Below are 144,179 nucleotides of genomic sequence, written 5' to 3'. Positions count from 1 at the left end.
TGGATATTAGGGTATGAGAAGCCAACTTCCCTTCAAAAAATGGTATCAAAAATTGTTGAAGCATGGAGTGATGTTGCAAACAAATGATGGAGTGAAACCAATCTTCAATGTATCCTTTATTTTCTTGATTTCGCATAGCCATCATATCATGAAGTTCTTGAGCTTTTAAAATAGTTTGTTGATGCATAGTAAAAGAAACCTCATTTTCTTCCATAGCTTCTACAATTTTTGCATTTGAAACATTCCGAATCTCATTGTAGGTTTTCTCTAATAACGCATGTGAGATAGAATGGGTGGGAAGGGTGGGTAAATTTGCCAGTTCAACATTGTAAGCATGTTGTACTGGTTTATTATGGTGAGGGTGTGGAATTAGTTGAGCAGGAAAATGTGTATGGTATGGAGCATTTTGATGATGTGGTTGATTGGGTTGTGTGAATGGTTTTGATGGGCAAGCAAGGTGTTGTGAAAGAGCTGGTGGAGAATATGGAGAATGTGTTTGTGCTACAAGATGAGGGAGAGTAGTCATGCCATCATAAGATGAACCATGCCCAACTTGTAAACAAGATAGGTGGTTATATTGAAATTGACATGGCTGCCCTAACACATTAGCATTCCATAATGGATTATGCAAGTATGACAATGGAGAAAAAGTGTTTTGAACCATACCTGTAGACCTTGTTGCAGCTTTCTTACCTCTTTGATATGCTACTTCCATCCTAGATAAGGAAGAGTGAGTATCTATGAGATGCTCCTTTCGGTCCTGAGGGTAAAACACTTCATCCAATTCTTGATTTTTATGAACCTGCAAAACATCCAATTTTCCGTTTAGAGAACTAATAAAATCAACTTTAAAATTTTCAAATAAAGCATTGATTTCAGCTCTTATGTCTCCTATTCTTGTAGCAGATTTGGAAAACAAAGAAAAAACATCTCTAGGATTCTTACCAGCCTTGGAGATTCCTCTTGAATACCTTATGCACAACTCACAAACATCATCATATGATAACTGAAAAAACATCACCTTTTCCTATCAGATTTAAAAGTTCTAAAAATTCATCTTTGATTCCTTTAAGGAGTGTTTTTAAGATCTCTTTTTCCAAATGCTTATGCTTTGATTTTTGAAGGTTATAATGAAATCGATCTACATAGTCCTCCAAACTTTCATCTTCCCCTTGTATCATATAGAAAATATCTTCATTGGCTTTACAATAGTCTTGGTACTTCTTCAAGAATATGTTCTTCATGTCCTCCCATGATTGGATGCAATTCCCACCTAGGCTCATGAACCATCGGAGAGCTGCTCCTTTTAGAGTAAGAGGAAACACTTTCAATCTTTGATCATTAGTACAATAATCATATCCTCTACAAATTATTTCAAACTCAAACAAAAATGTATGTGGATCTTCATTTGCTAAACCATGAAAATTTGGTAAAGATGGGGGAATTATGTGCATTTGTGTCACTCCTCCTAGATCTTTGATAGGAAATTCAAAAGTAGAAACGTGAGCCATTTCTTACCATAGTTTAAGATGTTCTTCATGTGTTTCTTCGAGGCTCCTTCTTCAAATGTTCCTGTCAATCGGTTAGTGAAATGGGTGGTGCTTACATCACCACTTGCGTGAGATCATGTGATTCAAAAAATTTCTATCTTTTTCCTAATAATTCACACAAAAATTCAAACATCTATTTCTACCCTAGGTTCTTTAACAGTCCTGCTGGAAAGCGGACGGGGGAGCAGGGCTTTTACATGCTCCGTACGCAGGTTCTTACCTTCCGTTTTTAAGATCCAACTCTTCCCTAGCAGGCACTCATCAGATTCACACTACTCTTTAGAAATGGCTACACTCTCCCCGGCAACGGCGCCAAAATGTGGAGCGATAAAAAGGTGTCTTTTAAACTCCTAATTACCTTCACATTAATTATCAACCCAGGGACGATTTTTTATTTCAGGAGTGTACTCTGTCTGAGGCGGCTATTTACTGAAGAGTAATGTTTTGCAGTATAGTGCTTAAAACCCAAAAGTAAATGAATGCTTGAAACAAAATCTAATTGGAACAGCAAGAAACTGAAATGTTCTAAACTAAATCATTCATTCAAACAACCATCAATCGAGGATATAGTAGCAATAACTCATTCCTCTAGAAATTGATGGAATAGAGTATGGACCATGGATCTGGGAGCGTGGTAGCGTCTGCTGAGGCTCACGACAGCCTTGGACCTTCTCTCACTCCAAAGCAATAAATGCAAGTAAAAGGAATGGCAAAAAGTAAATGGAACAGCAAGCAGGAAATGGAACAGCAGAAAGTAAATGGAACAGTAGTAAATGAAACGGCAATCAAAAGAACTAAATCTCGCGAGTAGAACTGAACTCTCATTCCGCAATCAAATAACAATCGGCAAAAGCAATTCCAATGATCTTTACTTTACGAGAAGATATTTACAAATGAATTATGGAACAGCATTTATCATATATACACAACACACTAATATAGCAATCTGAGAATATTGGATGATATAACTATGTTTCTAAACAGAATGACGCTACTCTCAAATCCCACAAATATTCATACCAGCACTCTGTTACAGAAATGGCTGAATAATGATACAATTCGACCCCGTGTGAATTCAATTATATAGTGCAGAGTTCTTACATGGAGAAATCATTCATTCATTGATCATAACAGAACATAGCGTATCATATAAAGAATGTATCAGATTGCTACGTAATAAAGATAAACAATCCACACACAAATCACCGTATAATGATACAAAGGCAAGTGTCCTTCGGAGCCGGGCCCTTGGCTGCCAATGGAACACTGCCTTAAGTTACTCCAGATGCAGAGACGAAATGAACACCAAGTCTTTTATATTAATCGCATCAACAAAAGTATAACAAAGTCAGGTCTCAGCGAGACTCAATGATCACAATTGGTTCTGAAACTTAGAATTACAAAAACAGTCATCCCCGCCTCTGATCTTTGGTTTCATTTAAATAGAGAAGGATCAGAGCATAGATAATTACAACATGATTTCTTTTACAAATTTGGGTTGATTCTAACCAGATGATCAACAAGAAAATATATTTCCCTTCATCTCTTCAACAAAAGCAAGACGAATTTGGGTTTGCAGCTGAGATTTGGAGGACGGCCGCAACTGCAAATCTGAGAAAATCATGCTCAAAGAACCCTGCGTTTCTCCCTGTACAAGCCGAATTTGGGCAAACCGTTCTTTGTAAAAGTTAATTGGGCCCGTTCTGAACAAAACCCATGTTCCGGATTTCTCAAATTCGTCTTCATTTGCTCAGAATCTCAACTGCAAAACTGTCACTCCTTAAACCAGCGAATTTCTGAGTTGGCAGATTTAAAAATCAAATCTTCAATCTGGAAGTTACCTTGGAGGCTAAAAATGGTGAATGATGTTATAACCAACTTGTTAGAACTATCATTGGTAAAATAATGCATAATCATCAATTTATTAGAAATAAAGGAGAATAAATAATATAAGAGCATAAATCATCATAAAATGGATTTATATAATAAATTATAATAAATGACATGATGAAGAATGGTAGAAATGGGTGGAATAAACGTTCACAAGTGACAATAATAATGGCATATTACCGACCCAACATACCCCCACACTCAATATGTTGCATGTCCTCATGCAACGAAAACTGAATATATTGCATGTCCTCATGCAACCCAAAGACAAAAAAAACCATGTGTTAACCAAGCAATAACAATTTGAGAACAAATGAATGCTTCCTTAATTAATGAATATTTAATTTTAGTAATCTTGATGAAGGCATAACAATTTTTACATTGACATTCAATTATATGTATATATGAAGTTGCAACAAAATATGATATATGTAACAGCAAACTTCATTAACCATTTTCTCAAAAACTACAAACCAGCTTTTGTTGAAATTTGGCAAGTAAATTTATAATATATGAATGCCTTTATGATCCAAAAATCAGACTGTTTTGATACACGGATCATGAGATATAAACAAAATGGCTGTAGGTGAGAGTGCATGATTTCCGAAATTTTATGAACCAATATTTCTTGAAATTATCTAGGTATGTGTATTTTAATAGTATGTCTGTGTTTCCTAGAGATCGCAAGAACTGAGTTCATAGTTTTAAAAAAAATATGTGGAAATCAATTTCTGCACTGTGTAAAAATGAAATTGTATGCCTTAAATATGGAAGAAAGTAGAAAACATCCATCATGCATAGAAATTCCTCCCCCTCTCTGAAAAATTAGCATGTCCTCATGCGATGCTAGAAAACAAATAGAGGTGGTTGCTACCAGCTGTTGAATTCTATGCTTGGTATAAAACAACATGAAATAAGGGAGGTGTTGAGAGTGAATAAGAATAGCAATGGATGATAAAGAATATGAATGACGTGGTTATAAGAAAGAAATGAATAAAAGGAACACTCCCCCACGCTCGAAAATGATATGCTGCTAAAAAAATGGAAGTGGTAAAGATGTGGAATGAAAGATGACAAATAATGCTCAAAACATATTTTCATTAAATTCTCCTAAATTCATAATAAATTAGAAAACTATGCGATTTTACCTCAAGTTTTACCTCCAAAAAAAATGTGGAAGGACATATATGGACTGGCAGTTGTTGAAGCTGATGTAGACAGAGTTGGTGCTGAAAGTGATGCAAAAGGTGGAATCCAGGGAAGCACATCATGTCGGAAGAATTGTTCACGTTCGCGAGCCTCTACTGTGAAGTGCAATAGTGTGGTCATGCTACGAATAGAATTCTGCCCATACTTGTTGTTCTCCTGTAAACAAAGCACTATTTTGCATACAATGTGCTTGAATCCATAGTGTTAGCTTTGAATAGCAACAGATAAGATCCATGCAAAATTGCAATTAGAAAAACTTATGTATACATGCAATATTAATATGTTGTCAAATCAACAAGGTATGGCAAAGTGTAGTAATCATATCGCATGCAACCCCATAATGCATACATTCCCCCCTCCAATTGGAAAATGGGTTCCAAAACCATAAAGCATATGAAAGGGGTGGTGCTGACGGCAAGGCAATGGAATGAACAATATATCAGTAAGGGAGGCAGAGTACACTTATCAATGATAGGACGGTGAAAGTTATGGTTATTTTGAGAGCAAAGTGTGTAAAGATAGTTATGAATAAGAGATAGAATGCTTTGGAGTGATGATAGTTTATGCAAAACGAAAAAGGATAACAATATGCTAAAAAGATGCTTTGCTGACGGTATTCTAGCTGAAAATGATGTGATTGATCATAAAACAATTTCTCATGCATAAAGGTTCAAACAGGGAAAAAGTTAAGAAAATAACTTCTCTGATAAAAAGAAAATAAGAAAAGGGTATTATAATAATAATTGACGAAAAGATATAACTTCAATACCATAAGCAGAGCCGCTGCTGCCAGCAGGCATCCATAGCCTCGGCAGGGTTGCGTTTTAACCCATATGAGCCAGGATCCTCAATTTATAAATGGAGAGTTTTAGTGCTGTTCTAAAGAAGAGATCAGTGTGCTGGCGTGGTAACCAGATAACCACACTGCCATTCACTAGGAGGTAGCAAAAGTGATCAGGCCGGCTCGTGATGAGACCTCCTGTTCAAAGGATAATTGGGCTATCCAATGGATCATAACCCTGGTGTGGTGGCCATAATGGGAATGTCACTTTGTTACAGCCTTATGAACATGGTAGGCTGGCTCGTAATGAGACCCCCTATCCTCCATCTGCAAACAAAATTTTGTTGTTATTACACATTTTTATGATAAAAAGAGGGAGGCTTAGTACTCCTTAAGAGCAGGGATGGCGGAAGAAGTTGAACATGTCAATATATAAAAAAAAATACCCATAATCTCATTTATTACAGACAGAGAATATTATAACCAGGAAGGGTGGAACCAGCATGGTATTAAGATGATCAATCAGTATCATGTACAGCAGAAAACAATGCAGTAAAGTAATATATAAATAATTGTGTCCCTTTTTGAAAAGAATCTAACATCAAGGAGCTGTCATGTTAAAGATCATAACGTAAATGATAATAACTCGCTTCAAAAGAATCCATAATTCCTGTCCTCATAAAAATAATGTACTTCATGCCATGAAAGAGAATCAGGAGAATGTGGTTGAGCTGAACTATGAATAATCCCACAGGAGAAAGGAAAGGGTTGCCCTCAAAAATACTCTCAAAGTGTTGCTTTTTTTTAAGGAACAACAAAAACACTCAAAAAGAAAGTAGTGTTCTGTATAGGGAACAACAAAGAAAATGCATACCAACAAAGCAAAAATACACACAAAAACGCGAAACTGTTGTTCCTTTTGAAAAAGGAACAGCAAAAACACGCACTGCTGTTCCTTTTGAAAAAAAAAGAACAGCAAAAACTCAAACTGTTGTTCCTTTTGAAAAAGGAACAGCAAAAACACGCACTGTTGTTCCTTTTGAAAAAAGGAACAGCGAAAACTCAAACTGCTGTTCCTTTTGAAAAAGGAACAGAAAAAACACACACTGCTGTTCCTTTTTTTCAAAAAAAGGAAAAAAAGGAACAGCAAAAACTCAAACTGTTGTTCCTTTTGAAAAAGGAACAGCAAAAACACGGACTGCTGTTCCTTTTGAAAAAGGAACAGCAAAAACTCAAACTGTTGTTCCTTTACAGCAAAAACACGAACAGCTGTTCCTTTTGAAAAAGGAACAGCAAAAACACGCACTGCTGTTCCTTTTGAAAAAAGGAACAGCAAAAACTCAAACTGTTGTTCCTTTTGAAAAAGGAACAGCAAAAACACGAACTGGTGTTCCTTTTGAAAAAGGAACAGCAAAAACTCAAACTGTTGTTCCTTTTGAAAAAAGGAACAGCAAAAACACGAAAAAGGAACAGCAGTGGAAAAAGGAACAGCAAAAACACGCACTGCTGTTCTTTTTGAAAAAGGAACAGCAAAAACTCAAACTGTTGTTCCTTTTGAAAAAGGAATAGCAAAAACACACCAAATGTTGTTCCTTTTGAAAAAGGAACAGCAAAAACACACCCAACGTGAAAGTGCAGAAGTGTTGTTCCCTTTCGAAAAGGAACAGCAGGAACGACAAAAATGCACACAAATGCTGTCCCTTCAGAAAAGGAACAACAAAATACACAACCCTAAAATGCAAACACGCAAAGAATGAGTTAGTTGTTCACTGTATTGAAGCTGAGGATGGGTCACAGTTTGAATGGAGCAACACCTGAAACACAAAATATAAAAGAAATTAGAAAAGAAACAACATTTTATTTAAAAACAATATGTAAATTAAGTTACAACAGCTATGATATTATGTAAAAAAATGATCTTTTTTTTTTTTTTAAATGTTTTGGCAGCAAAGAGATGACATGAATCTTCAAATGGAAATCAATTCTTCATTTCTTCTATTATGAACCCGTTGGGTAATAAGTTGGATGAAATTCCTTTGTTTCATTAAAAAAATTTCTTTCAAGAATCACTCGTCCATAAATTGACCTTCTTTATTTTCCCAAGACCTGCAAAAAACGAGTATCTACCTGCAATAAAACATTAAATCATGAAGAAAGAGAGGTGTACAGGCTCCCTTAATCCAAGAATTATGCAAAAAACAACAAGTAGTTATTCTGTATAACAAATCCATAGAGAAAATAACAAAGTAAAATTTATTTGTTACCTGCGGGAGAGCAGTGGTCGACCATACTAACCAGCAGTGTTTTAATCACAACTTCTTTGTTTTTCGTCCAAATTGAGTGATTCCAAAGCCAAATGAGAGCTAAATCAAAGTTTTATCTCCAATAGAAACAGGTTTTAAAAACTCAATGATATGATATGTCAAATTTGTTTAGAACAACCTGCATAATAGAGTCATTTTCGATTACTCGGCTTAGACCAACAGTTGATATTTCAAGCATAACTTTTTCGTTTGATGTCGGATTCAAATGATTCAAATTGGAAATGAAAATAGATTCATTTATTGATCTCCAATAGAAACAGGTTTTGAAGACAAGAAGAATTGATAGGTCAAATACTTTAAGGAACAGCTGGAAAGACATAGTTTTAAGAGTGCTGATTTACGATAGACAGTCAGTATTTTGATCATAACTTCCTCATACGATATCAAAAATGAGTGATTCCAATTGCATTGTAAACTAGATTCATAGGAGAATCCACCATAGAAACAGGTTTTAAAAATTCATTCATTTAGGCCTCCAAAAACTGACTGTCCCAACTTTGTTCCTGAGCTGCCCGCTAGACATCCGGTCAATGTTTTGGCTCTAACTTTTTCGTTTCAAATCCAAATTGAGTGATTCAAATTGGATTGGAAAGTAGACATCAAGGGCTATTTAGGATAGAAACATGTTTTAAAAATATTAACTTTTGGTCCCTCAAAACATGACTGTCCCGACTGTTTTTCCAGAAATTTCATCAAGCCCGCAAGCCAAAAAAATGAAATTCAAGCATTTTTTCAAATTGGTGATAAAAATGAAAATGAGTGTTTGTAGAACTTATTATTTCCATTATGATTCATCTACATACACAAATTATTAAAAAAATTATCACCGATGTTGATTTCGATAGCATGTTGCAACAAAAGAAACAACTAATTTTACAAAAAAACAAAATGCATTTATTTATTCGCTTATTTGTTTTATTTTCTACACTAACCTATTTTGATTGAAGGATGAATATGACTACGTATATGAGTACTTCCAGTGAAGCCATTTTCGAAATACGGCTTCACGTATGCACATACCCAAATTTGAAAAATGCATGTTAATGGATATTAGGGTATGAGAAGCCAACTTCCCTTCAAAAAATGGTATCAAAAATTGTTGAAGCATGGAGTGATGTTGCAAACAAATGATGGAGTGAAACCAATCTTCAATGTATCCTTTATTTTCTTGATTTCGCATAGCCATCATATCATGAAGTTCTTGAGCTTTTAAAATAGTTTGTTGATGCATAGTAAAAGAAACCTCATTTTCTTCCATAGCTTCTACAATTTTTGCATTTGAAACATTCCGAATCTCATTGTAGGTTTTCTCTAATAACGCATGTGAGATAGAATGGGTGGGAAGGGTGGGTAAATTTGCCAGTTCAACATTGTAAGCATGTTGTACTGGTTTATTATGGTGAGGGTGTGGAATTAGTTGAGCAGGAAAATGTGTATGGTATGGAGCATTTTGATGATGTGGTTGATTGGGTTGTGTGAATGGTTTTGATGGGCAAGCAAGGTGTTGTGAAAGCGCTGGTGGAGAATATGGAGAATGTGCTTGTGCTACAAGATGAGGGAGAGTAGTCATGCCATCATAAGATGAACCATGCCCAACTTGTAAATAAGATAGGTGGTTATATTGAAATTGACATGGCTGCCCTAACACATTAGCATTCCATAATGGATTATGCAAGTATGACAATGGAGAAAAAGTGTTTTGAACCATACCTGTAGGCCTTGTTGCAGCTTTCTTACCTCTTTGATATGCTACTTCCATCCTAGATAAGGAAGAGTGAGTATCTATGAGATGCTCCTTTCGGTCCTGAGGGTAAAACACTTCATCCAATTCTTGATTTTTATGAACCTGCAAAACATCCAATTTTCCGTTTAGAGAACTAATAAAATCAACTTTAAAATTTTCAAATAAAGCATTGATTTCAGCTCTTATGTCTCCTATTCTTGTAGCAGATTTGGAAAACAAAGAAAAAACATCTCTAGGATTCTTACCAGCCTTGGAGATTCCTCTTGAATACCTTATGCACAACTCACAAACATCATCATATGATAACTGAAAAAACATCACCTTTTCCTATCAGATTTAAAAGTTCTAAAAATTCATCTTTGATTCCTTTAAGAATGAGTGTTTTTAAGATCTCTTTTTCCAAATGCTTATGCTTTGATTTTTGAAGGTTATAATGAAATCGATCTACATAGTCCTCCAAACTTTCATCTTCCCCTTGTATCATATAGAAAATATCTTCATTGGCTTTACAATAGTCTTGGTACTTCTTCAAGAATATGTTCTTCATGTCCTCCCATGATTGGATGCAATTCCCACCTAGGCTCATGAACCATCGGAGAGCTGCTCCTTTTAGAGTAAGAGGAAACACTTTCAATCTTTGATCATTAGTACAATAATCATATCCTCTACAAATTATTTCAAACTCAAACAAAAATGTATGTGGATCTTCATTTGCTAAACCATGAAAATTTGGTAAAGATGGGGGAATTATGTGCATTTGTGTCACTCCTCCTAGATCTTTGATAGGAAATTCAAAAGTAGAAACGTGAGCCATTTCTTACCATAGTTTAAGATGTTCTTCATGTGTTTCTTCGAGGCTCCTTCTTCAAATGTTCCTGTCAATCGGTTAGTGAAATGGGTGGTGCTTACATCACCACTTGCGTGAGATCATGTGATTCAAAAAATTTCTATCTTTTTCCTAATAATTCACACAAAAATTCAAACATCTATTTCTACCCTAGGTTCTTTAACAGTCCTGCTGGAAAGCGGACGGGGGAGCAGGGCTTTTACATGCTCCGTACGCAGGTTCTTACCTTCCGTTTTTAAGATCCAACTCTTCCCTAGCAGGCACTCATCAGATTCACACTACTCTTTAGAAATGGCTACACTCTCCCCGGCAACGGCGCCAAAATGTGGAGCGATAAAAAGGTGTCTTTTAAACTCCTAATTACCTTCACATTAATTATCAACCCAGGGACGACTTTTTATTTCAGGAGTGTACTCTGTCTGAGGCGGCTATTTACTGAAGAGTAATGTTTTGCAGTATAGTGCTTAAAACCCAAAAGTAAATGAATGCTTGAAACAAAATCTAATTGGAACAGCAAGAAACTGAAATGTTCTAAACTAAATCATTCATTCAAACAACCATCAATCGAGGATATAGTAGCAATAACTCATTCCTCTAGAAATTGATGGAATAGAGTATGGACCATGGATCTGGGAGCGTGGTAGCGTCTGCTGAGGCTCACGATAGCCTTGGACCTTCTCTCACTCCAAAGCAATAAATGCAAGTAAAAGGAATGGCAAAAAGTAAATGGAATAGCAAGCAGGAAATGGAACAGCAGAAAGTAAATGGAACAGTAGTAAATGAAACGGCAATCAAAAGAACTAAATCTCGCGAGTAGAACTGAACTCTCATTCCGCAATCAAATAACAATCGGCAAAAGCAATTCCAATGATCTTTACTTTACGAGAAGATATTTACAAATGAATTATGGAACAGCATTTATCATATATACACAACACACTAATATAGCAATCTGAGAATATTGGATGATATAACTATGTTTCTAAACATAATGACGCTACTCTCAAATCCCACAAATATTCATACCAGCACTCTGTTACAGAAATGGCCGAATAATGATACAATTCGACCCCGTGTGAATTCAATTATATAGTGCAGAGTTCTTACATGGAGAAATCATTCATTCATTGATCATAACAGAACATAGCGTATCATATAAAGAATGTATCAGATTGCTACGTAATAAAGATAAACAATCCACACACAAATCACCGTATAATGATACAAAGGCAAGTGTCCTTCGGAGTCGGGCCCTTGGCTGCCAATGGAACACTGCCTTAAGTTACTCCAGATGCAGAGACGAAATGAACACCAAGTCTTTTATATTAATCGCATCAACAAAAGTATAACAAAGTCAGGTCTCAGCGAGACTCAATGATCACAATTGGTTCTGAAACTTAGAATTACAAAAACAGTCATCCCCGCCTCTGATCTTTGGTTTCATTTAAATAGAGAAGGATCAGAGCATAGATAATTACAACATGATTTCTTTTACAAATTTGGGTTGATTCTAACCAGATGATCAACAAGAAAATATATTTCCCTTCATCTCTTCAACAAAAGCAAAACGAATTTGGGTTTGCAGCTGAGATTTGGAGGACGGCCGCAACTGCAAATCTGAGAAAATCATGCTCAAAGAACCCTGCGTTTCTCCCTGTACAAGCCGAATTTGGGCAAACCATTCTTTGCAAAAGTTAATTGGGCCCGTTCTGAACAAAACCCATGTTCCGGATTTCTCAAATTCGTCTTCATTTGCTCAGAATCTCAACTGCAAAACTGTCACTCCTTAAACCAGCGAATTTCTGAGTTGGCAGATTTAAAAATCAAATCTTCAATCTGGAAGTTACCTTGGAGGCTAAAAATGGTGAATGATGTTATAACCAACTTGTTAGAACTATCATTGGTAAAATAATGCATAATCATCAATTTATTAGAAATAAAGGAGAATAAATAATATAAGAGCATAAATCATCATAAAATGGATTTATATAATAAATTATAATAAATGACATGATGAAGAATGGTAGAAATGGGTGGAATAAACGTTCACAAGTGACAATAATAATGGCATATTACCGACCCAACAGGTGGTGAATCTACAAGTTAGGAAGAGGCGGGGCCAATCAAAGGTTGTTGGGCACCAGGTAAGAGGTCATATAAGTTCCATATTGTGAATAAACCAAATCTAAATATTGGGCAAGGACAATAGCTTGTTCCTCAATCACACAGCCACCCATGTATATATCTTTGGAAATAGGCAGGATGAATGATTTGGTGAACCATTTAGTCAAGAGCTAATTAGAGATATCAAATTTGATAATATGACGCCTACATCTCCATTCATGGATGTGATCAGAGATGCAAGTAGAGGTAGTCTATTGCAAAGACTTTAGGAGATGAGTTCCAATTTCATACCAAACCATCAATTGGAAGTGAGTGAGGAAGGCCATAGCTAAAGTATTGAAATTTTGAAAAGCACCATGAGGGAGTTGTGTGTGCCATTTGGTAGTAGTGCCCGTTAAAGTGCGATGGAAAATATGTAATCAAATAGAATTATCGACCTAAGAATTAGAGGAACACTATAAATGGTAATTCATAACGTGTGCTTGGGGGTATTCTCCAAATTTATCTTCAAATTTGGGGAAATCACTGGGAATTTTGGTTGGTACCAGAGGCCAATACGATGAGTGAAGTATTGGGTCATTCGTGAGTCTTGACACATCTAGTAATTCCAACATCACCAAAAATGGATGTTGTGGGTTGTATGGAGTATAAGGTCTCTTCTATGTGTCGAATTGAGTATTATAGCCTGACTGAGTTTGGACCTACCCTCATTGGGGTGGATTTTTTTCCATAAGGTGTTTGACCATAAGTATTTTGACCATATGGAGTTTGACCATAAAGAGGCTGACCAAAAAGAGGCTAGCCATACTGAGACTGGTGACCATATTGGATGTATGGCATTTGCGAAGTAAATTGACCCTATTGTTGTTGGTAAGGTCCTTTTTGCATCTGTTTTGACTGTTACAACAATTGTTGGTAAGATCCCTACTGAGATTGGTAAGGGATCTGTTGTTGTGGTTGTGAGTAAGTTCCTTAATGGGGTTGTGTGGGAATTTGTTGTCGGGGTTGCTGATAAGGTCCTTGTTGGGTTTTGTAAGAAACTTGTTGTTGTGGCTGTGGTTGTAGCTGTTGGTAGGAAACCTGCGATTGTGGTTGCAGGTAAGACACCTATTGATGTGCCTACGAGTAGGGTCCCTGCTGCAATTGAATAGGAATTTGTGGCCACAGAGGAGGATTACCAGTCCCATAAGAATATTTCATTTGAGGACCATCCTGCATTTTAGGACCTGCTTGCTGATACAAAGTTTGGAGTTGTTGTGAGCCTATAAGAGTATAAGGCTATTGATAGGAAGGTTGAGACAAAGGGACTTGCTGACCTTGAAAATGTGTCCCTCCAACATTTCCTGATACATATGGAATTGATGTTCCACCTAGGTTCGAAACAGCACCAATGGGTTGACTTGCCTCCGAAGGGGGTGTGTAGCTTACACTAGAAGCAGTAGGTGTATACCAATAGAGGATATTTCCCCCCAGGCATTGGGACAAATAAATTTGTATGTTATCACTCACATTAGGAACCGCAGTTACTGTGGCTACAACAGGAAGAGCAGAAAGATTAAGGGAAACATGAGTTTCACTAATCGACATTGTAGGGTGGGTAGGGGTTTGTGTAGTTACTGACATGTTTGGGACAAACAAGCTAGTAGTAGGCATAACACCAGAAGATCAAATGGGGTTGTGAAATAGTGAACTTGCAAAAGAATTATCTGAAAAATCATTGTCAAGAGATTTATAACCGACGGAACCAAGGGAATACTACTATAAGGAGGATGTGTACTTGGTCGCGTTGTCACATAGGGAGCGGAAACATAAGGAAAGCCTTTGGGAGGAAGAAGTGACAAAGGATCAACCTCGATACTAGGAATGTGAGTCCCAAAAGCTTCCACTGGAAAACCTTGGGGTGTTGACACTACAGGTGGGTTATCACCTTCTATTTCCATGATCAGGAATAGCTCTCAGTTGGGAACCTGAGTCGGTCTAGGAGAAGGACTCAAAAGTACGTTGGGAGTATCAAATGGGCTATACGAATGTGTAGGTGATAAATACACAGAATAATCTGATTCAAAGAGTGGATTAGGAGGAAAAGGTAAGTAATCTGAAAAAGAATGAGGACTAGCCGAGGAGAGTCCTAGGATGAGCCTACCAACTCTGGAGGTGGTCAAGAAGCAAGGGGTTGGATGCTTAGGACAATACCAAGTTCAACTCCTTGGTTTTCAAGGGATTTGGGTTCAACATTATCGGTACTTACAACTCTAGGTGAATCGGGTGCATTAATATTTCCATGAATATTCGAGGTCTCATTTGGAACTCTTGGTGGTTTTTCCACGATGTCTTTTTAGAGAAAGAATCAAAAATATGTTTTGGTGAATTTAGGCTCAAAACCAATTTTACAATTAACCATTAATGTTATAGGCAAAAGGATTTTTTCGTTTCACGAGTAATTGGTGATTCCATGGTCAATTAATTTTATTGTCAAAAAGGAAATAAATCAAAAATGGGTAACACTAGGCATAAAGGATTACCAAGCAACCATGAACTGTTATATACACCGTGGCAAAACCAAAGACTTAACATACAGCATCCAATCTCCCCAAATGTTGTGTTTGGTGTATCATGGTATACAAGGCAGTATACTCGCTTACCTGTGGTTGGATAGCAACCTATAAGATGCTTTCAATATATACGTGATGTTACATGGGAGAGCTAAACCATAGCAGCGTTGTCTAATGCATAACCGTTCAATGAGAGCGTTCCTTTCTACTTATCATGTGTGGAGCACATCCGATATACCCGAATGTACTGGAGAACGATCATATACACATATGTACGTGGAACAGGATTACACCCCCGAGATACAACACTGGAAAATAATGAAAACTACTACGTTTTACAACGTCAGAACACGTCTATAGCCTAGTGTTGAGCCTTCAAAATGTCATCCACTTTCACCTTTATTGCCACCATTTCACTCACATGCCAGAACTCCACAACCATATAACCTTTCATTAGCCTCCATTTTCATGATCATATGGGGTTACATTTGTGTTTTCCAAAATTTAATGATTTCTAGTATTATAAGTGAATTAATGGTTAAAAATTAGAAAAATGACATATACTTGCTAATACCTAAAAGTGGCTTGAGTTTCATGACATGTGTAGGTCATTTGGAAGCTTCCAAAGCACCCTTATGTGGCCTCCAATGCTCAAATTCGAATTCCCTTCAAGATATGGAAGGAGATTTGGATAAAGGTCAAAGAGGATATGTGTCTCATCATTAGCTATTTGGGTTGTAACTATATGAGATTTTTATGGATCTAGGGAGAGAATAGTGGATCTCCATTAATGGGGTAGCTTCTTATGTTCTTGTATAAATAGGAGAGCCTTCTCCTTTCAAAAGGCATCTGTAAAGTTTGGGAAATGTTCATGCTTTGAATATAGAATTTGGATTTGGCACCATGCTCATGAGTGATGTTCACTTTGATTTGGTTATGCTTGCATTTAGAGCCTCTCAACTTTCCATCTCTCATGCTTTTGGATTGGCCACCTAATATGTGCGAGATGTATCGAATTCTTTTCATTTGAAGCATTGTTTTCATTTCATTTATGAGCTTTCATAGATTAACTTTTATTGTTTTCGTATGCTCATTTCATTTATTTGTTTTTGTAGGTTAAGATTGCTTGTTCACTTTGCTTTCATTTCATTTGTGTAGTTAAGATTGTATTGCTTTTGAGTTTCATAGATTTGAATTAATTCCTTGTTATAATTAGAATTTCATTTCTAAAAAGAGTGGTGTGATTTTGGTTTAAAATATAATTTGCATACGAAAGGACAACCAAGGATTTAAGTTAAATTCTCTTTCTATCAAATTATGAAGCCCAACTAAAAATCATCCTTTTGCATTTCTTGAATTGTTTCTTGAATTCCAGTTTATGATTTGATGCAATGGTAATGTTTTTGGAGTAGAATTGTGAGGAAGGACAACCAGGACCTCCTAATTTAGCAGCCTCTTCTCTTTCTTTCTACACATCACAAACTGTTGTTCTTTAGTTTCTCTTCTTGAGGACAGTACTATGGGGAAGGACAACCAGGACCTCCTAAGTTAGGTGCCTCTTCCTTCGCTTGCTACATCTTGAATCAGAGACTCTTTTTTTTAGTTTCTTTAAACATAGAACCTATTTGTAATATTAATTTCTATTAACCTTCGAGCCCTTCCTTCCAAAATTGACTTTACCTTAAATCCATATACTTTGGACTTGCTTCCAAGTCTACAAACCTGGATTGACAAGTAAAACACCTACGCTAGTTTAATTAGTAAAATGACCTATTTGATTTCTTGGTTTGTCATTATTTGATTTCGCAGTTAAATTAATCTAAATTGAAATTTAATTTCTAGCATATATAGTGCATGCACACTTCGCAAGTTTTTTGAAACCCCTAGGTTGACAATTAAATGATAGGTAATGAATTTGCCTCAACACCTAGACCTCTAAAAAAAATTCGTTAATGAAAAATGCTCCTTAGGTTAATTGAAGTAAATTTTAAGTTGATCTTCAATTAAGTTTCAGCTTTAAGTCTCAGAAAATGATGTCACCTGAACACCTATGATGCAATCTAGCATGAGAAATGATTCTTTCCAACTCAATGAAAATTATCTAACATAAGGAAGAAGTTCACACACTAATGCAATAATCAAGAATGCAACAAACAAATCTTCCTATCTTTTACTTTTCACTTTCACTATTTCAATAAACTCAACAAAAGCAAGATGATATTCAATCTATCAACATGTAGCTATATGAATCTTTCACTTTCATTCTTTAACGCACTCACCAAAGCAAAATAGAATTTGGTTCAAATGTACCTACATGAAAATATTTTTTACTTTTATTTTTGAACGAATGGTAATGATGCACCTCTTTCAACTTTCCAATGCAAATTAACCTAATGCAAATTGAAAATAAAATTTTGAAGTAAGAGCTAAAACAAAAGAAAATGTTTCCCTCTTAATGATTTCAAAAAGAGAAAACAACACTTAATTAACAGCAAAATCAGTATCCGAGTGACAAGAATCAAGTAGCAAGTGATGAATCCAACCGACCTAAAACCCTAAGAACTTAATCAGAGCTCAATTCTAGTGCTTCAAAGCTAATAAGACAATTTTTTCAAATTGATGGGACAATCAGAACAAACGCTGACAAATCCAAGAAAAGAGGATAGGGAAAGACCTCATCGGTCAAGACACACTAGACCCTACTGACAGAAACCCTAAATTTTCACAACTTTCAGGGATCATGGTGACTGTTACAGTCAAACCCATGCTGACAAGGGTTTCAGCATGATTTTTATTGAATAATCCACACTAGAAGCACAATTGTTCCAAGAAAAAGCGCGCTGGATGAGAAAGACTTGGAAAAACAACAATAATTTCAACAGGTAGTCGAAACTTAACACTCTAAAGTATTGATCACTCAAAGTGTAGACCTATATGGAATCAAAATGACTAATGACTAAACGGTTGTCCAAACTGATCAAATAGACCAAATCCAAGAAATAGGTTGAAAGAGCTATAGGCTCCCTAGTGGAGTCGCCATTTTGTTGTGAAGACAATCCCTTCTGTGGATAGAAGCGATCTCTCTAGTCCTATGAGAATATCTAGTAACAAACCGAACAAACAAGTGCAGGCTTTACTAGTCTATGTTGGAAAATGCAAAGTAAGATAAATAACCTACCTCACTCGGATGTTAAGTGCTCATTGATGTCATTCTCAGCCTTCTCGCTTCCAGGTTCAATCCTCTTTACCCCGTCACAGGTGAGTACTTGCAAGGAAGATCAAACAAGAGAGACAAAATAATACATATCATAGTTCACTCTAACATAAACTACATGACAGATCAAGGAACATCATTCTAAATGAATAATGATTTATACACTTATGGAAAGTAAACACCAAATGTATATATTAATAGAAATGAGGGAAGCATAGAACCATAGGTTCCTTGATGTTGGAAGCCTCCTTTGTGGTGGATTTCTAGGTCCAAGCCAAATCCATTCAAGCACTCCTCCTTAGTTAGATGGGTAGCATTTAGGTATAGTTTCATCATAGGAATACAACCAAGCAATGACCAACCATTTGGGGATAGAAGGAACTTGATTTACAGGAAGGCAGAGGGAGTTATGGATCCAAAAAAGAGGGAGGAAGGTCCACATATCAAGGGGAAGATCCATAAAGGTAGGGTCAAGGACTCAAAATGGGAGAACTCAACCATATATTCATTCAACAACAGCTGACTTGTTTTTCTCGAAGATTCTAGCAAATGAAGCTTCTCCTCCACTTTAGGAAAGACTGTCAGAAGAGGTTCAGTGCAGGTTTTCCTATCAAAAGATGCATTGCAAATGCTAGGTCAACATGTTGCAACAAGCCATTAGCATGGGCTAGAAATATTGTAAAGTAAGTTGATCCTGAAAACTAGGGTTTCAGGAAAATTTCTCCAGAATTCTCCCAAGGCCATTCTTCTTCTCTTCTTTAGGGAGGTTTTTGTATGTGTTTCATGGTGAGTACACTGACAACTTTCATCATTTTGATGCTTCAGGATATGGGACAAGAAGTGCAAAAAAATACTGTGTAACAATTTTGACCGTGTCTTTAGATTTTGGTTACCTTTGCACTGATATTTGTTTCTTGCCATCTTCTAGATTAGTTTGACGCTTAAGTAATTTTTTATTTCAGTATATGTTTTCCTAGGAAATTATCTTATTATTAATGACTACTTGCATTTACCATCAACCCATAATACATCATACATTTCCATAAACTAGCACAACCACACGAAAAGTGGTTGAAAATAATAATAATAATCCAATTCAAAGGTCATATCCAAGCTTGACACCAAATTGATGTGTGAAATCCCCTTGTTTGTGGGACAAAGGATGCACCTCTAAGTAACGATTTGACTATTAAATGTCAATCAATCTCATGTTTATCTTGAATATTTTAATGGAATTGATCAACATTAATCAACTACGTTTAATGTGGTTCTGATATTTAATGACCAGCATGCATGACAATTAGTATGTTATAGTTGATTATGGTTAAATTTGGTTGAATATGGTTAAATATGATCAACATATGGTTGACAAGTTTTAACTATGGTTGATGAAGGTTGACCTTGATGGCTAAAAATGGTTGATGATGATTGACCATGGCTGAAAAGGGTGGACTATGGTTATATATGGTTAACCATTATTGACTTGGGTTAATCATGGTTGACTATGGTTGAACTTGTTGACCCTGTTTGACTATTTGTAACCATGACCATGTTTGACCATGGTTGAGTGTATTTAAACATGGTTGTTAGTGTTTATCTATAGATGAATATGGTTGAACATTTTGACCATGAATTTATATGGATGGTCATGGTTAACTATGGATGACCATGGTTGAAAATGGTTGACTATGGTTGAACTTATTGACCATGGATGACTATTATTAGATAGTGTTGACCATTATTAAGTTGGTTTGATAATGGTTGAACATTATTGACTGTGGTTGAACTTCTTGACCACATTTGATTATGTTTAACCATGGTTACCATGTTTTATCTTATTTTAACACAGTTGACTATGGTCAACTATGGTTGACCTAGCAAAACATGGTTAACCATGGTTGTCAACGTTTAGCTACAAATGAATATTGTTGAACTTGTTGGCAATGGTGGACGATGTTGAGTATGGATGTCTATGAATGATCAGAGTTTTGACCATGGATGAGCATGATTAACCATTTTGAAGCTAGTTTAACCATGGTTGAATATGGTTGACTATGGTTGAACTTGTTGACCATGGTGACCATGTTTAACCCTGGTTGAGTATATTGGTACTTTGATATTAAAAACTTATTTTCCTTGTATTTTGATCCAACACCACCATCAATACATGAATATATTCTTAAAATAAAGTTTGGGAAGCATAGAACAATCTAACTTCAAATAGATTTTTGAAAGGCTCTTAAAAGTTACTAATATGCTCTATTATTTTATGGCACACGAATGCATTTGTATATTAAAAATGCCTTGACTCTTTAAATAATGAAATGCACCTAGCTTTCTTTTCATTTCTCTTTGGTTTCCCTCTCTATATTTCAAAATATTTTTTTCTTTTAAGATATAGATTATTATAAGGTTTTTAATTGTATATGGGTCATTTAGTATCTCTTAGAATTGGACTACTCATTTCACTAAATCCAAAACCATGTCACTATCATTTTTATATAAAAATGTTATACAATAATTGTGCACCAATGCATAGGTTCATATTGGTTAAAAATGCAGTTAGTATTGCTTTTAATACTAGAAAATGTTATATTTTAAATATGTTCACTAGTTTGGTACTGCACAATAAATAGTAATGAGGCATCGATGTGTATGTTACTTTATAAATCACCATGTGGATATAAGAATTTAGAAAAGAAAAAAAAAATTGAATTTGTAACAATATCATATTTTGTGAAACAAATTTATAATTTTTATATCTAATGATTCTTGGTTTTTTTTATAGAATATGGTAATTCAATGCTCAAGGTGTTGGGAAACTTTCCTAGGTTTGTAGATGATGAAGAGAATGAAGAGTTATTTCAGAAAGTAACATTGGAGAAATTAATTTGAATTACAAATCATTTTAAAAGGAAAAGATTACATGCCCAGAAGGATGGATAGAAGAGTTTTTCATGAAATTTTTAAATGTTGCAGGGAATGATCTTCTCATGGTGGTGGAACATATTTGACATGCAAGGAGAATGTGTGTCAACTTCAATTCTACATTCATGGCACTTATCTATAAAGTCGACTATCCCAACAATTTAACTAACTTGCATCCTATTTCATTATGAAAATATATCTGTGAGATTGTGGAAAAAACCATCATTGTAAGGATAATGCCTCTACTCTCATGGTTTCTATTGGATAAACAGTTTGGGTTTCTTAGAGTTTGGCTAATCCATAAAGATACCATAAATCTATCAAGTTAACCCAGGAAGGGGTGCAGTCAATTAAAAATACTAGTAAGTTTGTACAACTCTTTTGAAATTGGACATATAAGAAGATTATGATTAAGTTCAATGGACATTTTTCAAATTCCTTCTTCATGTTGGGTTTGATCTTTGTCTAGTTAATTGGATCGATACATTTTTCATTCTTATTTTTGGATTCTAATTAATGATGTAGATTCATCTTTTAATTTTAAGCCCTACAAAGGACTTCATTAAGGTTGTACAAACTCATCTTATTTTTTCTTGATTATTGCATAAGGGCTCAGTGGAATGCTCATTAAATAAATAAAATGCCACAATGTTTAGGGGATTTTGATGGGCCAAAATATTAAGTTTATTCGTTTATTATTTGTGGATGATGTAAGTTTATTTTGATATTGTAATGTGGCAGAAGGTGAGAATTTCAAATTGATTATTGAGAACTATTTTTATGATGTGGGGATGTTGGTAAACTTGGGAAAATATACCATATACTTCCTCGATGGCATGGAAGGAAATAATCTTCAAATAATGGATCTTTGCAAGTATTAGTCTCATAGACTTAATTAAGGATTCAAATACTTAGGTTTTGACATCAATCAAAATAGAAATGGTATAGCTGACTAGAAATCACTACTATTTAAAGTGAAGAGTTGAATTCACTTATGATGTTTCATTGACTATCCTAGGAGGATTGTTTTATCCTAATAAAATTTTTGTTGGAGTCAATTTCAATATATCGACACCTTTTCAAACTAGGGAAAATTTTAGGGGCTAAGTTCCGCAGAATTTTCATACTTTTCCCCAAAAAATTGATTCGCTAATTTCCAATTTTTGTAATATTATTTGACCCAGTTTTATTGGATAAAAATATTTTATCTTAAAATGCTCAAAAAAATTATAGAGAATATATAAAATAATTTTAAATTAGAATATTTTTATAAAAATATTGTAAAACATTTTACAATTTGCAGATTGGGGACTAGTAAGATTTGCCAAGGTTTCTACATTTTAAGATAAATTTCCATCTTCAAAATTTCCCCTAACTGAGACCGACTAAGTTTTTAAGATATTAACGATTGAAGCCTTCTTCACTAACCACAATGTAGGAATATGTATTCTCATGAAATTCTTAAAAGGACTACAAATAAACTAGCTAATGCTAGCAAATTTGAGGTATGCACATTGAATAGTCCCTACAGGGAATTTGTCCGCTTATTTGCAAGGATTATTGATTAAGAGTATATTGACTTTGTTCCTAAATATTTATTTATGTGCTACATTGTTATATACATAAAGGACCCATTCTCAATTGATCACATACAATTTCTAGATTAGACACATGAAATGGGTAGAATCTTGCGTAGTTACACATTAATGTTGAAGCATAAGTCTATAAGATTGAGGAAAATTGTTGATGTATTAAATGAAAGGATATCATGATTAACCATTATGATAATTGAATAGTAGAAATGAAAGTAATGCAAATTTTGTATGAAACAAACCTAGATTTTGTTGAAGCTTAGAAAACCAATAAATAACTATGGAATAAAGGAAAATCATTTTCATGGATTATTTTACCTCATAACCTTTTTTCTTAAAATTGGACCTGGTAGCCTTCTTTCTTAAAATTAGAATGTGTGTATTCATATAGGATAATGAGGGATAATCAAATCATAGAACTACATAATGGTGGTTTAAATGAATATTTTGGTATTGGTAAAACATGAACATTGATTGCATAAAGATACTAGTATCTAGATATTGCTAAGAATGTGAGTAAATGGATTAAGAATTATAGAATTTGTCAACATGCTAAAGGAAGAAGTGAAAATATTGGATTGTATATGGGTGTCCACTAGAAGTTGATGAATGAAATTATGGCAATGGAGTGTGCAATAATGTAGATGCAATAACATGTTCATTATTTTAAACACACATCCATTCCTATTCATATAGCCTCATTGTTGTGCAAACCGCCATGCACACTTGCCAACTCATCATTTTTAGGAATGTGCATGCATTCCTAAGAAAGAGAAAGCATGCAATGTAGACTTTTCATATGTTTTAATAATGTGCACTTACTGTTAAAATTCCCCCATATTCTTTTTCTAATAGGGGAAAAACATTATTGGTTGAAGATGCATAGAAGCTCTCTTTAGGACCTAACACCTAAATTTCATCTCTCAATCATGTCCAATGACCAAAACACACAACCAATTCTCACGATCTCCTATTGAAGCCCATATCACCACTCAAAGGCCAAACATACCCTAACGTGTGATATATGGTGGTTTCACAAGTCATTAATGACCCTTATGCCCTATAAGTTGCCTAAAATATCAAGAAGTCAAGTGTGGTGGCTTGAAGCGACATGTTTGGTCATAGCTTCCTAGAAGCTTTGTATTTAACTAAGGTTTGGATTTCACGTATTGAACATGTCAAATCCTTCAAACCCATAACTAATTCTCAAAACCTTCTAAGAGCACTAATGTATTTTTTTTAGAGGTCAAGGACATCATCCAAAGGTAATGTGTTGTGCTTCAAGGAATTTCTCATGTTTCCTCAAAGTTTTGTTTAGGAACTAAGGCATGGCCTTCTTCCCTACATAATTTACAATATCTTTTGGACACATACCTACTACTCAATACCACCTAATTGGGCCAACATACCCAACTATAGGCAAATATAATTAATAGGCCATCTTTTGTTGTTTGTGGCATCCTTCTCTCCCATTTATTGCAACAATAGTCCTTTAAGTCTTAAGGTTAATATTTCCTCCCCTAACTATATACAAGGCCCTCATACCCATTCCTAGTGTTAAAAAGTGTTAAATGGTACCTAATGGATTGGAGTTTATGGATGCTTCGGCATGTATATATATGTATTGTAACATTGAAAGGAATATAATGAAAAATAAATATGGTAGTCCTGGTTTTGGGATCCAGGGGAAAATCTCTGTGTATATTTGTTTTGTGCTTTATGCTCTTGCCATTGTTTACTTTCTTATCTTTAGAATTCGTAAGCAAGTAATATTTTTATGGGGTTAAAACCTACAATATATTTCAGGAGAGTATCTTGTGAGGTCAAATAAACACCCAAGATTAATTCCATTTTTATAAATTCTTATGTGTAACTTTGAACACTCTAACCATTTAGCTTGTCTAAAAATCTTCCAATCCATTATTTATTTTGGCATATAAGTTAATGGATAAAATTGCCTTCTTAATGCAGCTATAAAATCATTCCAAGAAGATATAATTTTACTACTTTTCTTCAAATATTCTTGAGTTTTGGCCTCCAACTAGATGAGAGTTTCACCTTCCAAGCGAAGAGAATCAAGATGGATCTTTGTGACATCATCATCAACATTTTGAATCATGCAATAAACTTCAATTTGAAGAACCCAATTATCCAACTTTCTAACATTTACTTCTCCATTATACATTGGAAATTCAAACTTGACATCAAGCTTAAGCAAAGGATACTTAGCATCTTGGAGATGTAGGAGGAGTAGGCCTATGTGAAGAAGCAGGTGAAGAAGGAGGTGAGGATGGAGGTGAAGGAGGAGGAGGTGGTGAAGGCTTGTTCCCATTACCACCATCACCTTTTGATTGATTAGAACTTTCTCCTCGCAATTGTGTTGTTCTTTCATCATACAACACTTTCACCATGTCAGTCGTATCAAAGAAAGATTTCTAAAAGCTCTCTCATCCTCGGACACTAGTTATTGTCCTTGTCCTTCTTCATGTGCCATGACTTGTGGAGAATGTGGTATTCTTGAGCCAACTTGAGGGTTAGTTTCTTCAAGTTATCCTTCTCCTATTCTCAATCTAGACCTTATAAGCATTCAAAAACCTTGCAAATTGTGACAAACCTTCACAAAAACCATGCTCTGATACCAAAATAATCCAAAAATAAAAAGGTGAAGGTTTCATTAAATAATTTGCAATCTAATTCATGTCTTTTAGGAAATGGATCATGGTTGCAAAAGTACACAAAATTAAGTAAATTTTGCATAATTTTAATAGTTAAGAGTGCACAAACATGCAACATCAAACACAAGAAAATTGATAATGGAGTTCACCCATCTTGAGCTACATCTCTGGGTTAGGCTTCCAGTGGTGACCACTTTATTATATGTTCAATTTCTCAATACATCAATATACAAGCTTCAATCTGCAAAAATAACATTGTTTTTGTGTCGAATATGCTCAAAAAACCATTTTCTAAGCTCTTCTTGAGCTCAAAAAGGTTGAAAAATGAGTGAGTTATGCCTCTTTCTCCAAAATTACCTATAAACTTTGCAACAAAACAAACTCTCTTTGGAAATTTCTCAACAAAACTGCTCTAGTCTAATTAGTAAAGCATTGGAGTAGTTGGGCGAAGGACATGGGTTCAAGCCGCACCTCTCGTCATTGTTTGTGTTGTTTTGTTATAAAATATATTTAAAAATAATTTAAATAAGCCTCTACCCTTGCACGATTATCCAACTCCTGGTTCCATGTCATACACATGACCTGGGCCTTGGGCCTTGGGCCTTGGGGACAAGTAGGGCTCCACACACCCCACCACCACATAGCACGCTAACAGTTCCATTGTATGTGTCATAGACCATTGGTCGGGTCAGTCAGGCGCACCCGCCGGCCTGCCCATTAACCCCAACCACCAATGTATATTACTTTAAATATAATTCAACACCCATACTTTAACAAGGATCACCCATTACCCAACGGTTGGGCACTCATTTCATTGGTTGGAGGTTATCTAGTCAAATCCGCCATAGGATATCGGTTAATATAAAATATATATGTGTGTGTGTGTGTGTGTGTGTGTGGTTCCTGAGGCCATGTCACAACCTCTAATAGGGCCACATGGCACCCTTTGATTGGCCCACATGGTGGCCTATCATTGGCCCAAGTACAAATTCATCTGCCAATAAATGTGCACCAAGTGTCTTCACGAGATTGGCCCACATGCCATATGTACTGCCAATTCAACTTGATGATGTCAGTACCACGTTAGCATACAGACTGCCATGTGGCATTCGTATATGCACAGTCAACCCTTCACTTTGACTTTTTTGTTATTTGCCTAAAACTTCAGAACACGATGACTTCCCCATACGGTGTCGAATTGAGGCGATTCAAGCATCATTGGAATCAAACGACAATCTCTATGAGTTGGCACTAGTTTCGAGATATTTTGAGCACTTTAATTTTTGAACATATTTTTTATCCCCGAGATCAGAAAGTGCCTCCACTGCACTTTGACTTTCTCTATTTCTCAATTCCAGAGTGTGAGGTTCCTCCAGTCTAAGATGCATTGTGTCTCTAGCTAAAACTCTCCCTCTAGTTCCACCTATACCACAAACCAATCAATCGCATGATTAGATTCTTGTACATATATTTTAAGAAAAGAAACATGGAAAACATCATAAACTTTTATTGATGGAGGTAAGTCTAGCCTATAGGCTATGGGCCCTATTCTTTCAAGTATCTCAAAAGGCCTACAAAATTGTGGTGCCAACTTGGCCCATTACAAAATATTCAAGGAATTTTTCTTGGGTCTAACTCTCAAGTAAACATGTTCCCCAACTTGGAACTCCTTATGTACCCTATGTTTATCTGCATAGTTTTTATGTTTGTCCTATGCCACCTTTAAATTATGCATGATGATATGTATTTTCTACTCCATCTCTTTTAGCATATTAGACCCAATAAGTAACTTGTTACCTAGATCACTCCAACTGATAGGTGTATTGCAAATCCTTCCACAAAATGTCTCAAACAGGCTCATCTTTACATATTCTTGGTACCCATTGTTGTATGAAAATTCTAAAAGTGGAATATACTCTTCCCACTTCGTTGGTTAGTGCATCACGTACATCCTCAACATGTCTTTGAGGATTCTATTTGTCCTCTTTGTTTTCCATCTATTTGTGGATGACAAGCTATAAAGAAGGCCAATTATGTTCCCAAACCTGCAAAAATATCTCCTTCCAAAACCTTGAAGTGAACTTGGCATCTCTATCTGAAATTATTTTCTTGGGAACTCCATGCAACCTCACAATCTCCTTTATGAATATTTGAGCCACCTCACTAGCTAAATTGGTGGATTTGATTGCTACAAAATGAGCCACTTTGCTCAACTTGTCAATTACCACCATAATTGCATCATGTTGTCTAGAGGTTCTTGGAAAACCAATAATGAAATCCATGGAGATCACTTCCCACTTCCATTCCAGAATGGGAATGGGCTGCAATAAACCTGTTGGGTGTTTACATTTGGCCTTCACTTGCTGGCACTCCATGCATTTAGCAACAAAATCAACTACTTACCCTTCCAAGTTATGCCAATAGTAAAACATTTTTATGGTCATGAGAGTCTTTTGGTATCATGGGTGGCCGAAATATGGCTTAGCATGGAACTCTCATTATGAGCCTCTTCAAATCATCATTGTTTGGTACATAGATTCTATTCTTGAATCTAATTAGACCATCATCTATGAGATGATATTCTTCATCCTTTCCATCCTCACCATCTTGTTGTAGCTTTTCCTTTATCTGATGATACTTCTCATCATGTTTCCTTGCATTTTTAACTTGTTCTCCTAAGTCCAACCCATAAGAGCTTATGGGTTTCAGGTGATTTAATTGAATCCTTCTACTAAGTGCATTGTCAATCTTGTTTTCTTTGCTCTTGATGTACTCGATTTCAAAGTAAAAATTGCTAAGTATGGCCAACCATATGGCTTTTCTTGCATTCAAATTAGGTTGATCAAACAAATATTTTAGTCCCCCATGATTTGTCATAAGCGTAAATTTTATGTCGAGGAGTTAATGCCTCCACATTTTCAATGCACATTAGATCATGGCAGCTAATTCCAAATCATCAGTTACATATTTTGCATCATGTTCATTTAACTTCTATGACTCATTGAAAACTACATGTCCTTCCTGCATCAAGACTTTACCAAGCTCCTCCTTGCAGGCATTTGTACAAACCACAAAATATTTGTCTAGATCAGCAATTCTTAATATTGGTGCATTAGTGAGCAATTTTTTCAACCATTCAAAGCTTGTTGCACATTCAACTATCCACTCGAGTTTCTTTCCTTTCTTATCCAAGGAAGTGACTAGGTGGACTATATTGGAGAAGTTTTTTATGAACCTTTTGTAGTATCCCACCAAACCCATGAATGATATAAGCTCATTAACATTTTTTCGATGTTGGCCACTCCATTATGGCCTTGATATTTTCTAGATCAACTGGTATCCCCTCCTTGGAGATGATGTGTCTGAAATAATGTATTTGTGATTGGAAGAAATCACACTTAGTGAGTTTTCCATAAAGCGTTTGTTCCCTTAACAATTGTAGCACTAAATCTAGACACTTTTCATGTTCTTCAATTCTTGAATATACCAAAATATCATCAACGAAGACAATAACAAATTTTTCCATGTAAGAATGCAGCACATTGTTCATTAAACACATGAAATTGGTTTGGGCATTAGTAAGCACAAACGGTACCACCACAAACTTGTAATGTTTGTATCTTGTCTGGAATGCACCCTTATTGATATCTATGTCCTTAATGCGTACTTGGTGATAGCATGACCTCGAATCCATTAGGGAAACTTTAAGGTCTAAAATGGGCCTCCTAATAAAATTATAATATAATAGCGAAAATAATAAAATAATATTAAATTACATCATCAAATTTTAGAGGAAAAAATAAACAACAACAACAACAAAACTATTTTTTCAATTCGTATTTTCAACTTATCTCCCTATGGTTTTACTCAAATTTCGAGGGGGAACACTTGTTGGATGCAACATTTGATTCTTCATCCAAGGAGTACTCATATTGCATACTTTTGATGGACCCTACTACACAAAAAATGAAAAATAAATGAAAAACATGATTGCAATCACCATTTTTCATGTATTTCTCATTTATCGTGTAGCAAGGACCATCAAAAGTATGCAACATGGGTATTCCTTGGATGAAGAATTAAATTTTTCACCCAACGCATGTTCTCGCTCGAAATTTGAGTAAACCCATAGAGAGATAAGTTGAAAATACAAGTTGAAAAAATAGTTTTAATGTTTTATTATTTTATTATTTTTTAATCTTTTTATTTTTTTACCCCAAAAATGGTGAATCATCCCCCATGGTTGACATCGTCATCTTGAATCCTATTGGTTCTTATAAAGTTTATTTTGGTTGTAAATTTTTCTTAAGAGGCCCATTTTAGACCTCAAAAGTTCTCAATGCAGTCTTGGAGAAAATTATTGCTCCTCTCAACTGGCTAACTAAGTTGTCAAATTGTGGTAACGGATACAAGTTCTTGATGGTCACTTTATTTAACTTCCTGTCTGACTATACCATAGTCTAACTGTACCATATTTTTCCTCCACAAATAGAATTGGAGCTCCCCATGGAGACATACTTGGCCTTATATAGCCCTTATCAAGCCTCTCTTTAAGCAATAACTTTAATTCAACCAACTTCATCATGTATGGTGCCTTGGACGTTGGTGTTGCTCCAAGCATCAACTCAATAGATAAATCTACCTCTTTATAGGGAGGAAATCCAAGGATATTTGTTGGGAACATATCTTCATACTATTGCATAATAGGGTATATTTTCATCACCTCTCTATCTTATTTCTCAACGTTGCTTTAGCTCTTTCATTGCTAGAAATTTTCACACCAAATAAAAGGAAGCCTTTTCGGTGACTGCATTTAGCTTGCATGGCTATGATCAACGTCACTAAAGTGGGATTTTGCTTCCCCTGTAATATTCTTCCCTCTCCAACTTCATCCAATAATTCAATGGCAATCTCATAATAGTCAACTTTTGTCCTATATGCATATAGCCAATCCATGACCAGCAACATGTTATATGCACCCAACGGTAGTAAGTTCAAATTTGTTGTCATTGGCATATTTTTAAGCTCAAATAAACACAATCTCACCCATTGGTTTATTTTACTTTTTTTCCATGTTTCTAATTAGAGCAACCATGGTTCTGTATGCGCCTCTTTGGCTAGTTGGCATCTTTCCACAAGCTCGGGACTGATATAGTTAATAAAAGAAGGCTTCCAAACATTAGAAAAAGGTAATAAATCAAAGTGAAAGTGTAATGTGGGGGCCACATTAAGGAATAGAAGGGTAGCAAGATAAATAAAGGTGGAGGGTCTCATTTTGGGGATCTTTTTCTAATTTGATATCTGGACCATAGTTTTCTCAAGTTGTTTAGCTGGGTCAACGAAGTGTTGTTTGTCACACGAGATTTCCAAGGGGAAATCTCAACTCCTCCTTTGGTGGACGTCGAGTGCCACCCTGTGGGAGCTTTACTACATTCGTGGAGCTATTTCGAAGGGATATCACAGAGAGATTCGAGCTATTGGGGAGCAAGCTGGGCGTAGTAAGGGACCACACACTCATGTGGGGAGTGAACTTCATGACAGCATGGGTGCTGGCAATTTAGAGGCATATTCTCTTGGCACTTAACAGGGATTTTGCAGTGGCTTGAAGGGTTGGCTGAGTGGATTACATACAGGTCGAAATTCCTCTTCCTAGGCCAGTGTAGAAGGGGTTTGGCTGGGCCTGCGCAGTCATTAGAGGAGTATGTTGATTGTGGAGGCTTGAACCGGAGTTGGGGTTGCGGATTTACCAGTGGCGTAAGGATAAGTCTTGGAGGTATTATCAACAAATTTTGGAGGGATTTGGCAGAGTTTCTTCAGGAAAAATGAATTACCCAGTTGTAGAGGGTGCTCACATTATTTGGGGTCAATTTTGGAAGGTTCGAATTAGGCCCAACCCTTTCTGGGTTTGTTGAGGAGATGCCAAGGGTAACATAACGAATCATTTTGCCAGCTAAATGTATCAGAAGTACTGGAATCTTGTTGTAGCTTTTGAATAAGTGCCCACACTTCTTCACTTCTGTCTTTATAGTTGTGAATGGTATGCTTCCTAGTTGCCATAATTTTGCTTTCCATTTTTCTTGCTAACCTGAATGCCTTCTCTAATGAATCAGGTTCCCAAAGGCGCACATCATGTTGGATATTATCCTTTAAAGACCCTATGAACACATCAATCCTATGCTCCTCTGGAATATCTTTTACCCTTATGTTCAATTTTTGGAACTCCTCAATGTGCTCCATTATTGAACCCTTTTGTTTGAGACTTATCAATTGGCTAAAAAAAGTGTTGTTTTTTGTATCCTCATAATGTGCTATCAATTCTTCCGTAAAAATTTCCCAAGTGATAAATTGTTTACGAGAACAAAGCCATTGATACCATACAAACTGATTTGGTTCCAAATATAAAGTTGCCATACGTACCTTTTGTGTGTTTTGCACATTATTGAGATCGAAGAATTGCTCCATCTGTAATATCCATGTGGCGGGATCCTTGCCATCAAACTTCCTCATATCGAGTTTTGGAACATGGTGAGTCTTCGATCCAACATTAAAGTCTATGGAATCATGATTAACATTTCTTTTGTTCTCATCATGAGTTTCCTTTACTACCTTTTCACCATTAGTGACCCTTTCTTGTAGCAACTTCTTCAATTCTTCCATGTCTGTCTTCAAATCTATCTTCAAATTTGCCATCGAATCCTCCATCTTAGCTTCCATGCCCTTTATCTTAGATTCCACGCCATTTACCTTAGCTTCTGTTAGCTTTTGTGAGCGTGACATTTGTTGCACTTGTTCTTGTAATTTTGATATATCATGTAGCATTTCTTCCTCTTCTTCATGAGTCATGCTAGAGCTTTCAGGTTCCTTACTAGGTGTTTGCATTTTCTTTCCTCGGGGCATCAGTTACCGATAATAATGCTTTACTATGCCCTTTGAATTCCGTTAAACCAAGCTTACACAAAAATTTTAAAAAAAACTACACACCTTTTTTCACTTTATAGAAGCCTGATATTGAATCTGACGTATCTCTATAATTTCGGATCATCCAATTCTAAAATTGCTACCTGTAATAGCCTTCTGCATCCTCTTTCTAATGCCACAAGTCTGAGCGAAATTGGATTCTCCAAGGAAGAGTTATGTGAAATCTCCCACAATGACTTGCTTTTAGACTAGTTCAGTAGAGCGAACTTGTACGACGTGCCACGAGTCCCTGTTTCAACCTTTGAATCTTAAACACACATACAAGAAACTCCAGTCCATCCTCTTTCTGTACCTTCTTACGAAATTTCAATCCGATCCCCAGAGAGAAAGTTATGACGATTTTCCCCAAGCCACCTGTTTTGAATGTAATTCAGGAGTCTGCAAAAAGACCAACTTCCTCAGATCATATCTCTGCAAATATCGCGCGAAAAGTTCTGAAATTCGGACCCAATGTTCAGCGCGATTTCTTCTCAAATGGGTTTTTTTTGCGACTTCTGAAACGTCACAGAAAAAAAGTTATAGCGAAAATGCCACAATGACCTATTTGGAGCAGCGAAACCCTAGAATCCAAAGCTCTGATACCAAATGTTATGAAATCAGCTCACAAAAAGATAGAAAAGAGAGATCCACGCCTTAGAATTCAGCCTCTTCGAGGGGGCAACCTCCTTTACATTACATAAATGAAAAATTCTTGGATGATACAAATGACAAAACCTCCTTTCTATATATAGGAGTCTAAGGAGTCACAATATAATCCAGCCGACCTAACAATAATAATATAAAGCCACAAAAATAACAATAGAGGGATTCTATGGGGCACAGAAATAACAATATGGGGGTAATAGGGGCACAACAATATAAATAGGGGGTATAACTACAATAGTAATGGGGTAATCACTAGTATTATAGGGACCCAACATAATTTGGCTGAATTTTTTGAGCACTCTAGAGGGCTCAAATAGTTGTTACTTCCCAGCTAGCACTTGCTAGTAATTTGCTTCATTTTGTGGGTTTTTTGGTGTGGATGATTTGGACCAATTCCTTTCTGGGTCATGTGGGGGAAAATTAAGAGGAGACTACAACAACAATTTTAGGCCAATCTGGGCATTCTAGCAAGGGACTCGAACCACTTTCAGATAGCAGTAGTGGCACAATTTCTAGGCCAACGCAAAAGCTAATTTCTAGGCACACGTGGAAGCTTGAGGAAATGAGTTTGGGAGTTGGGTTGTGCCAAAGCATTCAAAAATTGGACCCTATATTAGGTGGGCAGACCTAATTATGGTTTTGTGTATGGATTTCACACATGGTTTTGGGCATGATGGTTTTTTGTCCATGGTATTTTGTAGATTGGGTCAAGGGAACTACGTTTACGTTCTAATCGATGGTTAATGGATGGGGGTTTATGGATGCTTCGGCATGTATATATATGTATTGTAACATTGAATATAATATAATGAAAAATCAGTCTGGTAGTACCGATTCTGGGATCCAAGGGAAAATCTGTGTATATTTGTTTTATGTTTTATGCTCTCGCCATTGTTTATTTTCTGTTTTTTAGAATTCGTATGCAGGTAATTTCTATATGGGGTTAAAACCTGCAATATATTTGAGAGTATCTTGTGAGGTCAAATAAACACCCAATATTAATTCCCTTTTTATAAATTCTCGTGTGTAACTTTGGACACTTTGACCGTTTAGCTTGTCTAAAAATTTTCCAATCCATTATTTCTTTTGGCATATAAGCTAATGGATAAAATTTCCTTCTTAATGCAGTTATAAAACCATTCCAAGAAGAGATAATTTTACTACTTTTCTTCAAATCTTCTTGAGTTTTCACCTCCCACTAGATGAAAGTTTCACCTTCCAAGTGAAAAGAAGCAAGATGGATCTTTGTGACATCATAATCAATATTTTGAATCATGCAATAAACTTCAATTTTAAGAACCCAATTATCCATATTTTCAGCGTTTACTTCTCCATTATACATTGGAAATTCAATCTTAACATCAAGCTTAAGCAAAGGATACTTATCATCTTGGAGATGTAGGAGGAGTAGGCCAATGTGAAGAAGGAGGTCAGGATGGAGGTGACGGAGGAGGAGGAGTTGGAGGCTTGATCCCATTACCACCATCACCTTTTGGTTGATTAGAACTTTTTCCTTGCAACTGTGTTGTTCTTTCATTATACAACACTTTCACCGTCTCAATGATATCAAAGAAATATTTTCTAAAAGCTCTCTCATCCTCAAACATTAGTTCTTGTCCCTGTCTTTCTTCATGTGCCATGACTTGTGGAGTATGTGGTATTCTTGAGCCAATTTGAGGGTTAGGTTCTTCAAGTTCTCCTTCTCTTCTCAATCTAGACCTTGTAAGCATTCAAAAACCTTGAAAATTCTGACAAACCTTGACAAAAACCATGCTCTGATACCAAAATTATCCAAAAATAAAAAGGTGAAGGTTTCAATAAATAATTTGCAAGCTAGTTCATGTCTTTTAGGAAATGGATAATGGTTGCAAAATTACACAAAATTAATTAAATTTTGCATAATTTTAATAGTTAAGAGTGCACAAACATGCAACATCAAACACAAGAAAATTGATAATGGAGTTCACCCATATTGAGCTACATCTCTGGGTCATGCTTCCAGTGGTGACCGCTTTATTATATGCTCAATACATCAACATACAAGCTTCAATCTGCAAAAATAACATTGTCGTTGTGTCCAGTATGCTCAAAAAAACCTTGTCTAAGCTCTTCTTGAGCTCAAAAGGGTTGAAAAATGAGCAAATTATGCCTCATCTCCAAAATTGCCTATAAGCTCTGCAACAAAACAAACTCACTCTTCCAATTTCTCAACAAATAGAATGCATAGTCTAATTGTACCATCTTTTTTCTTCACAAATATAATTGGAGCTCCCATGGAGACATACTTGGCGTTCTACAGTCCTTATCAAGCATCACTTTAAGCTATAACTTTAATTCAACCAACTGGAAAGTACTCATCATGTATGGTGCCTTGGATGCTGGTGTTGCTCCAAGCATCAACTCAATAGAAAAATCTACCTCTCTATGGGGAGGAAACCCAAGGATATTTTTTGGCAAGATAATCTTCATACTATTGCATAATATGGTATATTTTCAGCACTTCGTTATCCTCTTTCTCAACGTTGTTTTGGCTCTTTCATTGCCAGAAATTTTCACAGCAAATAAAAGGAAGCCTTTTCAGTTATTGCGTTTAGCTTGCATGGCTATGATCAACCTCATTGAAGTGGGCTTTTGCTTCCCCTGTAATATTCTTCCCTCTCCAACTTCATCCAACAATTCAATGGCAATCTCATAATAGTCAACTTTTGTCTTATGCACATATAGCCAATCCATGCCCAGCGACATGTTATATGCACCCAACGATAGTAAGTTCAAATTTGTTTTCATTGGCATATTTTAAAGCTCAAGCGCACACGATCTCAACCACTGGTTTATTTTGCTTTTTGTCCATGTCTCTAATTGGACCAACCATGGTTTTCATGTGCCTCTTTGGCTAGTTGGCATCTTGTCCATATTGGTTGGTTATAATGACCTAGGAGGCCTTTAATTAGGTGGTGGCCCTTGAAATCCATTCAAGGCGGAGACATGTTCTTTTGTTGACCATTTTCTAGTTGTAAGATCGTTTCATGTGTAAAAGTTTGGTTGTTGGTGATGGTAAGATTTCATTTAGGGGATTTTAAGGTCTAAAATGGACCTCCTAAAGAAAATAATAAAATAAGAGATAAATTTTTAAAGGAAAAGAAAGAGAATTATTTTTTAATTATATTTTCCACTTATCTTTGTATAGGTTTACTCAAATTTCAAACTGGAATCCTATTGCAGCAATTGGAAATTATTCTCCTAATTGTTAATATAATTAAACAATTTATTTATTGTTTGCTACAACAAATAATAAATCACACTACAATCTACACAAATAAAACTGTGGAAGAATAAACGTTGAAAGAAATGCTAGCACAAATAAAAAATAACACAATTATTTTTGGTCAAATGTCCCTAGAAAAACCCAACTTGGGAAAACTGGTGTAACAGTTGACAGTTATATTATTAAGCCGCAGTGAAATAATCTGAGTACAATCTGGATGTCGAACAGTGGCAATCTTGCAGAGAAAATACTAACAAAAATTTGGAAAGGAATTTTCCTCACCCCACAGGCAATCTTTCAACACAACTTACCTTCAAAATTTCGGCCCTCTGAACCTCTGTGCCAGCCTCTACGCTGCTCTACGTAGTTGGCTAGACGTCTAGTCTCAGAGTGGACTCTAATGAAATCGTTATGCCTTCTGCCAACTGGAAGGACGCTTCTCTGACACTCCTTCCTGGCACCTGGAACTAAAAACATCAATCTCTCTGAGCCAATCGACTTTGCCTCTTGAGGCTACTGCATTGCCCCAACGTCAGCCTCTCTGTGGCTCTTTTGTCTCTCTACAAGTGCACTCACCAAATCTGAAAACCTTACTTCGACTTCACTGTCTCTACCCCTCCTAGATTTGATCTCACTAGTTCTCTCTTTGACAAAGCACTGTTGCTGCTTTAGAAATCGATCTGCTCATGAAATCGAACCTCTCAAGTGTCTTCTCCACCACATCAACCTCCTCTTTTAATCCTTTGTTGGAGCACCAACGGCCAAGATTAAAACATAATCGATGGCTATGATCATCTTAGAGTCTATCCGTGTGAGTTTCTAGATCATTCACACCTTGACTTAATTAATTACAATTAATTAACCATAATTTAATTAAGTCATTTCTAAGGGAATTTCCATAAACAATTTATAAGTTTTGGAGATCTCATGTGTTCTGAGATCTCCACCAAATTTTGCGGCTAGAACACATTTGATGCTACAAAAACTAAGACATCCATCAAATACCCACTTTGAATACTTTTGAGTAGACCCACGCAAAGAAAATTTGAAAATACATGAAAAATTTATGTTTAAAGAAACACATTTTTTCATGTATTTTCAATTTTTCTCTATGGGTAAAAACACGTTTTTCATGTATCTTTAATTTTTCTCTATGTGGGTCTACTCAACAGTTTGTAGAGTGGATACTCATTATATGTGGGATCTTATTTTGTATCCTACAAGTGTTGACAATTAAAATTTGAGTAAACCTATGAGAAGATAAATTTTAAATATGATTCAAAAAATATTTTTCTTCTTTTCTCTCCAAAACTATATAACCCTGGGCATGACATCATCATCTTGAACCTTATTGGTTCTTTTAATGTTGATTTTGTTAATATATTTTTCATTTTGATGCCTATTTTTTTCCTCGAAATTCCCCTAATAAGCTCAAAATTTTTCAACCAAGAATGATAGAGGATCTAGAGGATGGAGGAGGTATTGAAGATAAAGACTTTTGCTTGTGTTCAATCTACACTCTTGAGAGTCATAAAATTTGATCTGTACGACGTCTTTCTTTCATCCATGCTATTTTTCTTTATTTTAGCTACATCCATTGTGTTTGGTTTAACTTCATTCAAATAGTAGCTAAAGTGGGCATAGAATACATTAAGATGCTTTTTGGAGTAGATTGGTGTGTCTATGGGATTTCTTGCACAACCTTATCAAATATTGCATTAAATTCATCAATGGATTCATTGTTATTTTAATATTAGTCAAAGCATTAAAAAGAAAACAATAATCCTTTTTCCCGACCCGTATATTAAAGAAAACATCAAGACAAGCATTAAATGAATCAATGTTACTATCATGCAAACTTAAGAACCATTTCCAACCATCTTTCTTTAATGAAAAAAAGTAAATTGTTTAAATAAAACATTTAAATGGAAAACTACCAAGGTGGTCATATGTTTCGTGGATGCATCTTAATTCTCTCTAGTCCAATAACATTGTCCTCACTGAAGGTGGGAATTTCTTTCAACGAGGTTGGTATGCCATTGAATGGACTTGCAATGTTAGTAAAATCAAAAGGTTTGAATGAATTTGTAAACCATGGAACACCCATTGAAGGTGGGAATTTCTTTCAACGAGGTTGGTATGCCATTGAATGGACTTGCAATGTTAGTAAAATCAAAAGGTTTGAATGAATTTGTAAACCATGGAACACCCATTATATCTTCAACCAGTACATAACTTTCACATAATCTTCTTATATCACACAACTTCAAAGCTTAATTTATTATTTTCTTCCTTGAATTATGTTTTGTACTTTCTTCTATGATAGACAAATTTATAGAATTGTTTTGAGTTTATAGAATTGTTTTTTCAAATTCATGGAATTAACCAACCTGTACTGCATAATCACATAAACAAGCAATCCCAGAAAGCAAATAACCATTCAACCAAAGACATAGTCCAAATTCTACTCCAATGTTGATCCTAAAGAGAATGAAGACATTAGCAAATGAATTTGCAAACAAAATTTTTATTTTAGTCTAGATTTACAAAAACAAAGCTATCGTGCAGTCAGGAGCAAAACCATCTTCAAGGGATTTATTAAATTTTCGCAAAATTTTCTCTATTGCAAAAATGTGCCACAATAATACATAGTATATTCTGTTTAATTAAATTTTCGCAAGATTCTCTCTATTGCAAAAACGTTCCACAATAATACACAGTATAATCTGTTTATTAATCAGATGTAAGAAAACTTTTAACACACAGCTTGTTCATGATCTATTCCTCCCAAAGAGAAGCCTGAACTCCTCGATTGCATTCATAATATTTCCTATAACTCATGTGATTACAGTGGGGCTCGAGCGACCAGTAAATTCTTCCATCTTTGAAAGCCGTAAAGCTATTTCCACCTGTGAATATAAACGAAAAGAAAATTAATTATAAGAATATAAAATTGAAATTGAGATACATATCACTGCTTCCACCTGTGAATAACTAAAACGAAGTTCCTATCAAGAATAAGACAATTTGTGCAACCAATTGATGCATACCAAGGGAGCAAGAGCCACTTGTGAATCACGTCCGATCTTGGTGGAATCCGCTTCATATTGCTCAATATACAACCGAATGGTTGCACCTACAGATCCAGTACCAGAAAGCCGGAACACCTTCAACCAGCAAAAGCAAAGAATATGACGTCAGCACTGACCTCGAGAAAGGTAGCATTTTACATACATATTACAGTAACATACTTACCAGTCGAGATCCATCTTCAAAAAGATAGCGTACACCCTGGTGTTTGGAAACAGAACCATCAACCGGATCTTTGTATTCAAATTCATCGGCATCCACGACACCAGAAACATCTGGCCTCACTTCCTTAATTAATCTGCACTCAGTACAGTATTGACTATAAACACAGGAATGTACATGTTTGACACGCGTATCTAACAAATGTAAGACAAATAAATGTATGCATCTATGTGTATATGTATAGATAGAGATATTAATGCCTGTATACTGAAGCAAAATTCTAGCAGGAAAATCTACTGGCAGAGGATAAGGTCAAAATCAGACTAAATCCATATATGGCGATATCTTTATCAAATAGGAAAGAGCTTAAATTAACTTGTTCTTCAGAGTGTTAAAAATAGTTCCAAAAATACTAAAATATATTTTTTATTTGTGGGATAACCACGGGACGGAAAACATAATTTAATAAAACAAAAAAAAGGCATGTATTACATAAAAAGGAGACTCCCAATGGCAGGTCTGTGCACCCATATGGAGACAACGAATTACTTCATAGAAATAGTTTCTATGTCGCACATTAATAAAATTTTCTTATCTTATTATGTTCCTTTAACATCCTATTGTCTTTCATGAGAATGCTTGACGAAAATGGATACAGCTTTGTCGAAGGTTTCCCCAGCCCTGTTAGAATTTAAAGTGGCATTTAGTGAGTGAGTACTTATTAATGGCAAGGAATTCCTCAACAACAATCGCTCTAGAGTGTAAGCATCTTGTCTTATCAATAGCCCAAGGATGTATCTTGACTCCCATTAAATGGAGGCAAATCAAGGAATAAAGTTAGGATTTCAAACGCTGAAGGATCCCAAATTAACCTATTGTAAGGTTTCACCAACACCCTATAGAGATGAAGGATTGTAAAGTTATAACTTATTACGCCAAAATATGAGAAAGCCTGCATGTGTTCATGTTGATAAATTAGTATGGAAATAGCGTCTGCCATATGGCAGACAGGAATGTCAGTAGGGTTGATGATTCTGATGGCAATAACCAAGAAGGTACAAGTGCCATACCCTTTGAAATAGGATAGGCATTCATCTGTTCCTAAATGTTAACATATAAATATTATAGATTGGCTGGCATAAATTTGTATTGCCAAGCCTAGTCAAAATTTCTTTTCAAGGGAACGTATCTGTACACACTCTGAAACATGATAAGCCTAAAAGGATCTTTACTTGGTTTTCTAAATTTGCAATCAAAGACCACCAAACGTGCCTCTGAATGCAGCAGTGTCATCGGCACCAAAAATTAACAGCCCTTCATGATCAGTTGAAGGTCGACAATCTAATAATACTATTTTCCAAGATTTCTTGATTTCTGGAGGTTAGCCTATTAAGGATCTCAGCTCGTAGCTTAGTTTAAAATATCATTCATCATCTCTCGCCAAACTTGCTGAAATTAAATTGGAAATATGTCAAAAATGAAAAATGAAGGTGACATGTTGGTGAACTTTAATGATCACCGCTTCGCATATTTGATCCATATCAGAATGTCTGTCAAATCAGACTAGAATGTTTGTCTCTTTTTGTAAAATTTACTTTTCCTTTCTGCATATATATAATATAATGGAATTATTATACCCAACCTATCTTCCTATCTTCCATATACATCTAAAGAAAACTGGAATTTCTTCACTGGTCAAGGATCTTAATACACACTTGTTAACTTCGGGGAGAGAAGACTGCAGCTTAATTAAATGTGACATGAGCTCCTTGGCAGCACCTGCATCAACATTCTAGGAAAGACAAAGTGGCATCTTATGAATACATGATTGGCAATCATAAAAGCAATACTCGTAAAAGGAATGAACGAATTGGCATCATAAGATATTATGAAATATCATCGTCTCACTAAGGTCTTTGGCGTATTTACGATCTCTTACTTCATAGTCATAGCGTGTATAATAGTGGCGACCATAAGAAGCCCAATGGTTACGGACTATGTCCTCTACAGTGACAAGCTTCCCGCCATCAAGGTTATCCTTATTCTTGTAAGCTAGAATTGAAAGCCATGCTAAAACTGCCCAGACTCCATCCTTCTCTCGAATATGATCAGAACCTGCAAACATCAAATAGGTATTTAAGATTTGAACATTTACTTGCACGGAAATTCTCTTTTGAAAGCTATATCTCAAGTAACACGTTTATTTATTGCCAATCTTAGTGCCACTATAATATCTCCACAGATAACTTCTTGTGTCCTCATAAATTTAAGAGATGCACGGAAAATTAAATAGTTGGTATTATCCAGCTACTTTATTCGTTACGAATTCTGTAATTACAGTTTGCTTCCTGAAATTCATCTAGATATTACCAAATCCTTTACATGAAATCATACTTTTAGATACCCACTACAAACATATATCCTGGCGAGGAGTATTGCTCCTTGCATACTATCTAGCAAATCAGCAATGTGAGGGAGACAACAATTCTCTTTTATGGTAATCTTATTTGTATGACAATAAACAATGCACACATTATCATATAGCCATAATAAGAAGATGGGAAAACCAAGGAGTTTTAGCAAGAACTTATTGAATATTCTTTTCCTGCATAGTTAATTCTATGAATATCAGAATTATTGGAAACAGTCAGACCAAAACCAACCAATCCCAAGCAGTCCACATACTAGGGGCCCTCACCCAATGGCTCAATGCCTTCCTCTCCAAATTTTGTGTATAACCACCCACAAATACAGTGTTGTGTGCAATTATGCCATTGCATGGATCGGAGCAGGAGCATTTTAAAGAGCAGAAGCATTTGGAGTGTCATTTCCCAAAAAAAAACATTGGGAGCAGAGCATTATATTGCATTTATAAGTTATATATTATATTGCATTTATGTTAAGAAAAAAATGCAAAATGCCAAATCAGTTGCGGAATATATGAAAACATGCATAATCGTACATTAATGAAGGTACAAATGGCATCTATTATACATTAGTGATTAATCATTTAGCCATCAACCATCTTGAATTTAGATTCAAGACAAATACTAACAAACAAACATACAAATTTTTAAGCCATATAATCCATTAACATATGGAATGAAATAAGTTATCCATGTTGAAATTTCACTTGTACCCCAGATCAGGTCTATGTCTAATCACGATCATAAACACACTGAAATACACAGCTTCAAGCACTTTGCACAGCGGAAATCTAACAGCAGCGAATCAACAAAGTACACAAAATTTTGTAGGTCCAAAACTTGTTTTTATTAGTCCTTCAATAAAACAAACATAGGGCTCCCGTACCAGGGATTGTGGCCCTTACAAAGCCCTGATACAAGACACTAGTGTACACAGTATACACTAGCTTCAGGTTTTTCCTTTGATCCTCAATCTGCCCAAAGAAAAATAACAAAAATAAAAAACTTACTTGCTGATGTAGATCCTTCAACAACAGTCCTCTCAGCACTCTTTTGTCACTGACACCTAGCAGTCTTTTGCCTCCTTTACTCAGAGAAATTTGCTCCTTTAAAGTCTCTGCATACAAGCTGCTCACAATGCACTTTGTCCTTCAAGAAACAAAGTATAATCAGCTCCAAATAGGGCTGCTTCTCACAGTGAATTAGCCCTACAATTCACTGTACATTAGCCCTTAACCAGCTGTCCAACACTCCTTTGCTGGACAGACTTCAACAGTCCACCTCAGCCACCAATCTTCAGCAATACATCCCACAACAATGTCCAACTTACTATCTGCCTGAGACAACTGGCTGCCTCTGTTCCAAATCTGAGGCTAATTCGGCCTCTTCTAAGGCTTGACCAAACCACAGAAACCCTGCATTATTCCTGGAGAACTTCGGCCCTCCACAGCAGACTTCGACTAAGGCTTATTAGGCCTCCTTCGGGGCTTGGCCCTCCTCCCTGTACACCTAGGAAACCAGATTCGTCCTAAACCCCCTGCGAATCCCGAATCCGGCGAATCCGACACGATTCGGTCCGGATTCGTGTCCAAATCACAGGACACGTCGTGTCCGAGGGCGTGTCGTGATTTTCAGGGGCGTGTCGCGATTTTAGGACACGTGTCCGATTTCCAGGACTCGCTAAGCTCAACGCGGGTATGAAAAGGGCGTGTTTGCTCATTAATATTTTCATTTGGTAAGTGATTTGTGCTGTTGCAGCAAGGAGTAGAGCATTTTGGCAGCTTCATAATCAAGTCTAGGCCCTAGTATTGATATGCTATTCATGGTAATGTTAAATTCTTAAAGTAAAAGTGACATTCTCCTTAATCTTCATTTAGTGACATTGACATTCTCCTTAATCTTCATTTAGTGACATTCTCCTTAATCTTCATTTTCATCCTTTTACTTAAATTTTTAACATTACCATGAAATGACTCAGGATGTTTGAGAGGGGTTCCGGCCTCATTGGATTTCATATGGAGAAAGTAGAATTTTAGATTTCATTCAAAATCCAGCAGACTTATCAGTTTTTCAGGATTTTAGGATTGGGGGATTGCAATGTTTCCATTGAATTTTGTCATGTATTAGGGTATGGAACTCGTATTTAATCAAGAGCACCAAACCAAGAGCTTCTGAATATGTCGCTCCCGCTCCCGTTTTCGCTCCCGCTCCCCGCTTTCGCTCCCGCTCCCAAGTAACACTGTCCCTGATGATATGGGTCTGGACACCATTGTTGAGTTGGCATTGGCCAACATGGATCTCAATGATCCAGTCCTAGAGCCTGTTAGATTTGATGACTTAGAGGGGTCAGCCTCCATACTAGCAGATGCAAAGGCGACTATGGATAGAGGGGAGGAGGAGGATGTAGAGGAGAGCAGTGGGGACCATGATGATGGGGACAGTGATGCTGATTCTGATGCTGATTGATGCCTTGAGGCTTGTATACCTGTAGTTGTTTTATATTTTCTATTTCTATTTGCCATTGACATTGCACCAACACTACCTATGTAACACATTTTGATTTGATGACTTAATGAGAAAACTACAGTTGTCAGTGTGTTTATCTTACTATCTTGTAGTTGTAAGTTGTCTTTCAGTTATGAATTATGAATCATGATTTAAATTTTTAATAGATTTATCATTTATGTGACCAGTACCAACATTTATTTGAATTTTGTATGTACTATGCATGCTAATAGCTATAGATGAAGATCTATGTTTGAAATCAATAAATTTGTATCATTAATTAAAATTTGTGTAAGAAATATGATAATATCTAATTGTTAATATATATATATATATATATATATATATATATATATATATATATTATATATATATATATATATATAATAAAATAATATATAACGTGTCCTAACGTGTCCTGTTCCGGGGGGTCAGCGTGTCCCGAATCCGACACCACGAATCCCGAATCCTACGTGTCCCGAATCCCCGTGTCAGGTGACTTAGCTGTACACAGAACAAAGATCAGATCACAAACAGAATTGTTGCTCCTCAACTCAGCCTGGACAGAACCCTATCTAGGGCACAAATCTAGCACAGAATACTCGTCCTGGCTGCTAGGGCAAAATCCATCCTCTTTCAAAATTCAAACATTGACAGACCACAAATTTGCTCCTCTCCAAGCTGTGGTTCTTCCTGAGTTCTGTTTCTTCTTCTTGGCTCGATATACTTCTTGAGATGGTGTGTTATAATGTGGTGAGACCTCTCCTAGGTCTCCTTTATTTATATCTCTCCATCATTTGCCTTTAGGGGCCCTTTTAGTCCATCAAAGGTTCCCTCATTCAACAAATAGAATAAGCAAATATTATGTTTGGGTATTTAGCCCACAACATTGGGTCTAAAGCCCACCGCTTGGGTACTTTGCCCACAAAATCTCATTTTCGTGGGTCAAATCCACACAAACCTAGTAACCCAAGCTTTGTGGGAGTACCTCCCAAGCTACAATTTCAACACCCTGTTAGAGAGGGAGGTACTGCCATACCTTAGAAGTATCTCATCTTGCCATACCGGCCAATGATCCCCTTGCACCACTGCTCTGCATTCATCATATGCTTCATCATCCATCACGCAAATATAACTTGTAGTATGAAGTTTGAACAACACTCTTCTTGTAATTGTCCTTGTCACTGGAAGCTTCACACTTCTTCTTGTCCTCATAGGCCATTCCAAGGTTGCTCCTTGTCAGGTGTGGAAGTCTCCTTTCTTCCCTTTGACAATGCGCACTTTTTGGGTTGTGGATTCTCTCTCTGAACCTACAAACTCCCTCTCGTACTCAACTCCCTCCGAGTCCCAGAAACCTTGTTCTTCCTTTGATCTATAGGCTTGTTGTTTAGCCTGTATAGACCCTTCTCCCTGACTCCAAAGATTGCTCTTGTGGATCAAAAGTTCCCTCATTCAACAAATAGAATAAGCAAATATTATGTTTGGGTATTTAGCCCACAACATTGGGTCTAAAGCCCACCACTTGGGTACTTTGCCCACAAAAGCTCATTTTCGTGGGTCAACTCCACACAAACCTAGTAACCCAAGGTTTGTGGGAGTACCTCCCAAGCTACAATTTCAACACCCTATTAGCGAGGGAGGTACTACCATACCTTAGAAGTATCTCATCTTTCCATACCGGCCAATGATCCCCTTGCACCACTACTCTGCATTCATCATATGCTTCGTCATCCGTCACGCAAAAATAACCTGTGGTATGAACAACACTCTTCTTTTAATTGTCCTTGTCACTGGAAGCTTCACGCTTCTTCTTGTCCTCATAGGCCATTCCAAGGTTCCTCCTTGTCAGGAGTGGAAGTCTCCTTTCTTCCCTTTGACAATGCGCACTTTTTGGGTTGTGGATTCTCTCTCTGAACCTACAAACTCCCTCTTGTACTTGACTCCAGGTTGAGTCTCAGAAACCTTGTTCTTCCTTCGATCTATAGGCTTGTTGTTTACCCTGTATAGACCCTTCTCCCTGACTCCAAAGATTGCTCTTGTGGAGCTAGAGCCACTTGACCTGAGTATCAACTTCCCATCTCGGAATAATATTTCAAACCCCTTTAGCCTCAATCGTTGAGATAGACAACATGCTGCACTTGAGCTTTAGTTCCCTCAGTACATCTTGAACTCATAGTAGCCCTCCTAACTCCACATCCTAAATGGTACAACCCATCTCCCTCTGACGGCTTTTTGATTCTTAACACCAATCTTCACATGCAAACTAGAGTCCCACTCAATCAACGTCTCAAATACTTCTCGTGATCTTGTCATATGCTTCAATGCAATGTTGTTAAAAGCGCGATCGGGATTAAATCGGCGCCGGGAAAAAAGCGGAAAAAATCGGGAAAAGCGGGAAAAAAGCGGAAAAAAGCGGGAAAAAAGCGTTTGGCACAAAAATATTCATTTTTTTTCATTTTTTTTCATTTTTTTTAATATCTAAACCATCTACAACATAAAATAAATACATTGACACATAAATATGATAAAAAAACTAACATATAAGATGTTTAATATCATTTCTAGCGCTAAAATCACACATAACATTGAATCATGTCCTGAATAGTAAGTCCTGACTCCTGAGTCCCAACTCAGCCTCAAAATATCAACAAAAAATATGATAATGTATCTCATCATGTCATAATGTCATATACAATAAAATGAAAGTCTAATCCTATTGATTTCCTCTGCCCCTCTTGCGAGAAAATGCCACAGCTTTCCCTTTCCCTCTAGATGTAGATGTTGGTGCCCGTGCAGGTGGAAATGGCAGTGGAGTCTGATGTGCTCTAGACGTTGAAGAACTAGAAGTAGGAGCTATAGGAGGTAGACCACGTCCTCTACTGGTGGCAGGGGTAGCCCGGGCAGGTGGTGTCACCTGGAAACATTACAATCTCCCAATCCTGAAATCCTGAAAAACTGATAAGTCTGCTAGATTTTAAATGAAATCTAAAATTCTACTTTCTCCATATGAAATCCAATGAGGCTGGAACCACTCTCAAACATCCTGAGTCATTTCATGGTAATGTTAAAAATTTAAGTAAAAGGATGAAAATGAAGATTAAGGAGAATGTCACTTTTACTTTAAAAATTTAACATTACCATGAATAGCATATCCATACTAGGGCCTAGACTTGATCATTAAGCTACCCCACTCAAAAATTATTTGTTTCTTTCAAAAAACATTGCATGAAAAAACCCAAAAAAAGTTATAAAACTATGCTATCCTGAGCCCCCACGATTTTTTCGTTAAAAATTGCGCTTTTTTCGAAAAAATCGCGATTTTTTGAAAAAAGCGCAATTTTTTCAATAAAAATCGGCAAAAAAAAAGTAGGCGATTTTTTCGTATAAAAATCGCGATTTTATCGCGATTTTAACAACACTGCTTCAATGCCCCGCTATCAATGAACCAAGCACCCCCACCAATGTGGTGCTCTAAGAAATGAGAGACTAGAGAAAGCTCCTCGTCGAACCTTCTCACAAAATCATGTTGCTCGACTGTAGATGAAGCAACCATTTTCGTCTCTTTCTTCTTCTCATTATTGTTGAGAAATCCAAAGAGTGGCAGTTAAACGATTTCTCTTATTATGACATTATCTTTTGATGTTTTTCATTATTATTATTTGTTCTTTTGAATTATCTTTTCTTATCATCAAGACTAATGCCAAGCAACAAATAAAAGAGAAAACAAGAAGTAGGCACGCTGTCAGGGCAAAACCCCACTCTAGGGGAAAACCCAGTCAAAATTCTTCCTTTAGTAGATTCAAGATGAGACAACCAAGACCCTTACAATTTAGACTCGAGACTACCTCCATCAAGTCATCCTTCTTCCTTTCATTGTGTTAGCATCAAATACTTGTCACTAAGATGGTACCGAATTCTTGTCTCTGTCGCGACACTAAAATATCATTGCAATAGCATCGAGACCTTGTGGTAGCATCGAACCTATTTCACTAAGATAGCACTGAGATCTTTATCATTACACCGAAATCTTGTCACTATAATGGGACCCTATCACAGTGGCAGCACTAAAACCATCTTCTTGCAATATATAGTGAAGTTGTATCTTCATCAAATTGTGCCATCACCGAAAATAGTAAATATTGTCCCTTCACGAAATGCCAAGACTCTGTCTTCACCGAAATGTTGAGACTGTGCCATCACCGAAATAATAAAAATGCTTAGAACCCATTCTCTGAAAAGACCAAACTGTCTCACTGTAGTAGTACCATAAGTTTCACACTAAAATCCGAACTCATCTCCTTGTGAAAAATGTGAAGTCCCTGTGCTTGTATATATAGTAATTCGTCCACAATAAATGAGCCGACATGATCATCATGAAGAGATGTGTCTCTATGTAGGCCGACATGTGTTCTTTGAGGGAAGCCGACTTGATGGAGACTTGGATGAAGAGGTTGACTTGATGGAGGAATACTTGACCAAACAACAAATTGACTTTGACCCAAATAAATAATCCTAAAGCCTACAATGGAGGCTTGACCTATAACAATTGACCCAAGCATGAAACCCATGCTTTAATAAGTCAATTTAATAATTATAATAAAATTCTTTTTATTTTTCTTAAATAAATATATTACATTTTGACTCAAGTACAATTTATGAAGACCGAACCTAGTTACAATCTTCAACGCTCCCTCTTAACTAGGGAGGTATTCATATTTACTTATAACCATAGAGGTACATGGGATCTCAAAACACATCCATCTACGAAGAAGTTTAGGCACCACAATGCCACGAACTAGATTCCTAACCAGGGCAATCTATCCATTGGTCTCTCAACAAGTTAGGCACCGCAATGCCACAGAATAGATTCCTAACCAGGGCAATTTATCTGGGTCGGACTAAGATGGACTCAAGCTTTCAACCTCTCTGGGTACCATCAAGCTTACTTCCTAACCATCAACCCAAAGATCCAAGTGTGTGTCAAAGTTCAATGACCAATGCCACCTTTCCTACTTCAGGAACTAGACATCAACACAAAGTGACGGCCAGATGTCCTCCTAGACAATGCTTCACATACAAAGCCTCAACACTCCTCGATCCAGCAGAGCAAGGATAACAAATCTTTCCCGATCAAACTGATCGATAACCAGCGTGTTATCAAAACCTTCAAGAGATTTACTTGTACAATCACAACCCCAATCAATAATACACTTTCAAAAGTACATACTTCAATACAAACCTTTGGGGTCGTTCTAGATGTTGCTTCTCAACATAGTAGGATTATCAATCGAATCTTTGACAGAAGATTCCTCAATTATACACTTTCCTTTCCTACTTCACATGCAGCAACATATCATTCAAAATGTGTTCTCCGATTTCCTTCTCTCACTCATGACCTTCACTAAAACTTACGACTGTTAGTCCTAGTCTAGTGCATGACACATGAAGTAGAGAACCATATATGTCACTCCCTCTTAATTAGAGAGGATCTAATATTCTCAACCATCGTCTTATCCTAGGGAGATTCCTTTCATTCAAGTTCCCTCTTAACTTAAGGAGATTCCATCCAGACTCCCTCTTACCTTAGGGAGTTCTCCTTTTTCTGGGCTCCCTCTTAGCCCATGGAAATCAATTTCTTCTTTTCAACATCGGAGATTCTTTCATGGCTTCCATTTTATCAGAGTTATCATCATTATCATCATTCATATCAACTTTACTTGCGATCATCTTCACAATCTTGAAGATTGTGTACTTGCACAACCTAGATAACCAAATCTATAGAAGCATGAAGTTAGTCATATGGAAGCATTTCAACTTTATATATATTGGATACCCAAACAAGAGATACATTCTCTTCAACATTTTGCTAGGGACTTTGTCATAAATTCTAGACTAACGACTTTCATTATATCTAGGGTTTCAATGTTTCTACCAATGGTATACCCTACTACAACATATAGCAAACCCTAGAAACAATTCAAAATAGATCTTCAAAGAAACTTTCAGAATTTATATGTTGGATTTCTCAGTAGGATTTTATGCAAACCCTAGAATTCATACATGATCTCTAACAATCAAAATCAATTACAGTGTAACAACATGAATAGCTTTTACTAGGGTTTGATGTACACCCTAGATTTCACACTTACACAAACTCAACAATTACTATATAAATTTATAGATTCCAGATTGTCATATCACATATATTAGAGAATTTAGCTACTACTAGGGTTTAGCTGCAAACCCTAGATTTACCAAACAGCATCATCCTAGAACATCAAACTCATACAAGGGCCTATATTAAATCCTAAGACTTATGACCAACAATAATTAGGTCAACACACATATCTAAGAATTAATCATATCATATGTCAAGCAAAATATTAGAGACATACCAACCTAGACCAAGCTAGGGATTCAACCACATCGACACATACCAACCTAGACCAAGCTAGGGATTCAACCACATCGACACATACATACCTAGGACTTCGTTCCTATGATCACAACAAGGTTTTGCTTATAGGCCCAACCAAACCTTAAAGATCTAGGATTTTATAGCAAAGCAAACCCTACTATATCAACACTTTAAAGGTTTGGGATTTCAGATAACATCATTTCAACCTTAACAAGTTAGTTTTTCATGATCATACCAAAACCCCAACCATGACATTATCTACAAAATATTCAAATCACATCATTTCAACCTTAACAAGTTAGTTTTTCATGATCATACCAAAACCCCAACCATGACATTATCTAAAAAATATTCAAATCACATTTTCCAATAACCCTAAGCAACTTAGGGTTTCAAATCACATTTTCCAGAGAACCTTTCTAGGGTTCTATAAGAACAATCAAGAATGTGAGGGGGGTAGATTTATCAAATGATGAATCACCCTTAAACAAGAATCTTTATGATTCAATACAATTAGACATAACGATGTTAGCAATATAACGCAAATTTCAAAATACGATGACGAGGATTTTATAAGATGTATAGTCTAAGACATACCTAGAGATATTTCTTGACAGACCTTGGAAGGATTCCTTGAAGTGTCTTCTTTGTTCTAATGCATGATCTTTTATATGCCCTCCTCTTAATTTTCCCCCACGGCGCCCAAAAAGGAATTGGTCCCAATCCTCCAAACCAGAAAACCCACAAAATGGAGCAAATTACCAACGGTTGTTGGTTGGGAAGAAACACATGTTTGAGCCCTCTAGAGTGCTCAAAAAATTCAGCCAAATTAACCTTGGCCTCTCCTCAACAAACCCAAAAAAACCCAGAAAGGGTTGGGCCTAATTCCAACCTTCCAAAATTAACCCCAAATAATGTGAGCACCCTCTACAGCTAAGTAATTCATTTTGCCTGAAGAATCGCTGCCAAAGACCTCCAAAATTAGTTAAGAATACCTCCAAGAATTATCCTTATGCCATTGTTAAATCCGCAACCCCAACTCCGGTTCAAGCCTCCACAATCAACGTACTCTTCTAATGGCTACACAGGCCCTGCCAAACCCCTTCTACGTTGGCCCAGGAAGAGGAATTTCGACCTGTATGTAATCCACTCAGCCAACCCTTCAAGCCACTGCAAAATCGCTGCTAAGTGCCAAGAGAATATGCCTCTAAATTCCCAACACCCACGTTGTCATGAAGCTCACTCCCCACATGTATGTGGTCCCTTACTACGCTCAGCCTGCTCCCTAATAGCTCAAATCTCTCTGTGAAATCCCTACGAAACAACTCCATGAATGTACTAAATCTCCCCTAGGGTGACACTCAAAGTCCACCAAAGGAGTTGAGATTTCCCCTCGGAAATCTCGTGTGATAAACAACACTCCATTAACCCATCTAAACAGCTTGAGAAAACTATGTTTCAGATGTCGTATTAGCAAAAGATCCCCAAAATGAGGCCCTCCACCTTTATTTATCTTGTTGCCCCTTCTATTCCTTCATGTGGCCCCCACAATTCGAGTTCCCTCTCCTCTTTCTCCCCACAAGTTTGAATTCTCCTAAGGTGTACGAATTCCCTTTGGAGTGACCCCCACATTCCACTTGCACTTTGATTTATTACCTTTTCTAATGTTTGGAAGCCTTCTTTTCCTAAAAGACCAAGTGGGGTCCTCCTAATCCACCTTTTCTAAGTCCTAATGCCAAAATATCTCCCAATGGTCAAAATAGTAAAATGGAATTTCTTCTTAACCATATTAATTAATTGCGGACATTACAATCCTCCCCTCCACAAATTGCTTATCCTCGAGCAATGGTTGAGCAAGCACCCCCTCTATCAACCGACCCAGACAGTAACCGCAAACAATACCGAGGTCTCAAATGTCCCATCGAGTCATCTCTGATCTCTGCCTGCCCTGCCAGGATCCCAAGCCACCCTAATCAGCGTAAAGCATCCCTTGCTCCACTCGTTGTCTAGCTCATCATAGGCTCCTGAAGTCCTCTGCATGTCGCTACTAAGTAGAGCATCATGGTAGTATATTATCATGGTCATCTCCTCATGAAACTACTTTATCGAATAGTCTCTCGTGCACCTCAAGGGTGGACTCCTAAAGATGCAACCCAATCCTAGTGGGATTGAACCCTCCTCTGCCCAAGCCTCCCCTGAATTCCTTTTTCCGATCACCCTATCACACTGGTGAAGTTTCCAACACCATCAACGAATCACTAAAACCAAATGGAAGATCTGGATGACCCTCCCCTGTATAAACCAGCTCACCTATACGGGTAGTTGAACTGCTCAACCCTGCTATGCTAGAATCCCCTAAACGACGCAGAAGAAACCTATCCTGCTGCCATCGTGACACCCCGGTCATGTCCAACCACTCAACATGATCGTACCAAACCCTCCTCTCAGGTAGCGCTCGGCCACTCTCCATCACGATCTGCACTATGACCAACCTAACAAGGAAACTTTGCAATGCTCGAGTCCACCTCTCCCTGGCTAGCCTCGACCTAACCAACAATAGGGAATACCCGCCTTGTAATGTGGAGAAAACCTCAGTGATCTTCCGTGTGTTGACCCAAGGATGAGATAGATCTCTCTGTCAGGGTCCTGCCCATCTCTAAGTGGAGTGATCCACTCGTCAACTGAAACCTTGGCTCCCGAGTTTGCGGCGACATAATTCTGACAACTATTGTGAGCCACTCGCGCCTCACCTCTGATCCCCGCGGGTATAGGCTCCATATATCAAGGGACAATTTGGTGTATCCCCCACGGCCCTACTCCTGCCTGGCCAAACAATGAACTCTACCATCCCGTCCCCGGATGGTGTACTCAAAAACTGCCAGAAGCCTACGTGCCCTCCTATAGAACAAGTCTATCATTCCCTGCATCGCATGTCACTGCAATGCTTTGGAATGCCCTGTCGAAGGCATGTCATACAGATCCCCCATAATCATACCCTCAAGGGGGGACTCGAGGGCAAATCATATGCTACCTCTGCAACATACCATGTCATCCCTACGCCCCCACATGACAACACGCACATAGTCTGTCTGCCCCAACAGGGAAACTCCTCTCCTATCCATGATACTCTGGGTCACATCCATCTGCCTCAAGTGAGTCTCTTGCGCTCTTCTGCTTGTGATGAGGGCATCAAGGGACAACAACCAGCTCCTCTGTGACTGTATGCAAATCCCTATGGATATACTCAAGAGGCACTCATCACTGCATATCTCTATACACCACAAAATGCCACGGCCAAAGGTTGAGTTAGTGTGCAGCAACCTGCGTCCTGTCAAGGTCTTCATCTCTACTACCACACCTCCATGACCTTGAATGGGTGGACCTCCCCTCCTGATCCTATCAAAGAGATCTAACAGGCAAACCTCCCTACATGCCAACGGCGGTATCACTAAGGTGTTGCTGCCTGGTGTCCTCTGCACCCCACACATCCGTAGGGAAGCCTCATCCCCATACAATGCTTTGTCTGGGGGTTTGTTGATGCCACCTCCTCCGATCAACCCTTGTAAGAGTATCTTGATCATCCTGCAACTCCACGCCCGACCCACGTGCCAGGATAACTCAAGGAGTCCACCCACTCCCCTATTGATCCAGCTAGCCACTAGCGCTACTCAGAACTCTGATAGAAAATTGTGGGTGTGTACCCTCAATCCCCGGATCCAACACATAACCACTACCGTCATCAACTGACTCCCTAATGTGATGGGGAATCCCACCTAGATCCCAAAAATAGTTTGGCCCTCGAGCCCCTATGGTAACCCACGGCGCCTGTCGAACTATGGCCATGGATACACCCCGACCCCTAACCCGCTCCATAGGGCACCAGCTCAATACCTCTTGCCATCCAACCCCATGAGAGGGATCAAATGTAAGAGAACCAATATATGTAACAACACCCCCCCTGCGAGCATTGCGTCATATGTAACCCATTTTACCTCATTTCACTGTCCTGGTCAACATATATGATTTGTCTACGTAACTCAGCCACTCTCCCTCCAACGTGCAGAGTTGACCTAACAATACTGCAGGCCCTCTCTATGTAAACCTGAAGAGAGCTACTGACTGGAAGTACCCAAAAGATGACTTCCCATCCTCCTCCATCATGGGCTCAATAGGAGTCCTGAGCTGCCCCACCACAAGTAGCTCCTCAAGCATAACATCCTCATCTAGCTCATGCTCCTCAAGGTGCTCTCCCTGCTGTTGTAGGTAGCGGTCATCTGGGAACTCTGTCACAACTCTGGGTACCTCTGTGCCTACTGGCACCTCATCAATGGAAGGTCCTATGGGTGTGTGCCCAACTGTCTCCACCAACGTGTCAATCGAGGCTTCCAAAGGAAACTCCCGCAAGGGTGGCTCCTGTGTCACACTAGGTGTATCTACATGCTCCTCATGACCCTGCGTACCCTCGACCTCCTCCTCAGGCTCTTGATGTCTAAAACCAGGTCTCCACCAGCAAAATCGTCTCCTAGACTCACCCTCTAACTGTCCCTGTCTTGCCTGCTCGTTTTCATGAGATTTGGTGCCCTGATTCTGTCGACTTTCCCCACACGATGTAGATGGTTGTGCCTCCACTGCCTACTCACCTCTAGCGTCTCTATTGTAAAGGTGAGGATGGGTCTGATCTATCACCCTCCTCAACTGGGCCAACCTCTCATCATCCCAATGGATTCCACCCCAAAACTTCTACATACTGGATTTCCCTTGAGCCACAGGTTTGTCTTTGGTTTCACCCTTCACTGTGCACTCATACCCAAATGTCCCATGCTCTTGTTGGATACCCACAGGTAGGCCAAGATCAAGGCTTTGTTACCACTGTAATGTCCCAAACTAGGAAAAATAGTGTTATGCAAACCAGACAATAAAAACAACACCATAAAATTGAAACATTCATTGCACACCCATAGAAAGTCCAAAAATAACCATCAGTTGAGCCATTTCATTATAATTTGGGAGCAAAGTATAATAATGTGAAAGAGGTGCACCTGGGCTTGCCTCAATGGCAAGCGTGATCAAGCCCAGACGTCAGAAATAGTTGTTGCAATAATGCCATGCACTGCCCTTGTGAAATTGTGTTGTTTGTTGCAAAGATGTTGTTGAAAGTCCCACCTCCAATGCTCAGAAATCCTCCAAAATTAGCCTTGGGCTCTTGTCAATAAACCCACAAAAACCCAAAAAGCGTTTGGCCTAGTTTTGACCTCCAAAAATTGACTCCAAATACCATATCCTCCTCAAACTGACTGGAAAATACGGCCTGTCTGGAAATGTGCTGAAGCAACCTTCCAATTCCCCCAAAAATGTTGAACTCCACTTCTTGAATGATCTCCTCAAACTCCTAGCACAACCCAGCTCCCAAACTCCTTTCCTCAACCTTCCACGTGTGCTCAGAAATTAGCTTCTGTGTTGGCCCAGAAATTAGCTTCTGTGCTGGCCCAGAAATTGTGCCACTGCTGCTATCTGAAATTAGTTCGAGTCCCTTGCTAGAATGCCCGGATTGGCCTAAAATTGTTGTTGTATTCTCCTCCTAATTTTCCCCCACATGACCCAGAAAGGAATTGGTCCCAATCCTCCACACCAAAAAACCCACAAAATGAAGCAAACACCTATTTGAGCCCTCTAGAATGCTCAGAAAATTCAGCCAAATTACCCTTGGCCTCTCCTCAACAAACCCAAAAAAACCCAAAAAGGGTTGGGCCTAATTCCAACCTTCCAAAATTGACCCCAAATAATGTGAGCACCCTCTACAGCCGGGTAATTCATTTTGCTTGAAGAAATGCTACCAAAGCTCTCCAAAATTAGCTAAGAATACCTTCAAGAATTATCCTTACGCCATTGGTAAATCCACAACCCCAACTCCAGTTCAAGCCTCCACAGTCAACGTACTCCTCTAATGACTCCACAGGCCCAGCCAAACCCCTTCTACACTCAGCCAACCCTTCAAGCCACTGCAAAATCCCTACTAAGTGCTAAAGAGAATATGCCTCTAAATTCCTAGCACCCACGCTGTCATGAAGCTCACTCCCCACATGAGTGTGTGGTCCCTTATTGCACCCAGCCTACTCCCCAATACCTCGAATCTCTCTATGAAATCCCTCCAAAACAACTCCCCGAATGTAGTAAAGCTCCCACAGGGTGGCACTCAAAGTCCACCAAAGGAGGAGCTGAGATTTCCCCTCGGAAATCTTGTGTGCTAAACAACACTCTGTTGACCCAGCTAAACAACTTGAGCAAACTATGGTTCAGATATCAAATTAGCAAAAGATCCCCAAAATGAGGCCCTCCACCTTTATTTATCTTGCTACCCTTCTATTCCTTAATGTGGCCACCACAATTCCAATTCCCTCTCCTCTTTCTCGCCACAAGTTCTAACTCTCCTAAGGGGTACAAATTCCCTTTGGAGTGGCCCCCACATTACACTTTCACTTTGATTTATTACCTTTTCAAATGTTTGGAAGCCTTCTTTTCCTAAAAATCCAAGTGGGGTCCTCCTAATCCACCTTTCCTAAGTTATATTGCCAAAATATCTCCCGATGGTCAAAATTGCAAAAATGGAATTTCTTCTTAACCATATTAATTAATTGGGGACATTACAACAAATGAATCCCTTCAGAGCATTGCTCACTAACTGAGAATTATGAATGTTATCTCCAATCGCAGCTAGCTCATCATGAACTTGAGAAATCCTCGTCAGTTATGGAGCCACACCCTCGCCATCCAACATCTTGGTGTTCTTGAGCTTATCTATCAATACCAACAATTGGTTCTCATTCTTATTCTAGAACAAGTCCTAAAGAGCCTTCCACATATCATGTGCAGTGTTCTTCCCAATTAAGATGAGGTATCAAGTGATCCTTGACACCATCTAGGATGATGAGCTTAGCCTTCGCATCCAACTCTTCATATACTTCCAACTCCTTGGCATCTATTGGTTTTTGAATCTCCTTGTCTGCAAACTCCCGTATCTCGTTCAACATAGAACACCATCTTGATCCTTTCCTTCCAAGGACTATAATTGGACAACCCATCCAACCTATCCTCATATCTCAAGCCAACAATCATCTTCGACTTGTTGTTAGTCCTTCAACAACAAGGCAACCAATTCCCTCTTGAGTTGTTTGTTGTGCACACTCTAATTCAGCTATCCCTTCCAAGCAGCTCTGATACCCTGTTGGAATTTCCCTTGTACCCCAGAACAGGTCTGTCTAATCACAACCTTAAGCACACTGAAATACACAACTTCGAGCACTTTGCAAAGCGGAAATGTAACAACAGTGAATCAACAAAGTACACAATTTTGTAGGCCCAAAACTTGTTTTTATTAGTCCTTCAATAAAACAAACATAGGGCTCCTGTACCAAAGATCATGGCCCTTACAAATCCCTAATACATGGCAATAGTATACATAGTATACACTAGGGCTCGAGGTTTGTCCTTTGATCTTCAATCTGCCCAAAGAACAATGAAAAAAATAACCTACTTGCTGATGTAGATCCTTTAACAACAATCCTTTCATCCCTCTTTTGTCACTGACACCTCGCAATCCTTTGCCTCCTTTACTCCAATGTTATCAGAACCGAACTGGTGACTAAACCGGAAAACCCTCTGAACCAAACCAAAAAATAGGTCGACCAAAAACACATAAAATATTCAAATTTTAAAGAAAAAAATATATATTCATGTGCATCCATATGAATGCAAATCATTTATGAACAAATAAGCAAAAGTTCTCATTTATATAGCATGTAAGGATGCACATGACCAAAATAGCATCAAGTGCAATATGTCTCTGAGCCGAAAATACAACAAACAGGGTCACTCAAAATCCAGCAGACTTGACAGTTTTTTAGGATTTCAGGGTTGGGGGGATTGTTTTCATCGGATTTGATCATCTACTAGGGTATGGAACTAGTATTTAATCAAGATCACCAAACCCTTTATGTACCTTGATGTTAGTCGCATTGGTTGTCGAACTCCCCTATCACGACCCTACTGAAAATGTACCCGTCACTCAACCAGACCAAAAAATTGGTCGACCAAAAACACAAAATATTCAAATTTTAAAGAAAAAAATATATATTCATGTGCATCCATATGAATGCAAATCATTTATGAACAAATAAGCAAAAGTTCTCATTTATATAGCATGTAAGGATGCACATGACCAAAATAGCATCAAGTGCAATATGTCTCTGAACCAAAATACAACAGACAGGCTCTAAATGACCTCTAGCATCCCAAAAAACGCATGCTACAACAAATCCTTACCTATCATCAAAATCGTTGCCTATATTGAGATTTTCGTCATCAATATCACCCTCTAAGCATTAAAATAACATAGAAAAAATGTAGCATGTTGAGTCAAGATTTTGTTTCAGTGACGGGTACATTTTCAGTAGGGTTGTGATTGGGGAGTTCGACAACCAATGCCACTAACATCAAGGTACATAAAGGGTTTGGTGATCTTGATTAAATACTAGTTCCATACCCTAGTAGATGACCAAATCCGATGAAAACAATCCCCCCAATCCTGAAATCCCAAAAAACTGTTAAATCTGCTAGATTTTGAGTGAGATTTGAAATTCTACTTTCTCAATATGAAATCCAATGAGGTCGGAACAACTCTTGAGCATCCCGAGTCATTTCATGGTAATGTTAAAAAAATTAACATTACCATGAATTGCATAGCAATACCAGGGCCATAGGCTTGAATATTAGGCTGCCCCACTCAAAAATTCCCGATTTTTCTTTAAAAAATTGCATTTTAAACATATTTTATCAATTTATACGAAACCGGCTGGTTCGGTACAAAACCGACTGGTTAGGTAAAACCATTTCCAGTTCTGAACCTCGAACCGGACCAATCGGTTCTGGTCCGGTTCTGATGACACCACTTCACTCACAGAGAAATTTGCTCCTTTAAAGTCTCTGCATACCATCTGCTCACAATGCAGTTTGTCCTTCAAGAAACACAGTATAATCAGCGCCAAATAGGTCTATTTGTCACAGTGAATTAGCCCTACAATTCACTGTACATTAGCCCTTAACCAGCTCTCCAACACTCCTTTGTTGGACAGACTTCAGTCCACCTCAGCCACCAATCATCAACAATACATCAGCCCACAACATTGTCCACCTGCCTTTACTCTCTGCCTGAGACAACTCGCTGCCTTTGTTCCAAATTTGAGGCTAATTCAGCCTCTTCTAGGGCTTGACCAAACCGCAGAAACCCTGCGCAATTCCTGAGGAACTTCGGCCCTCCAGAGCAGACTTTGACTTAAGGCTTATTAGGCCTCTTTCAAGGCTCAATGCTCCTTATACACAAAACAAAGATCAGATCACAAACAAAATGCTGCTCCTCAAATCAGCCTAGACAAAACCCTATCTAGGGCACATATCTAACACAGAATACTCGCCCTGGCTGCTAGGGAAAAATTCATCCTCTTTCAAACACAAACAGACCACAACTTTGCTCCTCTCCAAGCTGCGGCTCTTACTGAGTTTTGCATCTTCTTCTTGGCTCAATATGCTTACTGAGATGGTGCGCTATGATGTGGTGAGACCTCTACTAGGTCTCCTTTATTTATATCTTTCCATCATTGCCTTTAGGTGCCCTTTTAGTCCATAAAAAGTGCCCTCATACAACAAATAGAATAAACAAATATTATATTTAGCTCTGTAGCCCACAACATTGGGTCTAAAGCCCACCGCTTGGGTACTTTGCCCACAAAAGCTCATTTTCGTTGGTCAACTCCACACAAACCTAGTACCCAAAGGTTTGTGGGAGTACCTCCCGAGCTAGAATTTCAACAATCCAAAACATGACCAAATAGTTATAGTTACAAAATAGGCCATCTGCACACCAAATTATGAAGACCTATCCAAAACAATAAACTAAGGTAGTTGTTAAATACTATGAATCTATCGTCTATGCCATATTAAGTATGAAGACCTATCCAAAATAATAAAGTGAGCTAGTTGTTAAATACTATGAATTCTACCATCAATAATTTTGGTTTGAGTGAAGGGTGCATTTTTGCTAATAAAGCCATGACAAAGGAGCTCAACAATCAACACCACTAACAATACAGTACATAAAGAGATGGGTGCTCTTGATCCTTGATGATCTTGATTAAAGGATAAAAAAATAAATATAAAGAAAATATCAGCTTTTCCCTTTAAGAATATAAGATTACCAATAGGGAGCATCCACGGAGTTTCACAATGAGAAAAGGGTAGGGAGTGTCTCAAATTCATCTGGAGCAGCTCCCATGGGTACTCCCTAACACTCTTGCTTGTATAAAAGGGGAGCAGGCCTTGGAGGGCGCTCTCAGTAACATTGGTCGTGTGTATGCTCGGAATGTGGTTCCAACACCAATGAAGGAGATGTAACATTAATGTCTAATGGTGTGTGTATATATATATATATATATAGTTTTGAGTATTTTATGTATTTTTAGTGAAGTAATGCTTTGACCAGTTCACCCTTTCAGGCGGCAAATGCATAGGCACATCATGAAAAAAGCATCTTTTTACTCAAACATCGGTTTAAAATTGACATCAGCATTCCGAGCATCATTATTGTCCTCACATTCTTTCATAGCACTGAGGCACATCTACAACCCTGAAAAGGAGAGATCTTCAATTCTTTATTCAGCCATGTAACAATTGGAGAAGATGGTGCACGTGTATACACACATACGCCTTCAGCTCTTTATCCACCCATGTGTAATGCTTAGAGGAAATCTCTCTCTCTCTCTCTCTCTCTCTCTCTCTCACACACACACACACACACACACACATCTACAACCCTGAAAAGGAGAGATCTTCAATTCATTATTCACCCATGTAACAGTTGGAGAAGACGGCGCACGTGTGCACACACATACGCCCTCAACTCTTTATCCACCCATGTGTAATGCTTAGAGGAAATCTCTCTCTCTCTCTCTCTCTCTCTCTCTCTCTCGCATGCAAATAAATTATCACATACTAGACACAATATTAAGAAAGACACTTCCAAAGCAATTTGATACATTGCCAACTCATGGTCTACATTCAAATAGATGTAACCTTAAAAAATGTCCTATAGGCAATAAAACATCCACTCAAGATCAATGGAATAAACGAAGTACATGACCAAGATCTACGAGCAATACTTAATCTACAAAGGAAAGTGGACATGTCTAAAACAATGGCAGAGATCTCACAATGTTGCCATTTTTAGAAAGTTATAATAATTAAGGACAAGAAACGGATGTTAATAATACATTGTGCAACACCCTAGGTAGTCTCTAAGCTAGCAGCGCGAGCTTAGCTAGTGCCCTCCTTTGGGTACACCTCATATTAGCATGTTCATTTTTGCCACCGCTATGGTTAAGTGGTGGCCCTTCCTGAGTCTATATGTCAGCATAAATTGAAGCAACAACCACAAAAGTTATTTGGACATTTATAATTGATTTTTTTGGAAAAAACATGGGTTATAATAGTTTAGGACACAGATAACATACAAAGCAAAAGGAGGAAAATGTAAAAGTGTTTATGTATAAAATAATAATAAATTAATGAGAATAAATATACTAAATAAATTATGTAAAGGGTCATGATTAAAACTCATGACTCCTCATAACATAATTTATATTTGTGATATATATATATATATATATATATAGATGCTTTTTACAATGAGGGAGACCTAGCTTAAATATAGCCTCGGTGCACTTTTACAAGAAGTCGTGACCTTTAATCATAACCCTTTACATTTAGTTTATTTATTCTCACTAGTTTATTATTATTGATGAGGGGAAGGGGAGGTTTGTGTTTCAGAATATTTTACTGATCTCTAATGGCACCACATCAACCATCGAGTATATATGGTAGGCAAGTATAGAGAAATACATAGTCTTGTAATAGGACATATATAAAATAGATTGGCCAAATCCGCATATTAGTTTTACAATAACAAAATAATTGAGTCAATGATTGACAAATGGTTTACAATGTTCATATATCGATCAAACAACAGAAGCTTGTGGAGAGCTTCAAGCTCTGGTTGGGCCTACATATTAGTTCTCGTATTAAACAACACTATGAATTAATATTGAGTAATTTAATCTTGGATATCAAGACAAATCAAGCTTCAAGCCTAGATTTGAAAAATAAACCTAGATTATTCAAGATTGAAAAACGTACTTCTAAATACAAGAAATGCAAGCAAACCTGCTAATATAGTAAAAGAATATATTCCATGGAACAATCCAAGAAAAGAAATCAAACAAATTATCTACGTTAACCTGCCCTAAATTTGTGGTCAAAGTTTGAAAGTTTGTAGAATTCCAAACAATGGCACCTTAACCAAATTGAAATGTTGAAGATGCCAAAAATCCTAAGAAAAGATCAATAATAACGTGTATATGAATTATAGAAACTTTACCAAATTGGTAAACCCCACAAGCTTTTGGCATTCTACAAATATAAGAAAAGCTAAACGAAGAATCCCAACTCAGTCATTTCAAAAGTCCAGTAACTGACAGGGCAATGCATGAATAACTGGAGTGAAAAATACATGCAAGTAGATGATAATATAACATATAAAAGTGTCTCGAGAGCCATCCAGATTCAATACCAATTACAAAAGTGTGAATAGTGTATCACCAATTCAAACAAATAATATGACGATTTCATAAAGTGAGAAAGAGGACTCTGAAGTCACAGTACTTTATAAATGCCTTTCTTAAATAAAACACCCTACATTCAAGCAGAGATACCAAATATTCAAGTCAGACAAGAATAGTTATAAAGACGAGGCAAGAATATAAAAACTGACCAGTGCCGAAACTCTCTTCACCACAAACAGAACACATTCCAGCATCCATTAAATTTCCAAAAAACTTCCAGCCAGTGGGCACCTAGTTTCAAAGACAAAAACAATATTTACATGACCCACAATGCAATTCTGCCATTAAGAAAAAAATATGCATAAATCGTGATGCTTTCATACCTCAAAAAACCTAAGATTAAGACTTTTTGCAACTACATCAAGTGCAGCTGATGTTGGCATGCTTCTGCAAAAGTGATTGACAACAATACGATACATTTGAGTCCAAAAGCAGATAAGAAAGACAAACAAGAAATGAGAACGTTTCACTACATATAAACATTTTGTTTCTACATGGAGACCTCTAAAACAGAGAATTATATGCATTGTGGTTCCCGTAATAAAAGTAAGCAACATTAAATACAACAGCTGATGAGAAGACAAGCAAGAAGTGAGAATTCATCATCACATATTGTTTAGCGTTAAGTTTATTACAAAAATGATGAAATGCCTTGCTTAAAACACTGGCTCGCTACTGGTATGTTAATGTAGCTGTTAATAATGGCTACACCTCCAAAAATCCTATGTATTATTAAAAGAAATATAAGGATGCAATGATCTAGTATCTAAAATGATCTGAGATCCAGCCTATCATTTGAGATCAAATAAAGGAGAAGCACATACAATTCCTCAATCTATGCCATGAAACATTTTGCATGAAAAGAGCTAGGCATCTCTGGTCCACATAACAAAAGGTGGAGAGGAAACCTCTTGATCCGTGATCCAAGACAAGTAAACTGCCCACTAATCTCATAGCAGAACAGATATACGAAAATGAGGTGCTCCTCCAACTCTTTCTCCTATAATTGACAAAGTTGGCAAGTCCCCTCAAGGCAAGGGATGTGGGGAGCAATTCCAAACTAATAGTACCTGTCTGTGAACAGGTACTATAGCTAGACACTATTCTGTTTGTTGTTTGTGTGTGTTTTGTTTCTATCCAGTGGGAACATCTACATCCAAAGCAGATACTACGAATATTGTGAATTTGACACCATTCCACCTTTAATTATTCAAAAAAAGTATAAATCATCTAGTGCATTCTTATGTCTTGCAGTCATTGTTTCCGTACCTTGCAACACCTTTCAATCCAGAGCTGAAGTATGGAATGGCTTCAACTGCATTTGCTGCAATGATGGCAACAGAATCTGATGGAGTCACAAAAAACCTGAAGACATAGCATAACCACACATCTGAGTGCCTTCAATGACATTCACCATGGCCAAGATTAGCTTAAACCGAAATCAAGCAGCAAAGATCAATTCAAAAATTAATTTTCACCTCTTGCCAAGAACCATATTACGATCTGCATCACCATCAGCAGCAGCACCAAATTCTGGTGGTTCTGAATCAGGAGCTTGTTTACCCAATCCCATCCGGGTAACCAACTCCTTGGCATATGTTAAATTTGGGTCTGGATGACTTCCTCCAAAATCATCCTGCTCACTTAAGAAGTCTAAATGTAAATGGCACTCATACATAGACAAAGAATGTGCATCTAAGCTGTAGACATAATATAAGTGTCCCAATGTTTGTAAAAGGAAAAATTATATACTGTAGGGTACTTTTACAGGTATGTAGATTTCCAGTAACAAAAGACAACAAACGTGCACAATCCTGGACACTGATGAAAATCCATCATTTCAATTTAGAAGTGTATCACCTTTGGAGTGCAATTTATTAATGAGCTCTCACTAGCAGACAGCTCCTCCACAAAAATCCTTTTGGCATATATCCCAGCCACTCCATGAAGTGCATCATAGCTGACACAGAGAGCACCAGACAACAAATATTAGTTCAAGCTTCTGAAGATGAATATTCATCATGTTCTCCAGAGTTCCATTGATGTAAATTCTTAAATATATGAAGTATGGCTCCAAATTAACTCTACATCATGACTTGAAATCACAACAAATAATATATATATATATACTTGTGTGATTTCAAGTCATGATGTAGAGACTCTGAAGCAATATATTTCCCTAGACATTATATTTACCAGAACGTAAATTTGGGGTATGTAAGCAGCTTTTGAATAGCTCCGAAGTCAAATATAGTCCTGGAACACAATTCAGAGGAAACCAGTAAGTTCAATAAACGATTCAACATTAATAAACATATTTGGTTCAGCATTTCATAAGTTGGCTATTTCCCTCCCACATATTTTATTATTTCATTTTCATTAAATTTGCAGATCACATTTTACATTTTTATGCTTTGTGCTAAATCCAGAACATATACATATCAGTTGCACTCATATATATAGTTTTACATAAACTAATAAAATTAGTCAGATTTTTCCCATGCCCTTTAATATAACAACTTCCATACTAATCTATGAATCCAACTAACCTACCTTGAACTTGCCATAACTGGAGTTAAGTCAGGGCTACTCAAGTTGTCTAGCAAGTAAATATAATAATGTGATTGAAAATCTCAATCGGCAATGAACAATGTTAAACTATTAAAGATAGTCATTTTTTTCTAAGGAAAACACCTCATTGAAAACCCATCCAAGTGCTTCCCCATGATTCATGGATGGTAATGATGGTAAAATGCCAGCCTTTTTTACAGAGCCTAATCCAGAGGGGACCAAAAGACTTGAACCCGTGACCTCCCCAACTTTGGGGGAGAGATCCCACATCATCCTTGTTACCTGCTCAGATGTACCTACTAGGGAACAAAGACCCACTGCCCAATGGACAAGGCACCTACAAATTGTACCAAGTTCAGAAGTCCAGCAGGGCAAATTTTGCCACCTTCCTTTCTCTAGTTTCTCTCTCTTCTTTTTCTCTCTATGCAAATTCCATACCCCCATGGGAAAATTGTCAACAATGACACCAGCATGATGAACTTATGTAACAAACTTAGGCACTTGGGAACTAGTTAGTAAGAACGTCACTCTAGAGTGTTTTTTTACTTAATTAATTATTTTCGTTTTTAGCGATAAATAATTAATTGAGTTTTTTCACTCACATCCTCCAAAGCTGGAGTGTGATTACTAACTAGGCCTTGAGTGTGTTTTCTAAGTCTAGGGTCAATGTATATTACCATGCTAGGCAATTCCAGAGTCTCACGGAATTGCACTAGGTATTTCTAGGGTTTTTTAATAATTAAAAATTTCTCACAGAACTAGAATTTTTAATAAATTTCTATGTAACAAATAAAAAAGTGGCACTAGGAAATGTTGCATGCCATGTAAGTACTCAAAATACCAACATTATCCTAGTACTCACTTTAGGGTGTGATTTTTCCTCACAAAATCACTTTTACTCAAGAAGTGAGGAAAAAACAAGGAAAATCAGAAATTAAATAACTGGGAACACATTAAAAATATGTTTCCAGTCAACTACGTGTCACAAACACTTGAGTGGAGTGACTTGGCAACATGGATGAGTTAAACATAAGTTATGGGGCCATGTAAGGCCCACGAGTTAAGGAATCAAGTGGTTGTCATACACCACGAATTGGGCTGCTGTGTTTCCAGTCAACTACGTGTCACAAACACTTGAGTGGAGTGACTTGGCAACATGGATGAGTTAAACATAAGTTAAGGGGCCACGTAAGGCCCACAAGTTAAGGAATCAAGTGGTTGTCATACACCACGAATTGGGCTGCTACCTAGCTTGAGATAGGGGCCGAGTTCACACTTGTGCATGGAGCCGAGTTGCATGTGTCAAAAGGATAAGTTAGTGGTAAGTTACGTGGGCAATGTGGCAAGCCACTCCCACTTCACTCCCCCACTTGGCATTCATTTTTTTCCTTGGCTACCTATGCAACTCTCTCATGCTCATATGTTGTCCTCTCTTTGGGAGATATGCAGGCACACTTGGCAGCTATTATCACACTCAAGAAACTCGCATTTCTCTTGGTATTGTCACCCTTACACTTGTAACTCTTCCTCATTGTGATCTTCCCCTATTCTCCTATAAATGTAATGTTCCTCTCTTGAGCAAGCTAGTATTGAAGCATGACAGATTTGTAATAATTCCATCTTGCTAATAAAAAAGGCTTTGGAGGCTCATGATATTGTAGCATTGTGTGGTTTTCTTGGAGCATATTGGCGTAACCTTGTTGGGTTTTCATGTTATTGCTTTGAGTTTGTAGCTTTAGGCCTTGATAGGGACATTGTTGTCCAAAGGAGAAGGCTGGCAATTATTTGTTAGTCCCTTGTTAGTTTATATTCTAGAATTGAAATTCACGTGCGATTCTCAGTTGAATAGCATGTTTATTCTTTTCATTGTGTAAGCTACACCTATGCTACTAATCTTTTTGGCAATATCATAAGTGTTTTACAGGTTCCTCTTGCTTGGAGTTGGGGAAGTCCTCAACTGGATTAGCCATCTTCTTGCACTGAAGAAGCATTAATCCCACTTGGAATCGCGTGCCCCAAGTACCTTTTGAAGGCCCCTCTCTCTTCTGTCCTCACAAGATATCAACAATTCTTGGTTTTACTTGTAAGCATTTCCTTGATATATCTAGCATTGAAGAGGCTAAATAGGCTATTGACCTAACAGCAATAAAATTAGGTAAGAAAGGGCCAAATTCTCTTGGACTCTCCTTAGCTAAATAGTGTAGAAATCTAATACTTTAACTTATGCATTTCACTTGGTATTTTGGGCTTTCATATATTAACATTGTTTTGTTGAAAATTGACAACTATGAGATGAATTTCCTTCAATAAAAATTCATTTCTGACCTTTCTAGAGTGACTTTCTAAAAATAGAAATTCATGTATATCTTTGCAACCATGACTTTCCAAAAATAGAAGATCACCTTCCATCATTTGTAGTCATATATATTATATATATGATGGGAAATCACTTAACTTGTCCTTAATGAATCTCAATTGTTTAAGTTTTAACTTAATCATCAATATTATTGTTATCATTATTATCCTTTTTATTATATTATTATTGAAAAGAAATTCAAGTCTCTCAATCATGAGACTCAATCATGTCAGATTTAACTCCGCTCAATTAATGCATATGTCACTCTCTCTCTCTCTCTCTCTCTCTCTTAATGGATTCATTCTTACCCAATGCTTCCCAATCCTCCATTCTTTCCTCCCAAATCGAATACAAGAATGAAGTGTTTCTCTCCCTCTCAACTAGGGAGGATATACCCATTCCTCTAAAAGGAGTGTATCCAAGCTCCCTCTTAACCTAAGACTTGCTTCCAGCAACCTTCTACTCTAGGTAGAGATCGTGTGACTATCTATTGCTTGTGGGGCTCCTTTTTATGTCATGAAGTTCATCTTTAACATTATGGAGCCTTCACCTTTTGGGACTTCTTCATAGGGCATTGGCCATCCATCATTTTCCTTCACGAGCCACATTGATCATGTCATCATTTTCTTTATTGGAAAGTGATATTCTAGTCCACATTTGGGGTTTCTTCATACTACTACCTCTTCCAAGTCATGTTTTCTTTAGGATCTTTCATCCAACAACATGAGTACTAGTTGTAGGTGACATCTACAACCTTCTTTCAGTAGCCTTGTATCAACCCATCCAGATGTTGTTCAAAATCAAAAATGAACATCAAATCACAGTTACCTTTTGTGATGGCCTTTCATCATGACATCTAGCTTGCCTACAACATCTTGCACATTAATAAACACATTTCCAAGACTTCATATGTCAAGGGTCCTCTTTTCTTTACAAACCTTATCATGGTCTTCTTCTATTATGGAGATGTCATGATCAATTTTGGATGTTGACTTCCCTTTTCTTATGTGACCACAGTTGTATCTGTCACAATCTCTTCTTTATTTCTTCACATATTGCTTCCCAGGAACTCAGTTCCTTCATCTTTGTCAACTACCTCATATTCCATATGAGGACATATTATATTGATTTCATCTTATCAATATGTGAACCATGCTTTCATGCATCTTTTCAAAGGAAGAGATCCTTGATCATGCTCTCAAGGTAGAGCATTTACCCATGCTTTTTGCAGCCATATGATGACATGATTTAAACTATCAAATATATGCATACATATCTATTTTCTCCTTTTGGTCATCTAGACTTCCTTCGGCAGCTTCCTTTCCTTGATTGAAAGTACTTCAATCAACTTGACCTACTGCACTTCTTTGTCACCATACCATCACCCTTTTAAACAATGTATCCCACTTGCTTCTTCCAAATAGAGGTGAACCTCCCAATGAATATTCCAACAAAGGATCTAGATTATCCTCATCCAACAAATGCTCCTTTCTCATGATGATGATGTATGATGAATTTATGATGCTAGATGACTTTCTTTCAATCATATGTACTATATACGATTTCAATGAGGTTGTCTAGAGTTACTTCCTTTATATGATAATTGCTACATCTTTGTAGACTTCTACTGAAACTATTTTTTCAAGCTTCTCTAATGATGTCATGAGCTCTTGCTTTAACGGTATGCTTCTAGTATGATGCCATCTTCTGCTAAAATGCATCCTGTCATAATACTTCTCATCTTGATTGCCATGGTGGAGATCTTTTCACCTACTACTTTTCCTTGCTATGCATTGGAGAAACCCTAATAGTGAAGATCTATCCCTTTGGATTTTTTTTTCAAGTTCTCCCACTTCTTCGGTGATATGAGTTTCATTTCTTTCTTTCCTCTTGTCCTTCTTGAACTTCAAACAACCTCTCTTGTAGTGCCCATATTCCGGAAAACTTCTCAGCTAGGGCTTGAAATATATCAAGATCCCACTATTGGAATTTCGTAAAATTTGGAGGGCCTCTTGAGGACACACCAGTGCAGTTTTGGGCAAGATATTGAATTCTTTGGATGGCTAAATCGTGAGAAAAGTGATGCCCTATGTGACCTATGGAGGCTAGAGCTAGAAAAAGAGGGGAAGGTGAGAGGAATTCTCTTTGAAAATGATCACCTATGGAAGGATCAGTGCCTTATCCTTCGAGGAAGATGGAGTCAAAATGAAATTTATAATTTAGAGGAACTACACCCAATCAAGGAGACTTCTAGACAGCTTTGCATGGCAATTAGGGCATGAGAGCAATTGCTAGAAGAATTTACACTTCAATTTGCAATAATTGATGACTTATGAAGATGTGTTCAATAGAAACAATCTCTAGGAACATTCACCATTTCACGCATGATACATGAGATGATGCAATGCTAAAAAAGATTGAATTTCCACAATTTCGCATAATAGAAGTAGTAAATTTCAGACCTAGTATAGCGAAAATCCTAGCAACATTCATGTATTAAAGAAAACAACAAGAATATACATGAAAAGATCACTTACATGTGTAAAAGAGTATATCCAATCACCAAATTATATCCCACGACCACGCTGCCATCCTCACACCCGTTGATTGTCAACCCTTGCAGCGTAAATCCCTGGCAGGTAGGTGTATCGATCCGTCGTCCACCTATTGTGCCCCCCTGTATTGTGTATCCCCCATTGCATATTCAACAACGTCTCGATCGAACCGGATTCCACGACCACGTTGTCCCGTCCACCTTTTGTTTTTTTGGCCGGTCAACCAATACAACGTGACATTTCATTCGATCCATTCAAATTATATATAACTATATAATACCTATAGTTATAATATAAAGTACTCAATATAATATATATATATATATATATATAATAAAAATAATAATAATAATATTATTATTATTAAATTTTAAAATATATATATATACATATATATAAAGAGATGATAAAAAAATATTTAAAAAACCCTAGTTCCAAAAATAATATTACTAGCAAGTTATACAAGCTAAGGTGCCAAGAACTGTCAGCAACAAACATGGACAACTCGCGAGTTGATCACCCTGTATGTTAAATTCTTGCAGAGGTCTAATTTCACATGGAAGAAAACTTTGCGTACGATTCCACTGCCCCTCTATGCTTGGTTGTCGTGTTAGCGTATTGAGGGAAGGTCCAATTTCCAAATCACGCAATCCATGATTCATGCAAACCATCTCCTTCATGGCTTCCACCCTAGCAGCCAGAGCCTCCTTATCTTCTTTCTCAGTCTCATAAGTATGACATTTGTTGCATTTTGGACAAGGTATCCCTAGATCCCCAATAGGTGGACGACAAAAACAGAAATGACCAAATGAAGTTGTTTGTCTGCAAACGTAACACAATTGGTTCCCACACCTACATGTCATGACATTGCAGCGATCCGACTTGATTATCGCTACCTTGCAAATGTTACATTCTCTTATCACAACTTTGGTCATCCTCTCTTCAATTTTCCTACGAACAACCGTTTCAGCTGATTTTTTTTCAACCTCTTCACAGCGTAGTGGTAAGTGACTCAACCCCTTGCATTAGGTACATGAAGCTTTTAAAAATTTAGGGTTTGGACAGTCCAAGACTTGTGCACACTTGTCTATTTCATATGGAATGCTATAGAATGGGCAATAAATTAAATTCTCAATTTTGGCTTCAGCTAAAGCGTCTTAGGCCTGGTGATATTCATATCTTTCAACAACATCATTTAGAATAGCTTTCCTACAAAGGAATTGATTCCTTGCAATGACCAATACTAATGCAAGATAAAGAGCCATGTACCCTTAGACCTCCATAAAGGATTTCATTAACCTGCTTCTCTATACATTCAAAACAAATCTGATGCCCATCCCCACACTGTACCATATTTTCAAATTGATATTCCCGATAGCAACAATTACATTCTATCCAAAATACACCGCCCCGAGAATTCAATGTACACGGTGATCGATAAGGTTTTGCAACAATTTGATATAATGGCAGATCAAGGAATAAATGAAACAAAGCCAATGTTGCAACTCCATTCTATGCATCATCAACAGATTCCACATCATCTTCATCGACACCATTTTCATCTAGATCATCATCTTGATCTACACAATCCTCGTCACCTTCATTTTGATCATCATCTTGATCTATATCATTCTCATCCACACAAAGATCAACTTCATCTGGATCATCATCTTGATCTATATCATCCTCATCCACATCAAGATCAGTTGCATCTAGATCCTCATCTTGATCGATATCATTTTCATATTCATCATCATCTATTACATCTTCATTTTCATTATCATCATTATGATCAAAACCTTCTTCTCCTGCTTCACCTTGTTTCGTTTCTTCACCTTCACTATCATCTTCCTTATTATGGATTTTTGCATAACTGTTCTTTAGACATGCATAACTTTTGCACATGATTTTCCTAATCGCTGAAATGCTTCTTGAATTTTACTAAATTGCTCAATGAATTCAGGGTGAAAACTTAACGGCATATTGTGTGGCGGATAACGTTCAAAGACTCGCATGGCTCTCACACTATTGACGCAACAAAATTGTAGATGGTTGACTTTAAATGTAAAATACACAAAAGGTATTTGTAATAATAATTTATTAATATATATAAAATGTACAAGGATGATTGAATGTTACAATGAGGCCCTGCTTATATACCTAGGCAGGTGTCGTTTCACATGCCTTTTCACTTAACTAATGACTATTTAAAATAATCATTATTTTGATTATTTATTATTTATATTTATTTATACTCATTTATTTTTTATAATTTATATTCGTAACATACATGAGTTACCCCACCCTTTGTTTTTCCAGCCTTCTTCATATGCCTTTTGCCTTTGATTGATTTTTCTTATAACTACTCTAGGCTCCAAGGGATGAGAGCATGATGTGTAATATATAGCGGTTGATACCCCCTTACAGTGGGGCAGTTCATCGCCCACTAGGGGTTGGGACAATCATGGGTTCCTCAATGATGGAAGGGGCACATCTAGGGCCCATAGGAACCAAAGTGATGGCCATGGATAAGGGGTAGAGCTCATGTTTAGCTTTTGCCCACATGCTAAATTTGTATGTCCCGACCATCTTTTTCATTTTATGGTACATTTATTGTTGAGAGTGGCCAAATTATGCTCTCTTTTTTTCTTTTTAGTTGCATCAACCTTCGGGGCATCATTCCAGGCTCAACCCAAGATGTGGACAAGGGGAGGAGGAAGCTAACCCTATGAAGACCTAGTGGACACATGTGGACCCGAATGGGAAAGGAGATGAATGGGGCTAAAATGAGTGGAAGGGGGTGATGTGTATGGTATCGAAAAGCGGGACCACACAACAAAATTTGGTATTTCCCAAGTAGTACCAACCCTAAAGCTAGTGGACAGTAAAGGAGATCCCACGGGACTAAGAAACAAGGTTAACCACAAAATCGGGCAATGGACACAAGAATACAGACCTAGCCCACTCTTTCTGCTGAATTCCCCCACCAATCCATGCCCAAAAGTGCCCATGACAAGTAAGGAAAATTACCTAACCATACCAATGAAAAGTCATACCTTTGGGGTTGGGAAACCCATCTTCAAACATACAATCATAACAAGTGGGTGAGGGACCACATGGCTGCCCAAGTGGCGGAGATAATGGCACATCAAGCTATCTAGTGGCTGCAAAGGGTTGTTGGTTGTCAACTGAGGACCACCTAGGATAAAAAAAAATCTCTTGTATACACTACTCGTAGGTGGTGGGTAACATGCCCTTACATATAGCCCTAATACAAGGACACAACTAGGTCTTGTTGTCAACAACTATGACCACCAATTTTCCCTAAACAAAGTACACTTGGCCTACTTGTTGAAGGAGCGCTATACTCAACCCTTTCAATCCATGTACCTTGAACAAATATGGCGGGTGCTTTGCCTCCCCATCTGTTGATCACTACAACTGCATCTCCAGTTGTCCAATCTGCCACTATCAACCCTCCTATTGCTCCAAGAGTGACTGAACTTTGGCTCACTGATCTACCCACTGGTAATGGCAAGGTTGCTCCATCATCATTGCTCTTACAGTCTCTAACTTCTGCCCACTACTAATCTCTTTGTTGCTCCAAAGATGACCAGATTTAGGGCTTTAACATTCTTCCCTCTTATCGTTGAGTTTGCCCTAGTGTAACCCACTAAACTAGGGGAACCAAATCTACCTTCTAACAGTCCCTTTGTTGCTCCAACAATCAATATACATGAGGAGTTCAAGGACTACCCTTACACAGTGACAAAGTTGCTCCTTTGTCACACAACATAAGGCATCATCAACAGCTCATTGATCTGCTCTTTGACTTCTCCATGAGGCAATCCTTAGGGCATCCAAAATTGCCCACACATAGTCCATAATTTGACTAACCTTAGGGCACAAATACACATCCCTCACACTTGTAATTTGCTCCTCAAATTACACAGTTTTAGGGCTCTTCCTAGCAGCCCACTCAACAATGGATCCTCACTATAACTTAGGGCTACATATATTGTTCAATAAAGATGAACAGACCTCATTCTTCCTTCACCAAGCCAACCCTACTCGTTGTCACTCTCCTCATAGATCATTTCAGCCTCTCCACTTAGGGTCACGGCCCTCCTCACCATGCTCAAAACTAGGTCGCATTCCACAAAGATTTAGATTTTGGATAGGCCGTAGGGTTGCTCACATCATAAGAAGCCCTAATTAGGGCATATTACACTATTGTCCACTATGAAACTAGATTCGTCCCCCAAGGCCTATGTGTCACGAATCCAGCGAATACGACACGATTCGTGTCCAGAAATCGTGACACGTTGTGTCTCGATCGGGACACGACGTGTCACTATTTCCAAACACAAATCGGAAAAAACAGCAACCCACGCGCCTTTTGAAGAGCCTTTCCTCAGTTCTTTTTTCACATTCACTTGTTTACTTTGTTGTGGGTTTGTTGTGGGTGTTTGGGAGCAAGGAGCAAAGGGTGTGGGAGCATTTTCAATGAGATTCAAGCAACAAGTAATGCATTTTCTCTCTAATATTTTTGCATTTTTATTACAGCAATTTGCATACCCATTTCTTTTACATATTTGTGCATTTTTTATTTATTTTTTTACAGCACTCATGGATCAATCAAGTGCAGCATGGAAGGGGCAAAGGAAGGGGAAGAATGTCCCCATTGGAGATGCCCCTCCTCTCCCAATTTCATCAGATACGGGATTTCAAACATATATCTTCATTTAGACGTAAGTTTTACTGTTTACGAAGTAACAATATGCATAGTACATACAAATACAACTGTGACATAAATGATAAATAAATTCATCAATGATCCAATAGGAGAAAGACAAGATAGAAATATAAACATACTAACATATGTAGTTTTCTCATTAAGTCAACATAATCAAAATGTGTTACATAGGTAGTGCAATGCCAATGGCAAAAAGAAATAGCAAATATAAAACAACTAAAAGTATACAAGCCTCAAGGCTGTAGGTAGCTCATGACTCATGAGTCATCAATCCTCGTAGTCATCATCAAGATCAGCATCATTGTCCTTATCATAATGTTCACCACTACTCTCCTCTGTTGCGTCCTCCTCCTCGGTATCCAAAGTCATCTCTGCATCTGTTGGTGTGAAGGATGACCCCTCTACAGTATCACCATCATCAAATCTGACAGGCTCTAGCACTGGATCATTGAGATCCAAGTTAGCCAATGCCAACTCAACATAGTTGTCCAAACCCATATCAGCAGGAAAGACATCCCACATTTTTGTCTTTCCCTTCAACCACTCATCCCTCTGTGTGTAAATAAGACAAAGGTTAGTGTGCACATACACCATTGTCTGTGCCTTGGACTACTTAAGCCTGCTCTTCTTGACACGATACAAATTCCCATAGGTGCCCCAATTCCTCTCGCAACAAGAGGATGAAGTCACTTGAGAGAGGAGCCTCGTGGCTAACCACTGTAGAGGAGGGCTTGTTGCCCCATGATTTTCCCACCAAGAATAGGGCTTCTTAGTCCCCCTATCTCTAATCAAATCATATCTTGCAAATCGACCAGTGCCAGTGGAAAACTCTGCAAAGGCATCCTCCACCTCATCAAGGGATGCTCGATCCTGAAAAACCCGCCTGAATGCATCTTTCCTCCCCTGTGAGATTTCACCATCCATGTGAGGATGGAATCTGCGGGAAGGTCCACCATTCAACCACTCATGGTTGTAGTATTTTGGGTTCAATGAGTGAGCCAAACAATGTAAAGGTGTGCAATTCTTGTCCCATCTGCTGACAAGAATATCTTGTATAGTGGTGAAGAAGGCCTTTGATGATGTCTCTAACTATGTTTATTTTTCCAATATATTCATATTAAAATACATTTGGTCAAAGCTTATCTCAATTCTTCATCTCCCTTTTCAGTTCTTCATCACTCTCTCACCTTGAAGATGGATCAGGTACCATGGATTTGAAATGTCTACTCTATATCCTCTAATGCAGCAGCAGCAGCACAGGGCAGTGAACGCTGAGAAAGAAAATGGCATTGGCCTCTAGTAAGAGACCTGGAGTCTCCCCAATTTGATAAGTTTCATGTCATTCCTTGGACCACCCTGGAACCAAAGCCTCCATAAGAAACAAGCACGGTAACAACATATGGGAGCTTATCGTGGTGGATCTGGAGACTGTAGTTGAAGAGTGGCAGCCTCCCCCTGACAACAATGACCCTCCAACTAATGCAGTCAGCTTCCCAATGCTGCAGAATATGGTTGTTCACTCTGCCCAGTTCACTTGTATTGTGTTTAATGTTTTCTGCACTTGATTGTGGGATACTTTATGACACTTAAATTTGATTTCCCTGCATGGATGGTTTTGATTGGCTAGGCTTTATTATGACTATCAAACTTCGTTTATAGAGGTTGCTTTGTGGCCCTTTTTTTGTATATTGTATCTTTTCTGTATATAAACGGAAATATGAAGCATTTTATCAACAACAACAAAAAGAGATTTGCAGTATGAACTGCAAAAACATATGGTTTTTTGTTTGACAAATTCAACTTTCAGATTCTTATATCTTATTGGGCCCCATTACAATGGAGATTGAAATAGTGCTGCACCACCCTACGATATATAAAGAGCAACAATTGGCATGTCTAAGATTAATAGGGATAGGTAGCTTGTTGGGGAAATCATAAGTGGCATGGTTAAAGAATGTGCAGTGGCCTCTGAGCAGTGGCCTCTGATGGTCATTAAATGATGAGATTTTAGGAAGTTGATGGACAGTCTGTGTTCTTTAAAATAGGAATTGGGTTCCATTGAGCTAAAATGGAGCAATGGATGATAAAATATGTTATGCTGCAAAAAAATCTCATACCAAATTAGAAAATGATACCTTTTCTGATCAGTGCTAAACTAACTTGATATCCATGGTCCTTTTTTTCTTTTCTTAAATATAATTAAATTTATAAAATGAGAAAATCTGTTCCCCAGTAATATAATGCAAGCCTGGAACATGCAATACTTCTTGTCTTACCTCCCGGACTTCTTCTAACTTGTTCTCTAAAGTAAATGAGGTGTGAACTATACCAAGCACAGATTCTATCTGAGACTGACAGCTTCTTTCAAGAAGAATATTGTGAAAATCCACCTTTGCCTCTCAAGATATTGTCGTGAATATGTTTCCTTCCTAATACCTATAGCTCACTATATAGACAACAACTTTAAAATGAATTCCCTTTCTGTTAATTATTCACTAGGTCATCCAAAATCCATCTAGCTGAACCCACAATCGACATGTTCACATATACAATAACAGAAAACAAAACAACTAGCCATTTTTTAGACAATTTACTGCAGATGTCTTTCCTAGTTTCAAAATTAAGCATTCCTGCCAAAATACCCATGTTGCAAATAATTCTGACTACAAGGGAAATATTAGATAGCAACACAATTGATTTTTCAATCCAATCACAAACAACTACAGTTAAGTAAAATGTAGAAGTAAAAGTCTAGGAAGCAAACAAATTGAAAGAAACAACTACGATAGAGGCTTACTTCATCAGTTTAACATAATCTTCCGTGGGATCAAAGACATCCACATCAAAAGGTCCCTCGGGACCACCAAAAGTTGTTATGCCTATGGTTGATATGTCTACCTGCATAGCAGACTCTTAGTGTTAAACTGTGGGGAATGTGATACAATATTTAACCATAAACCCATCACTATAGGAATGACTGGAAGTTTTGATTTCATTCATGAATATCCTCAAAAACAATGACTGCAGAAACATGAGGCTTTACATCTGGGAGATCTTCTGCGGTAAAATACTCCTTTATTGTTTTAGTATTCTCGTATATCTTGTCAGTAATCCCTTCAGGAGCTGGCCCCCCATTTTCCATGTTGTACTTTATTCCAAAGTCCTGCATCATAAGCCCAATAAAAAGAGCCTGAGTGAGAAAAGTAAGCTGAAACAAAATTTCATAATTTTCTGTGGCAGATAATTTGTAGCGAATACAGTCCTTACAAACATAGAAACTAATATCTGACAAAATTTCTGTATCCTCACACTGGGGCATAGAACTTTTTTGCAGTGCTCAAGATCATATTTACGCCAATAAGAAACTAAAGCGCTGGGTAGATATTATCTCAAGAGTTCTAACTCTGGCAAAAGGGTCGCACTCTAGTGCTAGACAATCGCAGGATGTTATATATATTCAACATAAACAAAAAACAAAAAATAACACCCTTTTTAACTTCGGGTCCTGGGGCACCCTAATCCTTGAAAAAGCAAAAAAATAATGCAGCTGCTAAGCCAAATAATGAGTGCTCCATCTGGCTGTGGTCTTGCAGCAAGTTGAAGCGTTTGCAGCTATGATGACCCAGGTTCAAAACTTACAGAGGATGCTCCATGTGATAATGTGGTTGACAAAAGGCGAGGTTCAAGTCCAGAGTGATTGTGATGGATTAAGTACCCCTCAGTCACAAAATCGTAGCCAATGGTCCTCTGGTTATATTCTAAGACATTATGTACCACCTGTTAGGGTCCTATAATTCATAGGATCAAATGATGATTGAATGGTTTCTTTCAGTATTTCAAATTGTAAATAATATTGCATACTGCAAATGATTTCCAAAAACAATAGAAAAACGAAAAGAGAGTATAAATAGAAAAAATAGAAAAAGAAAAAGAAATGATAAAAGAACCTCACAAAAAAAAGAATAAATGCGAAAGTGATGCCAGTTGAAGTACCACTGATAGTCCAATACTTTTGTGGTGAATAAAATCATGAAATTGTGTGCAGCTTGTTTAAAATGCCACAATACTTCCTTTTGTTTGAAACATACAATTTAATAATGTTCAAGCAAATTTCAATTTATGTCAATTAGATTAGAGTGAATAACTTAACCAAACAGTGTAATCTTGGCTGAAATTAGACAGGGAGAATAGGTGAATAAATTAATCCAACAGTTTAATCTGAATTAATGCAGTTGGTAGATTAGTTTAGTTGTTGGATAGATATTTTTAAGTTCTTTAAAAATGGCAAAATAAACAGGGTTTGCACTCTCAAATGCACCCTAATTGGTTAAGTTAGATTAGTTTAGGAAAAAATGAAATTCATGTTATGAAAAGCTTTTTGTAATATGTTGATTTGTCCAAAGTTTGGACTTTATAGTAAAAATATATGCCCATGATATAATGTCGGACTGCCGGCATTAAATTCCACACACCTTACCTCCCCCGATCGCAATCACCTTTACATCCGACGGCTCTTAAGCCTTTTCAGACCTCCCTCCCCCCCACTATGATTCTCTTTAACGACGAGGCGGGGAGGGTCCAAAAAGTGGTTTCCCCGCCAATACGTGTCCTCCCCTCATGATTTCGGACCCCCCCCCTCATACCACAAACAACCATGACCCCCCTCCGAAATTTGTTTCCTCCATCTTGCCTTCCCAGTTACGTCACCCCCCACTTCCACTCAACCACCACTCCACTACCGCCACATATCCCTCTGCCTGTCACTTCCCACCAACGGCCCCGCGCCTCTCTCCGCCTATCCTTTGCAACCACGTCAACGATCGTTACCCTTTTCGTTGCGGATCCCGCCCATTAGTGTCGTCCTATTGCGGAGTAGATGCCCACGAACAGTCATTGATCCAACGGTCACGCTCTGGTTATGAACTATAAAGATCCATTTCTCCCGCGCTCATGTCCTTTTCTTGCTTTCCAACTATTACAGCGCTCCCGCCCTCTGTGTTCTTGCCTATCAGCAACTATTCACAGAAAAATTGCCTCCACACTCTCTTCCCGCGAAATTAACAATTCTCCCCTGCAAATTTTGTCTGTCATCCTCTACATTTTCTTTTTGTTACCAGGATGGCCGCCAAATCTGCCATTGTGGTAAACCCCATGCTCACTCCCCCTGTGGATTTAGACCACATCCCCCTAGCTGACCGAGACTATAAAATTGCAGAGACAGTGTGAATTCGACCTCTTCGAATTATGTTGTTGGTTTCGTGACACTTACCTTGACCAATCTGATGAGATCAACCTCTGGCAATCTAGACTACCCTTGTTTGTCTTCCCCCAATCCTACTATTTCCCTGAATTCTTCCTCAAATGCCATGCCTCTTATCTCTCAAGTAAGAGGGCTATCATCTCCCCAATGGTGAAATCCTTTTCACCATCACCTCTGAAAGTATAAACCAAATGTTGCAGGTCCCCTACAGTGACTCTCTGACTCCCTTTTCCCTTGAATTTCTCAAAGAAATCTATCAGAAACTCACCTTCCCCCAGAGAGCCAGGATTTTTGAGGTCTTCCTGCCAAAAGATTCTCAACTCCCCAAGAAGAATCCCCCTTATCCCTCTTCTATTTTCCCTCAAAGAACCAGACAGATTATCTCTGTCTTGTCCTACCTTCTTGGTTACTTTTCAGATGAATGGGTAGATGAGCCTATTTTAGGCTTTCTATCCACTCTTTCTATAGAAGGACTATTAGTGACCTTTGACTATGGTCAGTTCCTTGCAGATGTCATTCATGGACAATTCATTCAATTTTTAACTGAAGGAATGTTCAAATATTCTTCAATTATTATGTATATGTTCATTTTCTTCCAGACATACAAGTTTCCTTTTGTAATGCAGAAGCTCAATCAGCAAGGAGAGCCTCAGTCCATTATTTTCTGGACCTCTATCATCAGAAAGCAATCACAGGAATTCAGTTTTATAGAGTTTATTGATCAATTTGTGTATCCAACAACTTGTTTTCTAGCAAGTTCCAAGAATCAACGAGGATATTCAGAAAGTGTTGCATCTTAGTGAACAAGTGAAGACAGGAGATTGGTACCTATACCAGTCATTTACAGAGATCAGAGTTTATGGCTCAGAGCTGCCACCATATAAGCTGCCCAAGTACCTTCCAATGAGGATATTTGCCTTGGAGTACATCAGGCAACATCCATTTTGTGGTAGCTAAGAAGAAGTCCCAATTCATAATTAAGACACAAATAGGACCTTTTCTCTGTAACAGCGAAGCAACAGGAGAGGACGCAGACCTCCTTCTAAAACAGATGAATTTCCCTCTTAGCTTTAAATTCTTCACAATATCATGCATCAAAAAGTTCAATGTGTGCACCACCCAAACCAAAAGATGTGTGGATGAGTATGCTCAATGATTTTTCCTGTTGCCTTACAATTTGTTGCATTATTAGTATCACTTAAACCACATTATTAGGACCAACATCTTTGATTGATTGCAATAGGAGATTTGCAATGTTTTGGCAAGTTGCACTGATGGAGGAGGAGTCATGACATGCAATAAACATTGCAACACTAGCAGAAACACCAAGAACATTTATCAAATGTTGGTTTCTAACACTTGTCCACCCATCTAATACAATGGATGCCCCACAATCCACCCACTCATTTGTAAAACGTGTCAAAGCTCTTTGAACCTTTGTTTTTTCTCTTTCTAATAACATTGTTCTAGCTTTCTCATAGTTGGGGCTCTTGTATCCTTTTGGGGCTTCATTGATGGCCTTAACCATATCATGCCAATAGGGAGAGCGAAGCACATTGAATGGTACACCACAACTGCAAAGAAACCAGACTATCTTTCCATCCACATCATCCCTCCCAACAACATTCAGGAATCCCCTATTGTTCTTCTACTTCCAGAGGTTGCAGAAGTACCATGAGGCGATGAACGACCAAATCTAGATGTTGCACTTGATTCAAAATGAGTTTTTTGTTTCTTGTTTTTCTGTTGTGCAGCCTCCTCTATTTGGATGTATTTTCTTCCTTGTTACACTGAAACCTTTGGGAAAATTGCTATCCCCATGGTACCCTTTTTGTCATCACTGTCCAACACCCCACAAAGATGCCCCTTCACACGAGTATATAAACCATTATATAGTTTTCAATCATGACAACCGGCACAAAAACCTGTAGTTTCCACCACCTTTCCCCCTTCAAGTTTGGTCACATAATTCCACAAGGGTGTCAATGCAGCTTTCCCCTCTAGCATTTCAGTGTCCTCTTCAAACCCTTCCTCCTCATCATACATTGGGTCACTCATATGGGGACCACTATCCTCTTGTTCTTCTTCCCTTCTATTTCTACTCTCCCTTGCCATCATGAAAACCAAAAGTGGAATGATACATAGAAGCCAAAAGAACACCATTTTGGAATATGAATATAAATGAACAACCTGCAGTGAAATGAACAAGAAGAAAGAATGGAAAAGAGTAGGAGAGGAGGAGAAAAATACAAACAATAATGACAAAAAAATGAGGGAGTTTGGGGTTTGCACTTACCTCTTTAACTCTTGTAGATGGAAGCCCTTCTTTACTCCAAGTTCCTCCTCCTTCACTCCTCCAACCTCTCCTCAAGCCTCTCTTCTCCAAGCTCTTCAAAAATACAAGAGTGAGGAAATGAGAGGGGGAAATGAGCTTTATCCCCATCTATTATTTCCCTAACTCAACCTAAACCCACCCCCAACTCAAGTTACAAAAAAAAAAAAAAAAAAATTGGGTCGGTTGTCGTTGAACCGCCTGTCAGGGATTGGATCCACTCGAGATCTGTACGGATTTGTGCCCGATCCGTCGTCAAATCCGCGGTTCAAAAATCCAAAACCGCGGTTTGGAAATCTAGAACCACGGATCGAGTCGACACAGTGATGAATTTTCCGGGAACTATGTTTGTCGACTCAATCCGCAATTCCAAATTTATGAACCGAAAATTTGTACGGGACATGGATCCCGGTTTGGATCCTTGGGGTGGGGGCGGAGAGTGGGGGCATTTCGTACAACCTTGGGGAAAATGCACCCATTCGACTTGTATATATATAGATTATGTGACACCTCATTTGACCACTCACTCGTCATCATCTCTCTTCTATATTAGCCACACATGGGAGCATATAGACGACAAATTTCGCTAAAGTTTGGACTTGGAATTTTGGCACAGATTTCTAGACAATTTGGATTTGTAAACCTTGCTAAAGAAAATTTCTCCTAGAAGAAGAGTTACTCAGTTTTCTCCCATGTTTGGCTTTCCCAAGGAAAATTTTTGTCTCTAGTGTGCATGGTTGTCTCTTTATGATCTTTATTGTTTCTATTGTTTTTGCTGCATTACTATTGAGATTTTTCTGTGTATAATTGCTTAATGATATCAATCACATAAGAAAAAATAATTGAAGATCATTAGAAGTAATTATCAGATCAGAAAATCGGTTTCTATTGTTCATTCTTGTAGAAAATGCAACATTTACAATGTTACAATACAATATGTATATCCTATGGCATTCATAAACCCCCAATCCATTAACCCCGAATTAGAATACAATTGTAGTTCCTTAACTAGAATTACAAAATCATAAGTTGAACCACCACACACCACAAAACTGCTAAAACCAAAAACTGTGTGACAAGAACTGCCAAAAACAAACGCAAAGAAAATTCATCCACAAAAAATTGGGGTGCTAACACCCCCTGCTCCGCCTAGTGCAATGAATCGCACATGGAGCTAGTAATGCAAAAAATATAACACATACCCAACAATCCAGATAAAACAACAACGTTTACACACTAACAAAACTCTATAGCGGAGCAAAGGTACAAATCAATAAGCAATTGCATTCACATGTTCAAAGAATGGAATCTTGATAATCAGTTTCAGGAAAAAGCAGTTTAGACAGATTTTCTTGTTGGAGGAGTCCTGCAAAGGCAGTTGGCATAGTAACACTTTAGGAGACTTGGTGAAGAAGGAAGCCACAGGTAATGAATTTCAGAGTTTTATTATTGGCATATGCTCACAGTCTAAATAGTAAATAACACTAGACATTATGTGGAAAGCGAAAGCAGACAATGTATAGTTATTGACTATAGCACAAAATCAAATGCATTCAAATTGTACAGCCCTGTTAGTAAGAAAATCAACACTAACAAAGATGTAAAAATTTGTGAGGATCCTTTACATATACAAACAGTTTGCTAGCATGACGAAATTTTGTAGGCAGCATAAGAAATAGAAAAATATGTCCTGTAACACATAAAGAAGACAGGAAGAAAAGAAATTGGAATCAAAGTAAGAAGAAGAAAACCAAATTGCAAAGATGTAATTTTTATTAGAATCCTCCACAAGTATAAACAGTTGACTGGCAAGAGGAAAATTTGCAGGTGGGGGAAGAAACAGAAACCAAAACTCATATAACATAGAGAACAAGAAAAAGAGGAAGAAGAAAAAGTAAAATTCAAGAAGAACCAACCAATGCACAGAAAAGTCAAGTGGTTTTTATAAAACTAATCAAAATGCAAAACCCAATGATATGCAGCATGGAGAACACAAAGCTTGGTCTAGATCACCTTATCAAGTAAATCTTTCTTTAGTGAATGAAGTTGTTAATTCCCATGATCCTATTCTTTTGAAGAGGCCACAGCAAAGTTGATCACCATAAAATTGTTGTTGACCACTACAACACAGTTTTGTCATAAAAGCTAAAGGAAAATCGGTACGTAGGTTGGTGAAAGCATTGTATAGACTGAAGTGAGACTCACAATAATGGATAGCAGTACCATACTGATTGACGATAACAATGTAGTCTTTCTAAATCTTTTGATGTGGAAATTTCAATATCATTAAATTATTGTTCAGGAATTGAAGCTTGACAGAAAAAAATGCACGATATTTATATTACAAGAAAAGTATATATCAGAATTGCTCAAAAGTTCATAATGGAAAATTGTAATCCCAACAAGGCACCAATGGAGGTAGAATTTAAAAAATTTTAAATATGACCACACAAAACCTGTAAAAGAAACAATGCTTTGAAGATTTTTGAATTAGCACAGGATGGTGCATTGGAATGGAGCAAAGAGGGTGTTGAGATATATTAAAGGTACTTGGTATTTTAGAGTTGCTTTTGGAAAGTGAGGATTTCAAGTTGAGTAGTTTTTAAGATGCAGAATGGGAAAAAGAAGTTGATTGCAGAAAATCTACATAGGGTTATGCTTTTAATCTTGGAAGTGGTTTTATTTCATGAATAAGTAAATAGCAAGCATTTATTGCACTTTCATTAACAAAAGCAGAATATGGAGCAGCAGTCAGGGCAACCTCTGAAGCAATTTGGTTATACAGGATATTCGGTGACTTGAAGCTACAACAAATGCAGCCAGCATTGTTGCAATGTAACAGTCAAAGTGTAATGAAAAATCTAGTGCTTCATTCAAAAACAAAACATGTAGATATAATTTATTGTTATATCAGAGTGCAATAAAATAAGGCAGAAGAACAAGATTGTTTGCAGGTCAGAAGATCAAGTAGTAGATATGTTCATCAAGCCACTGAACAAAGAAAAGTTTGAGAAGGTTAGAAAACTGTTCAAACTTGGGAGTCCCTGAGGGATCACTAATACTAATATAAACTTAGTGATAAAGTGTAATGCTAAGACAACTTGATATGTGAAGACAAGGTTGTGAAAATGTGATTATGATGAAACAAGACAGGACACACGAGTCATTCCTTGGGATGAAAAGGTGAACATGTCTCCCCCTACATGTGCATACACCAAATATGAATGACATGAATAGAGAAATACATTGTTGCTTCTTCCAAGATATTTTCCCACGTGTTAATATTTCTAACAATTACCTCATTTGGACCTCCTGGATTATGGCTGGCCGTCAAAATAAAAGCTCCTGATGCCTTTCCTCCCTGCATTTGTAAGTCACATTGTACGTGAAAAGCAATCAGAATACACTCCAGCGACAAAGATATGATTACGATACAGTTTACATGAAATTTAAATAAACAAAGAGAAGTATATCGTAGGTTATAACAACTTGAAGCATTTTAGTTTGAATTTTGAGTAACAGAAAGTTATACCAGTCTCCTTTAGAAGCTATTTTCCCTAAGTTATGGAAAAATAATCAGTATTGAACCATGAAGAATTAGCAATTATTTCTACATTTCTTTCCTTGGAAAAATGAACACAACCATTTTCTGGGAGGTTAAAAATGGAAGTCTTACATCTGCTCCAATTCTATTGCGTATAACTGCTGAAACGGCAGGTGTTGAAAGCAGTCCATTTTGGCCTACCCAAACACTCCTCACACCATTTGCAGCTGCCATTTTTATTATTATCTGCCAGTTCCAGCAATTTCAAGAACAAAATAATGAATTCATATAGTTCAACTGGCATCCAACCATTTAATGAATACAAGAAGTAAAGATTCCAAAAAAACCTGAATAGCCTCTTCCGAAAAGTAGCGGCCATCACCAGAGACAACAATTCTGGAACCTGCAAGATATAGTAAAATGTGAAGTTCTGAAGCATTAACTTTAAAGTCTAAAAATCAAGAATCGATACAGCAATAATTACTCAATACTTGCATTACAATTTACTATTTAGCATATATGAGCCAAAACAAAAGTATATCTTGATTCTCTACTATATAATAAGCCAAGGCCCCAATGGCCACAGCAAATTTAGCAAGTACACTATTAATATTCCTACAACGTGTGTTTTTTCCAAAATAAAAGTACAATGATAAGAAGAAAAGAGGGTTATTGATCTATATCATCTATATAGGTAATGCCGACATCAACAATTAGATCTTAAGGGAACTGCTCACTCTCAAGCTCTGTCATTTTAAATTTCAAAAATCAAGAATTAAAACAGCAATAATTACTCAATACTCAACACAATTTAACATGAGACAAAACAAACGTATATCCATTCTCTACTAATATGGCTCAAGGACCAGAACAAAAGTAGTAATTATACTATTAATAGTCTTGTTAAAACTTCAATGTTGGTTTTTTCACAAATAAAAATACAATGAATAGAAGAAAAGAGAAAAAAGAGGGCTATTCATTTGTCTCATCTATAAACATGATGCCCACATCAACAACATCATCCAGGATTAGTTCGTGAAGGAACCACTCAATTGTGGCTTTCTAATGAGCTTGAGCAACAATACCTCGAGGCCAAAGGGAAGGCATGGTTTCACCTAGGATACCAGACCATTCATCAAATCTTCACACTATGGACCATCATTGAGAAGTTTGACATCTCCTTTTGAAAGTATTTTGCTGCTTTATTGATGTTCAAAAGTCATTTGACTTCAACTCAAGGGAGACCTTTTTTCAAATGCTAGGCAATATAGGCATTTCAGATACACCCAGCACATGGACTTAATCCATCAAGCCACCTACTTATAGTCTTCCAGTGCGGTTGCCTGCCTATTTATAGTCTTCCTCTCCTCCTGTTCACTCAGGCACAGCATCTTCTCTGGTGGCAGAATTCACTGTCCTAAACCTCGATGTACCAGCACAAGAGACAACTCAAGATAACAATAAACTCAGAGGCTCTCCTCCTCCTGCAGGTTTCTCTTGATGCAATGTTTTTTCACCTATATAATCTGTAGAAATATTTTCTGAACAGTTGGTCTTCTTTGGATCTTTCAGTTGTCACTCAGAGCCCACTATTTTGGAATGGTTCCTACCAAGCGATGCTCATTCCCTATATAATCTTGATGCATATTTTGCTATTATAATCAAGGTTGCTTGGGACTGGGATCGGGGAGCGACATTTTCAAAAGATCCCGGGTCGAGAGCGAATCAGGAGCGAATTTTATATAATATATATTTCGATGCATATATATCAACAAAAGCACGTAGAATGATGAATTAGATATAAAAAGCATAAAAACATGGATTAAACCATATAACATCAATCATCTAATAGTTACAATCTTCATCAACCACAGGTCCATGAGTTACAAGTTTTCACTTATATAGCATGTAAGGGTGCACATAACCAAAATAGCATTGAGTGCAATCCATCTTTGAACCAAAAATCCATCAACAAATAGGCTCTAGATGGCCTCTAGCATCCAAAGAAATCATGCTACAACAAATACCTACATACATCAAAATCATTGCCTATCTTAGGATCTTTGCAATTAGTATCTCCCTTTAAGCATTAACATAAGATAGGAAAAACATAGCATGTCAAGTCAAGATTTTGTTTGAGTGATGGGTACATTTTTAGTAGGGTCATGATAGAGGAGTTCGACAACCAATGTCACTAACATCAAGGTACATAGAGGGATTGCTGCTCTTGATTAAATACAAGTTCCATATCCTAGTACAAGACAAAATCCAATGGAAACATTTTAAATACCCCCAACATTGAAATCCTGAAAAACTGACAACTCTGTTGGGTTTTGAGTCAGATCTAAAATTCTACTTTCTCCATATGAAATCCAATGAGGTCAGAACAACTCTCAAACATCCTAAGTCATTTCATGGTAATGTTAAAATTTTAAGTAAAAGGATGAAAATGAAAGATAAAGGAGAATTTCATTATTACTAGGGCCATAGGCTTGTTCATTAGGTTGCCCCACTCAAAAAGTCTTGTTTCTTTGAAAAAAATTGTGTTTAGAACATGTTTGCAAAAAAAAAAATCAGGAGAGATTTGAGCAGGGGGATGATGCTCCCCCACAACCTTGATTATAATACAAAATCTCCCAATTTTTGTGGAAAAAAAATCATAACCCTTATTTGTTAAACTACTTAATATTATCTCTTTAATGCTCCTGAATTGCTCCCTGCTGCACATATCAATGATAGTGTTAAGGGTGTTTAAAGTGAATGTGTTACTGCTAGAAGTCTGAAACACACACTTCATGGTAATATACATGTAGGAGTTTACCGCGGGGTGGGGTGTACACACCCCATGCATCTGGGATAGGGGGATGCCTAGGGAAACATTTCCCCACATCCCCCTTTTGGGGAGACGTGAAGGGAAGCATTTCCCTAGTGTAGGGGGCATGTCTCCCCAAAAAGGGTGCTTGAGGGGGGACAACCATAAATCCCCCTTTTGAGGGCGTCTCCCCCAAGCATTCTTCTTTTGAGAGTGTCCCCCTTTTAAGGGGGGAGCTGGGAGACAGAGGGTGAAATGTTTCCCCAGTGTGGAGGTCATGTCTCCACAAAAACGGTGCTTCTGGGCGTCCCTCCTCAAAAGGGGAATGCCCAAGCATCCCCCTTTGAGGGGCACGTGTCCCCCTCAAATTTGTCTAATAACCTATAATTAAAAAAAATAAAAAATAAGATATATATTTAAAAAACAATAAATAAATAAAACTTAAACAAAAAACAAATGTAAAAGTTAAAAAATTTACCTACTTACCTTACTTGTTTACCCCATTCCTCATTCTGCCCAAGTCGCTCTCATCCCCACCAGTCGACAACAGTAACACAACACAGCTCTATTAAGTTTGCTCTAGTCCACTGCTCGAGTGCTGGCCTCCCTACATCCCTGTCGTCAAGTCACTTGCGTCCTTGTTGTCGAGTCGCTCTCCTCCCCATCATCGAGCCGCTCTCCCTTCCCGCTTGCCTGTCATTCGAGAGTCAAAACAGTGAAGTTTGAACACACTAACAGTGCCTGAGTGCTCTCAACTTAAGTGCTACAGCTTTCAAGTGACAATCTCGAATGAGTGCTCCTGTCATACTCTGCAGGTTGATGACTTAGTTCTCAATAGTCATTGATTTACAACTCCTCTCTTCGGCTCGATGTTGCACACTGCACTCGACCTCTAGCTCTCTTCCCGGCAACTCAAGAAGTCCAAGAGGTAATTTTTTTTTTAATTTATTGCTTGTTGTTGCCTATTTTGGTGTTATTGTTTCCAAATCTTTCATTTTTTAAATTTCAATCCTAGCAACTAAACCCTAACACTCAACATTTGCCATGTCGAAACCATGTAAAACTATAATTTAAAATTTAATCAAAAACATTAAAACCTTTCCTATAGATCACTAAAAATTAAAAAATCTGCAAATAAAATTAAACCCAGGAAGCTGCAATATGAGTGATCATGATAGTAGCCACAATGCCATTGATAGTGATGGTGAATATGAAATCGAAACAAAAAGTAAGTTCAAAGCGCGATTGGGAACATCCCATCAACAAGGAATGAAACCCAAGGTAGTAGTGCAGCTAGTGCTACTCAGTCCATCCCCATCAACGACATTGGCACAACATGCAAAGATGAAGTTTAATCTGAGCAAACCACCTTTGCTATATGCTACCAAAGTGGTTGGCCCCTCAACCAACCCAAAACTAGGAAGCAAAAGAGGTGGGCCACGTCATTGTACATGTAATGTTTGTGGCCATTCTTGGGTTGGGAGTTATTGTCAAGTCAAGATGCATCTTTCAGGTGTAGGTGATAAAGGGGTTAATATATGTACAAAATTAACATTGCTATAAAGATGAAAGCACTTGAGAATGCAAAGGGCACCTTCTCAAGCCAAAATGTCATGGCCCAAGCTCATCAAAATATTGAAGAAGCCATGAGCTCCAAAAGAAAATCAAAAGGAAAGAAATTCATCGGTCATATGCCTCCAACATCTCTTATTGAGAGTGGGATACCTTCATCCAAGCCTAGGGGTTCCCGTTCTTGTGCAATGGGGCCAACTCTTTCTAAGATATATGGTAAGTTGAACTATGAAGATACAGATAATGCCATTGGAAAAAATATTTTTGCCAATGGCATTCCTTTCCATGTCAGTCACTCTCCTTATTACAAGGAGATGGTCAAGGCAATTGCAACAGCAAGACCCTCATATGTGCCCCCGAGTGAACATAAGTTGAGGACGATGATATTAGAAAGGCAGGTGGCCAATATTAATGTGAAAAAGCAAAGTATGAGGCAGACATGGATGAGAGCAGGTTGTTCTATTATTATGGATGGGTGGATAGACATTGTCAAACATCCACTTATCAACAACCTAGTTACTTGCCAAGAGGGGCCTTTCTTTCTTAGAACTATTGATTGTTGTTCTGGAAAGCGCAAAGATGAAACTTTCCAATTTGAGCTTCTTCGAGATGCTATAGAGAAGGTTGGGCCTACAAATGTTGTACAGGTTGTCACAAATGCAATAGCAATGTGTAGATCAACAGGATTAATGATTCAGAGTAAATACAGGCATATATTTTGGACCCCTTGTTGTGTGCATGCACTCAACAATACACTTTAATACATTGGCAAAATTGATGGGTATCTAACTTGGTGACAGTTGCAAGAAATGTGCAAATGTTTATTTGCAATCACCACACCTCCTTAACCATGTACAGGTCTCAAGCGAGGAAGTAATTCCTCAAGCCTATAGACCAGCAAATATGCTAGTTATTTTCTTTTATTAGAGAGGATGTTGAAGGTGCAATTGGCATTGCAGACCATGGTTTTGACTCCAGGTTGGAGCAGGTGGGAAGAATCCAAGAGAGGGGAAGAGAAGGAAATCAGGGTTCAAATATTGGATAATGATTGGTGGATAGATTGTGGCTATTTGATGTCACTCTTACGTCCTATAGTTGAGGTCATTTGCTACACTAACGCAAATTATCTGTCTTGGAGAAATCTATGACTTTTGATAGTATGTTGGGTCAAGTGAAGGCAGCCATTTGTGAGAAAGATCCCTCCTTAAAGTTCTATACGACCCAGATTCGACTCATTATTCAACATAGGTGGGATTGAATGAATACACCTTTGCACTTGGCAGCATATGCTCTCAACACAAAATGGTATGTGGCAAGGACTAGTAGAATTCTTCTCATTGATTGAAGATCTAGAGGTCAAAAAGGGACTTTGAGTTGCCATTACAAAGATGTATATTCGAGAAGAAGAGTGAACAATTAGGAGACAGTGAATGCAATTTGAAAGTCTCAATGGTCTCTTCAAAAAACCTGATGTGAAGGAAGGTCGCAATGACTTAGGCCGGGATGACCCCATTGGTTGGTGGACCATGCATGGGGATGATGCTCCAGATATCCAACAACTTTCTATTTGCTTATTGTCGCAGATTGCTCGTTCCTCTGCTTCATCCATTCTATTAAGAGGAATAGACTTTCCTCTGAAAAAGCAGAGAAGCTACTTGCAATGCGCAATTCCCTACATCTAACACATAGGAAGGCACCAAATTATCGAAGGGGAACAGTAACACGATGGGAAGTGAATCCAAAGGATGGTGCACAAATAGATGAGGAGGATGGACCAAATGAGCTGCAGCATGGTTTGGTTGGAGTCCATTGGTTACACAAGAGAGTGACTCTGACTCAGATAGCGACATTCCCATTGATGGTCTGGATGACTTCATCCAACGGATGGATGTAGAGGACAAATCATTGACATTAACTCCTTGATGTTGATTTTATTTTCAGTGCTCATTGGCCATTTTTTATTTTTCAATTTTAATCCAATTTTAATTTTCAGTTTTAAATTCTAAGTTGTGACTCTAGCTATTGATGATCTCAAACTAATTCTTGATATGTCACTCTTTACTATTTTTTAGTTTAAGACTTTGAGTTATATCAATTTTGAATTTAGTAATTTATTATTCTAGTCTTCAAACTTTAGTATCTAGTATAATTTGTTTTGCTTTCAATTTAGATTCTAGAATGATGAATGATGAATTTAGTTTTTAAATCAATGTAAATTCTAGAATGATGAATGATGAACATGGATAAATGTATTTCATTATTGAATTTTGTTATTGAATCTCATGGTATCAATGAATGATGTATATATCAATATGAATAATGAGTATGGATCATTGTATTTTATCATTTAATTCAATTATGTGTGGATCAAAGTATTACTATTAGTCTATTTATGCTTTCATTGTTTAATATTGTTGACTTTCCACAATCTTGGGTCTAGGATAGAATCTTAGAATCTCTGATGCTACCAAACCAAGAATCTCAACAAAAGCAACATTGCACAGCAGAAAATATAAAGCAGTAAATCACACATGCATAAGTATAAACAACTTTTTACAAAATATTGTACAAATATGTACAACAACCCAATCTTCATTATATTAAACTAACTGAGTAATACAATAGTCTAGGGCTCCCATACAAGGGATACAAGATACAGTGACACTCTCGCTACAGGCTTTATGTTGTATCTCGTCCTGCTCTCTAGCTGCCCCTTAATCCATCAAGACACAACACATAGAGTCTCCAAGAGGGCTGCCACCTATCACTACTGCAAGTCGCTTCTGCTACAATGAACACGGGCTAATCCAATCTGCTCTTCTAGGTTGGCCAACACCTAAGCTCCAATCTACCAATCTAGTAGCTTCTTTTGTCCATCAAAGAGCTACACATTAGGCTCAATCCTTCATCCAACCTTCAACTATCAAGATTTCATTATGACTATTTATCAAGGGCTACTTTGGGCCATCAACATGCTGCCCTCCACTAGTCCAATGATGCCCAATCCTTCACTGTGAAATTTGCTCCAAGGAAAAGCTTCTAACCACCGCGTTAAGCCTTCCAATTGGCTCCCATAGGCTGCTACAAATTCCTCCACACATGGACCATCCAACTAGCAACAAAACACATCAACCATGCATACCTTTCACTGTTCTGAACTATTGTGCACTGTTGTCACGTCAATGGACTGGTTAGGGCTACTAACAGTCCCTTGTCAGCCCCTCCTTCTCTTCCAAAAGACCTCCTACAGCTGCGGCCTCCTCTTCTTAATTTCTTCCCACAATCTACTCCAATTATGGGCTAATACCAGCCCCAAGCAACCTTCCTCGGCCCTCCTCCTACTCAAAGAAACAAGGTCTGTGGCCTTGTTGTGTCATACATCAGCTCCACGGCACCCTGTTTCAAAGACTATTGGGTTGCGGCCTACTTGTTCCATCATCTGGGAGTTGCGGCCTGCACAAGGGAAGAAAACCACACAAAAGAAGCCCAAAACACAGTCCAGAACTCACTCTAGGCATGCAGCTGCCTCCCTGTACTAGCTCATACCTCCTAATCCATCAAAAAGATGCCAAACAAGCCTCTCTCCAACTCAAATTTGTCATCATAGATTGTCGCTACTTCAGATCAATAAATCTTATGTTTTGTTGCACATTTGGATGCCTAAATGACCTCCATACACCTATTTATACACTTTAGAAGGGTCAACAAATAGACATGTCTCTTGGCACATTCACACCAAACCTACATGACTTATGTGCCAAAAATTCATTTGTCAACTTCAAAAATTCATAACTCATCAAGGACATCTCAAAATTCGACGATTCTCGAAGCATTGGATTCTCCTTGCTATCCTCTATCATCTCCATCCATCACATGTCCAAAATGCTCCATGGTTTTGGCCCAAACATCGATGGGTGCAAAACCCCAACCTTGGGTTCCAAGCCCACAAGTGACTCTTGTGGTGCTCCAACCTCCAAACCCTGAACCCTAGGGCTTGGAGTACCTCCCAAGCTACTCAAAAATCAACAAATATGAATTTGACTTCGGCATCCCCCTAAAATTTCCAATGTTCCACCAAGACTCCAGGACAGGGAAACGCGGGTGCAGGGAGACGCACAAGGGGTGTGAGAGTACCCTCAGATTTTAGGGAAATTTAGAGGGGACGGAGGGGCATCGGGGTATATAATATTTTTCTTTTTTAATATATATATATATCAAATTCATATTCAATAATGAGAGAATAAATACAATTATATATATATATATATTTCAAATTCATATTCAATAATGAGAGAATAAATACAATGATAGATACATAATTGAATTAAATAATGAAATACATTGATCCATACTCAGCATCCTTACTAATACATGCATGATTCATCCATAGACCACGAGATTAAATAATAAAATACTCTGACCCATATTCATCATTCATTATTCACCATTCCAGAATCTACATTGATTTAAAAATTAAATTCGTCATTCATCATTTTAGATTCTAAATTGATTTAAAATTAAAATTCATCATTCATCATTCTAGAATCTAATTAGTACTAAGCAAAATAAACCATAATGAATACTGAAATCTGAAGACTGGAATAGTAAATTGATATAACTAAAACTCAAAAATTGTGGAGTGATGAGTCTAAAAGTCACTCTAAAGTACACAGAGGGCTTGGTGCTCTTGATTAAATACTAATTCCATACCCTTGTACATGACAAAATGCAATGGAAACATTGCAATCCATCAAATCCTGAATTCCTGAAAAATTGTTAAGTCTGTTGGATTTCGAATGAGATCTAAAATTCTACTTTCTCCATATGAAATCAAATGAGGTTGGAACCACTCTCCAACATACTGAATCATTTCATGGTAATGTTAAAAATTTAAGTAAAAGGATGAAAATGAAAGATAAAGGAGAATGTCACGTTTACTTTCAGAATTTAACATTACCATGAATTGCATAGCATTAGTAGGGCAATATGGTCAAATACTAGGTTTCTTGTGTCATAAATCATTGTTTACAAGCAAATTTAAGGGGGGGCACATAGCCCATTTTGAGGGGGGCACCCAGGCGTCCCCCTTTTGGGGAGTCCCGCCCCCCCCCGACGTCTCTCCGCGTCTCACCCAAGGGGGAACATGGGGAAACGTTTCCCTAGACATCCCCCCATCTCGGGTGCGTAGGATGCAAGGGGTGCATGCACCCGACCCTGGGTGTCACGCCCCCACACCTACGGTAGTCTTTCAACCACTTATAGCTAGGTGCAGCACCACCGAACACTTTCTTTTCACCAATACTTATGTTCATGGACTACGCTTTAACATTCAACACTTAGTTTATTTTTCTTCACCAAGTATTATTATTATTTCTTTATACTAATGAACAACCATACACATTCATTATCCACAGCAATTATACATAAAGAACACAATTGCAACAGTATAAAGAGAGGGGCAACTCCCTGAACAATGAGTCTACCCGATTTCAATATATTATACAACTTTTACAATTTTACAAGTATACCTGGGAAACCCCAAGTTTCATACTTAGCCAAATTTCCACTCGGCAACACCTTCGTGCAGCCTCACACAGATACCAACCGCGTTCACCGTTTCAACACAAGTCTCCTTGCCCGAGTCTAGTGGGCACGCCCTCACACGGCCCTCCACCCAAGCTCCTCAACCGAACTCGTGTTACCCGGCAGGCGGGCACCTTCGTGCACCCTCCACCTGCACTTACAATCGACGGGCGAGCGCCTACATGCACCCTCCACCCAAGTCTCCAATCGGCAGGCGGGCGCCCACACGCACCCTCCACCTGTGTTTACCCCCAAACGACGAGCAGGCGCCTTCATGCGACCCACAACTCGTGCTTCGACCCGTCACCAAGACTTTGTGCCAACCTTCATGTAGAGCTGCCCGATGAGCGAGCGCATAACTTGCGCCTTGCTGCGGCTCTTCTCCACCCTTCACACTTTTCTTTCGATGAGCGAGTGATGTCCGATTGCTTGATGCTCCAATGCTCCAACCTACGCCCTCCATATATATGGGCGGTTGGGCGAGTCATGCCACCCAACCAACTCGTTCAACCGACGCCCTCATACTTACCAATTCGTTCGCCTTCGTTTGGTCGGCCCGCCCATCGCACGGGACCGCCAACCCATCCTTCGCCCGAATGCTTAAGTCTATGAGGTCGGCCCATGGGTGATGCCAACTCGTCCCCACGGTATAAACTCGCCTTTAGCCAAGACTCCCACTCGCATTTCATCACCGTTCGCTCGCACGCCTTAGCCATAGCTCGTAGTTTCACATCACATGACCGCAGGTCCTTACATCCTCCTCCACCTGAAGTCATTGTCGTCCTCAACAATATGTCATCCCGGTAACCATCCTACCACCAAGATTTTCATATCCGAACAGTCTTATCCATGATATCAACTAGTCCACATACTGCAAACATCCTTGCAACATATGTAGAACAACCAATTTCACCATGTGTCGTCCCTCCATAGGTTGCCTGTCAAAATACTCCGCCTGATACTAACACACATCTGCACACTGGTACCCTCATGACTCGAACTAGTCGGGTAGCTAATCCAACCATACGTCCAAATCACAAGAATGCACATCCTTATGCCACCATCAATCTTCCTCTGACTTCTGCTACATCTCGGACTCATCAAGAATCTGTTCAATTTCCCATGCTCAGGTCCATGGAATCTCCATCCCATCTGCAACATGTTCAGCCCATGGCCTTGTTGCACAAGAGTGTACAACCTCTCCACTGGCTCATACATCTCCATGTCATAACAGCATCTGCACAACATCCTTTGCTTCGGCATTCCCCATAGGATATCCATGAATGACACCTCTACACATGCTCCTACATAATGTCTCTGCATAAACTGTCATGCTCCTATCTTCAACCTGATGTCCATGACTCTAGTTGTCCATGATGTCCAACCCAAGTAGACTCCATCCCAACATCTGATCATCTGCATCCAAGTTTGCAATTTGTCATAAAGAAGCCTCCTCCCAAGGCCCCTTGCTAAGGTGGTGCAGCCCCTTCCAAATCAAGGTCCCTGCACCAACCCCTCTCCAAGGTTGTCTATAGAGAAAGGAGGGCCAGGAAGTTTCCTTGCTGACTCTCGTCCACCCATGTATCAGATTGATGTTGTGTCCTCAAGTATCTGTGCACAGCCTCAACCTCCTCACATGTACACCCAAGCTCCCTAGGCTTGGCTTTCGTCAACTGAAAGTCATATATGCCCATAGCATACCTGCAAAAATCCACTATACCCGCTGGATCCCTACCTTCATAATCCTCTTCAACCACTGCTTCTGAAGTAGTACTCGAACTCCCTTCTTTTGCAACTCCATTGTGAAGATCATTAGTAGAAGATGTCTTTGTCAAGTGTTTCAAGGTTCGTGAGATTGATTTCTCACTTGCTTCCTTCTTCCTCGCTCTTGCAACGAAGTCAATCAACTTCCCTTCCTTCGTTGTTTGAGTCATACCCCCAAGTCCTCTTTGCTCCACATCCTCATGCTTTACATTCGGATCTTTGGGATACAAAGTCATAGAATTCATCCTCGGTCTATACCCCAAGCAACTCCTTCTATTCGTCAGAACCATCATGGTTCTACCCTCAGCTGTGATCAAGAGAATGTCCCGGTCCACCATTGGTATGGCTTGTGCAAGTCTCATGAAATCTTGCCCCAGCACCATAGAATGATCATCCATGTCCACGATCAAGTCCAACTTTCCAAACCACGATCCCACTCCCACCTGAGCGTTTTCCATCACACCAGTAACAGCTTTCATGGTAAAGTTGACTGCTTTGAAAGCACTCCACTCTCTCTCCATCTTAGCTTTCTTCCCAAAAGACTTTGTTGCCTTCCTACTTAAGAAGCTATGAGTAGCCCCTATATCCACCAAAGCTGCAAATCTCTTGCCTTCCATGGTCACCTGCACAAAACTCAGCTTCAAGGCATCACCTCCTTCTGTCGACTTTATCTTGTGTATTACGTCAGCAACCTTCTTCAAGAATTCGGCCTCAAAAGTGTCAATTTGCTTGTGCTCCAACTTGACAGTCCTCCTAAGGTACTTCACTTCCTTGCTTGGCTCTTCTAAGCAACCCGATCCTGGCTCAGCTTGATTCCCTTCAAGTTTGTCCTCCATCGTCTTCTGCTCAAGTGCACCAACCAAGTGTCCATTGACTACCTTCATAGAACTAAGCTTCCGAACATCCTCTGGATTGTCACGGTAGTGAGTTCCTAGCCTGTCAATGTAGTCAAGCTCATCCTGCTCAATTACAACAACCTTCTTACTAAAGAAGCTTCTTCTTTATCCTCAATTTGCTTGATTTCAGCTTCCACCATGGCACTTTTCTTCCTTAACCGGGCTCTTTCATCCAAGAGCTCTTGAAGACCAAGACCACTTTGTCGGATCTCCTCATCAAGTTCCTTGAGTTCACCATCTATCGTACTTCCGCATTGGCTTTTGAGTTCTTCAAGTTCCTTCCTTAGTCCCGAACAGCCTTCCCGAATCTTCATATTCTCAGCCTTCATTGAAACCCAATTAGAACTCCATCTACCCATTTGTTCCAACACCTTGTACCGGAAGACTTCACTTGCATTATGGCTAGATTCACCTGTCATAGGTTCATCCACCATCTTCGCCTTTCAGCCTTCACCAGTTCCCTGCAAAACTGAACCAGCTCTTGATTCCACCTGTCAGTGAGATCAGCTTCCTTCACTTGCAAGTACCTGTTTCCACTGCCACTTCGTCACGAGCAACCCTGCTCAAACACCAACTGTCAAGGTACGTATTAGCTTCAACCTTCAACACCCTGAATCAGTGATGCTCTGATACCATCTACACTTCACTGTAGATCTGTAGCAGCTTCAACCTTCAATGCCTGAATCAACTGCTCTGATACCAACTATCACGCCCCTACACCTACAGTAGTCTTTCAATCGTTTATAGCGAGGTGCGGCACCATCAAACACTTTATTTTCACCAATACTTATGTTCATGGACTACACCTTAACATTAGATACTTAGTTTATTTTTCTTCACCAAGTGTCAGTGAGATCAGCTTCCTTCACCTGCAAGTACCTGTTTCCACTGTCACTTCGTCACGAGCAACCCTGCTCAAACACCAACTATCAAGGTACGTATCAGCGTCAACCTTCAATGCCCTGAATCAGCTATGCTCTGATACCATCTGCACTTCAATGCAGATGTGTAGCAGCTTCAACCTTCAATGCCCGAATCAGCTACTCTGATACCAACTATCACGCCCCTACACCTACAGTAGTCTTTCAACCGCTTATAGCGAGGTGCGGCACCACCAAACACTTCCTTTCACCAATACTTATGTTCATGGACTACACCTTAACATTCGATACTTAGTTTATTTTTCTTCACCAAGTATTATTATTATTCCTTTATACTAATGAACACCCATACACATTCATTATCCACAACAATTATACATAAAGAACACAATTGCAACAGTATAAAGGGAGGGGCAACTCCCTGAACAATGAGTCTGCCCGATTTCAATATATTATACAACTTTTACAATTTTACATGCATACCTGGGAAACCCCCAAGTTTCATACTTAGCCAAATTTCCACACAACAACACCTTCGTGCAGCCTCACACGGATACTAACCGCGTTCACCGTTTCAACACACAAGTCTCCTTGCCCGAGTCGGGCAGGCGCGCCCTCAAACGGCCCTCCACCCAAGCTCCTCAACCGAACTCGTGTTACCCGGCGGGCGGGCACCTTCGTGCACCCTCCACCCGCACTTACAACCGACGGGCGGGCACCTACACGCACCCTCCACCCGAGTCTCCAACCGGCGGGCGGGTGCCCACACGCACCCTCCACCCGTGTTTACCCCCGAACGACAGGCGGGCACCTTCGTGCGACCCACGACCTGTGCTTCGACCCGTCACCAAGACTTCGTGCCAACCTTCGTGTAGCTGCCCAATGAGTGGGCGCATAACCTGCGCCTTGCTACGGCTCTTCTCCACCCTTCGCACTTTTCCTTCGATGAGCAAGTGATGTCTGATTGCTTGATGCTCCAGTGCTCCAACCTACGCCCTCCATATATATGGGCAGTAGGCGAGTCATGCCACCCGGCTGACTCGTCCAACTCGTTTAGCCGACGCCCTCATACTTGCCAATTCGTTCGCCTTCGTTTGGTCGGCCTGCCCATCGCACGGGACTGCCAACCCATCCTTCGCCCGAATGCTTAAGTCTATGAGGTCGGCCCGTGTGTGATGCCAACTCGTCCCCACAGTATAAACTCGCCTTTAGCCAAGACTCCCACACGCATTTCATCACCGTTCGCTTGCACGCCTTAGCCATAGCTCGTCATTTCGCATCGCATGACCGCAGGTCCTTACACTCGGGGACGGGTCCCCGCAGAACGCTAGAAATTTCCCTAAAATTTGAGGGTATTCCCACACGTCCCCCTTGTGCATCTCCCCGCACCCACGTCTCCCTGTCCCAGAGCCTTGGTGGAACATTGGTTTACCAGTGAAATAATGTAGCTATGGCCAGAATGTTAACCATGACTACAATCAGTACTTGAATTTGCGGCTGAAGCTGCCTTCATATCGGTGCATTTTTTCTCAAAGTCCTGTGTTTTCCTCAACATTGTTGGCATCCATTTCATCTTAGCTCTGCCCTTAAAAGAAAGTGTGGTTGGAAGTATCAATTCATAATGCTGGAAAAATCTTGCATTTCCATGGTACTATAGTCAACACCCATTGAAATCACTCAAAACTACATCATTGTTTAGACTTATCATTTAAAACCAGCCAATGTTTGTGAAAATGAAAACGTGGATGCTCTAAAGATAATTTTCTCTTGAGATACTGCTTTATATCATCTATGGTATTTCACGTGGAAGTATAACTTGTGGCTTTTTTCATCTTACCAATATGTCTGTATTTCTTCACACCATATCATGTTACATCTATTTGATGCATGAATTAGTAGAGAATGGATATACAACAGTTATGCTTAGAGTCTAGACAAAAGGATTTAGACTGACATATTTCCCTTTGATGATAAATGTGCCTGCCATACTACACAAGAACAAGGAACCTACAAACCTGACAAATCCTAGAGACTACTTCCCAGAATTTTCCCTTGCAGATATGTAAATCAGTTCAACTACACGCTGAATGTCGGAGGAGGTACCAACACAAGATATAAAAATGAAAGATCCAAAATGACCATCAAAGATGGCTATTTATGCAGCCGGCAAAACAGAGAGGTACTGAGGTGGTAGAATCCGAGATAAGAAATAAAAGTAGGTAATTGGTAAAATCTCATATAAGTTCTAATCTGAATAGCAAATGGGGAAGATAGAGATGACATCATAGCCTAACAAACTCATTCAAGGCACTTTTATGCTCTCCATATCAATTAATAAATGAACAGGCTTGCCTTTTATTTTTTCCACTGACAGTGCATCGAAAGTTGCTTGAACAAAATTGTGCAAGTAATTCTGTTGCTTGAAGACTGTGACCTGAAAATAAGAAACAAAAAATTATAGCCTCACCTAAAAACTTCAGTCAATAGCATTCTACATATAAGATGGACCAATACAAAGAAGCAATAGCTTGCGATGGATAGCCAACATATATGAGATGGCATATAAAAAATTGAAATCTAAATGTAGCATGCTGAAACAAAAGTGTACAAAGTGCCATAAGAAACAGCAAGAGCACGAGACACTGGCTCCGTGAAAGCTCAGAAGAATAACTAATTCTGAGAAGACACAAAGCAAGTACAGTAATGAAAAAGTTAGACCACACCAAACAGATATTCTAACCAACTAAAGTATGGACAGTGTATTTCTCTGACAGTTGACTGAAGTGGCTGCACATCATAATATGACAGAGAAAGCCAAAAACTGCAATTTTATACTTCTACTTCTCTAACAAAAGTTTCATTGAGATTTTTGAAAATTCCCTTTTTAATCAATGAAAACTTCACTGAATTTAATCCGTTGAGACTAAATAAACAGATATTTGAATTATTCTCTATGAGGCAATATATATAAGAATATGGCACAAATTGGACGCTTCAAACAAACAATGCACAGAAACTTGTTATGAATATCCAGTTTGTAAATATAAGAACATTAGTCATGCCAACAATATTAATCAGGTAAATAATTCTTCATCAAATACTAACAAACTCAAGGGTGCCAATCATTTCCCTATTTCGTTGGCAAACACAGTTGTGAATAATGAGACGAAAATCATGATCTTTCGGTTCTTCGTTTTGCAGCTTTCACTTGTACAGTAATTGATGCAATCATAAGGAATAGGTTCTCCTGTTCCAGATTAGAGGTGGTTCGCATCTCATTGTGTTATTAATAGACTAACCACCATATTAACACAAAAAATTCATTCAGTAAGCAACCTCTAGACCATCCAGGACATCATCTCTCGTAATGGAATCCAGAATGATCAAACCAAAGTACCCAACCCCAAAGTAATATCTCCATGGATCCTTAAGCATAACCGGACAACATCTAAATTACTCGCATCTTATTTCTCCATGTTGTGGTGGTGTAAAATGTATGCCTTGAAATAGTCCGATGAGGCCAAACATATTTCGAACTAAAAGTTGCAATTACAACAGCTATGTTACATCACCAATTTTTTACTATCTTGATCAAAGCAATACCTCAAGCATTACTGTTAGTCACCCTCACGCACTTGGAATATAGCCAGGATCCATCTTAACCCTGTATCTATTAAGCACTGAAAAGGATCAAAAAGACATCTAAGAGAAAACATATCACAGCTAAGATCTATGTCACAAGGTTTGCCGAACTTCAACCTAGGTTTGAAATTCAGTGAATCTAAAAAACTTTGGGGTTCGTTGAGGTTCATTGAACCTCATAGTCATTGACTGAGTCCACGGCTCAAACTCGTAACCTTGTGTCACAGCTCAAGTCCATAATCTGGCCTCACAGTTTCCATGTCCATCATAACATTTTTTATGTTTATTGATGTTGCTTTGTTACCACTTTATGTTAACCAGATCCAAACCTTGTCAAAAAATTCAAATTCAAACCAAACCTAATCTTTCCCAAACCTGAACCATGTGACTTAGGTTAAGATGGATCTATGTTGGTTCATTTTACAGCTATTATGGTCAGAACTAGGTTGGGTGTTTTACAGTTTAATCTTATTATGGGGGATTTTTAGTATTGTTATTTTTGTTTGGATTCTTAGTTTCTCCTTTTCAAAAGACCACATTTTTTTAATTTAGTTTACTAGCGTTCCAGATGTGACACATTTACATATGCTGTAGATGCACCTTGCCACTCGATGCAAAAATAAAAAGTTGACCTTAAGGATAGACATTAAGAACAAATATGGTAAAGATAATCTTGGTTATCCTACATGTATCGGCTAAATCAAGGCAATATCTCCATGGGAATAAGTTTTGGGTGAAGAATCATCATTCTTCACTGTTTCCATTACTTGGCAAAATCTTTTGCAGGAATATAATACAAATAGATCTACAAATTCCAAGACTTAGATATTAAAAACATACGTACCCAAAGCAAGGAAAATAAAACAACAGAACTCTCAAAAATATGAAGATCCAAGTTGCTCAACCATCTCAATATCCTTACCATCTTGGGTTTCTAGTCCATGACAATGTCCAATGCCACCTCTCAACAACTCCTCACTCACTACAACAAACAATTGCCTTTCCCATATTGGAAGTTACAAGGGTGCACCTTATTCTACAAGGACCATATTTCTCTTCCATGTTTTAGCCTTGAACAAAAGAGAAAGCAGGAACACCACCAAGCTCCCTTAGAGAGCCACTTGAGCTTTGCCAAAAACATATGAAGGATGGTCCTCTATTAGAAAGATGTAAAAGGTGATAGAAAATGTTTTATTCAGAATTGCGATAGCTACCAAACACATTAAAATCTTTTATCCCTGAAAAAGGGAAAATTAAACTAAACTCTCAAAGATATGACGATCCAAGTTGCTGAACCATCTCAATCAGTGTTATCATACCTGGGATTAAGGGAGAAGTAGGTCGTGAAGTCCCATTTAGGACATGCATAAATCCCTGGAAGGGTCTCAACCTTATGACTTTGGTGGTCACCCCAACGCAAGTAAATATATATACCGAGGGTAATTCAGATAAAAAGTTAAATTAAAAAAGATATTTCATGTTAACGAGTGATTGCAAGAGTAGTGATACACAATAATGTGATACGTGAAGATATTAATATTCATGTCACTTCATATGTTAAATATGCGACCCCTCTGGTGTTAGATATTGTCAGTAGTAGCTAGGTTGCTAAACTACATAACTAACCAGGGTACTCAATATATCACCTCTAGTGATTTATGAAGTGTGAGAAATGTATTGGTGTAGCATCATTAAAAAAAATGCCATTTACTTCCTCTCTCCACTATTCTGTGTGAATCAATATACCCTAAATTCTTGCAGTTACTTGCCTCCTCCATACTGCTTCCTTTTTCATGCTCAAAAGGTTGTTCGACTTAATCTTCTTCTCTTACAATTGCAATGGACCCATGTGCCTAAAAATTTTATAGTTTCATATATGCTTCTAGTGCACCCTTAGTGGCAAGCTCTAATTTTTGTATCATTATCTTAAGTATGGCTTCAAACCAATAGTTAAGTAGTTACTGCTTCATATGGTAGGGATTTTGTATCAATGATCCACCGTGGGTTTTGGTATTTTAGATTTTCAAGGAGGTATTACAAATGCTTTTTATGGCACTATGGTAGTGAACTCTTCTACCACTTAGATTTTTCTGAAAAATGTTATATGTGTATATTATCATACCAATAGAAATTTGGAAGCTGTTTTAAAATAGAGATGTTATTAACTTCTCGCATAATGAGCACCAAGAAAAGGCATACCTGTATAATAAATAAGTTTTACCATATTAATCCCTTTTCTAGGAAAACATATCTACAAATTAGAAATGTGCCCATTGAGGCCTAAACCTGCATAGATCCATGTTTACCCTAAATATATAAAGCAACAAGAGGAATCAAAAATAAATTGAGGCACAACCCTATTGGTGCTTAGGGTTAGGATTTGCCTTTACTTTAAGAATTTAACATTACCATGAATTGCATATCAATACTAGGGCCATAGGCGTGAATATTAGGTTGCCCCACTCAAAAATTATTGTTTCTTTGAAAACAATTCGCGTTTGGAACATCTTTGAGAAAAAAAATTTGTGGGAGCGCACTCCCAAGTCGCTCTCGATCTGCTCTCGCACAGAGTGCACTTCGGGAGCGAATTCAGGGGCGGCTTCCCCACAGCCCTGGATCAGTTGCACTCAGTTCACCAGAGGCCGAGTACATTGCTGTCAGTTTGGCAACGTGTGAAGCTATCTGGACGAAGAAGTTGTTTATGGGACTTTTCAAACAAGGTATGGAGCCTATTGTGATACATTGTGACAATCAGAGTTGCATTAAGCTCTCTGAGAATCCAGCGTTTCACGATCACTCCAAGCATATCGAGATCAAGTATCATCATTTCAACGATTGTGTGCAGAAAGGGATAGTGAAGCTACTATACATTCCAACAAAGGAGCAGACAGCAAATATCTTGACCAAGGCATTGGCAAGAGGTAGCTTTGTCTATTTCAGAGATAAGTTGGGAGTTGTATAGAATCCCTTCCCTGCTAAGAGTGAGTGTTGAAAATGTAACATGGAAGGTCTTTTGGCTTGTGCCTTAGCCAAAAAGACCATGAGTTTCTTTCTCTTAGCATGAGTGCAAGCTCATGAGTCAGACTTCAGTTACAATGAGTTTATTTCCAGTTTACTGGAATAATCATCAAGATTACATACATAGAGTTGGAGCTTTAGTTACGCAGAGTCTTCATCAATTTGACTACAGGATGAGGTGGTAGTTACAAGTTGAGTTAGCACGAGTTAGTCTTCAATTTTGACTAAAGGAAGAACGAGTTAATACTCCAAGTATTGATTGGATAGAGAATCAATTAGACTCTCAGTTAACTCGCTATTAGAACTCGACTTCTAAATTAAGTTGGGTCTCCCTGTATGGATCAAAGTTTACCTATAAAGAGAAGGACGAAGGCACAATCCACACACAAGTTTTATGAGATCATTCTTTATTTGTGGGTGTGCATTCTTAAGGAGCAAATGTGCACGAATTTAGGAGGAGAATTGCACTAGAGAATATGAGCTAATTTGCAAAGAAATAAGGGCCTAGTGCGCTAGAAAATAGGAGATCTAGAGCGCAAGGAAATAGGGGGCTGCTAGTGTGCAAGAATCAAGGAGCAAGATTAGGTTTTTGTAAGGCAAATCAAGGCTAGTTCAGCATGAGAACAAGTGTATTCTCAGAGAGACAGATTTCTTTGTAATGGATCAATTGCTCAATAACCATCGATAAAATACCACAACAAAAAAGCAAGTTTTCCCATTTGGGTTTCCTGGGTTAACAAGCATATCAATTTGTGTGATATTTATGTCTGGAGTTTTATTCCGCTGCTTAGTTGTTAAGAATCTATAAATATTGGTGAATGTAAATTTGGTTTCAATATTTGGTTTCCTTGTTTTCAATTATTGATCTAAGTAGTTGCATATTTTCATGGAAATTTAACACCATAATCCATATCAAATGCCCAAATACAAACAAGCATATGCACCCAATTGCAAAATGAATAAAGTACCTTTTGATCAGAAGTCCACCTTCGTTCATGTGCTCTTTCCAGATGGGTGCAAAGGCGTATGACTGATGCAGGTGGCAAAGATAAAATGGCACGTCATCAGCTAGTGGTGGTTGTCAGGGGCTACATGGCTAGCCGGCTAAATGTGAAGAATGGGAGAAAAAAAAAATTCTCCTATGGGGTTACCCATTTTGGCGGGTAACAAGGCTTGGGAAGGTGCACAAGAACTAGAGGGTGAGCCAGTTCCAGGTAGTTATTCCAGAAGTACATTCCTTGCTAAAAGGGAGTGCTAGAGTTTGTAGCTCAGGCAAATACTTCAGATCATTGAGATCACCATTAGAGATCCAAGTGAGAAACTTGGGAGTGAAGGTCAAGCAAAGACCTTGAGAGTCGAGATGGCCTACGATTTGGAGTTAGAGGGAGTCAGGCTTCAGAGGGAGTGATCAAGCTCAGGAGGGAGTCAGTCTTTATAGGGAGTCAACAGCTCTGAGGTAGACAACCTTCAGGTTCAGAAAGTCATGGTACAAGATGGCCATGCATAATGCTCAAGAGCAGAGGCTTCCGGGAGCAGGGTGTATTCGAAGAAGGGTCCCTGTCATACAGTGGGAATTGCTTCTATGTCATATGAAGCAGGTATGGTAGCAGATCAAGGGTGGAAATGTGTTCCAAGTTCAAAGGCAAAGCCACTTCTAAGTGACCTTGTGAGAATACATCCCTCGCTAAGAGGGAGTGTTGATGTTTTGGGTAGCATCAAGCATATTCTCACGTGTGAGGCAAGTGGGCTAAGTGATGGGGATTTGCACCTATAGACCCATGGTATTCTAACGACCCATGGTATTCTGATGACGCATGGTATAGACAAGGGTGAGTGATTCGTTCTCGTCGCTCGGCAAGAGAACATCTTGTGAAGGAGAAGGCCAAGTCCTTAGACCCCTTGAGGGTCGAGAGAGCCTATGGAAGGTGGTCAGCAAGAGAGCATCTTGTGGAGGAGAAGGCCGGGTATGTCTTAGGCCTTTGAGGGCCGACAGGGCTTGTGGAAGGTAGACGACAAGAGAGCATCTTGTGGAAGAGGCTGAGTAGGCCAAGAGGGCCCATTAACAACAAAGAGGGTTGAGTTGGGCCGAGAGGGGGGCGAGTTACAAGTTCCCCTTTAGCTGTTATTTCTCTACGTAATTTTCTGTGGGTCAAAACAAGGGTTTTTCTGTGTAAATTTTCCCTTGTGATTCAGTATTTTAATGAGCATTGTAAGAGTCATTTTCCCTGGTATGGGAGCCCTAAATTTCTGAAGGACTAAAAAGATTTGTGTTTTGGGGCTGAAATTTTGTGTTCACTTGTGCATGATCTAATTGCTGGTTTTATAAGTTCCGCTGTGCATAATTTGTTTTTAGTTAGACACATCAGTGTGTTTCAGTTAATTAGCTGCATTAAAGTTAATTTGAAACTGTTACCAAAACTGGTGTGCGAATGGGCACTGAGTCTAGTGCCCACAGAAATCTAACATGGATGGAGATTGTTTCAAGACTTTGCAGGGACAATGTTTTTTTACTTTTTGACCCTTTCAAGGCAGTCAAAGGTATATTCTGATTTCACACTTGAAATAACAATGAGACTGTTACCAGATCTAGTGTGTGAATGGGTACTGAGTCTAGTGCCCACAGAAATCTAACATAGATGGAGACTGTTTCAACTTTCAACTTTCAAGACTTTGCAGGGACAATTTTTTTTCTTTTTGACCCTTTCAAGGCAGTCGAAGGTGTATTCTGATTTCACACTTGACATAACAAATATAAAGAATTTTTGTCATGGGAAAAAACCTATCCAACAATAGACAAAAAGATCACCAAAATCCTTATCAAAATGATCTTACTTGTGGCCTACAATTTTTCCTATTCCTTAAGATCTCAGCCAGATTGACCTTTTGTCACTTCTGTTCATTATGATGCAGCAAGCCTGAATCATCATGCAGTATAGTCTATAATTTATATCTCTGACATACTAGTGCACAGCTTACTCTTTTTTTTCCCGTTAGAAAAAGCCATAATTTTATTCATATGAAAAAATTACATTTTGTAGATGCTTAAAGCATATGCAGATGGTTGTCCATGTATTAGCATGAGACAAAGTTACAAAAAAAAAGAGATCAAGCTGGCCTATGCTTTTCTGCCCTTCTTCTTCTCCACCCTTCGCCAACCATCAGAGTTGGGAGAGGGTGCAATAACGGCTAGCTGATTTTCCATTGTGTTCATTGGAAGTTCTTTGTCAAATTCTGATCCTTCAGATCCATGTGTTCTTTTGATGCCGCCTACTTCCAGCTGAGGTTCTTGTTGCTGTTGTATATTGTCTGGCCCCAGATGAGTATCTGGGATATCTACTTCCTGAGTATATTTCTGTTCCAATTGTATGTCAGGTGTTGATTGGTTCCCTGTAGGTTCTGTCTGCATGTTCTCTTCTTCCATCAGGTCGGTATGTTGCCATCCTTTGGGCTTTTTTTGTTGTTTCTTATTTCCTTTGGGGTCCTTTCTAGCCAGTGGGCAGGTGTATTGGAGGTGCCCTGTTTGCATGCAGCTGCGACATCTGAATGTTGTGTTCTCATAGTCAAGTGGTTGAGTCCTCAGTGTATTGTTGTAGTTCAATGTAATGTGATCAGGTAGCCCCTGACTCAAGTCCACTTCTACGCATATTCTGGCAAATGTGAAGATTCCCCTGCTAACTCTGTCTTCATCTATTTTTAGGAATTTCCCCAAGGTATTCCCAATGGATATTAAAACTTTGTGATGCCAAAAGTGTAGAGGGAGGTTATGTAGCCTCACCCAAACAGGCATTGATGAGACTTTCATAGTATTTGCATCAAATTCAGCAAACCAGGGGGTGGTGAAGAGGCCAGCATTGCCCCAAAACCAAGGCCCCTGATTGATAATACTGTCTCGTTCTTGTTCTGTGTTGAATCTAACTATGAAAAAACCTTTTGAGCATAGGTGTATTTCACAGTTGGGTGACCATGTGGAGAAAATCCATTGATGCAGAGCATCGGATTTTGGCTAAAACCCATTAAATCTACAAATGATAGCATTTTTGGATAGATCAGTGTGTAGATCAGTTACCTCTGACAGAGTTACTTGTAGCATTGGGGATTCCAGTTTTTGATCCACAATATATGGGCCTGGTAGCTCTGGTGCTGCTGCTGATTTGTGTTGCATTTTTTCATAGTTGCATTTGTGTTGTATGGAGATCCTGAAGACTATGTCCTGTATATATCAAATTTTGGTATTTGGTGGGGGTTCCAAGTTGGTTCTGGATTTCCTTCTTTAACTCTTGTATATTCAGCCCCTTTCTGAGCCGCATGCAGTGATGTCTGCCCCCAATCAATTTGATGAAGATTTGTATCAGTTCTTCACCCATGCAGTTTGAAACATCCGTTTTGGAGCCACAATCCATAGGATTGGGCATTTTCTCTATAAACCCCAATGCATCTCTATTTCTTGTATTTTGTTCACGCCATGATTCCTCCGGATCTAGTTTGTATGGGTCCTTTTTTAATTAACCTGTCATTGCCTCACGTTTTATTGGGTTCGCTGTTGTCGGCCACCAAACATCTGTGTGGGACCTCCCCCGTCTTGTTGTAAACCGGGACGCAGCAGGCCCCTCTACTCCAGTCCCCTCTCGCCGAATCCGTTGCTAGGGTATATCTTTGGCCGGACTGGTTGATGCAATGCGTCGGCAACGTCGCTTGGTGTGCCAAGTAACCAATCCATCTCCTCGTCGTCCTGTTGCTGCAAGACGGATTGCAGCTCACACCCAAAAAGGGATGCCTGGTGGACATTTCCCCGGCCATGCAATCCTGGATATTGCAGGTGAAGATGAGACAAATGAAACCCTTTTTTCAAAAGTAAAACCCATATGGAACCCCTTTCCTGTTTTGGTTCCTTCTTCGGCTAAGAGGGGGCGCCTGTCGTCCTGCGAACGCTCTTCACTGAACTGTTTCGAGCCTGGGGAAATGCCTTCCCTGCAAGATGATAAAGAGGGGCCGCCATTGAAGTTGCAGAGCTGCGTCGGTTCCTCTAGTGCACAGCTTACTCATCATCTCATTTTGTCCTATTCAGTGACATGGAAGCATCTGATGTCTTGCTCTTTTTTCACTGGTGAAATGCCCGTGGCACTATGAAACTTTATAGCATTATAAGAAACCACATTGGTGAAGTCACTACTTCCACTATAATGCAACCTTGTATCAAATGGAGCACGCCCACCAGGCTTCAAGCCTAGGTCATTGTGGCAGCAAGCACCTCGACTTACCACTAGCCTGACAGACTAAACATCTAACGCATTGTTATTAAGATGTTTATTTTAATTTTCTCATCCGTTAAAAGCAATGTTAACAAAATTCACTAATGAAATGTAATTTTACTGAAAATAACTCACATACTGCCCAACACTAGTATAGGCATCTGTTTAGCACTTGCTCATCTCTGAATTTTCACTAGGATGGTAACATTGACAACTTGTGGGTCTAGTTGAAAAGAACATTGAAATGGTCTAAAGTTCACCTATGGACTTAGGGCAGCAATGGAGACACCAAACTACACAAGCTCAACTTATTTATGATTAGAAAGGGCTGGGTCTTAAATTGCCTTGGACATGTACCAGAAAATTAGGTGAGCTGTGTAAGTGGTCTATCCCCCAAAACAATAAAAGGGCCAGACCTTTGATTGTGGTGCCTCTTTATCAACAAATTATTGATATGTTTGTTACAAAATGAAGCAGGTGTGGCAGGAGCAATTCCATATAATCAAAAGGCACCCTGATCAATCAAGAATTCCCTATTGAATAATGAAGAAAAGGGAAACAAAACAGCTCATACTTGATTTTCTAATGAATCAACTTATGAAGAATGTCAAACAAATCAAACACATATCGTAGTCAACACAGGATCCAAGTTGCAACAAAGTAGATTTCAATATACCAGTATAGATCCATCTTAAATACGGATATAACATGAGCCGAGAGGATCCAATTTCTTCACTTGCTAATTTTTTTATGAGCACACATTATTTAAATGTTTTGTAAGATATCTCATTTTTTTTAGATTTTTTTAAAAAACTATGTTGGCCGACATGAGCAAAATTTCAACTTTGATGACGGATGGACAGGCTTACACATCATCCTGGGCTGTAGAATGAGCCTCTCGGCTCAATAATCCAAGACCCATGGTCATATAAACATGGAGCTAAATCCTCAACAACTGATATGCCACAATATTTAGTAAGCTTTTAATTGAGAAGTCATATGGACATGGAGCTAAATCCTCAACAACTGATATGTCACTATATTTAGTAGGCTTTTAATTGAGAAGGCATCACAAAGACAATAATCACAAGCAAGGAGATCCACAAAGCACACAAGCACCTCCAACTAATTGGCAAAGCTCTTCATGCACATTGCATATAGTACTTCACAAACCACCCTTATCTCATAATTGTTGCCATGTGGAATCATCGAAGAGACACACAACCTCTTTTTTTTAACTTGATCTTTTACACAAAAAGTTGTATTAGCATGGAATAAAATCTTCTGCAAGGGCATGCAGCTCTGATTCTGTAAGCTTGAATTTAAAAAGGCATCACAAAGACAACAATCACAATCAAGGGGAACACAGAAACATGATTGCAAGAATTGTCAATGAAACATGATGGGGGAGCTCACTTCGTGCTTGTTGCATAGGCTCATTTTCTATTGTGCAGCTCTTGGCACAACATGAAAATTCCCTTTTTCAATTAATCGTTTCATGAAGAACCCTTCCCAAATCAACAAAGTATTGCATTCATCCATGCCATACAAGCAAGGATTTCCCTCGTGCCAATACCGATTTGCCAACCATTGGGAACTTGTCTTTTTAGCATGGTGGATCCCTATGTTACAACAAATGCCACCCACTACTCGCATAATAATATGGGACCCTTCATTCAATAGTTTTAGATGTTAAACCTATTGAAAGAAATGGGAAACACCACTCTTTATTCAAAGGAGTACATGGACTTGCCACTTTCATGTACTCATTCGCAAGGAAAAGATGTCCATAACTTGCTCAAAAGGTTGTCCTACCATAACGAACACTAACAAAAAATAAACTCGTATAACAAACAAGTTGCGTTGTATTATTTCCCTTGTCTAGCCAATTAGATCTACATATTACTAGTGCACCCATTGAGCCCTAAATGGGATGTTGCGTATCAACTAGACAAATTTCAAAATACCTAGCACCCTAACCAACATCACATAAGAATAACCAGCAATAGCTAAAACTATTTTTTAGGACTCATCTGAAACCAACAACATTTTATCCCTTTTGGAAGAGCATTATCGTTGGATGAAAAGACGTGACATTACATTAATAACAAATTTTACGAAACCACAAACCAAGGTCATGCAGCAATGCCCTGTTGCCATAGAATCTCAAACAATGATTCCTTTTGATAATGCTGGAGAGAAAATGACGTAGTCGTTGAAGATAGTTATGTCATTTGTTCACCATGCAACAGTCAATGCTTTTGCATTTATTACATTATGAGATCACCACACAGTTGTAGTAAATGTTGTCAGTACTGTGATATTAGATTAAATGTGCCTCCTATGCTCCCTTTGATGCAATGCATTGACCTGTTTTATCATGTCCATGTCTTAATAGACTTTTTCAGTTAATGAACATTTAGAGTATTTGTGGTCATATTTTAAAAACCGCCACCAAATATGGATGAATGAATGATATTTTAACGTCCACAAGACTAAAAATAGTCTATGAGACCACCAACCTCCCTGCTCTTCATCTTTTGCAAATCAATCCTTTTCTTATTCAAATTGATGATGAGCTGGCCCATCCTTCTAAGAGTCCCCTCACTATAAAGACAATGCCAAGAGACCGATGTTAACATATTGCCATAATTGTCTCTGAAAGCATCACATCCCAAAATGAAATGTTTTTCCGAATCCACTGCCCTAGAAGTGCAAAATGTACACACCCGTTCTTCCCAAGCTTCTTTAGGTCTTTTCCACCGTCTCATTTCACACCAAAGTTGATGCGAGTAAGTTCTTAATTGAGCAATAAGATAGGGAACCAAAATAATATAACAAACTTAAATTTGGGAGGTAGGATCCTTGGAAGTTACATTCCTTTCTATTGTGTTGGACTTTTGTAGTTTACAATTGTCAACTTCGAAGTTTTGTCGAAATTGTCCGTTGTTTATATAATCCTATCCTAATGTTGGTGGTCTCTACAATGCTGCATAGTTGATTTATTGCAGGATATGTCCCCAATTACATCTCTATTTGTTTTCATCCCAATTAGTGCTTATGAGATCTACATCTCTTTTTGTTTTGATCCCACTCAATGCTTACTAGATCTGGGTTTAAGATGGATTTATGCTGGTTGATATAAAAACCACAACGAAAGAAATAATTCCTTTCAAGCCTAATGTTGACTTAATTGCGCCATATACAATAGGGTTAACTAATCTTTATTTATAAACGCAAAGAGCGATAAAAATTTGAATGGCAATCTCTGGAAATGCTCAAGAACTATTGCTACATGGTGGCTTGTGGTTGCAAAAACTCCAAAGTAAATATGTATTGTGGATAACTAATAATCATAAGAAGAAATCAAACATTTGCTAAACTTATGAGTGTACTTGTATACATAAGGAAACCATTTGGGGATTATACCATATATGAAGAATGATGATGATATAGTTTTTTTGCTGTTAAGTTTTAAAATATATTCTAACATCTATATACCTAATCTTTGGATCAATATGCATATTTGCAAATGCAACATATTCTAACATCTATACCTAATCTTTGGATCAATATTCATATTTGCAAATGCAACGATACTGGAATTGTAGAGTTAAATTATTTTTGCAGTTGACGATCAGAAACAGCTCGAATTATAACAAAGGCAGGCCAAGTACTATCATTGACTCTTTGTTTAAGCTCGCTAGAGTTTATCTCGCGAGCAAAACTGCTAAACCAAATCTACTTCATCCACAAAGGAACCTAGAAACCATGTGCCTAGTGTATCTAAGAATAGACAAGCGCATCTCCAGAATCCTCATCGATTTGGTTTTTGAAATATGGTTCTCAGATTTCTATTAAATTTGATCTTTCGCAAATCGATCGGGCTGAATCTCATAATTTTTGTTCTTCTTCTTTCTAGATCGCAGCCAAATTAGCTTTCTGTCAATTGCGTTCATTAAGATGCAGCAAACCTGAATTTTTAAAAACGCACCATGCACTAAAACTTATAGCTGAGCATTTACTAACACCTAGCTTATTCATCACCTTATTTTCTCAGCTCATGCATAGCCACGGCGCTTTAAGAATGAAATGTAGACATCTAATGCAGAGTACTCTGAATTTACTGTTTTAATTTTCCCAGCCCCGGAAGCAATATTAACAGAGGATTACGTACTGACATTTTTTAGTATTCCAGACATTCATTTTAGCATCACTCATCTCATGTATTTTCATTGGGATTCAATTCACCGTGTTCCACTACTTTAATAACGAAGCTGCCACCAAAAATAGCTGATGTCGCGAACTACTTGTCAAGATTCAGAGCAAATAAAACCAGCTGAGGGAATTGACCCTGAGATTAGCAAAGTTTTACCTTCTTCCTGAGGCCAGAGGTTCCTGGTTTTTGTCCATCGTAAGGAGAGGTTTCCTTCTTATTTACGCTAAAAAGCACCATTTTTCCAGCTTCGCCTGCAAAAGAGAACGCATTTGAATCTACAATAACATCAAACATTTAATTGCACATTATGTTCAATTTCAAAGAAAAAGATAGATCGGCATGAATAGCAGCAAGCAGCTCTGGATCGCGAAACAATCTCCGTGAAAATGGATGTAATGGAAGCAGATCTGAAACTCACCCGGTAGGTAATAGTACGCAGTATACACAATGGTTATGCAGCACGGGAGGGTTTCGTGACGGGATTCTGAGAGAGAGGGAGGGTTATAAAATGGAGCTTGGAGAATGTACGATGAAGCGAAGAAACAAGCTCCCCAATCCAGATATATGACGTGGACAAGCTGTGTGGTGTCGTGTCAGTCTTTTTGGTTTGGGTTGGCGTTTTTTGAACGCCCGAATTAATTATGGAAAACCATGACATGGCAGTACCTCATGGAACAGAAAAAAGTAGTAGTCTACCGACCTACATATCTTTGTTAGGTCAGGTTCGATTCCCAGCGCACCCAGTCTCTACTTCAGAATCCCGAAATGACACCTCACCCTTTTGGACCAATAAAACAGGTGCACCCCTAAAACACGTCAATTAATAAATGTTAACCACTAAATTCACATATACCCTTTGTCCGTAGATTTCGTATTACCCACATGATGAGAAATGGGAAGGTATGAGATTTTATGGAAAATTATTTTTTTATAGGTTATTTATAGTCTTGTGGACGTTAAAATAATTTTTTTTTCTTTTTATAATATAGTTAAAAGTTATTTTAAATTATCAACAAATTGTGAAAATTGGCATTGAATTTATGAAACCTGTCACATTTCACTGGCTGAGTTTTGAAATTCCTACTGGGCGATTCACAACGTGAGTCCCGTTAATGCAGGACCTTAATTTCTTTTATTAAAAATAATAATAAAGATGATTAGATTTACTTTAAAATATATATATATATATGTAATTATGTAAAGTATATAAAGTTAATAGTTAAAGGAGGGGAACATCCATATTTAAATATTAGGGTTTAGTGTTGGAGCAGGAAAGAAATTCCATTGAGAGTTCCATACATCTTATACATATTCAAGTAATTTGAACAATGTAATGGCATCACTCATTATTGGATTTTGTTCTACTTAAAACATTAACTCTACTATAACTATGAGGGGTTAAGCACAATTTTGTGGAGCAAAACCCAAATTAGGCTTTCCACCTTTGTAAAGATTAGCTTAATTGCAATTTTAATAACATTAATATATCATGGAATATGTGTTCCCCGTGAAGGTTTTTCGAGTCATAGAACGCTATTATGCGTCATTGATGAGATCATTGTGTTTGTTTTTTAATGTATAATGGAATGTGTTAACGTATTGATTTTGTACCATGTATTTGTCACTTAAGAATTTATTAACATATTGAGTAGATCATGTAATTCTTTTTTAATTTGCAAGTTAAATTAATTTGATAAATGAAAACCTTTTAGTTAATTGTCATATAATAAATGGACCTTGCCCATGTTGACTAACAAATCAGCTGGTTGGCTTGAAGATTAATCATTGCCTCCAAATGAAAATTGATATAGATATCCACAATTGCAAGAACAAAGATGTTAAGGATGGACCTTGAGAAGTACATTGGCGATTAAACTAATTTTGTTAAGCAAGTACTCATGTCTAATTTATGGTGTTTGTGTACGTACACACACACACACACTCATTTGCAATGGGATCATGTCTGTCCAAGTAGGGTTCTTGGTAGCAGTGCACTAAGTTGATAATTGAGACTCCACACACAAATCTAAATGAAGATCAATTAGAAGATTTGATTATTTATGTTAAAAGATTTGATTATTTATGTTAAACACCTAATCCTCGGGGATTAGGTGAATAAATTGTAAGATGTAAATAAAGAAAAATATGAGCAATTTGAATAGGAACTGACCTTGGAAGATGAATCCCAAAGGTTGCTCCCTAATGTTATATAATTCTATTATCATCAATGCAATATCATCATTCAAGAATTATTCATTGGCTTGGCATGGTATCAGAGCCAAGTTTAGATATATCTCCCTGCATCACTCCTTTGTCATCTCTTCCCCTACTCAAACCTATCTCTACACTCCTTTGCCATCTTTGCCCCCACTTAGACCTGCCCCAACAAATGCAAAGAGGTTGTATGTTACTCTATGCATTACTATGCAACAATTGCTTTGCCATCTTTGCCTTGTAACAAATGCTCTACCACCTTGTCAGCTACAAACTCAAGGGAGTGGTTATCACTCCAATTTCGCATTTCAACTAGTGAAAAACATTTGAGATCATTTTTAGTAGTCAATGATAACAATGTTCACTATAACTTGCTAGACTCGAGCTTTCTCGAATACCAAAAGGTGTATATTGTCTAAGCACCAAAGTATGCCCTTGCGTTTTGCGACATTCATCATGGTAAACTCGTTAGGCATCAGAAGTTCCTTTTGAATTTTATCAACTGCATCATCTGCTCAAAGATAATCATAAGGGCTTCTAAACTTGATGGTTATTGAGTCCTGTGTAAATATAATGTCATCCGAATTTACCAAGATTTGTGTCATTCTTGTGTTTAAGGCTTGATTTGCTTTGGTTCTTATATTTTTTTTTACTAATAGTTTTGTTGTTAGCGAGGGGTTTTGCTTATTGTAATTATCGTGGGGATCATGATCATGGTTTGGCATAAACATATCTTATTTTTTATCGTGGTTCCATCATGTACCACTATTGTTGATAAACTTGCTATATTAGTCAGAGGAAAACACAATCCCACCAAATTGACTGAGACTCCCAACAAGACTATGGACCATACCTCATTTCATTAGTGAGTAGTATGATGTTATTAAGTATTAGAGATTCATTGGTATGACACTAATGAACATTTGAAAGGTCATTAAAGGGTCATTGTTATTGGCATCTCTTCTTCTTTGGTGCCACTTTATATTTCAGAGATATCATCCACTAATATCTGAAGGTTTTCATACCATGTTTTCATTCTTCATTGTTGGTAAGCCCATTGTATATTTGTTTGTAAGATTGCATATAATTGTATAAAAAGATCAGGCACACCCTCAACTTTAATGACTTATGGAAAGGCATCGGTGAAGGAGAGGATGAATATGCACCTGCCAAGCCGACACCAGATAAATAACTAGTCATTTGGGAGACATGGACAGCAGAAATTATGCCCTAATTATTGTTATTGTGAATGAAGAGGTGAGTCATGATGTAGTTTCAATTACAAGTTTTTGTGGTGCAATGGAAAAGTTAAAAGATCTATGTGATTCACACTCAACATTGGAAGTTGTTCAATTGATGGTCAACCTATTCAACCTTGAGTTGAAAGATGATGACCCATGGCCCTAGCCTCTAAAATTAGAGCCATCATACATTATGTAAATTCCATTGGAATTCAGATGGACGTACCTCTCACAACCTTTATCAAGGCCCTCTATCCCACATATTCTCACTCTCCTGAATCCCTACAAGCTAGTGTGTAACTCAAGGCCAATACTTTTTACTCTCTTATGGAGAAGTTTGCAAAATGGGGGAAAGCATTTGGGAAGAGGAAGACAACATCTCAATCCCCTAAAGAAGTAGTGTACCTTGCACAAAAATAGAAGAATCAGTCATGTGATTCTCCTAAAGGAAGATATAATAGAAGAAGACGTGGACGAAATTATCACAGAGACAAGGGGAGTAAACACCATCAAGGAGAAAGATCTAATCTCGAATGCATTCATTCTGATAGAGATGGACATGATGCATCCACATGTGAAATCCCAAGGGAGAGAATCAAGCCAAACTGCAAAGAAGACAAAGGTAAAACACTAAACCCAACAAAAGCTAAAGTACTTGAATCTGCTCACTACATTGTTTCCCATTGCAACATCGAAGTAACTAAAGATTTATTTCATAGTTCATTTGCTTCTTGGAAAGATGTATGACTGCTTGATACATGTGCAACCCGTCATATGAATTTTCATAAAGACTTCTTTGAAGTTCTTGGTGAAAATGTAAATGGAGTAGTGTACATTGCAAACAAGTCAAGTCTCAAGCCATTTAGAATTTACACCATCAAGATTACATTGCCTAGACTTCATGATTTTCTTTGCATGATGTACTCCACCTTCCATAACTGTGGAGAAACCTATTGTCCCTTGTTCACATTTTCTAGCAAGGACACTCCATTCATATGTTTGATAGTAAAGTAGAGATAAGGAAAGCATCTAACAATACAATTGTCATGATTGGAATAGAGGAGGAAATATTGTTGAAGTTGCAAGGAACATATACTCATGCAAAGAACTATGCATGCCTTTAGCGGTATAATGAATGTACATTTCCATCTAGTATTTTATAACATGCAAGATTTGGACATCTTAATTATGACAGTATTTGTTTGTTGAAAAAAAATAGTGATTCTGGTTTTCCAACTATTCCAAGGAAACTGAAGCAATTTGATGCGTGTATCATAGGAAAACATAGCAAACAACCATTTCATGATTCTACTACTAGTTCATGTAGACACATTTCATTGATTCATTATAACTAGTGTCGCCCTATGCATGTTCCTTCTCTAAATGGAAATAGATATATGATGACTTTTCTTATGACTACACCAAGATGTGTTAGGTATACTTGTTGAAAAGAAAATCAAAAGCTTTTGAAACTTTCTGAAATTCTCATGCATGGATTGAAAATGATGCACAATCACTTATCAGCTCCCTTCATACAGATAATGGAAAATAATATACTTCTAATGAATTCGAAAACTATCTTCACCGACATGGGATTCACCATCAAACTATTGTTCCATACAATCATCAACAAAATGGTGTAGTTGAAAGAATGAACAAGACTATCTAAATATGGTTCTCTTAATGATGTTTTTCAAAAATGTAAGGTTGATGTGTTTGGCCGATGCAGTTCTATGTGCAATATATGTCAAAAACATATGTCCATATCATGCTCATATATACAACTCCTCATGCAATGTAGTATGGCCACATTCCTTCAGTGAGGCATCCTGTGTTCTTTGATTCCACTTGTTATGCCTTGATTCTTAAGGAACAAAAAAGCAAGCTTTATGCAAGGATTCAAAAAAGAGTTAGGGTATTCAAATACCACCAAAGCATATCATTGTTACAACGAGGTAAATTAGAAGTTTTTATTATCCAGAGATGCATTTTTCTTGAATCTTTTAACACTGACAACATTGTTAAGTGGCAACTTGATCTTTTCGCTAGATTCAATCATACAAAATTTCAAAACGAATTTAATAATGAGATTCCACATCTTGAAGCGGGGATCCCTATTTTGGATCAATCTATGGATTCTCCTTTTGAAATATTGTTCCCCCTCATGAAGTTTTGGCCACTCCATATCAAGAAGACCCTTTGAGTGATGTGATTGAAAGGATTGGAAGGCTAAATCTTGATGCAACCCCATCTCAATAAAAATTACAACTTGGAACATCTTAGAAAGGTCCACCAAAATGGCTCACCAAAACACTTGAAAGTGTTCATCATGTTGAGGTCGAAAAGACAGGAAGTAGAAGTTCCACTAGACAAGATGGAGGTGATGTAGATAATTATGATTTAGTTGATGATATGGATGTTTCATATGACTGTGAATTGAATTTTTCTACTAATTTTGAACCAAATTCCTTTAAAGAACTTGCTTCTCATGATGAATGGAAAGAAACAATATAGAAGGAGTATGATCCTATCATAAAGAACAAAACATGGAATCTATTGGACCTTCCATTTAGAACCAAACTAATTGGCTGCAATTGGGTCTACAAGAACAATTACAAATACAATGGCTCATATGACAAGTACAAAGCAAGGCTCATGGAAAAATGATTTACACAACAAAAAGGTGTCGAATATGAATAGAAATTTCCCCCATGGAAAAATGGGTCATCATCGGACTCTCTTTTCCTTGGCAACTCAAAATGGATGGAAATATCATCAAATGGATGTGAAGACTTATTTCTTGAATGGAGACTTGAAATAAAATGTCTTCATGTCTCAACCAAAAGTTTTGGTTGTGAAGGGACAAGAATAGAAAGTATGCAAACTCATCAAATCTTTATATGGCCTAAAACTGACAATTGACTGAGCATCTTCTAAAATTAAATTTCAACCACTTTAATCTTGATGATACAACTGTTTGTCAAGAAAATTGGCAAAAATATTGTCTATCTCATGGTATATGATAATGAAGAACAATGAAAAATATATTGCATCCATAAAGAAAGAGTTGAAGAAAGGATTTGAGATGACAAATTTGAGACACCTTCACTACTACTCGGGCATTGAAGTGACTCAACTTCTAAGGTATATATTCCTTTCTCAAACGAAGTACATTGGAGAATTTTTGAGCAAGTTTGACATGTTTGGATGCGATCCTTTGTCCATTTCAATGGAACAAAATTTGAAGCTCACATCTAAAGAAGGGAATGAATTTGAGGATTCAACTAAGTATAGACAACTTGTGGGGAGTATTATCTACCTTACCACTACCAGGCCAAATATTCATTTGATGTTGGAATCCTTTCCAACTTTATGAAAAAACACTGTGAATGACATTGGTCTATTGCAAAAATTGTTCTAAAGTACTTGAAGGGAACTCAAGACTTTGGACTCAAATATACACAAGTGGATGACTTCAACTTGTAGAGATTTCTACAAATCTAGTTTTGATACCATGTAGAAATCCCTTGTAGGTTCAAACTTCAAATTGTAATATGCTAAAACAATTAACTTGAATCTACACTACTCATCAACGGAAACAATTAGCGATCGATGAAATTACGAAGCATACAAGAGAAAGAATTCAATCACACATAACACAATAATTTCCTAGGGAAAGCCACAACTAAAAACCCATGCTATCTGTATATTGCATTAATCAGAAAATATGAGAAGATTACAATGCTTTGCTCAAGCCTGAGAAACCTCTGCACTATCTCTATCTATCTCATTGCTTCCTAGGCAAGCCTTGGATGAATACAATATTCTCTGCTCAACCTTGAGCTCAACCTGCACAAGTATTTTCTATCCTCTGCCTAACTAACTGCCTTTGGCCAATACTTAGCCAAATTCCTTGCCTTCCAAGCTTCTAATTCCTTGCCCTCACAAGCTCCACACACAAACTTGTGATTCCTATTGCTTGGTCTCACCAACTCGTGCTCACCAACACAATGAATAAACTTGTGCCTTCCTTCCTCCCTTTAAAGGAAATTTGAATGGTTAAAATTAGCGAGTTTTATAATTAAGGAATGATTTATTTTAGGCCTTCTTCTGATTGCATGCACCATCTGTTTAATTTAGATGATTTTACAACTGATAGTACATTGTCCCTGAACTCCAATCTCAACTGGGTCTTTCTCTGATCTGACATGCATGAGTTAATTATGAGTGAATCTTTAGTTTACTGGTTGAGCAGTGTTGGTTACACCCCACTACTAGATCTCCCACTAATTCCTCCATCAGTTGGAACTAGTTTAACTGAATTTAACTCAGTTAAATTGAATTAAATAATTACAACTCAAAAAAACTCAACCTGGGCCCCTAAAATTTAGGAACCACTCTACATGACTCTAGATAGACTCCCAACTCGAATTAACTAAGCCAACTAAGTCAAATTAACTTAGCTAACTATTACAAGTTGCTATGAGAATTATAATTACAATTTAATTCCTAATTTAATTCAAGTACAAATTAAATTAGGATTTTCTTCTAGATGTTATTTTAACATTTCTTGTTGTTATTTTCAATACAACTTGATTAGATATTTTGATTCAAACTTTGATGAAGATAAGAAAAATGGAGTGTCCACTTCAAGCTATCCTATGAGTCTCGGATTAGGAGTTGTCTCCTGGAGGTCACATAAATAGTTAGTTCTAGCAGATTCCACAACAAAGGCAGTATATGTGGCAGCTTCAAAAGCAATCAAGGAGATGGTATAGCTCAGGAAAATTCTTGAAGACTTGCAGGAGAAACAAGTGAACTCTACTCCTCTTCATATTAATAATGCTTATGTAATTAAGTTGGTCAAGAATCCCAAATTCCATGATCAAACAAAACATATCAGCATAAATTATCATGTGATTTGATATTACGTAGAGGCCAAGACTAATCATTTATGACATTGTTCCACAAATGAGTAAGTTGTAGACATATTCACCAAAACACTTGGGAAAAAAAAGTTTGAAAGATTCATAATGATGCTTGGACTCATAAACGTCCCTTTAGATTAAAGGGGGAATGTTAGACACCTAATCGTCAAGGATTGAGTGAATAAATTTTAAATATGTAAATAAAAGGAAATACGAACAATTAGAATAAGAATTGACCTTAGAAGATGAATCCCAAAAATCGACTCTAATATTATATAATTACATTCTCATTAGTATAATGTCATTAATTCAAAAGTCATTCCTTAACCCAATAATTTTCTTATACACAAAATCTAAACAATATTTGCTACAAATATCAATAATAGTAAAAATAAAATTGACAATTAAACCAATTTTATTCACTATATATCCATGCAATATTAATGTATTTATATACAATAATTTGAAATCCAAACATATAAAACTTTTTATTCAAAACATAGATAAATACATACACAAATTGGTGAACTTGTAACATTCATCTATTCTTTTTACCCGCCCACTATATTGAATTCTTATAAATAATATAATTTCATTAAAAAAATCCTTATATATAAAATCATATACAAACCTGTCAAATTCAGAATTATATATATATATATATAATAATAAAAGTTAATTAAGAAAAAACAAGAGTTAGGTCTAATATGTCCACACAATACTCCCCAAAAATAGAGGAGCAAATCATATGTGGATCATATTATCATAAGTTAGCCACCGCCACACAAACGCTGGAGTTGTCTTCTCGTTAACCTTGGTATCAAGAAGCACAAGAATGCGCATCTCATGAAGAATATACCAATGCCGAGGAATATTAAAGTTCAAAGTTGCATCTCAAGAAGAATATACCAGTGTAAAGGGATATTAAAGTTCAAAGGTGGTCTTCATAAATCAAAATATAGAAATTAAATATAGATAGAATATTATTTTGTTATGCCATGATGATTTTGGTTCACAAGAGAGTTTTTTTCTCCATAAACATGGTACAACTACTTTTGGTTTATAAAAAGAGATTTTTATTGATAACTGTTACACATTTTGAGTGAGATTAATTGAGTTTTTATGGTGGGATAAAATCCAAATTACGGTTCGTAATTAAATATATTGTAACAACGAAATTTATTTAACAATGATATTATAATTTTCGTTATCATTTTTATGTTTTTTAACTATATACCGTGTTAATTAGATAATAATTTAGATGAAATAAATTTAAAAATTAATAAGAAAAAGATGTAGGAGTTTTTATTAAATTTGCTCTTAACGAGATTGAAGTTGTTTTTTTTGGTCGCTTCTCAAAATTGCTCGACTGGATTTTACCATCCAACCAATTAGGAACAACTTTTGCGACTATCTAACTCTAAGAAATCTCCACATGTTCCCTAGCCCTTTATGCCTAAGCCCCTGAACAATAACTCAAGTGTGTTTGTGCAAAATCTTAGGGTGTCTCAACACCTTCCCTTAATTTCCCCAAAAACTATATCAATTCCCAAAACTTCCCCACTTCCAAAAGACTGCAAAAACCAAAAGCCCCCACAACTCTCCGCCCTCCCTCTATTTATCATTATTTATCATTCTTTACTCCTAGAAAATATCCTCCTCTTCAATGCCCCACCCAACTTATTTTATTTAAAACCCGTAAACAAAATATCTCAGTCCCCTAAAGGTTCTACCTAACTTCCTTTTAATCTCTAGCGAATAGATAGAGTTTTGCAACAATTTAATCCACCTCAAGAATTCAATCAATCACAAAAGACCCAATTTAACTAAAAAAAACTAATTTAATAATATAAAGATCCACTTAAGAACCCATTACATTAATTAATCATCAATATAGCATAAGGATCAATTAACATGTTTTTCTTTTTTCTAACAAAAATGAGTATTGATTTGTATTAAATTCGTGCCTGGTCATGGAAAATACCCAGGAAATTACATGGCAATCTTGCTCAGAGACATTTGGGATGTCAAATGATATCTAACTACCCTCGCCCAGATTACGAAAAGCCTCGGTTCCCACAGTACTATTATTGTCGAACAGAAAACATGCGACAAAATTGGAGAAAAAACGTATGCATATGAAACCCAACATTACAGTTGTGTATCATCAGAAGGTTCAACTGGCTTATTAAGGTCGATGTTGCGAGCAAGATTTGTAGGTTCACTAACTGGTTGAACATTCTGAAGCTGGAGACTCATGATAATGCTTCTCAGTGCATCCACCTCATCTTCCACACGGGAAATTTGTTGTTGTATGGCTACAATTATATCTCGTGAATTGCATTTGGAGGCTTGTTGTTGATACATCATGACATGCAGATCATATAATTCTAAATTAATAGTTTCATGCTCTTTCTTATAGTGACTACACGCTGAAGAGGACGAGGATTCAAAGGTCGAGGATTCTGAGTCCATTGAAGCGAGATAATTTTGCATGAACTAGGCACAAAGGACTGGTAATTTAAGATGACTAGAGGGAGAAGGCCAAAGATAACTAAGAGAAGGGTCTATGACATTATCTTTCCCACACAGCCTACCAACTGCACTAACAAAAATGAAAGGATAATTGATAATGCCCAGACTCGAATAGAGGGAACAAACTGCTACCAAATGAAGAGCCATAATGAGTGCATATGAGAGGGTCAAAGCATATAACTTGATTTTTCAGAAATAAAATCTCTCGGAGTCAATGATGATTGAAATTGGAAAGCTTACCTCAGACCCAGAGAGTCTAAATCACCAAAGAACCCAACTACAATGATGTTGCACCCACTTTATGTTCCCACTGTAAAGGTGCGCCTTCACCCGAAGCTCATTTCTGAGCTTCCAATTTCCCTAATGCCCAGGCGCCACCCTGGCAATAAAGGAAACTCTTTGTAGAATCCACCAAAAATTCTGTGAGCGAGACAAACTCCAACCTTCAATTATTGATGAACGTGAATCCTTGAAGTTGGATCTATGCCCTTCACACCATGGGAGCTGCAACATGGCTATCATTTCATCATTATTATTTCTAGTACTCCAAGGCAGAAAATCCTTCACGGGGCAATCCAATGTGATATAAAAATAACTACTTGGAAGCTCAAACTTACAAGGAAGTTCATTCGACACATAGTGAATTAAGATAGGCATGCTTGCATTAAGCGTGAGGCCTGTATCAGCCACATCTGCTTGACAATGAATCGCCGTTAACGAGCATCGGATTTTAGTGTGGACTTTGGATATGATAAATTCTTAAGGAGAGGGGATGAAAAGGAACAAGATGGGACTCAAGGGTTCTCGTGGGGGGAATATAGGAGAGGGATAAATAAGGGGAAGAGACATGGATATCTTAGGGGATTAAGGCAAAACTTCTTAAACTATTAATTTCAAAATGTCCTTCATCCAAAAGACAAGCTTTATTAGCTTGGTCATCTGCCTATGAATTTAAGACTCTACGAATTTGAAGGAATGAAGTGCTAGTGAAGGAGAGTAGAGTTTGTTTGATATGAAGATACAAAAGGTTGACGTTGTTACCTTTGTGAGGGGTATTAGACTAGAAGCATCATAAGGTTAGGAAAGATTCTCCAAGAATTATAATGTCTCTAATGCCACGATCTTGGGTTAGAGATACCCCAAGAAAGAGACCATACATTTCTGCCTGATTATTGGATTTTTTGCCAAGGCCCCAGGAAAATTTATCCACAATGTTTCCTTCAGGATTTATTAATATCCATCCCCCTCTTGTCGCCCCAGGATTATGCTTGGATGCACCATCAAAATGAAGAATCCACTTTTAATCTTGATATTTCTAATCTCCAAATTCCTAAGGAGTGAGGCCCAACTTCCAACTGGGTGAAGTCTTGCGAGGATCAATGAGAGGGGGGTCGGTTGGGAGGAGAGGGGAGATCCACTGTGACAACCAAGGTTGTTCTTAAGTGTTAAGGGAGGGATCCATTGAGGGAGGGTTGAATTTAAGGAAGAAAGAGAGATATTTGAGGGAAGTGGCTTTTGCTAAGATAGGTGAGCTTTTGAAAATGCGATTATTCTTGGTAAGCCAGATCTACCAATATAGATATTTAGGAGAGCATTCCAAATAACAAAAAGGGAGGATTTGGTCTAAGGGGAGCCCATATAGGGTTTTTGCCAAGCGGAGAAAAATATTTGAAAAATATTGCCTAGGGCCATGTCCCAAACTTCTTTTGTAAATGAGAAAAAGAAGAAAATGTGAGAAATTAAATCTACTAATTTCTCATACAAGGGGCATCGGGAAAGGGCCAACTATTCCATGCTTCCGAAGATTGAAGTTAGAATTTCTTATGCACCAAGAGCTAGCAAAATGTGTTTACTTTCAGGATGGCATTGGTTCTCCAGAGCTTACTCTTGACAGATGGTATTGGAGGGATTTGAGAGTTCAAAAGAAGAGCTCTATATCCTTCTTAGATAGAATTAAAGTAGGATTTCCAACCCAATTTGTCAATTGTTGATAGACTACGAGGAGCACAAATGACAAGTTTGCTTTGTAGAGTTTTCCCAAGTGATTTAAAATTGTCAGGAACGTCATCTAAGTTCCAACCATTCCAAAGGCCTGCATCATCCCAATCTGAAAATTGGTCCAGGGTGACTATACCTGCTTGTTTCAGATGCTCCATCAAAGGCTTGATAAATTCCTCCTGTCCTAGTGGAAGATGACCAAAAATTAGATCATCCCATATATTGATTTTGTTCCCACCACCTGGAATCCAACAAATATAGTCGTTGATAAGTGTGAGGGTAGAGGCCACCAATTTCCAAATTGGAGATCCTTGATTGTTTGTCCTATCTATAGTGCATATGTCTTGTGTTGGGAGATATTTTACTTGAAGGAATTGAACCCACCATAGGTCCAGCTGAGTTTTGATTTTCCAAAGAAGTTTTTCTCCTATTGTAATATTAACCAAAGATGGATCCTGAATGCCTAAACCTCCATGGAGCTTCAAGGTGCAATAATTGCCCAATTCACTATACAGAACTTTTTGGTCTCAAATTTGTCCCCTTCCCACAAAAATTTTCCTGATGCAGATTCCAATTTGATGCAATACATACGTGGGTGCCAAGAGGGCATAGAATTAGAATAAGGGATTGGCTGAAAGGAATGCATTTACCTGAACTATTCTCTTTGCTACATTAAGCCACTTGGCACCCACTATTTCCAATTTATGTTTAATCTTGTCCAAACTATGCTGTCAATATTTAGGGGACGATTTGCTAAGATATATTAGGACACCTAAATATTTAAATTTTTTCCAATCCCCAACTACTTTTGTTATGAGACTAGCTCACAAAAAGATAGAAAAGAAAGATCAATGCCTTAGAATTCAGCCTCTTCGAGGGGGCAACCTCCTTTACATTACACTAATGAACAATTCTTGGATGATACAAATGACAAGACCTCCTTTCTATATATAGGAGTCTAAGGGGTCATAATATAATCAGAGCCGACATAATAATAATAATGTAAGGGCACAACAATAACAATAGTAGGCTTCTATGGGGCACAATAACAACAATATGGGGACTACATGGGCACAACAATATAATAAGGGGGGTTGTACTAATAACAATAAGGGGTTGCACTAGTAGTATAGGGACCTAACTTGCCCCTCTCCTTCAAAACGTGTTGTCCTCAACACTTTAGTAATTCTGGATGATTTTGTATAAAATTCTTATCCTCCCATGTGGAATCTTTAGCGGGTAAGTTCTTCCACTTGATGAGATACTTAGAAATTGATCGATTTCATAGCTGTCGATTTCTTATTTCTGTGACTTCTCTAGGCTCCAATATGATTTTTCCTTCCTCATCAAGTTCTGGCAATATTGTTTGAACTGGGATCTTCTGCAAACTTTTGAATGAGTGGTCAGACTTCTTTGTCCTTCTTCCATTCATCCCTTGTTTCGTTTATCCAATCTGGTTAGATAATAGAAATAACACAAAACAATGCTTCCACGTCCTCATCCTTTCTTGAGAGTGCATCTGCAACAACATTTTGTTTCCCTTTTCTCTAGATGACTTAAAAGTCATACCCAACATATTTGTTACCCATTTTTTCTGTTCTTTTAAAGATAATCTTTGTTCTAAAAAGTATTTAAGACTATCATGATCCATTTTTACCTTGAAGTGTCTTCCCATTAAGTAAGGTCGCAATTTCTTAAGTGCGTGTAGTATTTCCAACATTTCCTTCTCATAAATAGCTTGCTTGAGATGTAGCTGTAAAAATACCCAATCGCCTACATCAAAACTTCTTTCATTGTGATGTTGATCTTCCCATTGTTTCATTCGATTCTGCACCAAAGTGGCATTATCCTTTAAAAGTTGGAGAACTTGTTGTTGATGCTCGATGTGATATTTCACTGCTTGAATATTTTTCTTCTTGATATGTCCTTCTATCTTGAGAGTTTGAGGAGTCGTAATTTCTTCCAATGCATTACAAGATATGGTTGAATTCATTTCTTGATGCTCAATGTGATCTTTCACTTCTTGAACATTTTTCTTCGTGATATGTCCTTCTATCTTGATAGTTTGAGGAGTGGTAATTCCAACCAATGCATTACAAGATATGGTCGGATTCATTTCTTCTTTATCAATGTGATCTTTCACTTCTTGAACCTTTTTCTTCTTGACATGTCCTTCTATCTTGCAAGTTTCAGGAGTGGTAATTCTTTCCAATGCTTTACAAGATATGGTCGGATTCATTTCTTCTTTCTCTGGGGTTGGTTCCTGGTGTATATCCTCTTCTTTTGATGTTTCTTGATCCTTTCTTCCTCCTCTTCACAATCTATGTAAAATAATTTCTTCTCAGCATACTTATAACGTTTAATGTATTTGTTATCATAATTGTAACAAAGCCCTTTTGTTCTTTTTTCTTCCAATTCTTGTGGTGTCAACCTTCTAGGTTGTGGAAGGCTAGGAGAAACAACACTTCCATCTTTATAATTGTGAGGGGTAGACTTCCTTGTTGCCATAATTTTGCTTTCCACTTTACTTGCCAACCTAAATGCCTTATCCAATGAATCGGGATCTCAAAGATGAACCTCATGTTGAACGTTATCCTTTAAATTCCCTATGGAGACATCAATCCTCTGCTTCTCTGGAATATCATTTTCCCTTTTATTCAATTTTTGAAAGTCCTCAATGTGCTTTGCCATTGAACACTTTTGTTTGAGATTTATCAATTGGCTAAAGAAGGTGTTTCTCTTTGTATCCTCATAATGTGCTATCAATTCCTCCGTGAAAATTGACCACGTAACAAGTGGTTTACGAGAGCAAAGACCTTTATACCATAAAAATTGATCCGATTCTAAATATGAAGATATAATACGTACCTTTTGTAATAGTTGCACCTCATGTAGATCAAAATATTTTTCCATCTGTAGTATCCAATTTACCGGATCCTTGCCATCAAACTTCCTCATATCACCTTTTCTTGATTTTAGGAGCTCGATCTTGAAACGACTGTAACTCTGTAATTTCAGATCTCCAAGTTCTAAAATTGTGTCTTGCAGTAGCCCTATGCGTTCTCTTTCTAACCTCGCAAGTCTGATCAAGATTGGATTCTGCAAGGAAGAGTTATGTCAAATCTCCCACGATGACCTAATTATAGACTGGTTCAGTAGAGCGCACTTGTACGAAGTGCCACGTGTCACTGTTTCAACCTTAGGATATGAAAAATATACACAGAAAACTACAGTCCGTCCTCTTTCTATAACTTCTTATGAAATTTCAATTTGATGCCTAGAGAGAAAGTTATGATGATTTTCCCATGGTCAGTTGTTTATAATGTAATTCGGGAGTCTGCAAAAACTCTAACTTCCTCAGATTATATCTCAATATAGCGAGAAAAGATCTGAAATTCGGACTTGCGCTTCACCAAGATTTCAGTTCAAATGGATTTTAATTTCAGAGTCTAAACCTTCGTAGAAAAAATATTATAGTGATAATTCCATGATGGCCTGTTTGAGATGAAATTCTGGAGCTTGCAAAAACCCTAAATTCGTAAGATCATATCTCTGAAATTGTAGTGAGACAAGATCTAAAATTTGGACCTGAGGTTCAGACTAGTTTATTCTCAAATGGGTTATTTTTTTAGCTTCTAAAACTTTGTAGCGAAAAAGTTATAGCAAAAATTCCACAATGACCTGTTTGGAGCAGCGAAACCCTAAAATCCAAAGCTCCGATACCAAATGTTATGAAACCAGCTCACAAAAAGATAGAAAAGAAAGATAAACGACTTTGAATTCAGCCTCTTCGAGGGGGAAACCTCCTTTACATTACACAAATGAACAATTCTTGGATGATACAAATGACAAAACCTCCTTTCTATATATAGGAGTCTAAGGGATCATAATATAATCAAAGCCAACATAACAATAATAATGTAAGGGCACAACAATAACAATAGTGGGCTTCTATGGGGCACAATAATAACAATATGGGGACTACATGGGCACAACAATATAATAAGGGGATTGTACTAATAACAATAAGGGGCTACACTAGTAGTATAGGGACCTAACATATATCCTAGAACTTCACCAATTTTCTTTTGCTTATGAGCATGAGTATTCCAAGTGAAGATTTGGGTTTTGATCAACTTTTTTAGCTCTCTATAAAATGAGAGGAACTTTTCCAGTACCAACATAAATATTTGAGCAATCACCAAAGAGGCCCCTCTTAGCAAAATAGTATCATTTGCAAATTGATCATGGTTGATACTTCGAATTCCCGATGTGTATATAATTCCTTGAAGATTGGAAGATATTCTTTCAAACTCGAGGCACCTAATTAGAGAGCCTACCACAATGATGTATAGAAAGGGAGAGAACAAGCAACCTTGTCTCATCCCTCGGGAGGCCCTTGAAGAAGTTGGTCACCCATTAATTAACTAGAGGCACGATCCATGGGAAATAAATGCACAATGCCACCCATTGGATGAATTTTGCCTCAAATCCCATCTTCCTCAAGAATTTAAACGAAATTCCATGTCTTACATGATTGAATGCATTGGCCATGTCCAACTTTATGATCATTCCTTGATCCCCTCGCTTATAGCTAGAGTCCACAACTTCTTGAATTAGAATTATATTGTCAAAAATTTGTCAGCCTAGGACAAGGCCCCCTTCATTCATATAAATGAGCTGAGGGAGAATTCTCTTCAAATGGGAAACCGCGATCTTTGAGATAATTTTATAGGATATTACAAAGGGAGATGGGTTTGAAGCGAGAAAATGAACAAGGGTTTGATTCTTTTGGGATGAGGGCTAGAAAGGAGGAATTGATACCTCTGCCAATACAAAGCCTTTTAAGGGAGTATCCAATCATTCTATATAAATCCTTGTTGATCACTTCCCAGAATTTTTGGTAAAAATTGGCGGAGAATCCATCAGGGCCTGGCGCCTTATTCCGAGTGAAGGGAGAAGACCACATTCCTAATTTCCTCAATCGTGGACTCAGCTATGAGTTGCGAATTCATTTCATCATAAATTAAGGAAGGGACATGCTCTAACATATAATCTTCCTCGTCCATATCTCCCAGATCATTATCTTGATATAGATTACTGAAATCAACATTAGCAACATCTTTGATGGCTTGAAACTTTGTTATCTTTTACCTTTGAAATTGGATTTCCGAGATATTATTTTTGCTTTCGTGACTCTTTGCTTGATTGTGAAATAATTTAGAGTTCTGGTCCCAAACTTGGATCCAAACACTATGAGATTTGGGTCTCGAGTACTCCTCCTGTTTCTTCAAAGTCGAATGGTAGATTTTAAAGGTTTCTTCCTCTTTCTGCATGAGCTCCTTTGTCACCAATGTTGATTTTGACTCCTCTTGAATGGAGGTCATTTGCTACTCTAGATCTAGAATTATTTGTTGACGTTCTGTTTTCCCTTTTTTTCTACCACCGATAATGCAAAGTTTTAGCCTTTTGATTTTCATTTCCTAAATGACAATGGGACTGCCATCTGCCCATTTATACCAGGATGCCTCACCAAGATCACTAAATCCCAGGGATAGGCTCCATAGAAGGGAGTAACGGAAGGGAATATGATAATAGTTCAGGGGCAACATAAGCGAGAATCGAATGGGTTGGTGATCTGAGCCATTACATGGAAGAATGAATGAATGGAGGGAAAGATTCAAGGATAAGAGAAAGTTAGAAGCAAGAAAGCAGATAAGGCGAGAAACAATGTGGCTTGGTCCAGTACGCTTGTTGCACTAGGTGTACTTGAAACAGGGTGCCTTAATATCAAGGAGGATGAGGGATTAGATGAGATCTTCCATTTTGATCTAGGGGATACAAAATATGCTAAAAAATGAAAGTGATCAAAATATCCTAAAACCAGTTCCAAATCATAGATCTCGTCGTTATAAATCCAACGTCCCATGAATCACCTAAATCAGACACTGTATGAGGAAGTTATCTCGTACGAAAGTTTTTGTCAAACAACAAAAAATTCAACTTGTAGGGTTGATTATGTAGATTGTATGTTGACATGTTGTTGACATCAACAAGATGACTGGGTTGTATGGATGGCGTTTAGGCCAATCCCATGAGGTCACGTGGCGCACAGTTATTGGGTGTGTGGTTGATGTGGTGGGGCATTCACAGGCCACCACCTGGGCCAATCAAAGGGCGCCATGTGGCCTTATGAGAGGGTGTCATGTGGCCCTGGGAAGTGGAACAAAATTTGTTTATTGCGCTAGATGAGCCTCCACTGAGCTCGAATACATGACCTCCAACCAACAAATTATCCTCCATACTATTCGGGCTACTATGACCCTCATTTAAACTATGTCAATGATTTATGTTTAAAATACAACGGTGGATCGGTTGGGGTAATGGGCGGGCTAGTGAGTGCACCCGACCGCCCCAACCCATGGTCTTCAACATGACATGTGACCACTAGTGGAGTGGAATATTAAGGGAGGGGTGTGTGGCACTCTGCATGCACCCAAGGCATAGGACGTACGGTAACGATAGAACTGGGACCAGGGATAGCATGTGGCCTATGGCCGCGCCCCTCAGTCTTATGGGCTCCAAATGACCAAGCATGTGGAAAGTAGGAGGGAGAGAGGGGAGTAACAGAAGAGAATAAGATAATACTTCTGGGCGACATAAGCGAGAATCGAATGGGTCGGTGATCTGAGCCATTCCATGGAAGAATAAATGAATGGAGGGAAGGATTCAAGGATGGGAGTGAGTTAGAAGCAAGAAAGTAGTCAAGGTGAGCAACAATGTGGCTTGGTCCAGTACGCTTGTTGCACCAGGTGTACTTGAAACAGGATGGCTTAATATCAAGGAGGATGAGGGATTGGATTAAATCTTCCATTTTGATATAGGGGATAAAAAATATGCTTAAAAAATGAAAGTGCTCAAAATATCCTAAAACAATGCCAAATTGTAGATCTCATCGTTCTGAATCCAATGACGCTTGAACCACCTCAATCAGACATTGTATGAGGAATTTATCTTGCACATAAGTTTTTTACGAACAAAAGAAAAAGGTCAACTTGCAGGGTTGATTGTGTAGATCGTACGTTGACGTGGTGTTGATGTCAACAAGATGACTGGGTTGTAAGGATGGCGTTTGGGCGAATCCCATGAGGTCATGTGGCGCACGATTATTGGGTGTACGGTTGATGTGGTTGGCCATTCATAGGCCACCACGTGAGCCAATCAAATGGCACCACGTGGCCCTATGAGAGGGTGCCATGTGGCCCTGGGAAGTGGAACAAAATATATTTATTACGCCAGATGAGCCTCCACTAAGCTCGAATACATGACCTCCAACCAAAAAATTATCCGTCGTACTATTCGGGCTACTATGACTCTCATTTAAACTATTTAAAATACAACGGTGGAGTGGTTGGGGTAATGGTCGGGCTAGTGAGTGCACCTGACCGCCCCAACCCATGGTCTTCGGCATGACATGTGACCACTAGTGGAGTGGAATATTAAGGGAGGGGTGTGTGGCACCCTGCGCACGCCCAAGGCATAGGACATACGGTAACCACAGAACCGGGACCAGGGCCAGGGAGAGCACGTGGCCTATGGCCGCGCCCCTCGGTCCAATGGGCTCCAAATGACTAGGCGCATAGAAAGTGGGAGGGGATTCAACTTAATATATTAACAAAAAATTAATTTTTGTGTGAAAACCAACATAACCTCTGCCATCGATTGCGGATCAAACCCACGACTTGCGAGATACCAACCTCAATGCCCTACCAAATGGGCTATGGAGATTTTATTGCCAATTTAGTAGAGCCAAACATTTTTACAAAACACTTTACAGGCAGTTTGTAAAAAGAGGCATATCTTGCTCATTTTAACCTCTTTGAGCTTAAGAAGAGCCTAGACAAGGGTTTTTAGGCATTCTACACATGATGGAAATGTTATTTTTGCAGATTGGAGCTTGTATGATGATGTATTGAGAATTTAAGAATATACTTTAAAAATCTACCATTAGAAGTTGGACTCGGAGACATAGCCCAGGAGGGGTGAACTCCGTTATCAATTTGTTGTGTTTGATGTTGCATGTTTGTCCATTTTTAACTGTTAAAATTTTGCAAAATTTACTTAAGTTTGTGTGCTTTTGTAATCATGATCCATTGCCTAAAAGACATAAACTAGCTTGCAAATCATTTCATGAAACCTTCAATTTTTTAATTTTGGATCAATTTGGTATCAGAGCATGGTTTTTGTGAAGGTTTGACAGAATTTGCAAGGTTTTTGAATGCTTACAAGGTCTAAATTGAGAAGAGGAGAAGGAGCACTTGAAGAACCTAACCCTCAAATTGGCTCAAGGAGGCCACAAACTCCACAAGTCATGGCACATGAAGAAGGACAAGGACAAGAGTTGATGTCTGAGGATGAGAGAGCTTTTAGAAAAGCTTTCTTTGATATGACTGAGATGGTGAAAGTGTTGTACAATGAGAGAACAACATAGTTGCAAGGAGAAAGTTATAATCAACCAAAAGGTGATGGTGGTAATGGGAGAAAGCCTCCACCTCCTCCTCCTCCTTCACTTGCATATTCATCTCCATCCTCACGTCCTTCTTCACCTCCTTCATCACGTATCTCCAAGACGACATGCTAAGTCTCCTTTGATTAAGCTTGATTTCAAGTTTGAATTGCCAATGTACAATGGAGAAGTAAATGCTGAAAATTTGGATAATTGGGTTCGTCAAATTGAAGTCTATTGCAGGATTCAAAATATTGATGATGATGTCACAAAGATCCAGCTTGCTTCTCTTCACTTGGAAGGTGCAACCCTCATCTGGTGGGAGGCTAGAACTCAAGAAGATTTGAAGAAAAGTGGTAAAATTATCTCTTCTTGGTATGATTTTATAGTTGCATTAGAAGGCATTTTTATCCATTAGTGTACATGCAAAAAGAAATTATGGATTGGCAAAATTTTAGACAAGCTAAAGGTCAGAGTGTCCAAAGTTACACACAAGAATTTAGAAAAAGAGCATTAATCTTGGGTGTTGATTTGACCTCACAAGATACTCTCCTTAAGTATATAGGTGGATTACATAGTTATTTGAGACATACTATACTTATGTTTAATCCCACCAATCTAGATGAAGTATGTGTTCAAGAAACTCATTTAGAATCAAGAGGCAAGAATGTTCCTCAAGAGTCCAACAAGAAACCTTTTAAATCTAGAGACAAAGGAAAGGGGAAATTTAAAGGAAAAGGTAAGAAGAATGCTACTGTCAAGAAAGAGGGAGAGAAACTTACTTGTAAACATTGTTCAAAATATGGCCATGATGAAGACCATTGCTGGAAATTACATCCATAATTGAGACCAAAGAAGTTAAATAACAAGGGGAAACAAAAGACTATTGCTACAACTCAACAAGATCTAGGATATGATTTAGGTGATGAAACCAAAATCACAGCAATGGGAATGAAAGGTATATCTTTTAATCCAAGTACTAGTTCTTCTAGCAAGAATATTGAATCTCAGAATGATAAAGAAAGAAGTGAGTTTTTTCATATCACGGTCATTACAAAACATACAAAGGTTGATACATTATTTGATAGAGGATTTCAAGCCAATCTTATCTCTGAAGCAATTGTCAAGAAACTTAATTTAGAGACTACACCTCATCCAAAACCTTACCCTTTGAGTTGGGTATGTGATGATGCCAAATTGCAAGTGATAAGAAAATGTAAACTTAAATTTTCCATCATTGCTAATTTTATAGATGAGGTAGAGCTTAATGTTGTACCACTTTATATTTGTGGGATTGTCCTAGGGAGTTTGTATTTAGATGACCGAAAAGCCATATTCTATCATCATGAGAAAAAATATCATCTTTTCAAAGATTGAGTTGAGGACATTGTTAGAGAATATCACAAGAAGATGAACTTATCTCTTGTTAGTGCAAGTCAAATGAAAAGGCTTTTGAATGCTAGTAAGAATTTTGTGTTGTCGATGATTAAAGTTAAAGATATTGTTGAATCTAAAGCTTTCTCATGATGTGATTCTAAAATCAAGCATGAATTAGTTGAAGTTGTTAACACTTATGACAAGATGTTTTAGGAACCTGAAGGCTACCTCCAAAAAGAGGAATCCAACATGAGATTCAATTGTAGTAGGATTCACCAGTTTTGAATATTGACATGTATAAAATGTCAGTTTTTGGAGAATGCATAAATTAAGAAGCAAATTCAAGAGTTGCTTGAAAAAGGGGCCATCATATCTAGTACATCTCCTTGCGGTTCTCCTATTTTTTTGGTTCCGAAGAAAGATGGTACATGGTGCATGTGTGTATATTTTTGAGCTTTGAACAAGATCACGGTAAAGAATCACTATCCTCTTCCTCACATTGATGATTTTCTAGATCAATTCAAGGATGTTGTTTATTTTACTAAGTTAGACTTGAGAAGAAGATATCATCAAATAAGGATTGTTGAAGATGATATTTGGAAAATTTCTTTCAAGACAAAGCAAGGCCTGTTTGAATGGTTAGTTATGCTATTCGGGCTTTGTAATGCACTTTCCACATTTATGAGAGTTATGAATGATGTATTGTGACCATTCCTTGATGATTTTTCATAGTCTACTTAGATGATATTTTGATTTTCAGTAAGACTCATGAAGAGCATGTCAAGCATGTAAAGCAAGTTCTATATGTCTTGAAAAAGGAAAAATTGTATTTTAAGATGTCTAAATGTGATTTGGGAAAACCTCTTTGGTTTACTTGGGTCATATTGTAGGAGGTGGTGAATTGAAGTTTGATCCCTCCAAAGTTGATGTTATTATGCATTGGCCTAAACCCAACAATGTAACAGAAGTTAGGAGCTTTTTGGGAGTAGCACATTATTGGAGAAAATTTATCACTAATTTCTCATTCATTGCAGCACCATTACATGCTTTGACAAGTGTGAAGCAGGTCTTTCAGTGGGGAGGCAAGCAATAAAAATCCTTTGACACTTTGAAAGAGAAAATCAGTACAACACCAGTTCTAGCACTTCCAGATCTTAAGCAGCCATTTGAAATTCAAACTGATGCAAGCGAATATGTTATGGGAGCAGTTTTGATGCAACATGGTAAGCCAATATGTTATCATTCTGAAACCTTTTCTAATGCAGTGATTAACTATCCAACTTATTATAAAGAGTTGTATGCTTTGGTACAAAGCGTAAAGAAATGGAAACACTATTTGATGGGTAAAGAAATGATTACTCATATTGACCATCAACCTTTGCAATATTTACAATCACAAAACAAGCTACAACAAGCTAGACGTTTCATACGGATGGGATTCCTGCAACAATTTCATTTGGTAATCAGGCATAAGAAAGGTATATACAACAAAGTTGCAGATACATTATGAAGCCCTATTGTTAATCCATCTGTTATTCTTAAGCATAACTCAATCATGCATGAAAATTGTATTGAACAATATGCTCAAGATGAAGATTTTAAAGATGTTTATGTATCTTTGAGTCAAGGCAATCATGTTGAATAATTGGATTATCATGTTCATAGCAAGTTGTTGTATCATCTTGGCAAGTTGTGTATTCTATAGGGTGAAAGAGTTAATGTCATAAGGAAAGCCCATATTTCTCTTATTGTTGGTCACTTTGGTGTAGGCAAAACAATTGCTCAATTACAGAGGTATTGTTATTGGCCTCGTATGAATGAAATTGTATCAAGATATGTAAAATGATGTTCTATGTGTGCTACTAGTAAGCCAAACAATAGGAAATTGGGTTTGTACACTCCACTTCCTATCCCTTCTCATCCTTGGGAAAGTATTTCTATGGATTTTGTTGGGGGACTACTAATGTCTAGGAAAGGTCATGATTATTTATATGTTGTAGTGGATCATTTTAGAAAAATGTGTGTGTTGATGCCTTGTAAGAAACAAGTTACAACTGAACAAACTACAAATATGTTCTTCCAAAATGTATGGGTTCATTTTGGGTTACCTACTTCAATTATTTATGATCGAGATTCTTGATTTATCAGGAAGTTTTGGTCAAGTTTATGGGAACTCATGGACACAAAGTTGAAGAATAACACAACATTTCATCCACAAATTGACGATCAAACATAAGTAGTGAACATAACAATAGTGCATCTCCTTCGAGGATATTGTGGTAAGCATCCTAAACTTTGGGATGAGCATTTGCGTTACATCTGACAATGCATACAATTGTGCCAACCATTCACCTACACAAGTATCTCCATTTGAAGCTTGTTTGGGTTATTTGCCAAAGTCTCCTTTAGATTTCATCTTTGGTAAAGACATTATAGTAGATGGACATAGTGATGTGGATAAAGCCAATCATTTCATTGAACAAATCCAATTAGTTCATCAAAGGGTACAAGAATAGCTGGAGAAAAGCTGAGCCAAGTACAAAGCAATAAATGATAAGCATCGAGTTGATCATGATTTCCAAGTGGGAGATCAAGTTTGGTTGTACACCAACAAGGAAAGGCTACAAGGTGAAGGTAAAAAACTCAAGACAATCAGATATGGTCCTTTCAAAATCTTGGAGAATATTGGTAACAATGCTTTCCGATTAGATTTTCCACCTTACATGCAAATTTATTCTATTGTGAATGTGGAAAATTTGGGATTGTATGAGCCTCCTATGATTGTTGATGAAGAAGAGAATGCTTAGATTACATCTATAGAATATTTTGTTGTTGAATATTTAAATGAGTTGCATGAAGACTCTATTCTTGACATAACGATAAAAACTTAATGTAAAGGCAACACAGAGTATCTTCGCGTAGGGCTCAAATGTACCAATCCAAGTAAAGCAAGGTTGATAAAGATCAGGAAAGTGAGGGAGTTGTACCCTCACTTGCTTGCTGAGTAAAAACATACTTTTGGTGGTCTAAAATGTTTTAGTGGGGAGGAGTGATCTTGATCAAGTGATCGAATTTTAGTTCAAAAATGAAAGTGCCCAGAAAGTATTTAAGCCAGCGTGAAGTCGAAGTACTCATCGTTCTGAACCCAACGACATTCGTTTCACCTCAATCCAACACTGTATGATCAAGTTATTGCGTTATGATCGTTTAGCCCAACATCTAAAAAATGAGCAAGTTGTTAACTGGGATTGCGTACTATTGACATCACCCAGGGTGACTTTGCAGGTATGGAACAATCAGGTGTTGCCAAGTGGCAGGGTTTGATTCATCGATTTTTGGTTGGTTGGGCACCTGGTCCGATGGCACCCCACATGACCACAAGACCCAAGACCCGAGGGCTCAGGGCTTAACACCAACCCAAGATCACATAACCCTCCATATTACCGGTGGGTAGAGGTGTTGGCGTTGATAGGTGAGGGGGCTGGGTCAGAGCCCTAGCCCCCAGTCTAATGATAAACCATAGGACCGAGACTGGTGCACTATGATGACGAACCCAAAGATTCAGGGACTAGCCCCAGGTTTTATGGAGTAGGTAGAACCATGGCCCAACAGTAGAGGAGCTAAGACAGGGGCAGGCGTTAGCCCCAGCCTTCGGCCGCATGGCCCATGTGGTCAGGTTTTTTTGCCCATAGGGTTATTGGGCAGTTTAATTATCCAACATATTGCACCGACGAAGTGTGAAATTGTCACCTCATTAATGGAAAACATGGCAGATTTGTAGGACAATTAATCTGTTGGTCCGATAACAACAAAACTACATGGAAAGATTGTAGAGCCATATCTTTTGGAGTTTTCAGTGTTTTGGAGCTCAAGAAGAGTCTACCTAGGGGTTTTTGGACATTATGGATCCAATGGTGACCTCTATTTTCTTATTTGAGCACATCTAAATGAAATTTTTGTAGGTTCAAGTTCATGGGTGTATGGATCAATCAGGTTTTTGGAGCAGTTCTTGAAGGTGTTTGAGCATGGAGAAGGCCTTTTAGGGGTTTTATTACCTTCAGAAGTCTACTACAATAGTTGTTACTTACAGGGTTCAACTCATGTTTACTTTTCTCACTATGTCATGTTGAGGAAAGCTTTATTTTTGCTCTTCAATGTGGAATTGAAGTGCCTTCATGCTCATTTAAGCTCATTTTTAGTTGGAGTATAGGGTGTTGTAGGAGACACCTTGTGTTGTTGTTTTATGTGAGAATTTTTTTGCAGGAGAACATTTCCTTGAAGGGGAAATAGCCACATGTTTCGTCACAAAACTTTTATGTATTCCTTTTTCCACTGAATATATGGAGCGGTCTAGCTATATTAGCATGCCCAGAGATGCATTTTAGGAGGGGTGAACTCCGTCAACAAATCATTTGTTCTACTCTTCATGTATTCTTGTATGACTTATGTGATGTTGTGTTGCTTATGTTTAAGTTTACATGTGAAGACTAACTCATAACTTGAAGATAACTTTTGGAAAACCTATTTTATGTTAAGACTCATTTTTCCTTGCAAAGTGTCGGAACGGTCCTTGTTTGTTTTTTGGAGAAGAGGAAATTGACTACCTTCATTTTCATATCAAATTGGTATCAGAGCCTAGTCTAACCAAGTTGTGGGAATGGTCAAAAAGAGTCTCCAAGAGCTAGAAGAGCTGAATTTGTCTCTTCATATGGAAAACATTGAGTTC

The 144,179-nt window shown here is 37.9% G+C and overlaps 1 protein-coding gene across 2 annotated transcripts; it reads right to left on the bottom strand.

Moving 5' to 3' along the window:
- Positions 1 to 38,912: 38,912 nt before the first annotated feature.
- LOC149224007 (phosphoglucomutase, cytoplasmic 1-like) lies at positions 38,913 to 117,238 on the bottom strand. Of its 2 annotated transcripts, none has more exons than XM_089385989.1 (19): positions 117,073 to 117,238; positions 116,811 to 116,929; positions 102,879 to 102,960; positions 87,366 to 87,421; positions 87,151 to 87,264; positions 86,773 to 86,835; positions 78,926 to 79,045; positions 78,680 to 78,780; positions 65,841 to 65,900; positions 65,505 to 65,604; positions 65,123 to 65,280; positions 64,914 to 65,009; positions 63,968 to 64,031; positions 63,794 to 63,875; positions 41,510 to 41,685; positions 41,286 to 41,362; positions 39,574 to 39,706; positions 39,369 to 39,485; positions 38,913 to 39,227 (listed from the first exon to the last, which is right to left on the bottom strand). In XM_089385989.1, the coding sequence occupies exons 2-19, from the start codon at positions 116,889 to 116,891 to the stop codon at positions 39,156 to 39,158; spliced, it is 1,752 nt and encodes a 583-aa protein (XP_089242115.1). In that variant the 5' UTR covers positions 116,892 to 116,929; positions 117,073 to 117,238; the 3' UTR covers positions 38,913 to 39,155. The 2 variants fall into 2 exon arrangements, with proteins under 2 accessions (XP_089242115.1, XP_089242114.1); XM_089385988.1 differs by having other exon boundaries at positions 116,811 to 116,905.
- Between the last annotated feature and the right edge of the window lie 26,941 nt (positions 117,239 to 144,179).

The sequence above is a fragment of the Pinus tabuliformis genome, chromosome Q (genome assembly GCF_031772625.1).
Source record: "Pinus tabuliformis cultivar Carrire ecotype Pingquan chromosome Q, CPIR1, whole genome shotgun sequence".
Taxonomy (NCBI): domain Eukaryota; kingdom Viridiplantae; phylum Streptophyta; class Pinopsida; order Pinales; family Pinaceae; genus Pinus; species Pinus tabuliformis.
This window is presented reverse-complemented; position numbering and strand designations above follow the sequence as displayed.

Excerpts from the sequence above, each read along its gene's own strand:
- LOC149224007 (XM_089385989.1), bottom strand. The coding sequence starts at position 116,891 with ATGGTGCTTTTTAGCGTAAATAAGAAGGAAACCTCTCCTTACGATGGA. Across the intron at positions 39,707-41,285 it reads TCTCTCCCCGAAGTTAACAA|ATTAATTAAGGAAGTGAGGC; the intron begins GTGTGTATTAAG and ends TACTGAGTGCAG. Across the intron at positions 39,228-39,368 it reads AAGTGGCTCTTGCTCCCTTG|GTGGAAATAGCTTTACGGCT; the intron begins GTATGCATCAAT and ends TTATATTCACAG.